The following is a 144,179-nucleotide window of genomic DNA, read 5'->3' on the forward strand; positions in this document are numbered from 1 at the left end:
ACAGGGTCTTCACTAATAAATTATTATTTTTTTCTTTTAACTGCAATCTTTTTATTGGAACTTTTATCAAACTATGGGAATACAGAAAACAAAGGAACAGGAAAAGGGTACATCAAAGGGAAAGGGTACATCAAAGGGAAAGGGAAAAAGGGGTACATAGTGGGGACGGAACACAATAGCAAATTACAGAAATCAAAATTCAAGACCAGTGCCTGGAGAGTGAAAAAACTTATTTTGAACCACTGAATACAAAACAACAGAGGACAGAACAGGTACATAGATAAAACAATCACAGGAATATGGGAAGTAAAAGAGGACTATGAGGAATCCACCTGAGGGGTAAGGGTTGGGGTCATCTGGGCGACAGTCTTGGAGCTGGAATCATCTCCATCAGTGGTACAGATATGGCAACCAATGCCATCAATGGTGGGGAAGCTGTGATGGGATAAGGCACTCCCAGAGTTTCCATCTTAAAACTGTGTTGTACATTTGAGATAATTTTACAAAAAGCAGGGAGCAAAGGTTGTTTCCATAGTTGAGCGATAGTCGCCCTAGAGGCTATCAAAATATGGCCCATCACATGCATGTGTATGTGTGTGGGTGTGAGGGGGAGGGGGGGGGGGTGAAGGAGAGCCATGTCAGGAGAAGGGGAGACTGGAGAGTTAAATAAGACTTCACACCCTTCGGGCTATATAACAGGACACAACTAAAAAATATGAAATATATCTCCTTTCATCGAACATTGCCACTTGCAAAACTTAGAGGAGGAAGGCCACATCTTATTTAACATCTGCATATCAGTCTCTGCCACAATGATGTTATACCAAAAAGTTATGATTGCCCTGCTACTACCACTTGTCAGTTTGGGGAAGAGGAGATAGATGTCTACGAGGAAGAGATGATACCCAGTGGCTAATAATGGGCAAAGCAAAACAGACCCCCAGATGATGCAATGTCAGGATGGAAAGGTTCAGGTCGTGTATCAGCCCAACCATGGCCTGCAAGGAATGGTTTCTAGTGGGAAACAATAAATGATTCTCTCTAGCACAAACTCTGTCGTATGCCACCAAGGAATCACTAGTCAGAGTGAATAGGTTATCAGCTGGTTGTCTCCCTGTTGCATGAACCCATAACAGGTTTGCCCAAGGAAAAGCCGAGTTAAGTGATTTCTCTAAATCAACCCAAGGCTTCTGACATGGGAGAAGAGACCAATCCCTCAATTGTGAGAGAAGACACACCTTGTGGTTTTTAGCAAGATTGGGCAATGCCAGACCACCCTGGTGTTTTCATAGAGTCATGCGCGGATAGGCCATTCACGGCGGTTTATTTTTCCAGACTTAGGTCCTCATGAGCATCATCTTGAAAACCGCAAATCTTCCCATTCAGGAGACCTCATAGCACATCCAGGAATTGGTCATAGTAGTAAAAGTAAGGAAGAGTTCACGTCTAAAATGGTACTCAAGTGAGGAGTGATTTGGATGCCTAAGTAGTGTAGTGCAAAGGATTTCCAAGTATAGTTAAACCTATTTTTAACTGTCAACAGTTTCCCAGGGGGATGTTAAGTGGAAGGGCCTGTGTCTTGGAAGTATTCAATTTGAGTCTGTTGGAGATGTTTTGCTGTACAACATCAGAATACCATGGATGGCTACTAACAAGGTCTCCAGGTTAGAGTCAAAAAGCAACACGTTGTCCGTAAAGAGACACAACTTGTGGGAGATGTTTTTCAAGACAATGCCCGCACACACGTGGGAGATTCAAATGTATTCACCAAGAGGCTCTATAGCAAGGGGATAGATAATTGAAGAGAGAGGGTAACCCTACCATTAGTAATGGAAAAATTGGAGGGCAAAAATCCATTACTAAAGACGTGGGCGGAGGGATCCACATATAAGGCTACAATTACTTATCGAACTGCCCACTGAAAACCAAACCGTTCAAGGACTCATTTCCTCCAATGGAGTTTGTCAAATGCATTTTTGGCACCTAGAGAGAGAAATAGCACTTCACCTTTGGTGCTATGTACATATTCAATTAAATTTGAAATGTGTCTCAAATTGTCTGATGCTTGGCGCTTGGTAACAAAATTTGAATAAGCCTCACAATCCAACATTTGGCAGCATGCTTGGCCTATTAATATGATATTGATATTTATAAGTTATCAAAGTAACATCTCCCCAAAGCCTTTATTGTCTTCTGGACCCAAATCCTCAGAGTGCCTCTTACTTTTCAAGATCTCCCCCTTTCGTATCTGATGTAAACATCTATTTGGCTTCTAAGTCTATAGTAATAATAAGAATTCATATAACACCCACTGTGTATTGTATTACACACTGTAGTTATTTGGAACTGTGTGCAGTAATCTGTGCAATATGATATTCGGTATCTGAAAGTCTGTGGGGATGTATGTATGTATGTGCTTATGAAGAGAAAAATCTCTCTTTTTAGTAACAAACCTTAAGTGTGTTGTTTAGACATTTTATATGTTGGGAGGCATCATCATCATCATCATCTTCATCATCATTTTTTATCATAGGGCGCCACAGATTCTGTAACACCAGACATATTCAATGAGGCTAAAGCAGTGATCAACTTTCATTGTTTGCACCCACAATCAATGTACCTGTTTCTTTGATATACATGAAACACACACACACACACACATGTATATCATATTAGTTTTGCTTTTTTATAGACATATCATCAATAGACTAGCTCAAAAAGTGGTACAAAGAGAGGTCAAGTGGCTGCACTATGCAATTATATATCATATATTCATTTAATAAAGCAATGATTTGTAACTGTTCACAAGAATAATAACATTATGGGAAATAACACATTTCTAGTAGCAGTTAAGCCTTTTTTTTAATAGATATAGTTGTCTCTTTAGTTCACTAATCTTGTCTTTGATTGTGGAGCCTTTGTAGGACAAGTTCTTCAGAAATGTGCTTGTCTTATGCCAGGCTACAGAACACTTTTCCTAGACAGACTACATTAACCAAGGGTCACATTAAGTCACTGAGGAAGGTTAATTCTCAAGGGACAAGCCATAGTACAAATTACAAATTAACACATACCTCAGACTATTGTCCTTTGTAATTTGAGCTACATTAATTGGTTAATTAAATGATAACTAAAGGGTAAAAAAAAGAAAACTTACTCTGTTCATATGTTCATAGCCCACAGGGACCGAATAATGCCTTATGGTATTATAGCTTTCTATATGGGTATCTCTGCATTGTCATCTCAGTCTCTGTATTACATTATATTCTGCAGCATTATTACAATACAATATGTTTTAGTAGTTTAAAATACACAAGTGATAGTATTATTTGTACAAACTACTGTAAAATATATTATATATATATATAAATATATATAATGCAGAAAGTAAAATCATCGTACAGAAATCCTAGATGCATGTTGCTGTTCACAGGTGGTTGTGAGTAATTGGTGGTATGGTGTAGGATGGTTTTAGCGCCAGTATGACAAAGGTGCTTAGAGGGCACCAAAACGGCTGTAGGGCATCATGATGCACACTACTGTGGGCACATTGATATATACACCACTATCTAAAGAGGAGTATACTTTTTATATTCCGGCTGCCTCTTCAATGTTATACTCTCAATACATGCTTTGTAAAAGAAATGTTGGTTCCCTGGATGTTACTGGGATGGAACTAACTATCTATCTATCTATCTATCTATCTATCTACTGTATCTATTACCTTTATCTCTGCATTGTTATAGTGTTTTTTTTATCACTGGGGTACATGTATTGCATATCTGCATGTAGTTGTGGCAGTTTGGGTTAATAATCAATCTGGGGGATGGGTGCTTGAATCATTTAGTCTCATCAATCAAATGCACCCCTCCTTCATAGCATTCCTCCTAACAGGCAGACATGAGACAGATGTCCCCCTGCTGTCCCGGAGAGAGAGTGGCTGTCTAGACCCTATTCGGAATCTCTATACAAAGGAGAACTAAGAAGTGTGTCATGCACCAGACAAAGGAGGGGTAAAGGGCATCCTGTCCAGCAACCTTGAAATATTTCATAATGGTCATGCTATCACAACATTTCAAGCCCTTGGTTTAATATTTAGAATGATAAATCACTTGAAAATGTCAGTCAGCACTTACATACTACTTTATGGAACATTCCCTTAATATGTTAATCCATCAAGCAGTGGTCTAAGAAACATTGTTATTTGCCACAGCTGTCAGACACAGCTACCACTAAAATGTATTATAAAGAAAAAAAGGACTATCTGGAAATACAGAACGCATGAGTTGCCAATATGCCAGTCACATATAGCCCAAGGGACAAGTTATATTGTACTCAAGTGACTTTCACTGATTTGAAAGTAAAACCACCTCGACGCTGATCTCAAAAGTATAAAAAACAACTCACTCGACAAGAAGTGTTGTCAGTCTATAAAATTCAGCCCGGATTTCATTTGTGGTGTTCACTGTAATAAAACAGTTTTATGAAACTGTAATAAAACAGTTTTATGAAGCTATCCTCTCTCACCTATACCGGTGTTTCAACACTCGAGTTCTAGAAAATGTTGAATTCCTAGTTAGACAATTCTATTGGCAAATAATGACTGTCTTCGTAAAACCCGGGACCCATGGGTACTCTTCTTAAGCTAATTACCACCTGAAAGCTTTGAAGTCATATTTCCCAAGTTCATATATTTTGGCCAACAAACATAGTAATATATCCAGCCGTTGTTCTTAATCTCACGTGTTGCTTCTGTTCCTCTATATACTGGATGCAGTGTGTAGTGCAATATGTGTGTTTGTGTGTGTCTCCTATGACTTATTTTATTGGTTATTGAAAGTGAGTATTTAAAAGAATAAAGGCATGTTTATCATATGCAGTGTTGTGTCGTGATGGGTGTATTATTATTATTACCATTTATTTATATAACGCCACTAATTCCACAGTGCTGTACAGAGAACTCTCATCACTCTCTGCCCAATTGGGGCTTACAGTCTAAATTCCCTAACATACACAAACAGACAGACTAGGATCAATTTGTTAGCAGCCAATTAACCTACCAGTATGTTTTTGTAGTTTGGGAGGAAACCAGAGCACCCGGAGGAAACCCACGCAAACATGGAGAGAACATACAAACTCCTCACAGATAAGGCCATGGTTGGGAATTGAACTCATGACCCCAGTGCTGTGAGGCAGAAGTGCTAACCACTACGCCACCGTGCTGCCTAATAGGGTGTAGCATACCTAATAGCAAACCATTTTATGGTTTCACAATGAGAAGATGTCCCTGAAAAATGTGACAATATATATATATGCTAAAAGTGTTGCAAAATTTAAAGACCCCATCAGTACACCTCGTTACCATGTATATGATAAAGTTCAGCAGAGAGGGAAACAGTTGCTAGGCAATGGGAGCCATGTACTTATTAGGTATTCCTATTCCTAACACATGTTCCGTAATGGCTGTGATCCAATATACAAGTGTAATAAAAAAGACTATATTCTGTTTATCTTGAAACTCTATATTTAAAGGAAAACTATCATGAAACTGTCTACAAATTAAATGTAGATTTAAGCATAGGTGTAAGAGAGCTATGTTTTGTGTGGACAAATATTACACAAGTCTGCATTTTTCTGTATTTTCTGATTGGAGATACAGCTGTTCATACTATTGCTTTCCCATCAGCATCAATGTGCTCTCACATTTCATTGTATCACTTATAATTTGTAGCGGCATTATCAATATCTAGCAGACAGTGTTGTCTATGTAGTAAGGTCAAAGTAGATGCACCTAGAGAAACTAAGACAAGAGTTATCACCAAGTGAGACCTGACGGCTGTGTAAAGCCACTGTGGGCCCATCATAGATTCAAAATGAATAAATCATTAAGTTAAGTTTTGATTTTGCACTCGGGTAGCTAAATAGACCGCCTAGTGCACTTTAAGGTGCAAGCTTAGTTTGCAAAGTGCGCCTAGAAATGTGATTGTTCGCTGAAGTGGAACTGGATGGTGCAAAATGCTTTAGGATGAGACCAAATCTCTTTTGTGAGCTAGTGCAAAATTACATTTGTTCAAGTACAAATGTCTGTGTGTACTTCCTGTGCACCCTCCATAAAAATGAAATAAAATGTTTGTATTCCTTTGCATAGCACACATAACAGATGTTCCATAGTTAGCAAGAACTGCTATCATTCTACCAAACTCTTCCAATCGTTTGCTGTAAACATTGCTATCTTGCTCTACAAACACACATGCTTTGGCGTAAATCTAGGCATACTTACACAAATTGAGATGCACAACGCCACCAAATGGGATATTGCACCGCAGCCATCTTGCACTTTGTTACTAGCCTCTTCCTGTAATCAGGGGTTAATTACAAGGGGGAATGAGAAACAAGGAGAGTGTATATCTAATGGGGCCACAGGTGAAATTGTTATGTTGTAAGCAACCAAAATATCTTTTATGGCACTCTGTTAGTAAAAGAGTACTCCAATGAGAGAAGTGCAGTTTTTTCTTCCAAAAGTTATAGCCTTATAATGCCATATAAACGTTGTAACATATATTAGGAGAATATGTCCACTGAGTGGCAGAGGACAGCATCTGAAATCTCTTTTTACAAGATACATATTTAGGGAGCTATTTACAGACGGACAGGAAAATAAATTTGACACTATCATTTGTAGTATTTCATAATGTCCTGTAAGCATGCTTGTTATTGTATAACATTTATAGTCATAAGTGGTCAGCATTTACAGATCATCTACATACTGAGAATATAAGACATTTGGTATATGGTAAAGGTATTATATCCTGGGGGTAAATGTATCAAGCTGCGGGTTTGAAAAAGTGGAGATGTTGCCTATAGCAACCAATCAGATTCTAGTTATTATTTATTTACTTCCATCTACAAAATGACAGCTAGAATCTGAATGGTTGCCATAGGCAACATCTCCACTTTTTCAAATCCGCAGTTTTCTAAATTTACCCCCTGGACTCTGTTGTATGGAGTAAAGTACATTGAGGGTCATGTAGAGTTGGACGTAATACACACTTGCAATGTAAGTGTAAATTGCATTACGTACTATATTTTGTATTCCAAGCAACACATATCTTAAGATGACTTGTGACTTGGAATAGTAACGGATTTTACACAAGGGGGAAGGCAGCCACAACAGATGCGCATAAAGGATATCCACGGCTACTTCCCCATCAGACCCCCAATGTCTCTATCATCTTTATTTTACTTTTGTTCACAGATTTTACTGAAAATATATATTTCTGTGTGAAAAATTATGTAGGAACTGATATGATGGATATCTGTATAATGTTTTTGGAGCAGGATTTATGTAGCATAAAAGAAAAGAATGTGGAATTGAATTACAAATGCCAATTAGTGACGAAATGCACCTCTTTTTAATGGCGTTGACTGCAAAATGTTGGCACTTCTGCAGGTAGGAGCTGAGTGGATCTTTACACATGCTCACGCATCTGCACCCATATTTAATTTTGTGGGTCAAGACACTTATATGAACCTGAAGCTGTGCACCGTATTTCAATGTGTATGTCCTATAATCATAGATGTGTATGAAAGTGAATTGTGTAAAGAAGATAGTCCTCTCATTCTTGTAATTTATTGTATTTTAGGAGAAAAAAAGGATATTTTGAAACTAACAATGGGGGTGGTCCTAGCACTAGTAGATTAGAGTTAGGGGCAGACTCAACTGAGAAGAAATCCAAGCTAGGTGTCTCCAGAACGGGCGCAAAATACCTTGCATAGATTTTTTTCCACCCGAAATCTCACTAATTTTTGCTCACCATAGAGGTGCGAGCAAAAATGCATGGCCACAATGTTATGAGGAACATTGTGGCCAAAGTAATCTGCCCATTAGTGAGTTCTTTACTTTTCCCACCATTTAGTTCTATCATTTTTTTTATAAAGCTCCAGAAATGGTCCGCAGCCCTATAAAATAGTCAGGGTGGACTATAGAGCAACCAACATGAATAGCACAATGAACAAACAGAATACTTAGTACATACATAGTACAACGCATATGACAGTTACATAACAGGGCACATCAATTGGCAGTTACACAATGAACAAAATAATGAGTTGCAAAGTGCAGGAGGGGGGCGGTGAGTAAAGAAGAGGGAAGGGAACAAAGCAGGAAGCATACCAGCATGGAGCAAGCCTGGTGGAACAAACAGGGCCAGAGGAGAGAGGGTCATGTTCATGAGAACTTACAATCTAAAGTATGTAGAGCAATGGTCAGTTTCTAAATAGAGAATGTGATCAAGCACCCATATATATGCTGGGCAGGCAGACACATTTGTGCATAATGAAATGTGTTGTGGGGTCACATTTTTCAAGTAAATGACCAGCTGTGTCCACTTAACTCTAGAGTGCAGTTTGTGTAATAGTGAACTGCTTGCAAGGTATTCCTGATGCACCCCTGACATCTACTGGCTGAACTGGTAAATGCAGCAGTAACAAATTGTAAAACAGTTTCCAGTTCAGTTCACAAAGAAATGCTGATCTTTCAGTAAACTAGGGATATGTTGTTATTTTTGCCTATACTTTTGCTTTATATTGTTTTTCGCATATGGAAAATATTAAGAAATTACAAAATCTGATCTTTGAAAAAAAAAGTACAGTAACATTTTAATGGAAAAAAAATTGAAATGTCCCAAATACTAATAACCATCCTCACTAATATAATACCTACATTGAATTATGTGCATGTTCCACCATACACATGGAAAAAAAAATTGGCAGTTTCCCCTTCACTTATTGGTGGCACAAAGTTGTTTGTGATTAATTGATTATAAGGATAATTGATAAAATGGCTCAAAGTTCAATTGATAAGTTGAACTGCCTCTAGAAAATGAAAATCATGTTGGAATGAGTGTTGCAGTGATATATCATCATCATCAACATTTATTTATATAGCGCCAGCAAATTCCTTAGAGCTTTACAATTGGGAACAAACATTAATAAAACAATACTGGGTAATACATACAGACAGAGAGGTAAGAGAACCCTGCTCGCAAGCTTACAATCTATAGGACAATGGGAGTTTGAAACACAGGGACAAGTGCTACATCATATTGCACACTGGACCAGCTAGAATGCAAAGGTAAAAGTACTGAGTGGGCTGTGTGTGTGGCAATGTTGGTCAGAGGGTTGTTGTCTTGTGTTAGCTGTGTAGAGGGTGGTAATAGGGTAACCTAGGGAGATTAAGATGGTGGTTATATTATAAGCTTCTCTGAAGAGGTGGGTGAAATTATGAGACTATGAGACTTGGCAAGCAGTTGATCATGCAATTTTATTTTCAGCATTCTTAGATAAAAAAGGCCTGTTTATTATTGTTTATTTATATAGGACAAATCATATTATGCAGACCTGTACAGAGGATATGTAGTCATCATTCCCTGCCCCAATGAAGCTTACCATCTAACTTCCATAACACAGACACACAAAGGTTCAATTTTTGTCAGAAAATACCAGTATGTTTTTGGTGCACTCAGAGGACAATCACAGGAAGAATATATAAACTTCACACATGACTCCAACACTGTGAGGCAATGTAACCTTAATTCATATGGGCTAATATGAAAGAATAAACAGTGCTGGATTGTATCTTCATAAAAAAAATCACACATGTACACCTCTATCAGTATTTACATTGTCAATACACTCAAATTATATTAAAATCCAAAATTATAAATGGAATCTAATGGCAGGGTTTAACGATACAAAGAATTGGCTTGAAAGTTAAGTATTAACAAATCTGTAATATTCTTTTAAGTAGCATATAAAACATACATGTTCAAAAATGTATCACATTAAAATAAAATAAGGATATGCTGGATACATGCATACATAGATAGATAGAAACAAATTATGTAGCTGGAGTTTGTAATATAAAAGAGCATATAAAAATCACCCGTAATAGATATCTTTCAATTTGTCAGTCAGGATAAAGATACTCTGTGGGGTGCACTTCTTTATTAGCCCTCTTGTACCATCCTCATGGCCGCACTTTTCTGATTGGCAAGTTATTTTATACTCCATTGTAGAACCGTAACTATAACTTTTAGTGCCTGGGGCAAGAAGGAGAATTGATGCCCCTTCAGCTGTGCATCCTCGGTGGCACAGCCCTAGTTATGAACCTGCTCCATTGTTACTTGCTCTTGTATTGTATCTCTTTCTAATTTGTTTCATCTGTGCTGACAGACTTTACCAAAGCCAGTTTTGTTTGTTCATTTGTAAATAATCTAGTGAAGTAGTCACTCCTAAATTATGCCCTATTTACATAAACTCAAATGCCAGGTTAAGAACTCAGGTCGCCCTAGGCTAATACGCTCGTAGGGCCTGATTCATTAAGGAAAGGAAAGCAAGAAAATGAGTAACTTTTAACCACAAAAACCATGTTGCAATGCAAGGGGTGCAAATGAGTTTATTATTTTGCACATAAGATAAATAATGTCTTTTCATGTAGCACACAAACACTTGATAGCTTTATTTTTACACTGACATCAAAAGTTAATATAGGACACGCTCTACCCCAATTATAAATCTGTCCTCACATTTTAAATTTACCTCCCCCTCCAATATAACATGACTTTGACAAGGTCCAAAGTTACTCATTTTTTTTTTTGCTTTCCTTTCTTTAATGAAGAATGTGTCTCTTCGCTTTCCACATCCAGGCTTTGGCCGCCCTCTGCAGTCAGGTATACCCAGCTGCTGCCGAGCCTCTTGATCATTTGTAATATAAACTGGTGTGGGGTTTCATCCACTTTAAGATTAAACAATCAGCAAAATTCAGCCAAAGTGAACTAATGTAATTAAAATGAGCGGAGATGTACGAGCTGCCAGTGCTTTTACCTGACTATTTCTCTTTTGGTACCCCACTCGGAGGGGAGTTTCATACCAGAAGGGGTTCACACAACCATCTGAGTGGATAAAAAAAATGTATTACTCACTGGTGCACGACAGAGACACAATTGTGCAAACATAGGTGTGACAGTACACTGAGAAATGACCTGATAAAGATGTAGTAATGTGTTAAGCCTGTATGATTCTCACTAAATTAGCCCTGAATTTTGCACGTTTTAGTGCAACCTATAAAGTACCGTATGTAAAGTAGTAGTCAGATGCACATTGCGTCTCAAGTGGTGAGCGGGCTGTAATATGAGCTGTGATAAGTAGTTATACTTATTGCCAACAGGCACATTTCACGCTGATTAACTGTAATTTTAGAACATCTTCAATTTTCTTAAAGAGAACATTATTTCAGTTGGGGTAAATTTTACAATATTGAATCATTACTGTATATTCATGCAAGGCTACTGGGGATTGCTAATTGGCCTGGGACTTTTTTTGTCTAGATCCAATTGTCACTACCTATTATTATTATTGCTTTTGCTTTATATGTTAATATTTATTGAAGTAGAATATTGAAGTTTATAAGTATTGTGTGGGCAACCTATGGCTCTTCAGCTGACAGGGAAGTCCCATGTCAAATAAATAATATCTGTGCAATTGAGTGCTGGGGGTATATTTACTAAACTGCGGACTTAAAAAAACTGGAGACGTTGCCTATAGCAACCAATCAGATTGTAGCTGTCATTTTGTAGAATGTACTAAAAAAATGATAACTAGAATCTGATTTGTTGCTATAGGCAACATCTCCACTTTTTCAAACCCACAGTTTAGTAAATATGCCTCCTTATGTCATCTTTTCGGTGCTCATTGAGAAAACTTGTGTATTAAAAGGAATAATGTAATTTAATTCGTCCCAGCCTGAAATTATACTATTATGATTCACAATTGACACACCTATGGGGACAGATGGGGGAATCCCTGAGTGCACCTTGCAAAATCTTGTAGCTGAGCATATGGGATCCAGCCATATTTACTACTGGCCATTTTAGATGGAAAGATACTAAAGGACACTGCACTGATTATTAAACAAGTTGTGTGCATCTGGGACACGGCGCACAAACTCATAGGTAGGGGGGGATTGATTCAAATGTCCCTCTATGTAACAATGGGAAATGATAGCGGTCGAAAATGTAGGAGGAAGGCGTGGTTTGGCGGCCATTAGGATTGGTTGTGTCTGGGTTGAGCTCCTGATACTATACCCACAGAATCCCACAACATCGGGTCTCAGAGCACCCTCACTTCACAGATTTGGGCATAATTAGACCCCTGTGAACCCTGGCGAGACACAGAGACTTGTGAGATCTGTGGCTCTGCCACGCACACGGCTCTTGGCTTTGCGGCCCTTGGCAGACCACAGTCCTCCACGCATTCACCTATGTGAGATTCCCTGCAGGCATTGCCCGCTGCCACCAAAGCCACCCGCACCAGACTCCTTGCCCTGGTCGACACCCGGAGACACATCTCCGCCTAATAATCCACCCGGGCTTGAGAACACCGAACTGAAAGAGCGGACCCGGCAAGCGCAGCCTCTCACATCTTGTTTCCCGCTGGGGTCCCTCTGGTGTGACTGCTGCATCCATAAAACTCTGGGTATTGTAACCGCGAGTTACGGTCCTGATGGTTTCCGGCACTACAGGTTGGTGACACCAACCTGTAGACCTATGTGAATACACTCAGTGGCGCTGAATACTCTTATATATCCATTATAGACACATTTTTTGGGAACATTGTGTAATTCCAATAGGAGGATTAGCAGCAGCTGAGATTAGCGAGGTCCACCACTTATTCCATTTTCTCAATACCCTGGAGTTAAAGCCCATAACCTGTCAAGCTTGCTATTCTAGAGCAAAGGGTTCTTAGAAGAATACGAATTTGCATAGGCCTCTGCCTTATCTGGAGGCTACAGTCTAACCAATAATGTATCCGACCTAAAATGTATCTACAGTTGCTGCCCGCATGCACATTTTTCACCTCCTCTAGGAGAAGTTGACCCACGCTGCATGCTATCAATGTGCTGCATACAATTCCTTTGGCTTCTCCTGTATTGGGTTATCCAAACAAAGCTGAGCCAGAGCTGCAATCACTCTGTTGGAACATAGACGTAAACATGGCCCTTAAAAAGATCAAACCGACCACACCAGCTAAACAATTACCCTTCTTTAAACCTCAAAAGTTGAATGCCTCCTCACCCTCTTCTAAAGAAGCTGATAACTGTGGCGACTCATTGCCCCTAGCCAGATCTGCCACCTTTAAAATGATGCAGCATCTGTTCTCTACCTTTAAAACAGACATACTTGCTGAAATGTGTTCTTTATCAACACACTTCAAGCGGAAGTGGTAGAGATTGGGAATAGAAAGGACCATCTGGTCTGGAGACCAATATGGAGGGGATGGTGGCCTCCAATAACGAGCTGATAACCTCGCATGAACAACTCAAATCTGAAGTGTCTATTTTGAGAGATAAGTTGGCAGATGTGAAGAATACATCCCGTCGGAACAATTTCAAAATACGGGGTATCCCAGAGCAAGTTTCCAATGCTGACTTTCTGTCCTTCACCACAGATCTGTTTCGGAAGCTCTTGCCAACAGCCTCCACTTAGGACATACTTGATCGAATACACGGATTACCTAAAACCAGAAATGCGTCAGCTCCTTTTCCCAGAGACACCCTCATGCCCATACATTTAGATCATTTAAAGGAGCGTATCTTGAGAGCAGCGAGGGAAGCAGAGGATTCAGACAGTTTGCGAAACCTACAGCTGTTTCTAGACTTCTCACAAGCTACAGTACCAAACATCGCTCGTTCCAGCCAGTCACCAAAATACGGAGAGAAAATGACATTCCCTACAGGTGGGGATTCCCAGTTAAACTCCTGGTCCACAGAAACAATAGGATGCATGTCATCTCCACGGTGGAAGAGGGATCACATATCTTGGAGTCCTGGAACATCCTCCACAGCCTGACCCTAAACCCAGGGATCAATCCAGTGGTGATTAGGGGAATTCTGTAGTTAGGAAAGTGACTTTCTCTTAGCATATCATCATCTTACCTCGAGATGGACACTTTTTCCAGGAATTGCAACCTTACGATTGAGGGACGGTACCATTGGACTTTTTCTCTAAAGTACTGGTCATTCTAGCCGGAACACTATACGGAGATTCACACATATCTAGTCTCTTTATACAATGGTGTTGATTGTTCAGTTGGGCCCACCTCAAGCGAAGGAATTCTTATGTTTACGTCACTGTTATATCCTTTGGAATTATACCTGTTGGCTTACACTATGTATGTCCCCCACTATGTTGTTGTTTTGGATTTTTTCTCTTATGTTCTCTCCCCAGGTTGCAGAGACAGCAGTCGACAGAAACAGTTTGTTCCAAACATCTCATTGGTTATCCTGGACTGTTCTGCGATTGTGGGCACTCTAAATCTGTTAGTAAACCAGTTTCCATCACTATCACTAAGCCAGGAAAGGAACCCACAGACTGTAAAAGCTATAGACCTATAGCCCTATTAAATTCGGACATTAAATTTTTCGCGAAACTCATCGCTAACAGGCTCTCCCCAGTTATCCCTATGCTGATTCACCCGGACCAAGTTGGATTTGTCACAGGCAGACAAGCTCCTGATAATTCAAGGCGTATCTTCCACCTCATAGAACAGATCCACACAACGGGAGATACACTGCTCCTGCTCTCACTAGATGCTGAAAAAGCGTTTGACAGACTCCACTGGCTATATATGACAAGGGTTCTGGAGCATATGGGGCTGGCTGAGGAGATCCTGAGTGCTATCCTGGCGCTTTATGCTAAACCCTCTGCGCGGGTATTTAGCAATGGGTTTCTGTCCAACAATTTTCCAATCTCCATTGACACCCGACACTTCATTCCATGTTTTTTAGTCCTGTCCAATCCTGCAACCCCTGTGGTTAGATATTTTTCATCACATTCAACAAACCCTTCCCCAGAGCTTGCCCTACTGTCCCCCACCCCAATACCCTCCTGGGACAGATATGTGATAGGTCAAGTTATTATCACAACGATAGCTGCCATAGCACACGCAGGGAAGCAACTGACTCCACCGACTTTGCCTAAGATTATAGCAAAAGTGAACTTCAGTTTCCAGATGGAGACTCTAGGAGTTCCGTATTCCACGGCAGTCACCTCCCCACTAATGAAATGGTGTAGGTGGCATATTTATGTTACGGAGGGAGAGGGAGCCTCACCTCATTCCCCCCATCAGCTGGACATGACTGGTCCTCCTGGGCCTTAACGTTTTTTTTTATCTTAGAAGTTCACAGTGCTTAGGTTTAAGTACATAGTTATAATGGTCTGGTCTCCATGTTGTATAAGAAGACTTGACTTATGTTTATGGTTTTGAAATTAAACTCCATTAGCCAACTGGCTATACTTGTATTTGACTACTTCAGAGAGGTGACTGTGTAGATTGCCTGTGTTTTATGATATATTGTTGTGTTCCATACCCACTATGTACCCCTTTCCCCTGATCTATGTCTCCCCCTTCCCTTCCCCCAGCAAATATTTTATAAAACTCAATGTCAGGTGCCTCGGCGGCCACAGGCACCGTCGCGACTCTCCTCCTTCCCGTACTGACGTCCCTGGCCGTCGCCATGACGACGGCCAGACGCCGAGTGTGTTAAGCGCTGCACGCCGGCAAGTGCTGCAGCCGGGCGCATGCGCTAAGTATAGCCTGCGGACTAATTAAACATTACAATTTATTAGGAAGTCTGAGCCTGTTGGGCATTGCAGGGCTGAGCCCTGATTGGCCAATGTCAGTATATAAGGCAGGGAGGGCTTAGCCTCCCCGCCGGTTATAGCATCCTGGTTTGATACTTGTGCTGACCTGCTTTATATTCTGCTGGACTTCTGTTTTGACCCGTTTTGCCTGTATACTGGAATTTGCCTTATTGCCTGTGACCCTGACCTTTTGGCCTGAACCGTGGATTCTGCTGATTTGCTCGTGACCCCGACCCTTGGCTTGTTTTCTGACTATTCTACCCTGCAAGTGACCCCTGACCTTGGCTTCCGTCTGACCATCCATTACCATCTGTACTGTCTCCAGGCCTGCGCTGTGGTTAGTATAACAAACCTACACTTCTTTGGAGTTAAGTCCTGGGGGCATCCAAGTACCTGTGAGCGCATCTAGCTCTACGGGAAAGGTGGCTGCTATAGGCGAAGACCTCCGCCAGTCTGTTCTGCAGGTTCGTTATCTGACCTGGAGAGGTGAAATAAAGGCAAATAACCATGGGCAGAGTATAGTAACGGCATGTTCACATAATTGCAACATAATATTATTACACATGGAAGCATCCACAGATATACCTTTTAGGAGGTGCAACGATATGCAATGGTGTCTATCAGCAGCTTCTAATTGACTCTATTGACCCCTTCAGCGGATAGTACTTAAATAATTAGCACTGTTTCTATATTATTCCCATTTTATTTTGAAAAGGGGAAAAAACAGTTGTTTTCACTTCATATCATTTTTTTTTATTTAATATTGAATGTGGGAGCAAGTAATGTATTGTAAGGGCTAATAGTGCAATATTGGTCTCTATTAAATGTGGGGGCTAATAATTTAATGATGGAAGTAGTTGGGGGAAGAATTTCTATTTATTAAATTTGAGTAATATTGATTTAATGTCAGGGCTGATTTAGGGGAGGGAGGCTTAGAGTGTGCACTCGTTGCTTGGCTTTCCAGGAGGTGACAATTACCTATCCCTTTTCCAAGCACGGCCCAACATTCCAATATTTGGCCAAGCAGCAACACATCTTAAACCACCAGCAGCAGTGTAAGGTAGACAAAACTGCAAGAACAAGTAGGAGAGAGCAGTACAGTCTGACAACTGTCCTGACTGTTAAAGAACAGTTCCAATTTTGGTAAACTGTCCTGTTGGACAGCTGAACCCAACTCAACTGGACCCCACACATGGGGAGAGAGGTAGCATGTGCCTTCCCACTCTCTTCTAATTACATATGTCTGCCCACTAGGTCCACTAGACTCATAAAATGCCCCTGGTCTTATATATGTATAACATTAATGTAGGGCACATTCACAATATCCTTAATAAATGTAAAAAAACATAAATAGAAAACAAGCTGTGTGTCCATATAACCACCACTAGTGTTAATAGAAAAACAAGTGGTAAGCACAGTTAAGAGTGTGTATTTGGTCTGCAGCTCCACTTTGTATTACCCAATCTCCATGAGTTAGAAAATGAGACAGTTCAGGTGTCCTGGTGAGAGTGTATAATGCTCTTTGGATAGATATTATTTGGTACATGTCTTTACTTACTAAGAAACATTGTTAATAAAGTCTTATATGCATCAATGAGCGCCCCCTTCTTTTCCTTTTCCGAAATACATAGTGAAAAAAAAAGCATCTTGCATAGAGATATCTGTAGCAATTTACAGTTAGGGATGTATTATTATTATTATTATTTATTTATATAATGCCAGCATGCTCCACATAACTTTACAATTAGCAATAAACACAGTAGTATGTGTGATTCAATACAAAACAAGTTTTACTAATTAACACTTATATGATAACTTGAGAACTCACAGTTTATACATATATTATCATCACTTGTGTATTATAAACGAGTGCCACTCCCAGTGTAGGTTTACATCACTTTCAAGTTAGTGAAATGTATTATGGGAAAAAATGTTTTTAAAAAAGGGTCATGGTAAGACAATCTATGGAACTGTATATGTTCATAAAATGTCGTAGTGAGGACCGGAAAGATCATGTATTGCAAGGTTTGCAAAGTCCATAAAAACTGCCTTATTACTGGAAGAAATAAATATTGAAAAGATAGCAAATGCAAGAAAATGTGCCATTAATGTCAGTTGTTTCTGACACAGAATAAGAAGCTGAGAAGCAGACATTCTTGCATTTGTATGAGAAAATCTAGTGTGTGCTATCTCTTCATAATTCTGAACCAATAAACGGTTTCCCCATCCTCCCAGCATAAAGTCAAACTGATGTATGTGAATGCGAAGGGCCTGTGGGAAATTTGAAATGGGGGCGGGGGTCTTTCATGAGCAGGGGTCATCAGGCTTTACACGGAGAGGGTAGTGAAACCCTTTGACCTCCTTTTGTCTTTTTTTTTCATAAATGACCATTATTACTGCATTTGTTGTGACTAGACCTTTAGTTCGGTAGAGCTGCTGAGATTTCCAAAAGGAATTAAGTGAATCCTAGCTGTATACATTGAAATAGATAGCTGAAATTGCTCATCATAAAATAGATAATTACACAGGAGTGATAGAAAAAGATTCATGAGGACATCTAAGTAGACACTTATTATTATTATTAATAATAATAATAATAATAATAATAATAATAATAATAATAACAATAATAATAATAAACTGCATAGTTCAGATGTCTCTTTTCCATGCACTTTAAACCATTAACAGAATGTATCTCTTATTACTTTAAAGCATGTAATAACCACACGGACACCAGATATAACTTGGCAAAAAGGTCATAGTTTATTTTTATTTAAGGAAACTCTAATAAGATTTGGCATCCAGAGCAGAGCAGTCAGCAATCGAAACACAAAGCCAAACAGTGTAAGGTCATACCATTACCCACTGGTCCCAGGAGTAAACTCCTTTACGATAGACTGGTGTCAAATTGGGCTAACGAGGCGACTGCGCCCCTCCTGACGCCCACTCAAAGCCTACCACGGGGTCCTCCACTCGGAAGGACCAAAAGTCATGATTCTTCGGAAGGGGCAGTGACCCCAGCCATACCGGTAACACCATATGCTTATTAACTGCTGACTGCCCGCTCTCCCACTTCTATCCCTCCTTTGTAAAGGGGGAGGACGAGAATTGGTAGAGTGAGCCACTGAAATAAGCCGGGTGGGAGGGAGGCAAGCCATACAGGAACCAAGAGACCAGCCCGCCCACAGAGGGAAGATATATAAGGTAAGAACTGTGAACCCTCCCTGTGGCACCCATTGGCTGGACACTGCACACGCATTAACCCTTAATGTTAAGTTCCTGTCAGACACACACCATTAGTTTAGGCGCATTCAGCCTATTACTTATCTTAACATAATAATAATAATAATAATAATAATAATAATAATGATAATAATAATAATGATAATAGTACAAGTGAAGGAGACCGATTAGTTGAATATATTCCCTTACTCTGGCACAAAAGTTCAGGCCCGGGAACAGGAATACCTTAGTTGCTGGGGTGGGGTATTTATTTTAGAGGAACCTTTCACCTACTCGCCTTTGACTACCAATACTAAATTAATATTAAAACTGCGCACAGATAACTGTGGCTATGGTGTTACTACTAATTTAGTATGCAGCTCATAAACAAAACCGCCACAAGAAATCCAAATCTGCAAACCAATTTAGTACCAGCTCATTGGGGTACTAATAAAACCTTTCAGTCAGAGTGATTGTATCTCATATAGCCCACTGCTTGGGTCTACCTGCATCTAACTGAAATAGGCATCCAAGCAAATAGGCCCCAGTCACATCTAAATTAAATACAGCACCACAGTCACGGTTGAAGTCTTGCAGAGGGGCCGGTAATACTAATTTAGTCTGCTGGGTGTGGGAGAGGTCTCTGTCCATGGACAGTCTATGTCTTGGACACAGCTATTTCTTTTAGTATTGTAATAGTCATTCAGGATCTATAAGACACAAACTTGTACTTCTACACTGTACAATAGCATTGATTATATTATAGATAAAGCATAATCAGTACACATACATAGAGACAATTGGCATAGAGCTTACAATGTAAAAGAATATGGGACACATTAATCCATAACAATTCTGCACCCCATTCACAATAATGCTGTCAGGTACTAGCATATACACAGATATGTACAGCAGAGCTGCAATTACACTGCACATTGGATTTGTATGATTATAGATCCAGAGTTATATTTGCCTTCCGCTTGAACTAGACAGCAATGATCAGTTTATTAACAAAAGGGTCTTGATTCCCTAAAATGTAGACATAGATTCAGATCTATAATAGAACAAAGCTAGTGTAGAGTTTAGCTGTGTCTCCACTAGGGGGTGTAGTTGGTATAAGGGTACAGAAGGAGATTTACTAAGGAAGAGAGGTTGAGACATGTAAATCAAAAAGAGGCAGCTGTAGGAGAAGTATATCTCTGCAAAATAAATGCTGGTTAGGAGAAGTATCCCCACACAGCAGGAGCACAGAAGGAGAGAAGGTTGTACAAAGCAGGCACTTTAAAATTTGATAGATTATCCAAATCCTATTATTTATTGAGATTGGCTGGGAGGTTCTGCAGCAGCAGTTTCTACATGGATAAAGAGGGCAGCACAAGATTAGATGTGAGTAGCTCTCTTTGGCCATGTATGAATTGCTGCTGCATATACTCTATATACTTTACAAATACTGCAATTCAGCCTGCGGTATTCATCCCCTTTAAGACTGAGTAGTAAAGTGAAAAGGATTGTTTTTTAAGCAAAGTAATAATAAGAATAACAGGAATGAAAGCAAAGACACCGAAGGAGGAAAGTGATAAAGCAATATACCGCAGTATTAATAGCTACATGATGAATCCACAGAAGGGCAAATTTAAAGATCCTTCAGCAGTGAATTTCACCTTGCCTGTTAATTACTGTACCTATAATCTCAGGTTGAAGGGGACAATAACTGGTGCATTCCTCATCTTCTATTGTTTCTTTAATTACATGAGTTTAAGGTGCTGAGAAATACTCCATTGAAGCTCTTAGCCATGTGACCTTAAATACTGGGCATATAACAGCCATCTGGGCATTGCAGTCTCACCGGTATTTATATAGTATTTGCCTAGAGAAATTAACATAGTTTCCTTAGAGATGTGGATTTAATGGACCACACACCAGGTTGTCAATAGCATTACAGTAATGCTGGAGTTTCAAACCTCTTTTAATTTAAACATTTGTCTTCTCCTTCAACTACAATCAAGGATTCTATACAAGACATACATACATACACTCCTATTCTTATGGTAAAAACTTGTCTCCACATTAACTTTGCCAGGTTCTTGACAACTGCAGGCATCTGTTGGAAAGGCTAGGTCTTCCATCTAACAATGTCCTAGGGATCAATATTGGGTGGTGATGCCTGAGGTCCATTGGGGTATTAGGCTTCAAAGAGAGGGTATGTGAGCTGGTTAAGGGAGAACATCCTATTGTTGGTGAGAGAGGTTCTAATTTCACATTTATGTCCAGCGGAATGGGAGGTTTTTCGGCATCTGTATGTGTTTCTCCGCCATAATTGATCCTACTGTTTGTCCTTTAGAATAAAGCACAATTAATACCAAAAGTGGACAGCTCACAATTAGACTAGGTGCATGAAAATGTATCAGACATACAAATGAATAGAACACACTTAGTGTGGACCAATCATGCAGGTTTGAAAACTCTAACATTAACAGTAAATGCTTAATAAATAATCCTCAGTACTGTAATATTTGGTAGTATTATATTTGAGTACTATAATATCTGGTACTTTTATTTTTACTAACAGTTTCAAGGCCAGCTTTCAATGTTGGGTCTATATAATCAGACACCTTGCTACTGGTTAAAACATGCTAATACACAACATTTGTAGTACACTCTATGCAGCCACAGATCATTACAGTAATAATATCACCAGTGGACTTGACAATAATACAATTACATGGCTCTGTGGCATTTTTATTAGAATGTTCTTTCAAATTATTAAAACCATGGAACTATGGATAAGTGGCGGATCCAGGGGAGGGCGATCGGGGCGATCGCCCCCCCCCTAGCAGGGGCTTGCTGCCGGCGGCTGTACAATATGTGCAGTTCCGCTTGGCAGTGACAGTGTGCTGCCCGGCTGCTCTGATTGTGTTTAAAACACAATCAGAGCAGCCGGGCAGCACATTGTCACTGCCGAGCGGACCTGCACATATTGTGCAGCCGCCGGCAGCCTTGAAGTCAGAAAGGGGGCGGGGCCTAAATCGCCCCCCCTAAATCGCCCGGGGTAGGATACTTTTCTAGATCCGCCCCTGGTATGGATTGGCCAATGTTGTAAGGGCACCCATATAGAGCATAGACATATGTGGCAGATTACATGGAGGCTCGTTTATTGAAACAAAGCATTGGCGGTGTCAAATTTAATAGAAACATTTAGACGGTGCTTAGCTATGTCCAGCAATAGCACTTAAAGCATTATAACCGAACGGCATTAAAAGATAACTTTATCCAAAAATCTTAAAGGCACTTAGGAACTCTTTCATTCCTACCTCACCTGAAGTGATGGTCTCCATGGGTCGCTGTTGAATGAGGATGTGTCCAAGAGCATGACGTGTGTCTTGCCTGTCTAGCCAATGGTAAGTGGACGGACGGAGCCGACATATCTAATATTAAAAACATTGAAAAATCACGTACCAATGCATTTGTAATATACCAAATGTCTAATATCTCAGACAGGATATATTCTTGTTGGAAACACAAGTGTATGTGCATGCACACCTGTGTGATGCACCGATGTATAGGAGTATTTTCCGTGACCATGGATAGGTAAGATGGTGTTTCGGGTTGGGAGACTCGGAAATACCATAGGCCTTTGCTGAGAGACAGAAAAAGAGAGAAAACATTTGTTTGTTACAGACTGGCCCACGTACAAGCCATACCTTCTGTCACGTACAGAATAATGTTAACAGGTATATATTACTTGCATTCATAAACACACATGCCCATGTCACAAGATTTCAAATACAAATTTCTGTGAAGCACAGCTTATGATACAATGCTATAAACACCAGAAAATACTGAAATAATCAGAACACACTGAGTGGGTGATATTAGCTAATGAACTCAGGAAAAGTGCAACACTTTGTAAAGGCAAATGGAGGACTGTCTCTATAAAGACACACGCCTCAGAGCAGAGAGGGGCTCACCATTCAGAGGAGCAGTATTTCAGAATAGGTTTTTTCCCGCAATGATTTTTATTAAAGATTCTTATGAAATGAAAGGTACAGAATAAAAAAGAAGGGGAATAACAATGAGTGAAAGCAAGAGTTTCGGGAGGGCAGGATTCCAATAAACCGAATTACTAATACAGTCATGGCAACAAGTTTTGAGAATGACACAAGTATTGGTTTTCACAAAGTTTGCTGCTTCAGTGTTATTAGACCTTTCTGTCAGATGTTGCTATGGTATACTGAAGTAAGATTACAAGCATTTCATAAGTGTCAAAGGCTTTTATTGACAATTACATTAAGTTTATGCAAAGAGTCAATATTTGCAGTGTTGACCCTTCTTTTTGAAGACACCTGCAATTCGCCCTAGTATGCTGTCAATTAACTTTTGGGCCACATACTGACTGATGGCTGCCCATTCTTGCCTAATCAATGCTTGGAGTTTGTCAGAATTTGTGGGTTTTTGATTGTCCACCCGCCTCTTGACGATTGACCACAAGTTCTCAATGGGATTAAGGTCTGGAGAGTTTCCTGGCCAGGGACCCAAAATTTTGTCTTAATCCCCAAACTACTTAGTTATCACTTTTGCCTTATGGCAAGGTGCTCCATCATGCTGGAAAAGGCATAGGTCGTCACCAAACTGTTCTTGGATGGTTGGGTGAAGTTGCTCTTGGAAGATGTTTTGGTACCATTCTTTATTCATGCCTGTGTTCTTAGGCAAAATTATGAGTGAACCCATTCCCTTGGCTGAGAAGCAGCCCCACACATGAATGGTCTCAGGATACTTTACTGTTGGCATGACACAGGACTGATGGTAGCACTCACCTTTCCTTCTCCGGACAAGCGTTTTTCCAGATGCCCCAAACAATCTGAAAGGGGATTCATCAGAGAAAATGACTCCAATCTCCAGCCTTGTACTCGTCAACACTCTCACCCGTGTTAACGAGAGGATCACTGACCTGATGTCAACTGGTCCTTCTGTGGCAGGGCTGAAATGCAGTTGAAATGTTGTTTTTGGGATAAAGTTCATTGTCAAGGCAAAGAGGGACTTTGAAATTAATTGCAATTCATCTGATCACTGTTCATGACATTCTGGAGTTTATGCAAATTGCCATCATAAAAACTGAGGCAGCAGACTTTGTGAAAAATAATATTTGTGTCATTCTCAAAACTTTTGGCCATGACTGTACATCACAAAAGCCAGTACTACAATAGTAAGACATCTAGAAACACAGGCCAAGGGCTGAGGATCAATATTTGCCTGGATTATTGCAGAACCTTTGTCATCAGTAACATATTCATTCTATTTATACCATTTAACAAAGGGAGAGGAATCAGAGGTAGAATACGGCACACCCAGGGCCTCCATTTCAATGTTGAACTGGATTTTGGGTGTAATCTTAGTGATGGTGGGAGGTAGTGGATCTTTACAATTTTGCTGGTCTTGAGAATGTGACCCAAGTATCTATTATGCTTTAACATATGAGATGGGTAGAGGTGTAAAAGTGCTATTTCTGGTGAAGGGGTGTACTGTATTGTACTGTTATGCTATGTTTAAAATCTTAAACAAGTTGACTAATTGATACCAGACATGTGTGTATTATATAGAAGATCCGGGATCCAGGAGAAAAAGGTCAACATTTTGCTCTCTGCCATCCCTCTCCGCACTCACCAGGATGGTACCCATCTCAGTCCCCTGAGTGTTACTTTTCTGATAATGAGAAGATATGGTTTTGCTCTGCCTCCCATGACTGCTGTAAGATGCCGGTGGATGTCCAGTATCTGGAGAAATGTTGCAAAAAATTTCACACTATAAGAGACAGACACCTACACAGATGCATACATGACCGTACATATTTAATATATACACATATATACATACATATATATATGTACGGTATATATATACATGTGTGATTATACGTGTGATAGATAGATAGATAGATAGATAGATAGATAGATAGATAGATAGATAGATAGATAGATAGATAGATAATATTTAAATTACACAAGTGACATGAATATATGAAAAATATCCTGTAAATTATATCTTTAGGTTTGTAGTAGTGCTGTCATAACTTATATTTGGAGTGAAAGTGTTCCATAAAGGAGTGTATAACTGACAGGGAGGGCAAAATACCCCTAAAAACGATCATTATCTTATACAAAATTTTGTTTGAAACTTGTGTAGTATTAAGTCGGCAGCTTTGTGCTTTTATATAGTTTTCGGTGGTATGGCTTAGCGTGATTCCTGAAGGTATATAAATAATTTCTAAATTGTCTATAAATATAGTTTGGCAAATATGCTCCTCTTAGTACTTCCCCTTTGATTATACCACATCCTGACTTGTGCTCACAAATGTGGATCGTGTAGGCTTCATATATCAGACATGTGAATTTAAAAGATCCTCCATACACCAGCATTAATACTAATTTTGAGAATGTGCAAGATCTTCCTAATGAACTATGCAAGGACTCACTTACATTTCCTACATGTATTTTAATGCAGTACACAAAAAAAAATTCTAGCAAGTAAATTAATTTCTCATTAGGTAAAGAGGTTTGATGTAACTGACCTGTGAATGTACATTTCCACTAATCAATGGTGTTCACAGTAACAATGTTTAGAATAGGATGTTTGATGATTGCTACCTGGTGTCATGGGTTCAGAGGAGTGGCTGCTCTTCCATTCTGGGGATCTGAAGGGTTGATGTATGTTTGGAGGAGATGTGAGAGTTCGATCCGTGCCTCTTACATCAAATGCAGAGTATGAAACACTCTGATTTAACAGCAAAGACTAATCGGGGAAAAAAGACAAAAAAAATCAGGTAGCAAATAGGAAAAATAAGTCTTATAGTTCAAAACTGGTTTAACACAGAAAATCTTCAATAAGAGAAGGGTAAACATTTCATCAAACAAAATACATACATAGTGTGTGATCATCTTGTCTACATGGCATTTTATTTTCATTACTCACAGGAGACGTGTTACGGGAGAGACCTAATTTCTCACTCCTCATTTTCTGCAACTTTTCCCCCTGCTCCAAAATGTCTTCATTGTCCAGTTCCAGCCTCCGGCGCTTCAGGGTCTGTTCAGCAAAGAGTAATTGCGTTAATAAATGGGACAGGACATTTTCAATTGGGCAAAATAAATGATACTTAAATAACTGACTCTATCTTTTAACACTACAGGTAACAGTGGCTTCATAAGAGAGGTATAGTTGTATCACTTATCATTAGTAATCCCGCACGGTACATTACCATGTTTTATAAAAAGTGAGACCAATTACAATGAACATTATCCTACAGAAATATAGCACAACAAGTTAGGTAATCACAAAAAATAATGCTTGGTGCTAGCACTTGCAGATAACCCTCTATATAGCTGGATTCGTGTTATGATTCTAAAAAGTACAAAAAGTACTGTTTTCAAAGGAAATTAAGGGACAGGTTTAAGGGCTTTGCTTTGTTTCATCCTACACATGAAAGGGCTACCGCTGCAAATAACATTGGTATCACTGACGATAAGTGATCTGGAATCGCCATTTCAAAATGGCAATAACAGATTAAAATCCTGTGAAATGTTTTATTTTAGGGGGCATTTATAAAGTAGCAGATTACACGGACAGCAATAATGCTTCTCTATCTAACATCACTCTGTAGGCAGCAGAGTGTGAGTGATAGATTTTGTGTCTTGCTCTGCAGAACTAATTTTTACCGGTTTGTAAGTAGCACTGTGTGAGGGGTCAACTTCTCAGTGTGCAAAGCTGAATGGGGGCACAGTTTATGAATATCTTTTTATCATTTGGTTCAAATTGCGGGCTAGGGGGGCAGTAGTTTTCCTTCTTGCCCCAGGCACGAAAATTTTAAGTTACGGCTCTAGCTCTTTATGGAGGTCATAGTCAGTGATGTCACACTAAGCTAACTGTAGTGCTTTCTTTTGAAGTTTAAGAATCTTGTCAGGTAACAGAGCTACTTGCAGCAGTGACCTAAAGATGTGGTATGTGGCTTTACGTGTCTGTAAATGGGAGAGACGAGGAGTTGCTCAATTCAACGTTACTTTTAAAGGTGCACCCCTACTTTACGAACACATCTGAAAGCTAGATGTGCTTAGCGGTACTTGGTGACAGAAAAAACTGAAGAGGCACTTTGCAAAAGTATAAAAGTCAAATCAATGACCAACCCCCTACAATCCATATAACCAACACTATTATTAAATTAAACTTGTTTGGTTTTCTCCTAAAATTCTGCGTATGTTAAATTAATAATGACAGTGAGGGTATCTCTACAATGTCTTTATTACATGTGTCAAACTTGTGTGTTTGAAGCTCGTTTTTACGTATGCGAAATGCGCCAAGGAGTGTGCTTCTCAGATAAAGTGCAACTGGAAGGCGTAAAAACCTCCAATAACAGTTTAGAATGTATTAAATAATACACTCATCTGCAACACTAGGCATACCCATATATCTACATTGTACTTAGCAGGAACCGCTCTTTGCTCATCCCTTGCTTTCTCCAATTTCTTCCATCTTGCATACTTTGGCTCCTCCGCAAATGTTACAATTTTGCTCTACCTTGTTGGAAATCTAGGCCCGCAAGGGCAAATCAAGGCCAATGACTTCACTAAAGAGTACTTTGCACTGTGTCTCGGTCATTGTGAGCTTCATAAATGTCTTCAAGAAAGTATTATTGATTATCCGCACAGGAAAAATATAAACAGTAATGGACCATCTTCTATTCCAGATATATATATCTGTTTTCCTGTATTTTAGGTAGACTATATACATTTTTCAAATGAGGGGTTGCTCTCCTAGAATTAGATATAAGTCACTTAACAAAAGTTACAAGAGGAAAGAAAGTCTCTCAAAGGTCCACATTAAATTGTTAAAAATTACAACATTCTTTAAATAACCTAAACCATCTGGACCCATGCATTCATTGACCATTGGTGTGTGTCCTTATTCTTTAAGAGAAATTTAAAAACATGAAAAAATACAGTAGATGCAAATAACACTAGTATTTTTGTCATTCCTCTGGTTACGGAAATGTAGAATGAAAACCACAGACACATTCCTAACTGTTAGTTCCTATTTCTGAAATCTATCTCGCACAAAATCTAATATCTAGATTTTATTTTTTGATTATTTGCATTTATAAATAAAGTTTGCAGCAAATCTAAAGCACAGGAAATGGACGGCTGCTAAAAAATATTGGTTTGATATTTTTGTATACAGACAGATGTCCGTGATACAAGCGTGTGCCAGTAATTGTGTTTTTTGATAATATGCTACCTCAGGGTACAATTATCCCCTTATTGTCTGTGTTTAGTGTCTATGGACAATCTTCTTTATCTTCTTATAGTCCACTTTTCAGGCATTAACGTCTGAAAAGCACATTATAAATAGAATATATTAATTCAATAGTGTGGTTCACACCATAGCATTTTGAAATCGTAACGTTGAAATTTCAGTTACATGTTCTATCTAATGTAGTCTTTGGTTTTACATTATTTGTTGAAAAAAGCAGTACACGGCAAAAAGAAAAAAGTTGTGAAGGGCTTTGAAAATACTTGCAAAAATGTGTCTAACTCATGCTTTATTCATGTATATTTATGCTTTCACCAACACTTAACTGCAAATGTAGCTTACAACTTATTTTATTATGTTCAATGCAATGTTTAGTAGCATTTTGTTATGCTCATGTCCAGTGATTTTCTGTGTGCAAAGTTTCTTTACTGGTTTTAAGAAGGTAACATTACATTTGGCAATAGCAAACAATTATACAGTGTACACAGAATTTACAGCACTGAATGCATTTGCTGTTTAGTCAAGTAATATTCAAATCATTGTTTACCCTCTATCGGGAATCTCACATATTTGGTGTGTATATACTATATGGACAAAAGTAAGTTGGCTACACCTGTTAATTATTGAATTGAGATGTTTCAATCAGACCTGTTGCCAGAGGTGTATAAAATCAAGCACCTAGCCATGAAGTCTCCATTTGCAAACATTTGTGATACAAAATGGGTCGTTCTGAAGAGCTCAGTGACTTCATGCGTGGTACTGTGATAGGATGCCACCTTTGCAATAAGACAGTTCATGAAATTTCATCCCTGCTGGATATTCCACGGTCAACTGTAAGTGATATTATTAGAAAGTGGAAGCTTTTAGGTACAACAGCAACTCAGCCACGAAGTGCAAGACCACGTAAAATCACAGAACCGGGATCAACGACTGCTAAGGCGCATGGCAAGTAAAAGTCGCCAACGCTCTGCTGATTCCATAGCTGAAGAGTTCTGAACTTCCACTGGCATTAATATAAGCACAAAAACTGTGCAGTGTGAGCTTAATGGAATGGGTTTCCATGGGTGAGCAGCTGCATGCAAGCCTCACATCATCAAGACCAATGCCAAGTGTCGGATAGAGTGGTGTAAAGCAACCAACACTGGACTGTGAAGCAGTGGAAATGTGTTCTTTGGAGTGCTGCTGAGTCATGCTTCTCTGTTTGGCAGTTAGATGGGCGAGTCTGGTATTGGCGGATGCCAGGAGAACGTTACCTGCCTGACTGCATTATGCCAACTGTGAAGTTTGGTGGAGGAGGGATAATGGTATGGGGCTGTTTTTCAGGATTTGGGCTAGGCCCCTTATCTCCAGTAAAGAGCAATCTTAATGCTTCAGCATACAAAGTCATTTTAGACAATGCTATGCTTCCAACTTTGTGGCAACAGTTTGGGGAAGGCCCTTTTCTATTCCAACATGACTGTGCCCCAGTGCAAAAAGCAAGGACTATGAAGACATGGTATGATGAGTTCTGTGTGAAATAACTTGACTGGCCTGCACAGAGCCCTGATCTCAACCCCATCAAACACCTTTGGGATGAACCGGAATGGATATTGCGAACCAGGCTTTCTAGTCCAACATCAGTGTCTGACCTTGTAAATGCTCTACAGAATGAATGGCCACAAAATCCCACAGGAACACTCCAACATCTTGTGGAAAGCCTTCCAAGAAGAGTGGAAGCTGCAAAGGGGGACCGACTCCATATTAAAGTATATGCATAAAGAAAACACAGAAGATAGTTCAGAAGGGGAAGCCTGGGAAAGGGGAGGATATTATTTTAATCTATGTTTAAGTGTGTTAAGAGAAAGAAGAAATAATGTAATTCGCCTAGGTGAATTTTATATGTGGTCTATATGGTCAATGTGGTCTATGGTCTCTGCGGTCAATGAACACAAGAACATCCAATCAATCTTTGACTACAAGGTACACCTCTGACGGCCTATGACTTTATGAGCGGATGGAGAGGGGAAGGGACATATGCTTGTAGTCAATGTAAAGTAAGGGCATGCCAAGCTTAAGTGCACGCAGCAGCGTCTGATTCAAACTTTGGGCATCTTCACTGTATGTGTTTTTCAGTCTTGCCACTTACACCAGCTACAGGTCAGGTTTAAGTGCCGAGTGATAGTGATGACAGTCGAGTATGCATGTTCGGACATGTGTTTGCAATCAAGAGCAACTGTAAAAACGTATTTTATGTACAGTACACATTAATGACATCCTGATAAATGTATTTAATTGGGGGAGAAATGTGAAAAAAACACCTACTTTTTCTTCCCTTGAATACTTTTCTTTTTTTCTGCTTGGACTTTATATTCCACATGTATATTCTACATATTCTGCACTGTGTTGTGTCTGTCTCAATATAGCAAGTGAGAGCTTGCTAGACGCATATTCAACAAGAGAAGTTTCTTCAGATCCGCTTCTAGTTGAATATAGACATGCGTATGCACATTTACATGCTTTTTTTAAAAGAAAAAGCACAATACGGTCATTTTGCATGACTTAACGAATTAGACCCTGTACGGGAAGAGTTATGATGGCCTAAACATATGTCCAGTAATTTTTACACACGTGCATCTGCTTAGCAGCAATGTGTCCCTCAAAATGCTGTTTAAATCTAGTTAACTGTGCCATAGTCTATATGGAAGCATTTCAACAACGGCTCTCTGGATACGGTCATAAAATCTGGTTATCCCTTTTTTTCCTTCTCTTACTCAATACAACCTACTGCCAGTCACTTACCTCCAGGATATCAGAGTTGGTGCGGCTCTCGTGTGGCTCAGTGTACTCGGTATACTTCAGGAGTACGCGATCCATGTCAGTGCTGGCATATTGAAAGAGACGATTAGATCCATTGAAGATGATGAGGGCAATCTCACAGTCACACAGGACACTTAACTCGTATGCCTTCTTCATCAATCCAAACTTCCTTTTGGTAAAGGTAACCTGTGCAGCAGACCATTGAAGTGAGGGATGAAGATCCGAAAATAATGATTATCTTAACACCAATTCCCTACTATTAGAGTGTACTATAGTTCACTTAGTGACCATCAGCAGACATGTCCCTCAGTTACATAAGGGTCTATGCCCAAACACAAAGCTGCTGCTCATACCTGTCTGTTGCGCTGGTCTAATATACGGGCAATCTGTATCTTCTTCCGACCCATCTGGATTTTATTCTGTGATGGCTAATAAAAATTACCTTGCAGAACTGAAAATAAAAAAATAATAGAGTTTTCTTGATTGTGAGTTTGTGCATCGTACAATACAGGCAGGGATATATATATATATATATATATATATATACACATACACACACACACATACACATCACTGATTCAGTTACAGTTCCGACATACCCCCAAACTTTACTGATTTAGGTGGGGGCAGACCTGATCCTGGCGAACTGTTCTGTCATCCCGAAAGATAGGAATGATGGGAGTTTGTAGAGTTGTAGATGTTTGTCGATGTGCAAAGGCATTTTCCGGGGAGTGAATGGATTAAGGGCGGCCTAGCACCTCTGAGACACACCACTATCAGGATATGGCCACTCTCCCACCTCGAGATGACCACATACCACCTCAGGTCTAAAGTTGGAATGTTGGGAGGTTTGGTTCTATAACTGAATACAACCCATGTGATATCATATGAATGAGAAGAGACTGTTTGTTTAGCAAATTGGTTTATTTTATGAGACTACGGCCTCATAATTATTTGTTTTGTCATGCACTAGTATTAGCATATTGTGATAAATAAAACTAGAATAACAAATATTTGTATACATTACATAGCATTCCCATTGCACATCTTTAATTTAATGTTGCTTTTAATATTTGTAACTAAACTGTTGTGAAATATCCAGCCTAGTACTGTTGAAACACACTGGTTGGGAATCACTGATTTAATACAGACAGGCATAGACCAATACAATTGGTAAAATTGGTACTCACAATATTTGGGAAATACAAACACACAGTCTAAGCTAAAATATTGCTGCTATACTGTAAGTGGATATACACTCACTAGTTTGCAGTGCAATAGTCAATACACCCTGAGTCAAAGTTATGGGTTGAAAATTTGCAGTTTGAATTTGATGTCTGTGTCTGTTTTAATTTAAATAATATTTTGAATGAATAAAGTATTTAAACTTTTTTTTATGTCAAACCTTTGTGTTCAAGGCTCACATTTGCATTTTAGTTTCACTCTTCACAATTGAAAAACACCAATTGTATCAATTTTAGCTCGAACGTGTTTGAGCTTGTTTGCACATGTGCGAACTGGTCCAAGCATGGTAAAACCAACTCCAACGTTTCTGAACAAGTTTGACTTTCTTAAAAATAGACCAATTTTTAATCTAACATTAGAGAAATTTCGGCAATTCGATAAATTGGATCAATAATTGATATACGGCCAGTTCAAGCATCTTTAATGCTGCCAAAACCCTGAAGTGTTTGTTCTTACAGGACTTTTTTTTACATGTGTGCATTTGGCCTTTTTAGAGCTTCTTTTAGCTGATCATTCACCAATGATCCCGGATTCAGACATTTTAGGAGGAGTTTAAAGTTTCTTCCCATGGTAAACACTCTATGGGCAAATGCTTATAAAAAAGTATCCTGTATACTACAAACATATTAAACACTGTAACATTAATAGATTGATATTAACTGCAGTTTCAAGATTAACTATATTTCTAGTTATTAAAAGGAATTGAAAGAAATTATTAAAAGTAATTGCACGCCCATAGGGAATAAATACAGACGTAATCAAGAAACTTCCCGAGACACAAGAGAACTGGGGCGTCCCTGTTATCTTGAGTCTTATCCTGTCCCTGCTCTTTACAGAGACCCCCTCCTGACAAAGTATGTTCACCTGGAGATGTAGGGGGTAGTACTGCAGGTCTTGCATCAGATCATGAAATATCCCAGAGGGTTCATTAGCCACAATGAGGTTTGTTAGGAAGATTGTTTTTAACTGTTACTGGTGTTACTAAAAATGAATCACGCCTTGTTATGGTACAAAAAGTAATAATTTATTGACAATTTTATATGTTGAGAAATCCCAATAATATCTTAAACCTGCACAATTGGAAACATGTAGATATGTGTAAAATATTATTTTAGCCAAAAAAGGGGAAATTATAGACAAAGCTATAGATAGATGATAGATGAATGCAATAATAGAGGAAAGTATAAGAGGAAATATCATAAAACCTAAAATATGAAAATAAAAAATGAAAAAAAAAGAAGCAAAGTTCTCTTTATATTTAGAAGTGATGAGATTGAGAACAGCTGAAATAATGAGGGCTTTCAGTTTATAGTGAGCTGGATCTTTTTATTCTTCAGCAGAAGACGGAGGGTCTGAGTGATTAGGAAAGGTGTGTTATACTATATGTGGAGTAAGATCAGGGGCGCACGGAGGATTTTTCAGGAGGGGTTTCCTCGATCCCCGAAAAAAAAGAATAATCCTAGAGACCTGCCGCGCAGCTCAGTTTCGGCTGCACTGTAGTATACAGCAGCCGCGGCACTGTCAAAGAAGCGTCCGTGGCGGTGCTGTATACAATACAGCACCGCCGCGGGCGCTTCTTAGACAGCGCCGCGGCTGCTGTATACTACAATGCCAATATCTAGGGCACTTTTTAGCGGAGGGGGGGGTTCTGGAGACCCAGAAACCCCCCCTGCGTGCGCCACTGAAGATACCACTTCCCAAGGTGAAGGCAGGGAGAAATACGAGTACCAAAATCAAACAAGTTTTGTGGGTCATACATCGTACTATCTTTATTAATAAGAGAAACTTAATATCATTAGTTGAAGTAAACACAAAAATTAGCAGATAGGGAGTTATATGGAGAGGGTACATAACATTCATAGGGGTATATTGAATTCTCTGAGTTTTCCGCAGAGGAAAATCTATTACCGTTATTATGGTAATAGTAAGCTGGATTCAGCGAGAAAAGTACCGTAATACCGGTATTCACACGCACTATTACCGTAATGATGGTAATAGTGCGCACGGCGCGTTAAATTTGGCTGTAACGCCAACAATTGAATATGCCCCATATTGTATATAGTAGGCATTTAAGGCAACACAAGCTATGGGCAACTTTGTCATGCAAAATTCTATATCCCCAGATCATCCAGCAGGTGAGTGACATATATTTACAATTAACAAATGTAGTGAATAAGTTTCTCCTATTTTGATGTCACTGTTTAATAATCCTCTTATATGAAGTATCCTGGAACATAATGGAGCACAAGGGCATACCTATAGCAAAAGCATTTCATGTGACTGCTCTGTGGCCCAACAGCATAGTGGGCATTGTCCTAGAGGAAAACTGTGTCAAAGTAAAACTTAATATGGCTTCATAACTAATTTATCCAGGCAATTATATGATTTGTAAAATAATGAGGATAAAATGACTGCATATATAAGTCAGGCTAATATGCTACTAATGCAATTAGTATTGCTTATTGACTAGAGTCTGGGGAAGCAGAGATTTAGGTGGATATGACTTGATAATGGTAAGTAGGAAGCCCCACCACAATATTGCTATGAAATGTAGACATTTATAATTACGCCCCTGTTGGAGCTCATTTAAAAAAGAGCAAAATGTTCACTGGACAGTGCAAAACCAGTTTGAATCTCCCCATGCACCTGGATTTGTGGACGTGCACCCACCAATGATCATAGGTTTACAGATGCCATAAAGCATGGGTTTACAGATGGCAATGAGGATGGGTTTATAGATGCCAAAGAACATAAGTTTACAGAACATGATGGCAGCATTTGCAGAGGAGCAAAAGTTTTCGCCATCTGAGGGGAGTTGGGAAAATTAAGTTCACTGGATCCCCAACTTTTGTGGAGCACTGCAGAAACAATGCAATAAAAGGCTTCACTCATAAAATTGTCACATGTACATAGTCTCGATGTCCCCTTACTCTCATGGTTATTTTAGGCCAGGTTGGACTTTAATGTGAAATTGACACGTTTTCAAAGAGCGCCTCTGGACAGTTGGTGTGATGAAATGTGGGCTTTGCAGTACATTCAGGCGTACCGGTGCAAAATAAAGACATTTTACTGTATGCTTCGTAAATGTGCCAGACTGTCTTTGAATGAATTGATATGACTCTAATTAGGATACTCGTGTTTAATTAGTTATTATATACACAGTCTCACAGAATGCTGTATTATCAATGGAAGACTTCTCAATTTTACAGATCCTGAACACAAACCCTTCATTTCCCATGTTAATTACATTCACGCATACCCGGGAGACCTACTACAAAAATGCATCTCTGCCACTTTAACCTGTTCATTGTCTGATGGCATACCCTGTCTTTAAGCCTCCATAAATGTTTAGGGCTCATTATCACATTGACCAATATATAAAAGGGTGATAACCTATATCCTCGCTTGTGGTAAGTTTGCATGGGAAAGTCTTTTTAATAAGTATTCTAGCAGTACTTGTACTGTGCGATACATGTTCTGTTATTGTCATCTCAGGATGATAATAAAAGATTACAATCATTAAAAAAAATAATTCTGAGAATAAAGCATTTTTTAACAATTCAAAAATCAAAAATTGATACTCATGATGTTTCCTCACACACTAAGGCATTTTGCAGACTGACTTCCACTTTGCTTGGATAACGGCATTTACCAAGCAATTGGAACAATTGAGTTTAAAGTGCACTTGAACCAATGCTATTCAATGTTATAAAAACTCAGTTCCAACTCAACTTAATAATGAAAAGCTTAGCTTAGCAATATGATCCTGATACATTTTTAGTGGTGGACATCTATCCTTCACAATGTCTGCATATTAACCTTTATCTTAGTATTAAGTTAAAGCAATAATGTAATCAAAGAAAGAGACACCTATCTGTAATAACATATCAGTAGGCATATTAAACAAGTGTTGGGCTGTGTTTTCAGCCGATTATCGGGCCAATCACAAGATAAATGACCGTTCGGCCAATATCGCATTAGTGTGTTCACTCCAACGATGCATGATTAGCATTCCAAAGCACATTATATTGTTTATTTTGATTTTTAAACCAAACTAAAAATCTCATTCAACGATGGAACGATGACATTCCAATCCTGTATTGTGTATACACTCTCAGCCGGCAGTGTCCATAGAGTGTGCAGAGTCATAATTTTTTCAGCCGATGGTTACGACAGATGAAGAACAGCGTGTATACATGAATCGGCATGCTGATCTGCACTTTTTTGGTAAAATCGTTAACAATAACGCATTGGGAGAAATTTCCTGTAGTGTGTACCCAGCCGTACAACATATAACAAACAAATCTTACAATAGAGCAGGAAGGAGCTGGGGGCCACAGGTGAAGGCTCGGAGGGCCACATGTGGCACTAGGGCCGTCCGTTACCCGTCACTGGCTTAGTATATACCTGCCCATTCCTACTACATAGTTACCGTTTGTTCCTGACATACATAATTCACTTCACTTACCTAATCATCTTTTTTCATGAAAAAGGAATCTGAATATCTCTTAAATTCAAGCAGCTCTCACCTTAGGTTTCACCCCAGGACAAACCGTTTTGAGTGCAGAGTACCCTCTCAATAACCATCACTGGCTTAGCTAATATCTGATTACTATGGGATATAATGCCTACATTCTACTTGAGTTATTTTATTGAATATTTAACAAGAAAAGCTAAGAGTAAACATGTTCAGTTTTCCTCTTAGCAGTTAGCACAATTCAGTAGTAAAAGGCTTAGGAGCTGCATACATTTACTAACTATCCTCAGTACTTGTATCATGTTTCTGAATAACAGCTACTTCTTAGTGAATTTATTCATTTACTGACATTTTTTTTTTTAATTGCCCATACTGTTAATGTAATCGCTATTTGCAATACTTTAACAACTATTCTGTGGCCATCCTAACGTTAATTGTCACAAAGTCTATTGTTAACACTATTTACCACCAACACACCCTTATTTAATAAAGTTTTCTTAACATTAAACCCCAGCTTTCGATAATGCAATTTTATTTCACTGAAACATGAGACACGGTAAGGCAAATTTTGTTATGTTTATTCCTTGCATCAGTCATGCCAGTGCTTAGGTTTGTTGCCAATTAGCAGATCTACTGTCATACTTGCTAAAGCACTTTTCCACTCATACATTTACTTCTGATTTATACCTCGTTCCATCTCTCACATTATTTTACTCACTGACTGTCTCCCATACATGTGCACTGCTCTCCAGGTAATGCTGATTCCATCCTTACGAGTGGCTTTACACTCACCTGTACTGGGCCACTCTGTCAGCTCTCTGATCTCTGATTAATGACACCCGGGCTCACATCTGTACTTGCTTCTGCTTCAATCGCAAAAATGAAAGGAAATGATGGCTATAAATAGAAAGGCCTTCTTGTAAATGCAGTCATTGATTCCTCTTTAGAAAAAAATCACTTTCCCTCCTCCGTACAATACTGGAAAGACATTTGCACATGCTTCATTTTCCAGCAACTTGAGGTAATTAGCATATCCCTGCCTTAGTCATTTGCTGATTGGCTTAGTGGAGTATTTTTCCCAGGAGATAGGTAAATGAAGATAGATAAAGCAAAGAGAAAAAATGTAGCAACATGTTTTAAAGACTCGGGGGACATTTGCTAAAGCCAACCTGTGGCTCTTCAGGTGTTGTGAAACTACAAGTCCCAGCATACTTTGGCAGTAGAGAGCCAGCTAATAGCTGGCAGGGCATGCTGGGACTTGTAGTTTCACAACACCTGAAGAGCCAGTGGTTGGCTAGGCTTGTACTAAAAAACAGTTTAGTGATACTGATTTTTTTTTTTTTTTTGGGCAGTTTGCAAACCAACTTACTTAGACTTACTAAAGTCAAAACCGCTGGAAAATCACATTTTTGCAAAGCGCCTCCTTAAAAAAACAAAACGCCATACCAATTTTTACATGATAGCAATACTTACTTCAAAAGGGGGAAGTAAGCAGATGTTTTACAAACCACTGGACAGCAAACCATATGCTGTCTGACCTATCTTGTCTGTTAGCACGTGTCTATTTTGCATGTTATCCACATATTAGCAGTATGCATTTTCCAACCTGGACAAAATATGTATGAAGAAGCCCAATTACACAGTCCATGCTTACTGCTATTAATTCCATCATAGGATAACATCTGCTTTCTTGGTTGATTTTTTTATTTCTTTATAGAGAAACAAAAGATGACTTAAAATAAATGTATATAGGTCCTTAAAAAGATATTTAGGGTTGCTATACCAAAAGACCATAGTGACCATAGAATTCCTTGGTGGTCATCTGCCATTTTGCAATGGCTACAACAATGTGATAATATAGAGCAGCAACCGTAGAATGATTTACTATGGTCATTTTTTTTTCGTGCACTAAACTCGAGAGGGTTCATCAGATTACTGCTTAGTAAGGAGGGTCTCATATAGTGATTGAGGTAACAAAGACCTTATTCCTGCAAAACTATAGCAGAAAGCAATCAATGGTGCTCCTCTAGACCCTGATGTTACACAGCATTATTCAACTCCAGATGAAGGCTGTGGATCTGAAGTGCATTTGATTGTCATAAAACAAAAAGAAAGCATACCTGCAAAAATATGACAGAGAAATCAATGGCACCTAATCATACATACAACTAGAATACAAGAGTGTCCAGGCAGATTATTAGATTGACTACCAAAGAATATATATATTCACATACATACATACATAATTCTACATTTTACATGTGTAATTATGTGACAGTACCTGATGCTAACTTTTCTTTACATTTTTACTCTATACCCCCCCCAGCACGCAGTCCAGTTTAATCTGGCACGCTAGAGCTCCAGAGCTGCTTCATTAAAGCAGCAGAAGATGTCCAAGAAGACAGCGGGTGCTCACTCCCGAGGTGCATAGCACATAAGAAAGTAACTGCCTACATACAATACTGTGCAAAAGTTTTAGACAGGTGTGGAAAAAATGCTGCAAGATAATAATGCATTAAAAAATAGAAGTGTTAATAGTTTATATTCTATCAGTTAACAAAATGCTAAGTGAATGAACAGAAGAGACAAATAAAATCAATATTTGATGTGACCACCCTTTGCCTTTAAAACAGCATCAGTTCCTCTAGGTACACTTGCACACAGTTTTTGAAGGAACTCGGTATTATTATTATTAATATTTATAAGGCGCCACAAGGCATCCGCAGCGCCGCACAGAGACAAACAAAACCACAACACAATGGGAGACAGCACAGCACAGCAAACACAGCAACCCAGCAAGCCCAATGCACAGCCAGAGAGGGCGGGGAAGGAGGAGGGAGGACCCGCAAATGACGGGGCCCAAGAAGGAGGGCGCGGAAGACAGGGAGACCCCCAGGGGGGAGGAGGGAGAGAGAGTGGACGTGGGGTGGAGGACCCACGAGGAGGAGGGCTAAGTAGCTGGAGAGCAGAGTTAGAAGTGGTGGAAACAGGAGGAGAGATGGCCCTGCTCAGAGGAGCGTACAATCTAAGGGGAGGGGTGGACATTGGTAGTGAGGTTCTTCCAAACATCTTGGAGAACTAACCACAGATCTTCTGTGGATGTAAGCTTGCAAAGAACCTCCACCATACTTCACTGTTGCCTGCAGACACTCATTATTGTACCACTCTCCAGCCAATACAATACCATGGGAGGCGTCTGATTGGCTCCAACTTTATTCTGCAGCAGGACAACAACCGTAAACATACAGCCAATGTCATTAAGACCTATCTTCAGCGTAAATAAGAACAAGGAATCCTGGGAGCGATAATATGGCCCCCACAGAGCCCTGATCTTAACATATCGAGTCTGTCTGGGATTACATTAAGAGACAGAAGGATTTGAACAAGCCTACATCCACAGAAGATCTGTGGTTAGTTCTCCAGGATGTCTGGAACAACCTCCCTGCGGAGTTCCTTCAAAAACTCTTTGCAAGTGTACCTAAAAAATGTATGCAGTGATGCTGTTTTAAAGGGTGGTCACAGCAAATATTGATTTGATTTAGATTTCTCTTATGTTCATTCACTTTGCATTTTGTTAACTGATAAAAAATAAACACTTCTATTTTTGAAAGCATTCTTACTTTGCAGCATTTTTTCCACATATAGATGCTCAACCTTTACCTCCCAGCAAAAAGAATTATATTCTCCAACAAGTCAGAGGTGCCGCAAACTCAAAAGTCTTAATACAGAAACTCACAATGTTCCCACACCTGATTACTTGAATAAATGTGAAAAAACTGAGCATTATTTTGGTTGAAAACTACAAAAGTTTATGTAACCCCACTGTCACCGTGTGTGGAAGAAGGGGGGGGGGGGGCACTGGAAGGTAATGCCGGTTTTGAAGCAATGTCTGTTAAATATGAACCCAGGTGTTGTTGCATGGTGGTGCAGTGCAATAGTTGTCACAGTAAGTTGGGCGCCAGAACATCTCTATATCTGTAAACTATTTATTTATACTCCATCTCCACCCCAGGACAGTACATGGGTTGCAGATAATAAAGTAACTATATATATATCTCTACCTCCTCCTGCCCATTTCCTAGGTGGTTAACTGCTTTCACGTACAGAATATACTTCTCGTTTACTCTTCCTGCACAGTACTTGAAGGGGTCACATGGTTATAATATTAAGACAGTCACATTTAATGTGGTGCCTTAGCGCAAATCCAGTTTCTCTCATCAGTGTTTCACTCACCCCTCCTCTGTGAGGGTAACATCACCATACCTCCCACCATTTGGGTGGGCAGCATCAGGATGGAGGCATGCCCATGGAACAATGGGGGTGTGGCCTCACGTCGGGGGTAAGCATAGCGATTTTGAAGCATTAGGCTATCCCATTCATTCCATGCACAGCAGCAGTGAACACAATACCTCCCAACTTTCCAACTGATTGGAACAAAGCTGAACGGCGGGACAGAGAGCTCCAATTGGGATGGTTGGGAGGTGTGCATCACTCACAAGGCTCTGACATTTTTTTAATAGTATTCTTTCAGCCCTGCTCACCCCTCCTCTGCGGGGATGAAACTTCCCATGATTGGGCTCTGACACTTATTTCCTAGTGCACAGGTACTGATCAGCTCATACTAGCCTTATCTTACTGAGCAACCGTTCCTGCATTCCTGATGTGTCTTCTGTGGGTCCTAGTGCCAGGTCCACACATTCTGCCACCAGGTGATGTGCAAGAGGGGGTTGCCCACATTGTATAGACAAGAAAACAGTGATACTCTGCACTCTCCAAACACATAATTAATGCTGTACCAAGTACTGTTCTATATTAAAAACAGGGAATGTTAGTGCCACATATTGCAATATATGTTAAGCTGACCAACTCACGCCAAAGTCGTCCCATTCTGGTCAGTCCTAACATAGATCCTCTGCATACAATGTGGGCAACCCCCTCTGGCACCCCAGTCTGTACATGGTGAGTGCAGAGGATCTATGTCTGGATTTGTTTATACAATGTAAGTCCCATCACTCTTGCACCCCATTCTTTACATTAATTAATTCCAACTTGTGTAAGGTGAGTCCCAGGTCTCCCATGGCTGCTAGTGCTTGGGAAAGCCTTGCCTTTAAAAGCTGTGTGCAGGTAAGCCTTAAGCCCAGATAAAATAGCATAGCATTTGATCATGTTAGGACTGACCAGAATGGGAAGACTTTTGCGTCAGTTGGTCAGCTTAACATATATTGCAATATGTGGAACTAACATTCCCTGTTTTTAATATAGAACAGTACTTGATATAGCATTAATTATGTGTTTGGAGAGTGCAGAGTATCCCTGTTTTCTTGTCTATTACATGCACTTGCATACACACATAAAAACAAGTGCAGGACCTGCATTTTTCTTGGTTCATAAATGACTCTTACTGAGTTACCATTATTGGGTTACTACTGCATAAGATTAAGGACTGTTTTCTAGTAGCTGCAATCTATTTACATCATTCTTATTATAGTGAGGAGGCAATTACAAAGGCTTCAAGGACCAATTATAGCCAAAACTGACATTTTTACATATGAAGCATGAACATGATTCCCCACACAGAAAGTATCATGCTCTTCTGCCTCAGCGTGTTACAATTCTTGTTACATATGTGCATCTGATAGGTCTACTAAAAATGTAGAATATTATTCGTCGGTGCCTTTGAGAGCAGCATTATTCAAAGATTTTCACAGCACTGAGCTAGCAGTTTGCCATATTGTATATTGTATGTTCTTCACTATTCCATAGAGCACTGGAGAGTGGATGTCTTTGTGTATCCCCAAAGACTTGTTCCCAAAGAGAAATGTCTTCATTGTGATGCAATATCACTTTGGGTCTTACATGATAGCAGCAGATGGAAGGTTGTGAAAGGAGGGATCATTAGCGGTACTGTGCCAAGCAGACTTGTGACGTTCAGCTGCCAGATCTTTCTGCCTGTCATGACAACACTACCTGTAAGAGGATGCTGCGTGTCCTGCATACTATGAACATATTGTAAAATAAAATGAGACAGTATCAACTCTTTTTTGAAATGCAGAAGAAAAATGGAGACATATGTTTGCCTCTGATGATGCAACTAAAACTAATTAACAAAACGTCTGCATTAGTCAGTTGCTAGTCTAAGGGCATGGCACCAAACTGTTCTTCCGTTAGAGTCAATTCTTGCTTTTCTTTCTTTTTGCAGATTGACACTGAGCTTCTCCTTTTATGTGAAAAGTTTTCCTGCCACTTTTAAATGATTGAGACACCGATACCAATTGCTTTCTTATTAATATACACAATAACTACATATCAAGTATACAGTTATAATTAACATAGATCATTTAAATAGAAATCTGAAGCACTTTGCACTTGACTAAATATACAATATGTTACAATATATAGGTTACACAACCTCTACATCTGATGCTACCCGACTTCCATGTGACCTCTGGACTGTAGCATTTATTTCTAGTTTATGGATAACTTTCACTCATTTCTCTGCATAATGAAAGGTGTTTTAGCTTAGTCATGTTTATTAATGGGAGCTAGTTAACATGTTCAGCCATCAATATTAATTAACTACTGGAATGCTGGAATTTTAGAATGTAAAGTCTACCAAACAGTATGAAGCAAGTATTTAAATATGGACATGTAAGCTTAAGTGATTCCTATGGAGGCCAGAGCATAGCATGGATCTTTATAAGGGAGGATATGCCTACTTGTTGGCATCCAGCAGGAGGAAACAAACCCTTTAGTGAAATAAGAGAAAAGACGCAAGGCTGGTGTTGGCGTAAATAACGGTCACAGTTTTATTTAAAATCAACACCAAATGCAGGGAAAGCAGTGCGCAAAGATCTCTTTCCTTTTATCAATTCCTTCACCTTATGGGGGGCGTGTTCTGCCCACCCTGTGAGCACCGCAAGCACGCCCCCCCAGGAATTTATTTTACCAATTCCTTCACCTTATGAGGGGTGTGTTCTGCCCACCCTGGGCCAGAGCATAGCATGGATCTTTATTAGACCCATCAGTCTAGCTGCATATTGATTTATTCAGCAGCAGAGTATATAAAGGATGTACATTCAGGAAATGGCGTAACTACCGCCATAGCAGCACATGTGACTGATATGGGGATCAGCAGGGAGAAGGACCTGCTAATTCTCAAGAATAATTATAACAGTAGAACTGAAGCTACACCGACCATGCACTGACAGATCTCTGCGAGTTACCATGTATTTAACAAGGGAGAGTAGCAGGCAACGGACTTAATTTCTAGTTACACCCTTGACATAGAGGCGGTTTGTCATTCTCTATGGGCCTGATTCTTGTTCAGATGTAAGTATCTTGCGAGAAATAGTTCTGCATAAGCTCAGAAACTGACTTTACGCCAATGAATACAATTGCAAGCAATTCAGTTCCGAACAGAAATGAAACTTAAGACTGCCTAAGACTTGGAGGGTGGAATGGGGTGGGAAGGGCGTGAGGAGGTAGGCCATGTACAGTAAGGGTGTGCCAATGCCGATGCGGCCGATTCAAGTCCTGAGCTTCTCTGAAGCTCAGTCTTTGTTTGGAAAAGTACACGTATGCATACCACTAGTTAGAGCAGAACATGTGTATGTAAGATAGACCCTAAATACACATTCTATGTACTCTGAGCATTACAAACATCTTGATGTTTGTAATGTATTTAATGAATTTAATATAAAACAAATATATAAAAGTTCTGTTTATTTTAAACCGCAACTTATGTGCAAGTTGTATCCCAATTTGAATCAGGCTCTATATGTGCATGTTAGTGGTTGAAGTGGGCTGGTATACACTGATATGTCATACCGCCACTTCTAAATTTCCTCTTTGACCACTGGTGCATATGCTATATTAGGCATTTTATTTATATAGGAAAATGTGAAGATTTTTCTCCAATTAAGTATAATTGTAATGAAGATGTTCATAGGAATAGTAGTCAATAAAAGATTCACTTTCATATTGTAAATAATGCAATACTGTCTTGGTTTTACCAAGCTATAAACTTTTAGTGGAGGCAATAAAGATCAGTGAGCTGGAATCCCACTATATTTTATAACATAATATGGTAGTTTGCGAAAAATGAACCCACTAGAAAGCTTGGAATTAATAGGGTCCATTTCTATACGGTGCAACAGAATACGGAGCATTGAAGAAAATGGTGTAAGTAAGATGGCATTTTCTTCATGAAACTAATTTAAAGACTTTATTAAGAACTCTGTTTCACATTTGTGCTAAATTGAACAATGGAACGGGCCACAAGCTCCATTGTGAAGCTCTAATCACAGTCAATAAGGGACGCATTGACACATTTCTAACATCAAAACAAACAGCAGATGAGATGACCCCTTTCTGTGTTTGAAAAAGAGGACATGATGGAAAAGTAGAGACAGAATGGATGACATTACAAGGATATAGGAATAATTCTCCAGGGTTGGTGGACTGGTTTGCAGTTTGAAGAAAAAAGACTATGGGGGTATATTTACTAAACTGCGGGTTTGATAAAGTGGGGATGTTGCCTATAGCAACCAATCAGATTCTGGCTGTCATTTTGTAGAATGTACTAAATAAATGTTAACTAGAATCTGATTGGTTGCTATAGGTAACATCTCCATTTTTCAAACCCACAGTTTAGTAAATATACCCCTTGGTTTTATAACACACAATTTACATGATTTAGGACATGGAAGATGCATGTTAGGAATGCTGTTGTGCTTAGCCATTTTTAATTTACAAACTTGTTTATTCATGTACTATTCCCCCATAATGTGTTGGGTAACAATTGTATTTTGTGTTATATAAAATTCAAAAAAATAAGTAAAATAAGAGCATGCAGATGTTCCAATCTGAAAACATTCTGGGGCATTTAGAGGTGGGGGCATATGCACCTTTGGCATCCATAGGAAAACACACACACACACACACACACAAGAACAGCACACTTGTGTCTGTATGTAGAACAACACAAAAAGAGTAATACTCATGCTGTGTGTACCAGTTTCTGAATGTACTCCATTCGGAAGCGTATGTGCGCAAATGTTAGGCGGATATGTTATGAATGCAGAAGTGGTATTACTCTATTTGCATACAATCTAATGACATAATAAAAACAGATTTTAATACATGATTATGTTGTGTACATATAGGGTATCTTGAATCGAATGTATGCACATGTTTTTTTTGTGTGCAAGCACAGTGCAAAAATGCGTATCTTTATTCCCCAAAAAATAGGCATTAGTCTAACTCTATTGTTGGGACCAATATGCGCACATAGCAGGGACATGTTTAAGGGGCTTCTCTATGTAATGAGGAATTACACAGTTTAAGTGCTTAGTGCTTCCTAATTTCAAAATGCATGAACTACACTTTCTAAAAAATGTATTTCATTAATGTATATATCACTGCATAAACAATACAAATTCACATACCGTCATTATAAAAATCACAAAATATGGGGCATGTTTAATTATATAGCTCTATAATGAGCTAGTGTGAAACAGTGCCTGCAATGAAATGTGTTTAATATTGTGCGAGTGTACTAATGTCTAGTAAATATTTCTAAAATGAATTGAAAGTGTTCCATGTTCAACTGAAAATTATCTTTAACCGCAATTTTGACACACTGATTCCTGGCAGGGGTAGAGGTTAAAAAGACGGTTGAAATTCCCGCCCCTGCCCCCTCCTTCTTTGCCCTGAACCAAACAATTCAGAGATTCCTTCTTTTATCCTGTTGGAAACCCCAGAGTTTCCACGAATCTGGGAAAAGAGGTTATCTTTTCAGAACTCCCTCTCTTTTTCTACATATGTAATATATATATTACTTACCCTATAACTCATCGATTAATTACAAGAGGTCATTTTCAGGAGTCCATGAAGAGGTTAAAAAAGACAATTTATTTCAGGGAGTAATGCAAAAAAAAGTCACAGTATGGTGAGTTTCATATAATGGTTCAGAAGAAAATGGCATCTATGTATGCACATTTTGTAGTGTGGGTGGTTTAGAGATTCTTTTGGATTTGTTTTGGTGACAGGTTGACAAAGATTTGTGAGATATGATTTTATGTTATGTTGAACTCTGGGTGTTTTGTATACTGTCTCCGAGTTATATTATTCAGTTATATTTGAATATAAATCAGTTTTTATAAAACAGCTTTGCTTGGGACATTATTAAGTAAATGCTTCTGTTGAATTATTATTCTTTGCCTGTGTACACTTTCCCAGAAATCTTTTAACACTGAATGTATTAGTTTATGTAGTAATAATGAGCGCATATTAAATTTATTTTTAAATTATGTATACTTTGCTGTTTCCCTTGGCGAATACCCAATTATACAACCTATTGTTTCTTTTTAAATGTCTATTACTGAATAACAGTTTTGACTTTGGAAATTCTTTATTTTATATGAAAAATGATGTCTAAATTTGTCAAATTTCAAATTTTAGAACAATTACACTAGTTCCTTTAATTTACGTATTTTAATTAGATATTTTAGTATAGTGTCACAATATAATTGTGCAAGATAACTGCTGATATGTGGACTATTCAACTTAGCAATGATTTTGGCTTGTAAAATGGTTAGCGTTGCTAAGAGCATATAATATGTATTAGATATTTCTCAGTTTTAAATCTTACATGTGCTTTCTATGCATTGTTGTCAAATGTTTTGTTTTAAATTGAAAATTGTAGATATTTTGCTGGGGTGAACTTTTTACTAGTTAGCATTAGTTTATGTGATCAGTATTTTGGGGGCAGAAGGGAGGACAAGTTAAACACCATATTCCCTCTTTTCTGCAAACAGAAAAAATGCCTTCCCACTATAGCCAGCAGTCCATAATAGTCCTGGCTCTCTTTGGCATTCTGGCTTCCATCATGGCTTTGCTTTCGGTTACCCTAATCTTCCAGATTCAGACTGCAACCAAACAGGGGGATTTCAATGCTGGGCTAGGCCCAGGAGCTGGTAGGATCTTACTGCCAGCTTCCGCAGTACTGGCTGCACTGTGTCTTGCAGTCAACACCAGTTGTCTCCTGCTGTGTCTACTCCAGTCCTATTTCACTGCTGAGGTCTGCCGTGAGGACTCCGAATCCAGCAGGTGAGTGTATGAAAATCTCATATACTAAGATGTAAAACCTCATGAGAGACAATTTGAGACAGATTGATATATTAAATGTATCCTTTGCACATTACATGTTATAATTACAGTAATTAATCTAAAGGAAGCCTGTAATATGTGCATTCTGTTCAAAAATTTGGTGTGGCAACCCAAATTGAAGTTAACCATGTCACAAGCTGCTTATCTAGAGACTTTGGTCAAATTCACAAAAGTTTAGTTAGATTAAACAATTGTGTTAGTATCACTTTTTAAACATCTTAACGTATTAACACACATCTAATGTATTTTTTTTTAAAGCTACTAATGTCAAATCAACAAAATTAATCTTTAAACGCAGAGTAGCTATATTTTCAAAACTTGTGAATATGGTGTTAAGTAGATCAGTCTTTAGAAAATAAACATCCAATAATTAATAGTAAGCCTTGTATACATTGAGTTGATAACACAAAAATCCTGTTTGTCTATAGGGGTGGTAATGGTATTTACAATACTGTAAACACCTACATAATTATTATGATACTGAACACAGGGACATGTAAAAAATACCTACTTAGCTGTAAACAGACACAGGGTAGATCCGATGTGAGGAAGGCAACACATCCAAGTGACGTCATTTCCAACCACAACTTGGACATTCGGTTTTTAAAGCGGCAACGCACGAACCCATATAAGTACTTACCTTTATGTTAGGGGTTAGGGTTAGGCTTAGTCTGTGGGTTAGGCTGAGGTTGCGGGTTAGGGTTAGCAATACAATTAACATTACCATGATGAAATGGGTCAGTGCGTTGCCGCTTTAAAAGATCTGCCCTGTGTCTGTTTATAGCTAAGTAGGTATTTCTTACATATCGCTCTGTTCAGTATCGTAATAATTAAGCAGGTGTACACACTGTCGGTGTTTACATCATCGTTCATTCGTACTACACCCATCTACAGTGTTTGCAAGTTGCTAAAATTGAACTACCACTGTAAAATGGCTGCAAAGCAGGGGCGTGATCAGGAAGACCAATCAAAAACTGCAAAATCTTGACTGCAGCTTATGATTGGTCCTGTTGCTCACATTACACCCTCCACCACTTGTGTTTTCAAACAGGGCTGTGAGAACAATGGAGCCACTGGAAAAACCGTTGTGCGGAGCAACCCCGGGGCTTGAGCTAGGGGGAATAGGAGGTTTGAACTGTCATTTGATGAGATGAAATACATAGACAAATTTGAAATTAAGTGAAATAGCTTTTATTACAAAACGAACAGCCACAGTCTCATAGTACCAATGCATATTGGAATATACAGCAACAATCACATATTTAAATGGCTATAGTTGCCAGGCCTAAGAGTGCAAAGGTCTAGAGCAATAGTGAATTTACTTTATTAAAGCATTTTATTTAAGATGCCCCTCCCCTGGGACTCCCACCAGTCACTTGTATTTAGCAGGGTTCTGAAGCACACATATGATCAGGACATCTGCTCTGCTCTCTCCATAGCAGGTAAGATCCAGCACAGCAGCAATAAGGCTTTTCAATTAGAGCTTTGTTGGATATTCTCTGCTATGGAGACCACAGAACTGAAGGTGATCGGCAGCAATCCCAGTTATATGTGCTGAGATCTCACCCCAAAGTTAAACTCCAAGGATGGGAGGTCATTTAATAAAGTTTTTAAATAAAGTGGAATACCTGTTTATTCTTCTTTATTGCCTTACACTCTTTCTTTTGCTAGCTGTTGTTACATTAGCGAATTGCCTGATGCAACTGATCATTAACAACAACTTAGATTTTAGTAACACTGTATCATCATCATCAGAGCCAACTACTCCGATGATTGGCTGACACTTTGTTTTGTGATGGCATAAGTTTGTTACGACTTGCTGCACTGAAGTCTGCTATTGAAATACACACGGCTTTAAGATAAATTGCACCAATGAACTTTAGTAAAATAAATTACAAATTGCAGGCAGTTGCAAACCACACAGAGGCGACTTGTTGCATGACACATTTGATAGTGTAGCCCCAGCCTTGAGCAGTCCAGGATATATATTATCTAGGATTGTAAGTATTCATATTGCTGTAATAGCTTTATACTACTTTTACTGCAATACTAATTTAAAGTACAGGAGGGTTTAGTATATTGATTTGGATGCAAAAATGTAAGCAACATGATTTCTGTATGGTTACTTTACCCAAAAAAAGTGGATAACCATTCCACTTTACACAATGCCACAGAGATTGAGTGCGCTTTCTCTATAACAAAGCCATTCTAAGTTACTGCTGTAGCAGGGATACAGCCCTATTCTAATGAGATATTATAAAATCAGCCTGGTGCTGAGAACATGATTTCCCAGCATAGTACATAGTGGCCTCCATCAACCCCCTCATTACATGTAGCTCATGTTCCACCCTTACATTTCAAGAGGCTGCTCTTTGCCTCCCTCAGTCTCTGTCCCAGATTTCAGATGCTCACCCTTTGTTCTGACCAGCTCCTAAAAACAATGACCCAGCATGGAGCTTCTTCCAGCTTGTTAGAGACCACATGACCATTAACTCCTAACAGTCAACAGCTGGGAACTGGCCCTTATGTGCTTGGTAGTAGTACAGGCAGGATCAAATGGTATGTGTGTGTATATATATATATATATTTACATACACTTTACCATAGAAATACAACCTGTTGTTGCAGCAGTTAAACTACTTCAGGATTTGTAAACATCTTGTTTTTCACTTCATTTTCTGTGTTTTTGAGATAATACACCGACTGACAGTACAGTTTACCAATGAAGACTCGGCAATTCTATTATTATGCCTTACCAAAACTATAAAATTTACCAGGCAAGAATTTACACTACAATAATTTGTATTATTTAACAATGCAAACAAAACTTAAAGAACAGATTAGAAGTATTTTGAAATGCTAAAAAACATTACAAAAAGTGTTGTTGTAGATATTAAGACAATATTTGTCTTGAAAAGCAGTGTTGGCTATTGACCCAGTGTTTGTGGAAGTTTAAATACAACGCTGTGCTGTGAAGCTGTTGGCACTGTTGTTAATGATGGGGTGAGAATGTGGCACTGGGCTATGAAATGGAGGTAGGGGTGCAGAGCCCAAGGGGGGGTGGTATGGAGCTTCCTATGGCCCTGCCAAAGTGAAGTGGTGGTGCTCTGATTATGATCTGTGAACTCCAATCAGTGGTCACAGTGGGGGTGTATACGGTGGTATGCCATACCGCCACTTCTCCTATTGCTTTTATTGTAAAACCATAAAATTTCCATTCACTTACATTCCCATTACATTTTTCATACAGACACTTCGACCACTGGCTCCAATAATAAAAGTTTTATAGTTTTTAAGTCACCTCATAGACAGCATATATTTCAAAGGCTCATCAGAGCAAAATAAGATAAGTAAAGTAAGAACAAACACTATGGGGTATATTTACTAAACTGCGGGTTTGCAAAAATGGAAATGTTGCCTATAGCAACCAATCAGACTCTAGTTATCATTTATTTAGTACATTCTACAAAATGACAGCTAGGGGTAAATGTATCAAGCTGAGAGTTTTCCGGCGGGTTTGAAAAGCGGTGAAGTTGCCTATAGCAACCAATCAGATTCTAGCTGTCACTTAGTAAAATGTACTAAATAAATGATAGCTAGAATCTGATTGGTTTTTCAAACCCTACAGAAAACTCTCAGCTTGATACATTTACCCCCTAGAATCTGATTGGTTGCTATAAACAACATCTCCACTTTTTCAAACCCGCAGTTTAGTAAATATACCTCAATGTGTAATTCATGAAGCAGAAATTAACCTATTTATTTGCCTCACGCTTAATTAGGATCACACTCACATTCTGTGCCTACTTTTACACAATTGTAGGTGTTGCTAGAAATGTGCAATGTTGTAAGTTACCTTTGTCTATCTCTTAATACCCAGTCTAATTTTATTACTATGCTGGAAAGAGTAAAAATGTAAATTCAGTCCAGTCTGCCATCACGTCACAATGTAAACAGCAGATGGCAGCACTCATCAACATTTAGAACATATAGCATGTTTTAAAAAATAAAACTGTAATTATGAAGCCCAATGTCTAATTAAAATGTGTATACAGCACAGGCACAGAGGACTAGAATATGCTAACATGCTTTGAGCAGGAATCACCCATAAAATGAATACCCCAAAGAGGTGTACATTTGTCATGAAAAAGTCATATTGATTTTTTATTGTTACCAGGCAAGGGCATGGGAATGGTGGTGTAATATTGTGTAAATAATGGAGTGGGTTTTATGATGATGGCATGAGTACTAATGTATGGAGTGAAGTCCTAGGTTAGTGCATAGTTGCCTACTCTCTCTGAGACCCCCAGATTTGTAAGAGTTCTTCAGGATTCTCGGGAGATCATTGCACCCTCCCACCTCGTGCCCACTTTCCTAGAGAAGTGTGAGGGGCAAGGCTTGATGATGGGATTCAGAGTCAATCTCGTCATCCTTGTCTCACCCTGCTGTGTGATGCTGTTAATGAGTGGGAGCGCAACATGGTTATGCTTCCTGCACCTATCCTCTGGTATCTGGCAAGATAAGTAAAGTAAGAACAGACACTATGGCAGGTATGCGTTAGTGTAATGTGTTAAGGCTTTGTTTAGAGACTGCGTAATATGAAGTTTTTTAGCTTATGTGTGCTTTGTATAAGTCATTATAGTAGTAGGGAGGACAGTTTCATGAATGCTTTTCGTGGTTGCTCATAGAGGCTTATTGGGGCATATTTAATAAAGCACGATAGTGCTTTTAACGGGTCATTAAGGTCCCACAGTGTCCTCCGCAAATTTATTAAGGGGGCATCGCAGCATATATCATGGATATCTGCTGCTTTGCATTCCTCTTCGTTTTTGGGAGCAGTCACCATTCAACAGAATGGTGACTGCTCCTGGCCGCAATCTAACAAGTCCCGAAAAAACATTTTTTTCGGGAACTTGTCATGTTAATGTAAGCCAGCTGAAGCTGGCGTACATCATCCGAATTGAGGAAATCTAATGCTGTCAGCTCTGCTCCGGAGAGCAGAGCTGGACAGCGCATGTGTGGAGGGATCACATGATCCCTCCCTGTCACTCAGCGCTCTCTCTCTGCAACTATCGTTGCAGAGACAGAGAGGGGATCTGTGTGCGCATGTCCAGTTCTTGGAACTGGACATGCGCAATTGAAGAGTGAAGAGAAGACCCGGAGACAGCGCTTCCGAAGAGGGGGGTAAGTATGATTTTTTTTATCACTGAAACAGCAGTTTTTCAGAACTGCTGTTTCTGTGCAGGGCTGTACATAAATGTGAGAAGTAGTTCAATCCTTATCATTGCGATAAGGATTGAAAACTACTTTTCACTTTATGTGAATATTGATAAATGTGCCCCATTGATGCTTGTGTTTCTGCTAAATCACATGGGTTTCCAGAGTAAGAAAGCAACATTTCCGGAGGAGCCAAGTTTCTGACTGGAGCAGTTGGGTGGAGTGAGGGGTTTCCTTGCAAAATACAGGTGCTTCTGTTATTGCTGTGCAGCGCAAAAGCTAGATGTTATTTTGTGTAGCTAAACGACTGAAATGAGATAAATGAAGCTGGAGAGGGTACATTTCTAGGAGGGTTCCTAACTGTTCGGAGCGGTGCAAGGCTATTTCTACTCTATGAAAAGACTTCTCTTTGCAACAGTTCAGTGAATCACTCTCGCCCTATATTTTTAATGGGACACATTTTGTGCAACATCCAGAAATATATAATTGAAAATAAACTAATAAACGAGGTTACACATTTTTTTGAAGGAAACGGGTATGCCAAACTAATCTAATCAGTTTTGCTTCATGGCAATGCAGTTCATGTAGTATATTTGGATTTTTACAAAGCATTAGATACATTTCCAGATAACATAGTAGTACATAAGATAAAAGCACTGGGACTGGAACATGGGATTATGTACATGGGTAGATAACTGATTGAGATGTGTTCAGATTGCGATGACATGGCCACATTGTAATGGGGGGCGTAGGGGTGTAGAACATCACAACGAGGGATGTGGCTACTCCCCTGGGGGCTTGTCTAGCACTTTGAAGCGTTAGGCTGCCCCTTTTCCCCCTTGATTACAATCACCCATTTATTGCTGCGCACCAGTTGTAGAGCATGAGGCACCTGTTCACCGCTGCTGCAGAGCAACAATGAATGGGAGATAACACCCAACTTACAGGACAAATCTGTCTTGATTGGGATGGTTGCACAATGCCCTTAAATTAGGACTATACCTTCTAAATTGGGACAGTTTGGAGGTATGAAGTTTTTTTCACTATGAGGATAGTTAGGCTCAGTGATTTGATCTAAGTAATTAATATAATTGAAATATATGGGCTTGCATACATTTTTTTAATTAACCTTTATCTCAATAAAGGATTGAATTTTTAGTTTTTCACACACGCGCTTTATCATTTACTTTTTAGAAGCCTAGCACTATGTGCTGTTTACATTATGTTTCTTCCTCGGACTCTATGGTACCCAGAACTATGGGTAGCTTTCTTTCTCAGGTTGGGTAAATAGAGGGAACAAAAAAACACACCCCAGATGGCATATTAGGAAGCTCGTCTTCTTCCCATGTGTCTTTTCCTGACTCTAGCACAGGAAGTGCAGGTAGTGTTTGTTATTTTGTGTAGGCAGGGGCTTACCTTCCTTGGAAATCTCAACAATGCACCAGTGAATGATGCAAGCCATGGATGGACCTGGTGCGCATGATGTACTTTTGAGTTTGGCCCCTGTTCTTGGCTGGCGGTGGTAGGTGCATGTGCAAGATTCGCTTCACAGGTCATAGGATAGAGGACCAGTATGTGTACATATGTGGAGCTACTTGGCGCTCTCCCTATTGAAGGAAAGCGTTTTGTACGCTAAATCTGCTATAGGCGGTTCATGGATGGAGCCCAAGTCGGACACCAAACAACCAAAAAGCACCAGCAGTAGATAAGCCGCTAAGTATAGTGGTGCTTTGTATGGTATCTTTTCTGTAGTTAGTTAGTAATTTAGTTATCTTCAATACACTTGTAGAGCCTGGAGAAAGAAAAGAAGGCAAGATAAAGAGTATGTGGAGCCTATTATCAGCCTTTAATTTAAGGAGTGGAAGGAATGGTTTGTGCAGCATACAATTTGCAAGCAAAGGAGAAAAGGCAGACACCAGAACAATATAAGGATCTTATAAAGTGGATGTGAAAAGCATTTGTCACTAAGGAATATTTGTGTGCCATGCAGGGATTAAAAAAGTCTCAAAGAAGCATAGATTGGAAGTCATGTGTGAGCAATCAGATTTTGATTCCCCAGCAGATGAAGGACTCCTCTAATAAGGAGTGTGGGTAAGTCAAGGAGTCAATGTTTAATCTGGAAACAGTGGAACGTTATTTATAGATCTATGGGTATGAATCTAGAGCAGCCTTTCAAAGAGATCCAATGAACCATCTTTGAGGGTTAGAGGTTTTTTTTTCCATTACGTCAAATGGTAAAGAAGATAGTATTGTAGGAATGGACACAAGTGTATAAGTATCAACCTAACTTAAGCAGGTTGGATCGTATGTACCCCTTTGATGATGAGGAGGCTCAGAAATGGAGTGTAGCACCTAAAGTCAATGCTTCAGTGGCAAGTCTGTCTTTTAGAACTATGGTTCCAATTGAGGATAAGGTTCCTCTTAGAAATCCAATGGATATGAAAATGAAGAGTTGTTTTAAGAAGTTGCAGGTTTCTTTGGGAATTGTGCTGAAGTCTAGTGGCTCTGACCTCAGTGGTGAAAGCGCTAATGCAAATGATAATGCAAAGGGGCATAGAATATTTATGTGAAACATCTCTGGATACCACTGTTTTCTCTGCCAGGACAATGGCCTCAACAGCGGTGGCTAGAAGAGCTCTCTTACTGCACCTTTTGGCTGCAGACGCTCAATCCTAGAATAGCTTTCTGTTTGCAGGATCCCTGCTCTTTGGTGATAAACTGGGAACTGTTATACAGTGATCCTCTGGGGCTTGGTGTAACCACTAACCACAAGATAGAAGGTTTAAATATCCTTTTTTGACTCATCAGCACTTTGGAGCTGTGAGGAGTTATAAGCCTGGGAGGCGCTATGGAAAATGGAATATGCAGAACTCTGCTAAGCAACCCTTTTCTGTTTTCAAGAACAAAGAAAGGAGGGTCAGATTAGAAGACTAGGCAATGACGCTTACCAGAGTCATGCCCCAGTGATACCAATAGGGGATAGACAGACATTTAGTCCCACTCCATCACAAATCAATGGGTGCTGAATATTGTAAAAAATGGGTACGAAAGAGAATTTCATAATGAACCCAAAACAAACCAGTTTGTTCAGTCTAAAGTTCCATCTACAAATGCTGAATTCCTAACAGCGCAAGGCAGTCTGCAAACATTGATCAGTCTCATGCACTTTTTATTGCTCCAGCAGGTCAAAGCGAAAATTTTTACTCTAGACTGCTCCTGGTCAGAAAGACATCAGGGTCCTTTTGCACAACCCTGATTTTGAAAAGTTACCCCACACCAGGCATTTCCTTATGTGAATTCTATCCTCATGACCATTGACGAAGGGGACTTTTTCATCTCCACAGATCTTCAGGATGCTTATTTTCATATCCCTGTGGCTGTCATTTCAGAAAACTTCTTAGATTTTGTATACTGGGCTAACACTTTCAGTTCACTTGCCTGCTCTTCAGGCTGAGATCTTCCCAAGGATATTTACCAAGGTGCTAGTTACACTTATAGTAAAACTGAGGTAAAACGGGTCAAGATACGGCCTTATTGAAAAACATTCTTGTAGTGGGGAATTCAGAAATTAGTGTCAGTTGCAATAATGCTAAAGTAATACAGTTTCTGAATCAGCATGGCTGGATTGTGAACAATATTTAAAATCATCTTAACCGTCACAAAGATTAAATTCCTGGGTGCCCAAAATGACACTATACACAGAGTGTCATTGTTACAGGAAAGGTGTACCAAGATCCTATCCCCAGAACATGAGCTGTGGACAGGTCACAATAAAGAAAAGGTCTGTAACTGGTAAGGATATTCCCAGCCTCCATAGGTATAATCTTGTGGGCAGGATGCCTGAGCACATAAGGAAATGTAACTATAGGAGGGCTTCTATGAGACTGGTCATTGCCCTGTCAAGAACCACCAGATAGTCGCTTAAACTTAAAAGCAAAAAGGATATAAATCTTGGAGTCAGAGTAGATGATTTTAACAACAGATACAAGTCTTACAGGTTGGGGAGCTCCCCTTCAAGCATAAGTGGTGCAAGACAAGTCTTCACATAAACATGTTGGAAATCAGAACAGCATGGAAAGTGGTTCAACACTTTCATTCTCATATGAAAGGAAAGTATCTCTGAATTTTCTCAGCCAACAGAACAGTGGTAGTCTTCATAAATTAGCAGGGGACACCAAAGGTCATTCTTTGATGATGGAGTGGTCTCTACACCAGGAGGTGTTCCAGCTACTACTGGAAAGGTTTGGCCTTCCTCAAGTAGACATAATGGTGACAAGAAGAAATGTAAAGTTTCCCAGATTTTTCCCACAAAATGTGGATCCAAAAGCTGAAGGGTCAGATGCTCTGACTATTACATGGCCATTCCAGATGGGGTACGGCTTCCCTCCATTTCCATGCTCATGTGCATTCTAAGAAATATTTGAATGGAAAAGGCAGTAATAGCAATTCTTCCATTCTGGCCTCATCATCTGAGGTTTCCAGGAGCCTTGGAAATGCTCAGAGAACAGCAGTGGTCTCTGCCTCTTTGGCCGGATCTACTGTGCCAGGGTCCACTTCTGCATCCAGATGGCGAGGAGATTGAGAGGATCCAGCTCAGAACAAAAGGGGTATCAGAACAAGTAATCAGTATCTTATTACATGTAAAAAAGATGAATTAATCAGATATCTATTATAGGATCTAGAAGAAGTTCTTCTTCTGCTGTCGCTTCAGATTGAAACCAGTAGCAACCACCATTCCACAGATTCTGGACTTCCTCCAGCATGGGTTCAGCAAAGGCCTTGCAGCATCCAAGGCCCTCACAAGATTTGATTATGTGATACTTCCAGGCAATAAAGATGATTCATCCACCCATAAGTCCTTTTGACATGGCACCTTAATTTAGTTCTAAATGCTCTAATATCTGATCATTTTGAATCTCTACAGAAAGTATCCTTGAGATGGATGAAATTGAAAGTTGTTTTCTTGATGGTAATTACATCTTCTTCCAGAGTGGGTATGGTGCAAGGAGGCTTTTTTCAATATCTACTTGGATCAAGTAATACTCAGGGCCTGTGATCCAGAATTTCTGCTGAAGGTGGTATCTAGATTTCACATTAATCAGGAAGTAGTGCTGCCATCCTTTTATCCACAGCCAAAAGATGAAAATGAGGAAAAACTGCTTTCATTGAATCTAGTGAGAGCAATTTCCATATATATCTGTCGAGAACAGAAGATCTCAGAAAGACACAACAGCCCCTTGTGCTCACAAATGGACCCAAAATATGTCATGCTTCCTTCTAAGTAAACTATCTCCAATTGCATCAGAGAAGCTATTAAACTGGCCTACAACAGTAATGGTTGTAGAGTGGCAGAGATCTTAAGGGCCGAATCAACTCAAGCAGTAGCGACATCTTGGGCAAACAAGATTTGGGTTTTCAGTTGTGCAGCTTTGCAAATCAGCTGGAAAGTCATCTATTCATTCTTTAATGAGCCATTATCATCTGGATATCCTACCTACCTCCAATGGTCAGTTTGGAATAGATGTTCCTAGTTCAGTCTCCAAATGAATCTTTCATTTGCAGAATATTTGGCTGAGTTTGTTCATTATATTATATTCCCTAAGCATTGCTAATCCAATAGTTAAGGCTGTCATGGAGTATAAAGGAGAAAGCAACCTATTATTTACCTATAATTCCTTTTCTTCAAGAGACTCCATGGCAGCCCTATTTCCCACTCATGCTTGTATTGTGTTTACATTTTTCCGACGTAAGCTTTGAGAAGTCATTCAAAGACACAGGAGAAGAGGATGGAGCCACCTCACATACCGTCCAGGGTGTTTTTTTGTTAACTGTCTCTACCTAACCTGGGAAAAAAAGCTACTCATAGTTATGGCTGCCATGGAGTCTTTCACAGAAAAAGAATTAACAGTAAATAATCCCCCACTATGGTGGTTGGAGGAGGAATCAACCATTGGACTAGCACACCAATCTGAGTATGGTCAAAAAGTGCACCACTGAAAGTGTAGGTCAATCCCGATCTCCACCACCTCCAATGACTAAGTTCATTTGTTGGACAAAAAACCTCTACATGCAATTTCTCCACCCAATAAATCTCATATCAATAATCTTGTCCTGCAAAGTTAAATCTCCCTTTGACATGTTACATCTTACAAAGTTGACATGACATTACATTGCAGTTTGCTAAAAAGTGAAGTACTATCTCCACTGGCCATAAAATATAACTGAAGCTTTTTCTAGATATTAAAGTAACATAGTAAACATAGTAACATAGTTGATGAGGTTGAAAAAAGACACCAGTCCATCAAGTTCAACCTATTTTGGATCTCCTGCGATCCTGCACTTATATTTGAAATTAATCCAGAGTAAGCAACCGTCAATCTGTTTCAATTGTGAAAATTCCCCCAGACTCAATATTGCAGTCCTATTTTTACCCTATATCCACTACTATCCTTCATTTTAAATTAACGGTCGTATCCCTGGATATAGCTTTCCACTAAAAATTTGTCTAACCCTTTCTTAAAAATATCTATTGAATTTGCCATCACAACCTTCCCTGGCAATGAATTCCATATCTTGACTGCCCTTACTGTAAAGAACCCCTTCCTTTGCTGGTTGTGAAATTTCCTCTCCTCTAACCTTAGGGGATGACCACATGTCCTGTGTATGGTCCTTGGGGTAAAAAGTTCCCATGAAAGCTCTCTGTATTACACCTAATGTATTTGTACATAGTAATCATATCTCCCCTTAGACGCCTCTTTTCTAAAGTAAACATGCCTAAACTGGCTAACCTTTCCTCATAACTTAATGACTCCATATCCTTTATAAAAGTAATTTCATCGTTTTCCAAAAAGCATTGTCTATGCAATTTGTGTGGTTCCAAAGCACAAGCAATTTATTTGGCAAAAGCAAAAGTTTAGCAGTTCAATAAATAAGTAGAGTACAGCCGATACATAATACATATGCTGCGCCCGCTGATCTGAAGCACAACTGAATCACATCATTTTGGCCCTGCATCATTTCATTGTGGGACCTAAATGATGCGTTTCGCAACAAATTGCCTCATGAATGCCTTCATCTCACCCACTTCACTAGGAAGTGGGCAGTATGCGGGAGAATTACCTAATTTCCTAGGAGACCTACCCGGAATTCAGGAGTCTCCCAGAAATTCCAGGAGAGCTGCAAGTATGAGTCACTTTGAAATCATTGGGTCAATGCCTTATCAACAGGCAACCATTATACCCACTCTTGTGCAGCATTCAGAACCACTGTAGGTCATTTCGGATTTTATTTTAAATGTAGGACATAACTGTGTATATGTACTTTCAAATCAGTGACCTAAAGTAATTAAAGACATAAGTTACTTATTTCAAATCAACAAAACTTATCATGATATCCACTTTGGTTTATGTTTTTACTCCTTTTGGTTAGCCTGGGTTCAACGGCATCCTTTACCTTTACCAGTTTATATACATTGATATCTATGATACAATATCATTTAAGCCTTCAACAATATCAGTTACTTATTACTTATATATTAGTACAGATATAGTAAACCATTTCACACATTACTGAATGTTCTCATCGAGTTATATAGAATATATTCCATAAAATATGAAACCATGATACAATCGTATATTTGCACCATGATTCTATAAATAAATTTCCATGTGCAAAAGTATTTTTTATCCAAATTACACTATCCATTATATTCTATAATATTACAGTAAGTTGATTCAGAGCTGTATAAGGTACCTATAAAGAACCTTTTCGCCCAACATTGATCTCTAGTGATTCTGACAATGTGAGATATTCTCATCTGTGTAGGTGCGACTGGTTCCTATTAGATAACCGGAATATTCGTCAATCCGCTGTCTGCCTGTTCTGCCTGGGAATCTCACTGTACTTAGCAGGTAAGATTTAATTGATTTCATTTTTACCCATGCAGTAACATATGCTCTGTTCAGTATATCATGTACTAGCACAACATGATGTCCAGGGTGTCAGCATGTATTAGATCATGTCACATAAGCATACAGCAAGTAAAAGGTTCACTCAACTGAAGACCTGCAAACATGGAAACGCTGTAATCTGCACAAGTAACAGTCTAATTCCCATTTAGTTGCAGTACATAAGTGTACCTATTATGTTCTTCAACTTGCTCTAAACCAGTTTAGATCAACAATAAATTCAAAGCTGGTTACACACAGCATAACTGACTCATAACTCTGCAGAATTAGTGGCGCTATATAACTAACTGATGATGATGATGAGAACAGTAGTGATTAGTGATCCCTATTAAGGCAGAAATAAGAGCAGAAGCATGGCAAGCAGCCAAGTGCATATACCCTAAAACATCACAGATTGCAAAAAGATAGAAAAAACTTACATGTTAGAGACTGTAGGAAAAAAGAATTTAATTCATGTTTTGATCATTTATACAAATATCGGCTTCTGGGACACACAGATAGACCCAAAAATGTCATGAAAGTATATATTTTTTATTGTTGTGGTTGTATCCTGTATTGGGATCCTGGGTACTCATCCACTCTACTGTTAATTAAAGGTTCAGATTGATGTACTAAGTGTTTTATGTTTTGTGGGGCATTTAATTACATGCTTATGTATGTGCCTTGTGCAATAAAGATATTATTATCAAGGAATAGCTATTTAGATGCAGGTAAGTCTATACTTTATAGTCATTCACAATATACTTCGAAAAGCTGAAAATTGGTCACCAAACTTAATATTTTCTGAAAATTCTGATTTTTGGTGCAGCTAAACCAATATAATTAGTAAATACAAATCTCTAAGCATTAGACACTGAAAAGGATGCAAGGACTGGGCAAATATTAGGTCACTTCATTTAGATTTCAGGTTTAATTTCAAAATTACAAAAGTCCTAATTATCTTATATTTTCTGAACCATACATATAGAACATAAATATGGAATATTCTGGTCTTGTTACATTATTTGTTTTTCTTGTAAAATTATCCCAAAATAATTACAAGTTCAAATTATTTCATTTTACTAGAATTTATTACCCTGATGCACCTGACTTAACAGTATTAGGATCCTATAACAGATCTCCCAATTTGCAGCACTTCAAATCAGGACATACAGCTAAGGGAGCATGGTCATGTCACTACAAGGAGGTGGCCACATCCTAGTACTAGTGCTTCCAAAGTACTAGCCCTCCCCTTAGCCCCCTACTCTCAAGTGACCCATTCATTGCCATGCACACTAGTGTCAGGTATGAGCGTACCCATTTATCCTGCTTTGCTGTGCAGAGCAGAAGTAAACGGGGTATACCTTTGAACTCTCCGATTCATAGGACAAAGGTGATTGGGACAGAGCCCTCAAATCGGTACTGGCCTGTCTAAATCAGGGAGGTATGCTATAGTTTTTTTTTTATGCTATAATTAATTATAATTCTTTGACTCGCAAAAAGAAGCATTATGTTGCATTTATGTATTAATCCAGTGATGGGCAACGGAACATGCTTTGTGGGAGACATGTGCAGTCCTCCAACCTTCAAAAGGGTTGCACATTTCCTAACATTTCAAGAGCCCCAAAATGACCTCGCAAACCCACATAATTCATCCCACAATTTCCCCACATGCCCCTACCTTGCTTCAATATTCCATCATGCCACTCAGATCTCTACATGCTCAAAACTAGCCCCACATGTACGTATACCCTGCTTGCCACAAAATGCCCCCGCATGCACCCAGACTCATACAAGCCCTCAGATCCCAAATGTACTACAAAATGTCCTAACATGCCACTCAGACCTACCTACAGTCCCTGCAGACCTTCTCACATGCTCCTCAGACCTGCCAACTCACTTGCTAATCAACTGAAAATCATCATCATTTATTTATATAGCGCCAGCAAATTCTGTAGCGCTTTGCAATTGGGAACAAACATTTATAAGACAATACTGGGTAATACATACAGACAGAGAGGTAAGAGAACCCTGCCTGCAAGCTTACAATCTATGGGACAATGGGAAAAACAGTGGCATGTGCTACATCATATTGCACATTGGACCAGCTAGAATGCAAAGGTGAAAAGTATTCAGTGGGCTGTGTTATTAATCTCACAGCAATGTTGGTCAGAGGGTTGTTGTCTTGTGTTAGCTGTGTAGAGGGTGGTAATAGGGTAACCTAGAGAGATTAAGATGCTGGCTGAGGAATAATATAAGCTTGTCTGAAGAGGTGGGTTTTCAGAGAACATTTGAAGGTTTAAAGACTAGAAGAAATTCTTACTGTGCGAGGGAGGGAATTCCACAAAGTGGGTGCAGCCCGAAAAAAGTCCTGTAACCGGGAATGGGAGGATGTAATGAGAGTAGAAGAGAGACGCAGATCTTGTGCAGAACGGAGGTGTCGAGTTGGGAGATATTTTGAGATAAGTGAGGAGATGAATGTCGGTGCGATTTTGTTGACGGCCTTGTATGCTAGTAAAATAATTTTATATTGGATTTGTTGAAATACAGGCAGCCAATGTAGAGACTGACAGAGTAGCTGAGCAGAGGAAGAACGGTTTGCAAGGAAAATCAATCTAGTCGCTGCGTGCAAAAGATTGTAGGGGTTCAAGTCTGATTTTGGGAAGACCAGTAAGGAGGGAATGACAATAGTCAATGTGGGGGATGATGAGTGCAAGAATTAAGGTTTTTGCAGTGTCGTGTCAGATATGTGCATATTCTGGAAATGTTCTTTAGATGTATGTAACATGATTTAGATATAGTGTCGATGTGGGGAATAAATGATAGTTGTGAGTCAAGGATTACACCTAGGCAACGAGCTTGCGGGGTGGGATTTATGGTCATGTTATCAACAGAAATATAAATGTCAAGCAGGAAGCTTCTGTTTTTGGCTGGGAATATTATTAATTCAGTTCTTGAAAGATTGAGTTTGAGTTGGTGAGAAGACATCCAAGATGAAATGGCAGAAAGACAGTCAGTAACGCAAGACATTAGAGATGGTGAAAGATCAGGGGGTAAATGTATCATACCCCGGTTTTGTCAACTCCCGCGAGTTCGGCGTCTTCGCAGCTTAAATTTAAAGCGGCGCTGCATTGTGAAGGGAAGTTTCCCTTTACAAGGCAGCGCCCCTTTAAATTTAAGCTGCGAAGACACCGAACTCGCGGGAGTTGACAAAACCGGGGTATGATACATTTACCCCCAGGAGATGATAGATAGATTTGTGTATCATCCGCATAGAGATGATACTGAAATCCAAAGGAGTTTATTAGTTTTCCAAGAGAAGTGGTGTAGATAAAGAATAGCAGAGGACCTAGGACTGAGTCTTGTTGTACTCCAACTGATAAAGGAAGCGGAGCAGAGGTGGATCCAGAGAAATTAACACTGAAAGAGTGATTAGATAGGTAGGATGAGAACCAGGATAGGACAGTGCCTTCAAGACCTAGGGATTGTAGCGTTTGTATGAGGAGAGAGTGGTCAACAGTGTCAAATGCAGCAGAGAGATCCAGGAGAATTAGAAGAGAGTAATGGCCTTCACTTTTTGCTGTGATCAAATCATTGACAACCTTGGTCAGCTCAGTCTTTGTGGAGTGTTGAGAGCGAAAGCATGACTGAAGAGGATCCAGTAAGTTGCTTGCTGTAAGAAAGTGTGTGAGTCGAGTGTAGGCAAATCTCTCGAGAAGCTTGGAGGGGCATGGGAGCTGGGAGATGGGGCGGTAATTTGAGAGAGAGTTTGGGTCAGAATTTAGTTTTTTTTTAAAATGGGAGTAATCACTGCATGCTTGAATAGTGATGGAAAAATTCCAGTAGAGAGAGCTAGATTACAGATTTTAGCTAGAGGTGGAATAAGCACAGAAGACAGGGACCTACCAATTTGTGAAAAAATGGGATCAAGAGGACGGGAGGTAGAGTAGGAAGATGAGAACAGAGTAGAAACTTTCTCTTCATTTGTGGGATCAAATGAAGAGATCGTGTCAGAAGGTGCCACAAAGAAATTGAGCTGATTGCTTGTCAACGGAGATGATACTATTTCAAGTCTGATCTTATCTATTTTGTCCTTGAAATAGAAAGCAAGATCCTGGGCACTGATGGTAGTCGGAGGGTTTGGGGTAGGAGGATTGAGAAGAAATTTAAATGTGTTAAAAAGGTATTTGGGGTTAGAAGTCTGAGCATAGATGAGAGATTGGAAGTATGTTTGTTTTGCAGTGTCCAGAGAATTTCTATAGGGGTGGTAGATACCAGTATATGTGATGAAATCATTAGAGGTACAAGATTTACGCCAGTGACGTTATTCTTTATGAGAAAGTTTTTGTAGAGTTTGTGTTACTTTAGTGTGCCATGGTTGGCAACGAAGTCTACACGGAGTATGTAGTGTAGCTGGAGCCACTTGATCCAGGGCAGTTGCTAGGGTTTGGTGAAAATGGGGTACTGCCCGATCAGGTGAGGAGAATGTAGAAAATGGGGAGAGAAGGTGTTAGAGAGAGGTGGAAAACTGTTGAAGATCAATAGAGTTGATATTCCTACGGTTGTAAGGAGGCTTGGAAGAGTTTGACACTGGGGAGGGTAAAGAACTGAGGGTGAGCGATAAATAAGGTGATGATCCGAGAGGGGGAAAGGAGTGTTAAGGAAATCAGAAACTGAGCATAGTCTAGAGAAAACAAGATCAAGACAGTGACCATCCTGATGAGTAGCAGATTCAATCCACTGGGAGAGGTCAAGTGAGGATATTAGAGAGAGTTTGGAAGCTGAATTGGAATGTGGATTAGCAATAGGGATGTTGAAGTCACCCATGATTATGGTGGGAATGTCAGAGGATAAGAAGTGAGGGAGCCATGCAGAGAAGTGTTCAAGAAATTGTTGATGTGGTCCAGGGGGTCGATAGATGACAGCAACACGCATAGAGAATGGGTTAAAAATCCTAACAGCATGTACTTCAAAAGATGTGAACGTGAGTGATGGGACATTTGGGAGAACTGTAAACGTGCACTATGAGGAGAGAAGTAGTCCAACCCCCCTCCTTGTCTGCCTCCTGGTCTGGGGGTGTGGGTGAAATGGAGACCACCATGTGAAAGGGCTGCAGGTGAGGCAGTGTCTGATTGTGTGAGCCATGTTTCTGTTATTGCTAGAAGGTTTAGGTTGTTTGAGAGGAAGAGGTTGTGTATGGAGGTAAGTTTGTTACAAACAGAGAGTGCATTCCAAAGGGCACATTTAAAGGACTTTAGAAGAGCGGGGAGACAGGTGATGTGTTTGAGGTTTGCTGGATTTCTGTAGTGTTCAGATATGTGTGTGTGGGACAAGTGAGGGAGATTTGGATTAGGTGAAATATCACCAGCTAATATAAGCAGGGAGGATGAAAGGTAGGAAAGATGATTGTAAGATGTGCATCCTTGTAGTATCTGGCGACAGGGTGAGGCTGTTAAAGTCATTGAATTTAAATAGGAAAAGAGTTCATGAGTGTTAACTAGAGGTGAGTGAAGTAATGAAGGGGCAATGTGGACAGAGGTTTGTGTTGCAGGATGGGTGAGGGATGAAGATCTAAAGATAATGCCATGAAAAGAGAGAAAGAAATATTTGAGCAAACATTGGGATTTGTGAGTAAAATAGTAAAAAATGGGGGAATTAAAAGAATTACCGAATTGCAATGTCCTGTGTAATCAGAGAAGTAGTGCAGAGTGAAGCTGTAGTTTATTCGTGGATGTCTGGACACCATGGAGTAATAATGTGGGTGTAAGTGTTGAATGGAGAGCAATAAAGAACAGGTGATGGAGTAGCTGAGTTATTGCAGAGTCATGAGAGAGGAGAGTGGTTCAAATTCAGTTTAATTTCTTTCTACTTGTGATGGCAGACAAAGCCTTGAGTAGAATTGAGAGTACAATGATGAGATAGGGGACTGGAATAGCTGTAGCATGGGTAGGGAGTGGGTGAGTAAGTAGTAGAGCAGGCTGATTAAACAGAGAGGATGTTGCAGGGAAAATAAACTGACAGATAAAACAAACTTTCATGAGCTGAGTAGAAAATAAGAGCAGAGTCCAAAACAGTCTTCTTGTGGTGTGAAGTTTGTAGCCAGGGAGAGATGGAAACATGAGGAGTAGAATAAGGAGTTTCAGGTGAATACTGACTGTTGTCCTTGTGTAACTGTGATAATAGGCAGAATGTTCTTCGACTGTTTAACTCCGGTATAACTCAGAATTATGCTATTTAAATTTGTACACTTGTAACTATACACACTAGCTATGCAGCCATTCTACAATGATTATATATGGTTAAAAAACACATGTGATCAGTATTCTTCAATCAAGTCCTCAATAAACTCCCCCAATAAACACTAGCAACAAAAAGGTTTAAACAAACAGTGAAAGGACAGCATACCATTAAAAATAAAAATGCAATTTCTTAATTCAGTTCTACTCTCTACCCTCCAGTCCATATGTGATTATCTTTAATGCTTATCCCCTTTTTTTTCTTCCTCTTATCCCTTCCCCTTATTATAATCTCTGTAACATTTTCCACTTCTCCATTAACACTCCCTTCTAGCATACTACACTTCCTACTCCTCTGGTGTTCTGCATGGCCTCCCTACTTTGTGCACAAGAGGTCACGTGACATGGAAGCCAGCTGCTCCAGTTGAGTTGTATTCTCTGCTTTATGTTAAAGCACAGAACAAGTTAGATCGGGTATAGATGACTTGGAGCCACAGGTGAATGCTTGTCAGGCCTCTGGCAGCCTGAGGGGCACCTTTTGCCCACCACTGTACTAATCACACTTCATCAAAATGTGGAGCCCTGGTTTTCTCTTACATGGAATTTTATGATGTGTGACCAACGTAAGATTTCACAAATCCAAGAAATCAAAGTTATATCTAGGAATATCGAGGTGATAACATTTGCCTAACTAGAAATTAACTCAATTATCAGAAATATATGCAATGTACCTGTATCTGTAACGCCAATCCTCACTGTTTGTCCTGTCTCTGCAGCTCTCTCACTCTACATGTTGATCCTGTTTGAAATTGAGACAGGAATAGCCAGCTCCTGTATACTCAGTTTGGGCTCTATTTTTATGATTGTCACAGTAGCTCAAACGCTACACAAAGCCTCCCAGGTCACCTGCCAGAACCATGAGCATGTGCCAAGTACCCTGTATGAAAATGACTCTGCTCACGAGAGAGATCTTAATGACTCTACACCCTCTTCTGACCTGAACAATGATAAAGACATGTCACCAGTGCGTCCACGTCCCGAGATCCACCGTGAATTTTCCTACCCACCATTTCTCCAGCAGCAGCAACAGCAGAAGCTGCAACAGCAGCAGCTGCAACAGCAGCAGCTGCAGCAACAGCAGAAACTACAATCTCTTTCACCACCATTCAACAACACACCGTGTGTGGTGAAACAGAGTGGAAGTATGTGCAACAGCACCAGAGACGAGCGCTATAACATCCCCAGAATGCAACGGACTCTCTCTGTTGAATCTGGACTTATGCAGCCAAACTCCAAGCCCTGGAATGGGGTAAACCAGGAAATGAGAACAATGGTATTAAGGAAACCAGGAGTGGTAGGGAAAGACTCCACACTAGTATGAATGTCACACCACTACCAAACTCTGTACAGAAAAACAATCATTTCAATTTTGTGTGTCCAAATTTCCATTTGTCGTGTAATTATTGTAGACATTGTGTTAAATTGGTAAATGTGCTAAATACAATTTGCACACATAAAGCATGTGCAATCCTAATGAAGCTTTTAAATCTAAGCAATTCCAAGTATTCTAGGACTTTATCATATATTGTTTGATTCATTAAAAGGTCATAAGAGATAACAAACATTTCACAGCTGGAATTATAATCACTACATTTGGAGTTATTGTTACTGGAAAGTGTATAAACGCAGTATTCGCTCAGATGGATTGTGTGAAATAAAACTATTTAGATGGCGATAATAACATTTGCATTTATAATACAGTTCATGTCAGTGAAGCTTCAATGTCTTAGAGCTATATTTACTAAGCGGCGGTTCTCGGCGCTATGTTGTCATTTTTTTTAAATTGCCAATTTTATTAAAGACAAAGTCCATCGGGTTCTGTCCATTAATAAAATTGCAGTTTGAACAACAAAAAAAAAATGACAGCAAAGCGTTGAGAAGCGAAGGTTCGTCAGAAACCGCCACTTAATAAATATATCCCTTAGTGTTTTGTTTAATAAACTAAGAATAATATGTAGAAGCAATGTACATTAGTTTAAGGAATTAGGGGTACAATGTTTTTTTATTATATATATCTGTTTTACAAGTGCCATAAATATTGTACTTCATCTTCCATTTGGTAAATTACTGCATGCAAAGCTTTAATTGTGCATTTTTGGGGATATATTGTATATTTTCAAATTGCTTCATATCTTTGCTGCCTACTTGCTATATACAATGGGAAAACAATAGATGACTGTATAAATTAACTTCAGCAACATCTTCACTGAAATATGTAAAGGATTGCAATCTACAAGAACAGAAAAACCTGTAAAGATGGGATCATATCATACGTTATTTTTATGGTCCGTTTCTGGGCATGCACGGTGCTTTAAAAAAAAAAAATAAAAAAGCACGTATTGGCATTTACATTCATTAATGAATCAGGGACAGTATGTCCATCTTTGGAATAGCTAGGTAGGTAAATCACATTAATAAAATAATCATTGTTACAGGGCAAGAAATTCAAGGAATCCATTGTGGAATTAGGGCTTAGTCTTATTTAATCAGTACTTTCAGTTTCAGATGGTTAATTGCTACGTCTTAGAAAAAGAACGCTAAACTTTATTACATGATATGCAGCAACACAGGGGAAGCTGTCAGACTGTATATAATAGAAACAACTGTCATGTAATTATAAAATTACACAAAAATTTAGATCAATATAAAGGTAAGTTCCTTTTCATGATTTATATTTAGTATTTTCTTGAATAAGCTCTATTCTATTTCACGAGTTAGGTACATTATAAGCTTTGTCAACTAGTCACTTTCAGGACGGATTTCTTCACATCTACTACTTGTATTGCAAAGGCACCTATGTGATATGGATGCCAACTACTGCCATGCAAAATTAAATTACCTGTAGTGGCTTTCCAGTTGTCATAATACACCTGATAAAATATGACCAAATAACATTATATCCAAAATAAGAGATGCGGGTATGAGGATAAACCTCAAAGTAACATGGCTGATGTGTTGTACAAAATTTGTAACGCACTCAGCTGGACCCTGAAAAATAAATAGCATGATCAATAAACCTGCCTTACAAAAAAACAATAAAATGTAATCGGAGGGGATTTCTATCCCCAAAGATGCACAGCTCCCACAACACATATACAAGTTGGTAAGAGACAGCAAAAATTTGACGCAGATCAAAGCTCCGACTCTGGACATAAAAAATCCCAAAACCCTCCCGAAAAATAATAGTACCTGAACAATTAAGCAAATATCTCCAAATCAAAGATTTTAAAGGTTTAGAATAATTACTGTATCCCAATATTGGATTTCCCAAAGTGAGAGGGCTAATATAAAAGCCTTCTTAAACTAGAAGATATTCACATTCTCCCTGTACCTTTTAGTCCATTTAAGCACGAATGTTTCTGTTGTACTGAAAAATGTTTGTTTCATATTGCACTGGTGAGATCTAATAATGCTGAAATAGCTGACTACGTGTGGGACATATGGTTTTACAATCTCTACTTTTTTGGGATTCTTTGAGGCAATGTACAAACTAAATATCAGAAGACAATTACACCTTATTAATTTTCTCTAAAAAGGATTTCGTTTCAGTGTGTTCATTCATCTAATATGTCTCTAAAGCTGGGTACACACTACAGGGTTTTTGTCCAATAATTGGCTCAAACAGCTGACATACGACCACTCGTTCAAAAGTCGGGTCAGTGTGTGTAGTGACATGATGGTCGAAAGGCTGCCCAAATAGACGATTGTCGCCTCATTGGGTTGGTCGTAGTGTTCAATTTTTTCCGATCAATCACCTAACGATCATGTAATATGTATGCACTCATACTGACGATCTCTATAGAGTTTACAGAGTCGGGCTCTTTTCAGCCGATGTTAGCACAGAATGTCAGAGTGAATAAATGTAGAGTTCCGAGACAGAATATTTTGTTTCAGAGTCACAGAAGCTAATGAAATTCGTTAGGACATGTGGATAGCTATAACAAGGCAATTTTAATCAGTGTGACAGTAGTGAATGACTTAATATTGTGCTGTCATTCTCCGGACTAAAGGACCAGACGAAGAGCACAGATCTAAAGGTAAATTGCATCAGTGTGTATGCATGAATCGTCAGACTGATCGGACCTTCAGTCCTAGGTATAATCGTTTGCGATAGCATGTCGGTCTGAACAATTCTTCAGTGTGTACCCAGCTTTAGCGACACATTGTGAACAAGATAAATTGGTCATCTATTGTACAGTATATAGATCCTATGCATTGATTAAAAAACAATCATGTTGGATATGGTCTGAAAATAAATACGTAAACCCTTTTAGTTAAGGCCATAAGATCTAAAGTGAGGTATGTGCCAGACTTCACAGCCCATTTTCTTAGGCTGGGTACAGACTACAGGGTTTTCAGCCACTCATTGTGCCAAACAACCGATAAAATGACCATTTGGCTTGATATCACATTAGTGTGTATACTTGCATGATGAAAGACAGTCGTTCCAATCGTCGTTTCATTTGATTGTTCAGCCTAACTACAAATCTCGTTCAGCTATTCTGCTGTGTGTTTTTAATCACATTCAGGACCTCCACAGAGTTTACAGAGTCATGATCTTTTCAGCCACCGGTTATGACAGATGAAGAGCACAGATCCGAGGGTAAATCTTTTAAAACATCTCTAGTGTGTACGCATAAATCTGCATGCTGATCGGGATTTTTTATTTTTTTTCCCTCTAGTCATTGGTACAATTGTAGTAGATAACACATTGGTCTGAAAATTCTGTAGTGTGTACCCAGCCTTAAATATAAAATGCAGGCAACTGCTCACATAGGAATTTTTAAATCAGGGTAAACAGAAGTGAAGAAATGCAGTTAACCGGAGGAAACCTAGCTCATATACAGAAAATTATTGGGTGTATATTTGGACATATGATTATTTTCTGATCACATACGCTCAACATTCTTTATGAGATTGTTATGTGCCATACCTTAATGATATCTATGTCTATACTTTTGTAGTATAGCCATCACAAATTATAATTAAAAAAATTTTTTTTAATCATGGCCAACATTTGTATACCAAGTCTCCAATAAACATTTGGTTAAATGTTGGAATGTAAAGAGTAAAATTAGGTTATATTTCAAGGATTCATATAAAGTTTGCTTGTGCTTTTCCATATAGTGGCTCGACATAAATCTCATATATACTCAACTATAATACCAAAGCAAACCCCAGCTTTGGTACAGTGTAAAAAAACAAGACAAACAAACATACAAGGAAACTGGTATTTCCTGCTAGAAAATGTAAATAATGGTAGGGCCACCAGAGGTGCAAATGCTTTTAATGACATAGACATAGACATATACATACATATTTACACACACTCAAACATGAGAGCATTTTACATAATTCACAAATTAATTTTTGAATTACATAGAGATATATCTGGGGGTAAATGTATTAAGCAGCGATATTTGTAAATTGCTGATATTTGCCGACTTTGACAGCTAAATTTAAAACTGCATATGTTTTTATGCTAAAATTGTCAGAAAGCGTGCAATATTTAATAAGAATTCTCAAATGTTTTATTCACAAACTGTTAAAACCATCAGTGTAATAAAAATCCAATGCCATAAACAGCAATCTATTATTTAAATTAATATTCTTTAATAGGGGGGAGGGGAATCCCGCATATTCCTTCCATATGGTGCTTTCATGGTATTCTGCATTTTAGGCATCTTGTTGTTTTGTACAGTTATTTTTAAACATTGATTTAGAAAAATACCATAAACAATTAATGAAGTGGCCTCCCTAAAAAAAATACAATTATGCAAATCATTTTAAAAATAAATCAGATTTTATTTGCATGTATTATACAAAATATTCTCCGAGGGCTATATGAATAAATGTTAGTTTTGTTGCAATGACTGGCAGATAAAAGCTTAGGCAGACATACAAGTAGGGATAGTACAATGGCACCTTGGATAGGCAACATGCTTTGTAATTTGATTAAAAAAAATGAAGCCATTATGCTCATACCTGCCTGACATATTTACCAATACCCAACATAATGCCGAACCCATGTGTATTCAACCTGCCCTTCCTCTCTATTATTCCATAACAATAAAAGAAAAAAAAAAAAGAAAAAACACAATAAAAAGATTTAATAACACAAGAACAAGCAGATGAACCTGGTCTATACATTTACATACCAAGATGATATGCTATTTACACAAATATTATTACTCTATCCCATGCTACCTAATTCAGTTAAATGGTTTAAAAATCCTGATGTAGAAGCAGAAATATTATACACAAAAAAAGGCAGGTTCAGTGGTCTCCAGCACCTCACAAATAGTGGACCCACAGTGCTTTGCCTGCACAGAGGCAGGACTTAAAGTTAAGCTCTGGTATCCACAATCGGGTGGTAACTAGTGGTTACAAAAGTGGGGTTAGAAAAGGCTTCTTTTTAAAAATAAAACATAAAAGCATTAAGCTCTGACAACTGCTTGGCGAGTGTGGCGATCCCAATCTCAGTCACACTGCTCTTACTAACTGGAAGTGGAGTCAGAAATACATTACTCGTTCTTTCACAAGTAACTTTATACAACATGGAGAATGACAAACTATATCTGCGTATTACATTTCTTACATAGGATCATAGCTGTATTAGAGTATGGCAATACAGACCCTTCTGGCAAGGAGAAGACAGAGTGCAAGGACAGCCCAGAATTCATGTATTCCGTATACAGGAATACTAAATGGCCTTCAAAAGAAACAAACAAAAAAACCAAAAACTTCTTGCTTTAGATATCCTTCACACATTGTTATTCCATAACATTTTTTCCTTACAGCACAAGTCTAGGCTACAAGTTTACATAATTATTACATTATTTAAACCAGGAAGTAGAAGAATTTCCCTTTAATTGTCTTTGTTGCTCCACTCAGGGCTTTGCTTCGATGCAGTCAGGCCATGGTATAGGCAGCCACGCTGGATCCAGTACATTACCTGCGGCTCTGCACAGTGTTTAGCTGATGTTTCAGGTTGATGGCTTGTTTCAGGAGCCCATCAATGCTCTTGAAGTGCACATTGCTGAAGGTCATACTTTTAACTGCACTGGGGTAACATGTAAGAAATGAAAAAAAAAGAAAAAAGTAAACATTACAACGGGACTGACTGACCACTATATGTCATTTTTAATATATACCCTTACTTAAAAGAAAACAGTTTAAAGAAGTTTGATGTAATTTTGTAACATGAAACAATATATGAATATAAACAGATCTGAAACAGGAGAGTTCAGAGTTTTCAAAATGTCATTTTTTTTTAATCAAGTAGGGTTTATCCACGCTCTTTTAGCATTCTTTAGCAGATGCATGTGATCCTCTCAAACACATACCTGCATAACAGTAAGGGAACCTCTCAAACACAGGAACAGATAATACAATGACGATCAGCTAAAGTAACATGGCATGCAACAAGAACTTCTAATTTATATGCATCTCTAAATTCAGAATAAGCATATCATTCTCAAGTTACACATATTTGGCTGCCAACAGTAAGCTCTGTCACTTGGCTGTGTGCTTCATTGCATCATATGTATCTATGCATGTACGTACTTGCATACATATGGGGCAAAGGGATGTATGAGGAAAGATAAGGGCCTGGGATGTGGATGGGAGAAGTGAGTAGAGCAGGGAAGTGCATTAAGGAGCAGAGAGGTCTGGGCAGTGTATGAGTATGCTAAAGAGGGCTGGGAATTGCATGGAGGTTAATAGGGAGGGCATGTTTGTCCCTCTTGGGTGTAAAATGTTTACAAGTATGCATCAAAAACTATGTTCTGTGGTTAAATATGCATGTTTATGTGCATAGCCGATAGCTTTTTGTATTGTATTAGTTGACAATAAGATGTCATGAAAAAGAGAAGTCTTACATTTTTTAAGCCTGTTAGCGAGGGTGGGGGCAATTGAAACATGACAAAGTGCTTTCTACAAAACCCAATCTTATATTCCCTGCTTTATACCAAATAACAGATTATCTGATCTCCTGCCACAATCAAATAACCAGCAGTTTGCACTATAACATTGTGTAACAATATGTATCACATGCAACATATACAATACCTGCATGCGTACTCCACAGTATATATGGATTCTTGGCTTTGTACTTCCCAATTCTGCATGTCAACCTACAACATCAAGCAAATATTAGTTTTTTGCTATACTGCAGCCAACAGTGGGCCTAGCACAAAAGCATTGTTTTACATCTTAATACTACACATTTCCTGGCTCCTAAAGGCCCATCAGACTCTTACTGTAAATCTGTTAAGGCGAGCAAATAATGCAGGACACATTTCTACTGAGCATTAATGGGCAGCCTGAATGCACTCTTCTGCCAGGGATGATACAGTATTGATAGCAGATAAAATAAGGCGTGATAGTCAATGATTGATGTCCTCAGCAGGGCCACCGAGAGGGCGGGGGGGAGCGGGGTACTAATTACCTGGGCCCGGCCCGGGCCCTTGCGCCGGCGTTTTTTTTTTTTTTTTACAAAAAACTACATTTTTTTTTATTGTTTTGGTTCCTTCCGCGGGGGGCGGGGGGCGGGGGGGGGGGGGGGAGAGGAGGGAAATCGGTCGTTGGTGGGGGGAACAGGGTACTTAAAAAAAACCCCAAAAAACATACTTGCGTGATGGCGGCGCCAGCGTCCCTCCTCTCTGCTCCATTCAGACGGAATGGGGGGCGTGACATGGAATGGAGCAGAGAGGATCAAGAAAGAAGAGAGAAGAAAAGGAAAAGGTAAGTGAAGGGAGGAAAACAGGGGAGGGGGAACATGGCACAGAGGGGTTAAAAAACGGGGGGGGGGGGGGGGCAGCATGACAGGGGTTAAAAACGAGGGGGAGCATGACACAGGGGTTAAAAATGAGGGGGACATGGCACAGAGGGGTTAAAAAACGGGGGTGGGGCAGCATGACCCAGGGGTTAAAAAACGAGGGGGGCATGGCACAGAGGGGTTAAAAAACGAGGGGGGGCATGGCACAGAGGGGTTAAAAAACGAGGGGGGGCATGGCACAGAGGGGTTAAAAAACGAGGGGGGGCATGGCACAGAGGGGTTAAAAAACGAGGGGGAGGCTTGGCACAGTGGGATTGAAAAAGGGGGGGGAGCAGCATAGTATAGTGTGATGAAGGGGAGCCAGGTGAAGGGGCAAAAGCAGCATGGAGGGAGTAGTGTGATCATAAGGCATGGCGATGATGAAGGGGCACATTATTGTAATGTTGGAGCTGGAGGAAGGCCCAATTATTAATCGTGGGTGGTATTGATTTAACGCCAGGGTTGTTTGGAATTATCTAAATTTAACCATTTTTTCCCCAAATTGGGCCCCCAGCATTCCAGGATCCAGACAAGCCGCAGCTAAAGAAACCAGGTGGTGAAAGTGAGAACAACAGGTAGGAGAGAGCAGGACAGTATGTGAAATGTTGTGATTCTAGTAGGGACAATGGCAATTTTTGGTGAGTGTTCTGCCCAATGTAAGGTACAGGCTAAGACTGAACTCTTTGTGTACACACTGCATTCTTTCTATACTACACTGTGGTGCTAGATGTCCTGAAAGTCAGGAGTGCTTGGACATATGTGACGCTCCGGCGAATTCAGAGCCTAGTGATTTTGATGTGTTAGCCACGCCCCAATGGCACATTTGCCACGCCCCAAATGCATGACCACACCTCCGTTTTTTTTTTTTGTTTTTTTTTAAGCATACTCGACTATAAGGGGGGCCCCATGAATTTGTTGTACCGGGGCCCTGAATTCCTCTTGGCAGCCATGGTCCTCAGATGATATAGAAAAACCCCCCACAACACTCTGTTACTGTGGCAGCGTTCGTATCTAGCATCTTTCCTCAGCTAAGGCTAGGTACACACTGAAGAATTTTCCGACTGATGTGCTATCTCAAACGATTCTACCTATGACTGAAGGTCCGATCAGTCTAGCAATTCATGCACACACATGGACACGATTTACCTTTAGATCTGTGCTCTTCATCTGGTCCTCTAGTCTTCAGAGAATGATAGCACAATATTCATTCATTATTGTCAAACCGTTATAGCTATCCACATGTCCTAACGAATTTCGTTAGCTTCTGTGACTCTGAAACCAAACATTCGGTCTCAGAATGAACAAATGAATTATTTCTTCTACAGCACTCCCTACATTTAATCACCGGGACATTCATTGCTAGCCTCGGCTGAAAAGAACACTACTCTATAAACTCTATGGAGATCGTGAGCATGAGTGCATAAACACTACATGATCGGTCTGTGATTGGTCAGAAAATATTAAACTTTACGACCAAACGAGCTGACAATCGACACTTTGAAACGACTTTCGACTATCATATCATTATACACAATAACCAAACATCCGACCGGTCGCATGTCAGCTGATTTGCCTGATTATTGGATGAAAACACTCCAGTGTGTACCTAGCCTAACAAGTGAAGTGAATATAAATGGGTACTGATTCAGATTAGACTGAAAGCCAACCAATTACCTGAAAGCATATGCCTATTTATATATTTTAGTAACAAACACTACAGTAGAAGCTCTGGAAATTCTCACCCACCTTATGCTGGGCCAGTTCTGGAAGAGACCTGCGGACATGTTCTTGAAGCCGATATAGGGCCACAGAAGGCTCATTGGCAAGGACATACATGCTCTCCGTAAACTTGTCTGTCACTAAGAGAAACAGAAGATTTACTGAGGTATAAATGAACAAAGATTAACAAGCCATTCAGTCCATCATGTTGGTTATACTTTGTAAAATCCTGGCATACACGCATTATGTTATGTATAACATTTTTATTTTAACTCATTTAGTATTATTTTCTAAGAAAAAAAGTCTAACTAGAACGTGTCCAGCAAGTGCTCCTCCATGTAAATATTCAACAGGTAGCTGTCCTCATCTTAGTTTGTTTATAAGGTGCCACAGAATCCGCAGTGTCTCATATACAAGATGTCATTTTAAATATAATGGGAAGCTATAACAAGAAGTACAAGTATTAAGGTGTAAAATTTCCAAAACTGCGCATTTGTATAAGATGCGATATACTATAATGTCTCCCTTTTATAGTGTCAAACATAATCACTCAATTCCTTTAAATACAAAGTGCTCTATGTGAGAAAGAAGCAGTAACACCTTTGGGACAGCCTATTGTATAATAAAGGTAGGTGGAAGGAGGTTTCACAATACGGCACAATGCATCTGGGTAATTCTACAAGTTAAGCGATAAAATTCCTATTCATCAAATACGAAGATAAAATACAACTATTATACATTTTTGGAAAGGGAATTTCGTCTAGTTTCTTAAAATTACTTTATATAAATGCCTGTCTAGCAAATATAAAACATATCTATTTTAATTTCACCTGCTTTTGAGATATGTAAATGTGGTACAATACATACTATATCCAATTTAGGCTGCGAACACACTATACAAAATTCCTCCTGATGCAATATCCTTAACAATTTCACCAACAATTAAGAAAAGTCCAGATCAGCATGCCGATTCATATGTACGCACTAAACATATTTGACATGATTTACCTCTAGATCTGTGCTCTTCATCTGTCATAAGCATTGGCTGAAACGATTGTGACTCTGCACACTCTATAGAGATCTATGGACACTGCCAGTCGTGAGTACATACACACTACAAAATTGGAACAACATTGTTCCATTGTTAAATGACATTTTTAGACTGGTTTAAAAATTTAATGAAATGACACGATGTTCTTTGGAATGATAATGGTTCATCATTGGAGCAGACACAATAATGCGATATCGGGCTGAACGGTCGTTTATCATTTGATACAATACCCATCCTAACTTTAATTGACTTGCTACTGGATTCCCACAATGAATTGCATTTTTGTTAGCCCGCAACCAATTTAAGCATTTTTTTTTCAAATTTATAAAACAGTTCTAATTAGAGATGGTCACTGACCCCCGTGTTTTGGTTTTGGATTCGGTTTTGGATCTGGATTACCGTCGTGTTTTGGTTTTGGTTTTGCAAAACCGCCATTGCGTGTTTTGGTTTTGGTTTTGGTTTTGTTTTGCTATTTTTTTGGAAAATCCATGTTTTTGGGCCTAAATTAACCCAATTTAGTGCTCCAACTGTTTTAGAGACAAGTAATCTAATTGTTGAGGTAATAAATCATCCAAAAAAACAGTTTAATTCTTCGTTGGTAGGCCTATTCTACACACAAAACAGATTGTCTTCCTCTCCATCTATGCATATTGGCAATGCAGCCATCGTCTTTGAATGTATATTACACCCTACACTTATAGTTCAATATGTAAAGAAATGGAAAAAGCCAGTTTGGTTTCTGTCTCTCAAGGCCCCCCTCCACTTGTATAAAATACCAAAAAATTCAGCCATTATAGACTGTACAATATTAATTGACATGGAAAAAGCCAGTTTGGTTTCTGTCTCTCAAGGCCCCCCTCCACTTGTATAAAATACCCAAAAATTCAGCCATTATAGACTGTACAATATTATGAAAAATGGACAAAGCCAGTTTAGGGTCACTCTGTCTATGACACCCTACCCTTAAGGATAAATTGCCCTAACAGCAGCCTTTCAAGATGGTATGTGATATGGAAATGCCACAAGTCCCTTTCCTCTTTGGGGGTAGATTGCACCCTACACTTACATAGAAAGTTTTAAAAAGATGTTATCGGCATCATCTTCAGCTTAATCCTCACCCTCATCAGTGTGTACGTCATCATCACAGACTATCAATTCATCGCCGCTTGAATCCGCCATTAGAGAACAGTCAGTGCTTGGATGTCTTGGATGGTGAAGGCCTTCCTCGTGGAAGATGTAGTTCATTTTTTTAAACATCATTTACTCCACATTTTTGGGAAGTAACCTTCTACGGCAATCACTGACTAAGTTCCCTGCTGTGCTGAACACTCGTTCAGAGTACACACTGGAGGGTGGGCAGCTTAGGTATTGCAAAGCAAGTTTGTACATGGGTTTCCAAATGGCCTGCTTTTCTTCCCAGTAAGGAAAGGGACTGTCTGACATTTCCATATCAACTACCTCTTGAAAGTAATCCTCCACCATCCTTTGCATGTTTATACTCATATTGGATGGATTTATGGGCAAAGTGACACATTTTTTTGAAAAATCCTTCAAACCAGCCCAGATGTTAAATTGTTCTGGTCTGCCCCCTGTGACTTCCCTGCTTCTTTTTTGGAAATTTAATTTTTTACGAGCAACAGCTTGAGAAAGTGAAGGAGGACACGTCGTCAAGCCGAGGCCCAGTTCAGCGGCCAACTTGCTGAGCAATAGCTCCTTGCAAAAGTTCACATCTCGCTCATTTACAAGTAAAGACTCAATGTAGGTTTTAAACCTTGGATCAAGCACAGTGGCCAAAACGTACTGATTAGAGTTCAAGATCTTAATAACTCGAGGATCATTGTGAAGCGAATTAAGTACTTGATCGACAAGGCCAACATACTTTGCTGAATTGCTTGCTTTCAGCTCCTCCTTCATTTTCTCAAGCTGCTTTTCCAATAGTCTAATTAAAGGAATGACTTGGCTCAAACTAGCAGAGTCTGCACTGACCTCACATGTCACAACTTCAAATGGTTTCAGCACCTTGCACAGCACTGAAAGGATTCCCCACTGTGCAAGAGTGAAATACATCCCCCCTCCTTTCCCAATGTCATGACTTGTGCAATATGCTTGGATGGCTTTGCGCTGTTCCTCCATCCTCTGAAGCATGTACAGGGTGGAATTCCACCGAGTTACCACCTCTTGCTTAAGTTGGTGGCAGGGCAAGTTAAACTGCTATTGGAGCTGCTGTAATCTCCTACATGCTGTGGCTGAATGCCTGAAATGGCCTGAAATTTTACGGGCCACCGAAAGCATCTCCTGCACCTCACGGTTATTTCGTAGGAAGCTCTGCACCACCAAGTTGATGGTGTGAGCAAAACAGGGAATATGTTGGAAATCACCCAGCTGTAATGCTCGCACTATATTGTTGGAGTTATCTGAAATGACATACCCTGGGGAGAGTCCGAGTGGTATAAGCCATGCATCAATCACATCTCTCAGTTTGCGTAACAAATTGTCAGCCGTATGCCTGTTAGTGAAGCCGGTGATACAAAGAGTGGCCTGCCTGTGACAAATGTTACGTAGTGGTGTACATGCTGCTGCTGTTCCTGCTGGTGAAGGTGAATGACCAACCCAGTGGGCTGTCACAGTCATATAGTCTTTGGTTTGGCCACTTCCACTTGTCCACATATCTGTGGTTAAGTGAACAGTGGGCAGAATGGCATTTTTCAGCGCAATCTCTACATTTTTACACACTTTTTGGTATAGTTGTGGAATAGCTTTACGGGAGAAATGGTGTCGCGATGGAATTCTGTAACGCGGACACAAAACCTCAATTAACTGTGAAAAACCAGCTGCGTTTATTGTGGAGATTGGACGCAGATCTAACACTAACATTGCAGCCATGGCGTCTGTGATTCGCTTGGCGACTAGGTGACTGCTGTCATATTTGCTTCCCCTCGCAAATGATTGTTTCACAGTTAATTGCTGAAATGTAGGACTGCTCATTTTATTAACCTGCCTCTGGGATGACTATTCACCCCCAGCAGCAGCAACAGCAGCAGCAGGACTAACGCTTTCTTGAGAGGAATCAATAATAGTGCCGGAGTCATCCAGCCTTAAGTGGGATGCCGGGCTAACTCCGAGCGCTACTGAGGATATTGATGAGGATGGTGTGGTGGGTGTATTTTGTAGCCGTCGGTATGTCGGTCAGCGGATGGTCTTAGCTGATGAGGGAGTGCTGGTATTCTTTTGGGAAGAACTTTCAGCTTTTCCCAACACTTTGCCATGAACTCTCGTTAAATGGCGTAACATAGACGAGGTTCCAAGATGGTTAAGGTCCCTCCCTCGACTGACTGTGGCTTCACATACACTACAAATGGCTATACAATTGTTGTCTGGATTTGGGTAGAAATAATTCCACACATAAGAAGTGGATTTTTTTGTTTTATGCCCAGGCATGACAATGGCCTTTTTCTTGTCATGTGCCAGAACTGCTGCCACTGGTGCAGGACTTACACAAACAACCTCATCCTCATCAACATCCTCATTAGCGCCCTCGTCGCCTACACAAATCTCCCCCTCATCCTCTTCTAATTCCAAAGTGGCATCCTCAATTTGGGTATCACCGGCTACACTCGGGCTATTAAGGCACACATCAGCAGAATGCTCACGATTAGACATCCCACTGTTGGATGGACTCTCCACAGGGATTGTTGTCATTTGTGAATCAGAGCAAATATTCTCCTGTAATGCCTCACTGTTATCTTGCAGCTCGGCTTTGACGCGTAACAGTAGTTGTGCACCAATTGTAGGCTGGGTAACTTTTTGGGATCTGCCACTAATAGCCAAAGGTGAAGGCCTCATTCTCTCTTTGCCACTGCGTGTGTAGAATGGCATGCTTGCAATTTTTTTTTTATCGTCACTTAACTTTTGCTCAGTTACACTTCTTTTTCGCTTCAATACAGTAAAATTTTTTTTGGTTTTTGTTTTTTGCACTAATTTGAAAACACTCTGTTGTTTGACATCGCCTTGGCCACATGACGTACTGGGAACACTAACATCAGGACTGGTGACAGAACCTGGTTGCTCATTCAGATCATATGTGGACTGCTTTGAATCCATTCTGAGCGCAAACCACTGGGGAGTGCTAAAAAGTATTTAGTAGATACTGCTGACAGAAATGACTTTTGACAGCCAGAAATATTAATGCACAATTAGGGAGGACACCCCAAAAGCACTGAGGAGTGCTAAAAATTATTTAGTAGATACTGCTGACAGAAATGACTTTTGACAGCCAGAAATATTAATGCACAATTAGGGAGGACACCCCAAAAGCACTGAGGAGTGCTAAAAATTATTTAGTAGATACTGCTGACAGATATGACTTTTGACAGCCAGAAATATTTATGCACAATTATGGGGGACACCCCAAAAGCGCTGGGGAGTGCCAAATATGAAGAAAAAATAATAAACCTCTATCCTCCTCTCTGCACTAGCGATTTTGGTTAGAGCAATTGCAAGAACAATATTGTATTCTCTGTCCCTGCTCTAATTAGCCTATGACTACACCCTGCTCTCTCCCTCTGTCAAATGGCGATGGATTGCTGTGGAGGCGTGTATTTATAAAGTTGAAGTATCGCGAGAACCGAGCCCCGACGACGTCACAATGACGTTCGGCCTCGATTTGGATTCGGAATGGGCGGGAGAGTACCGAGCTGCTCAGCTCGGTACTCGGATACCCAAAGTTCGGGTAGGTTCGGTTCTCGGAGAACCGGACCCGCCCATCTCTAGTTCTAATGAACAGAAAGCTGAAACTTGGTATTTTCTTACTGCCATTATAGGCCTACACAAATATGTAAGGTAGGCAAGAACAAAAAAATGCAAATGTATTAAAATTGAAGGTCACAGACTAACCTAGGCATTTTAATATTCATAGCCAGTATTTGTTTGCAATTCATGTAGACCTATATTTAAGTTATTGCACAGAATACATGTAAACTGAACTTATCAAATATGGTTTGTGCAACTTAAATAGAGCTGTGATGAGATTTGAAGTTACATTTTTGAAATATCGTGATGCACTTATACCAATTACTGAGACACTAATGGTGCCAGAATCCTCCATCTTTTGGGAAAAATCAAATGTGGAAACTGTTTATGCCAGCCTGTTATTGCTTCTTATCATGAGCAGACTGCTTCGGCCCTCTAGACCAGAAGCTGGTAACAATAAAAGCCTGGTATATATGTGCTTCGAGAGTAGCAGCCCGGAGGTGTCAGAACATTACTGGGGAGTGGCGACACTAACTGAAAGAGACAGGACACGTGCACATTATCCTACTTTTTGTTGCTACACAATTGCTTCCTTTGCCCTAACCTTCTGGCTGGGCAGGAACATCTTTACAACTCTAACCTCAGCCTGGGTCAGTAACTCACTGCACTATTTATTCTCATTTTTACTTTTTCCCACATTCGGATTGAGAGGTTGTACTATGCCCTTATGGGGTCCACATCCAAGATCTAGGGGAGGTGGTATGGCCCCAAGGCTCCCTGATCCTTCTCCTGGGGTTCTGAAGATTTAATGCCCTGGGTGAAAATCCAGTGGATCCCAGGGAAAAGGCATATCTCCCAACTGTCCCTATTTTGGCAGGATGTCCCAAGTAGCAGGCTGCAAAAGGGGCAGAGCTTAATGTTAAAGTGGTAATGACTGAATATGGCCACTTGTGGGTGGAGTTTGATCAAATTTTGCAAAATTGGTCAGGGCGGGGCTTATTTTGTCCCATTTTCTGGATTCTGAATATTGGGAGCTATGGTAAAGAGACCCCGCCCCCCCTCCCAGCCTTGCACAAAGGGTATCTGAGCAAACTTTCTGCTACTACACTATAACGTCCCCTAAACTTTAATAAACTACTCCTATCTGGTTTCTTAATAAAATAAAAATACGTGATTTTATATAATCCAGGAAAAAGTGCCAATTTAAAAATATTTTTAAGACATACTATATAAGTAAAATGAAAATCAAATTGACATAAAATTCATTTGTTTACACTAACAAAATGACACAATTTTCCGTTTCTCTTTTTGCTTTTGAGAAATGTAGGTAAACATGCACATATTTTTTGCAGCCCCCAAATATATAAATTTTAGTTCAGTATCTTCGGAGAGGAAGAAACTCCAAATAATTTAGCTATAGTTTGGGGATCCCTATCTCTTTGCTGGAGCACAGGTGTAGTCATTACTGACTGACACATTTTGAAAGATCCACAGGTGATATAATTATTTCAAAAACCTGCACTGTTAGGGGGTCCTGAGGACTGGCGTTGGGAAACAGTACATTAGACTGTAAGCTCCATGGGCACATGGATTGTTTGGCATCAGTAAACCTTCTCTGTAAGACGCAGGGTAATACATTAGCGATATATAAAGGTTGATAACTAGAAGTAATTGTTACATGTGTCACAGATTCAGCAACCTCCTCTTCCTACGGAGTTACCTAGTGTGCATCACTCTAACCGGTCCCCGGAGCCGTCTTACCCTTTTTCACCTTTATCTGCATCTCCTGCTCCTCCATGACAAGCGCTGGACCTGTGAACCAGCTATACACAGCTAGCAGCAGGTAATGCCTGCCAAGCGGAGCCAAGGATAGGTCCTTCCCCAATAGTAGTCCGGGTGAAACAAGACATAAAGGTTCCGCCTGTTACAGCCTAGTCTTTATCTGCAGGCAGCACACACAGGCTATGTTTACACATCATATTCAGACACGCACATAACACAGCCTTGTACTGCTCCACACTGATATAGTATGTATGCAGTTGGCCAGAGATTGGCAGTGCATGCTGGGAGAGACACAGTTGCTACATAAGCCGCAAACAAAGATACACGAGCAGTATTTATTCGCACAGACCCATCTGTAGGATCAGGTGGTCTCTCACCATACACTGACATGTGAAAGGCACATCAAACAGCTGCCGGCCATAAGAAGACAGGTATCTACTTTATGGCGAATCACTGTAGAGATACCATTCGCCAATCAGACAGCTCCTTCCATCCGTACACCAGGAAGTGTGTGCAGCTGTGCTGCGAGGTACATGGCCTGTGTAACTCTTACAGTGCTGAAGAGGCAGAGAGTGCAGAGCAGGGGGGAGATGCGCCTATAAGAGCCCGGATCAGACGGTCTCATTGCACGGGTGTGTGGCTGTACATACACTGCTATACATGCTAGGGCCCTTATAGATGCTGTACGTCGCATTGCACTGGCAATAGAAGGCTAATGTAAAAAGTACAGAAAGGGTGACAGATTGCAAGCTCATAGGATTAACAACCCTCATGATGAGTACTGTCATTTCACCATTTTGAGCACAAATAAAATGGAAATATAGTTGTATAAAGTAAATTGTTTTAAATAACATGCATTTGTTCATAATAGGTCTTTTTGGTTTGTGTCAGAAAGGGAATTTTCAGGCTTATTTAAAAATTAAATGTAAATGCTGACATGCTCATATAATTAGCATGTAACAAAAATCAATTTTAGGAACTGCATACATTTGCTAAATGTACTCAGAACTTCTATCTTGTTTGCAAATAATTCCTACTTTAACTGGGCATTTGTTGCTGTGACATTGTAACTTACTTTTTAATTGCCCATAATGTTAAAAGCACTGTTATTTTTTATATCTATCTTACTGTAAATTATTACAGATATTAGAAGGCATCTCATATTTCTGTGACCTGTATAAGAGCAATGAAATGGTGACTTAATCTATAATCACAGGACTGCTTGGTAACTTGTAATATAGACCTATCTTTAATTTACAGTAATGGGGTACTATGTAATGAACCTGGCACTTGAGTTGTGTGGTCCCGAAACTGTTTTTATCTCTAAGATTCAAGGGGCTTATATAGGTTGAGGATTTTGGAGCTCTATTTCACCCATATTACTTTAGCCATGTATGGATGTTGCAAATACAAACACTAATGCTTTGCTGTATTAGGCAAACCAATCATTGGTGTCAATTTAGCTCTTGTGTAATGTGTTATGGTTTTTTAGCTGTCTACATCTGTCCCAGTAATAAATCGTATTTAAATTGTCTTTGAAAACATCAAAAAGTAACACAAAATTTTCAAATACTCACTTTCAGCGTGTTTGTAATATACAGCAAGCCTATATATTAGTCAGATGAAACCTCTCTCTTCTCCTCCCCTCAGAAATGGCAGATCATATGGCAGATACAACTGCCTGTCCTCTCACTGATGATGCCACCACTGTCATCTTACATCTTTACCCTGCAACCCAGAGTGGCTCGGATACTGAGGAAGAAGTAACCCAGTTGAATGGTAAGGATTGCAAAGAGCCAGGCATCTTACTTACTTTACTGACCTTACTTGTGTGATGCCATTTATTATTGTACAGTTCATGAAACAATTCCATTGAACATCTTCTGTCTGTGTAATAGATTAATATTAGTAAATGGACAACATAATTACAACTGGTTGTATCTCTTTGTGCACCATGTGAGCTAGCTCAGATAGTTGAAGGCAGGGGTCAGCATTTAAAGGGAGTTAAATCTAATATTAACAGTGTGGCAAGTGCATACTGATATAGTACGACCCACACCAGATGCCAATTGCAGCTCAATCAAAAAGTGATCTCTTAGCTGCTGTGATATCATTACATCTTACTGCATTGAGTAAACCACTAAAAGCTGCAGTTTGACAACAATTAGTTGTTGCCTTCAATTAACGTGTGACAAGACAGCCGTCAGGTATTCGGAGCACTATCACTTTTGTGCTGAACCGTGGGGTCAGTGGAGATAACTCTGTATTACTTACAGACAGTACATACTTAATCTTTTGGTTTTACATGTAGAACCCTTTCAGTTTTAAAGGGGAAGGTGGCATTCAGCAATGCAAGCCTGGCCAACCAATGGGTCTCCAGGTTTTGTGAAACTGCAATCCCCTGCATGCTATGTCAGTAGATAGCCATCTGATAGCTGTCAGGGCTTGCTGGGACTTCAACTTGTGGTTTCACAACATCTGGAGAGCCACAGGTTGGCTAGGCCTGCTACAGAGGTTGGCATATGTTTCACTGTGAGCCACTCACTCATGTGACCGCTTCTGAGGCACTGAATACCTCTTTCAAAACTTTTCCTGGCCAATCAATGCGAAAATACACATTTAAAGTAGGGGCGGTTTACAACCCTTTTATCAAATTTTTATACATAGCATACAGGTAATGAAAGTATCCTGATAATTGCCTACATTGTACAGCGCAAAAGAGAAACACAAGAAGAAAAAATGCAGTTAGTTCAAAAAAGCAGTGATAGTTTAAGAACTAAAATATATTGATTGGAAAAAAATTCAATACTTTTGTATTGATTACACAGAAATCTTATCTGCATCAGCTGAGGCACCATAAACATTTCAAGAACTTCAAGACTATTGAGATAGACATTGGTGTTTAATGAGATAAATGCATGAAAAAGTTTATGCTATATAAATACCTATATATATGCTATAAATAATATATGCTATAGGGTGGACAAATCGATTTTCAGTTAAGTCATATTTACATTGATGATACACTTCTCCTGGTAGATCTATGGCTCAGATCTTGTACATGTATGTATGTGAGTGTATACACAACTGGTAGCAAACACTCTCAATATCTCTTCCTTCAATACAGTTGGCCCTTTGAAATATTCTACTACCCTAACCAACCGGCAACGAGGAAACATGGTATCTGTATTGCCTGCAACATTGGACTGTGAGTACATGGGACAGATCCAATGCTTCTATTAAATATTGGCTAAATGTGTATATTTTTTCTTATAGCAGACCAGTAGGTGAAGCTTTGTAATTACTCAGGATTACCTTCTGTGGTCCATTGTCCACTAAGTCCCACAAAATATACACAAACAACATTGCAAGAACAAGTAGTATTTCCGTGGTAGGTCCTCATCAAATGCCTTGAAAGAAATGAAAAATGCTATATCGGAAAACACATGCTGGTTCATATACATTATTTTAGCCATCAGAATTTAGCACTATTTGGCAATACCACAATTTACCATTATCCCAATTCCAAATTCCAGAGTAACAATGCAGAAACTATATAGTAAAGTGATCTTTGCTATATGTATCTGTAATCTGTTTATTGTTGAGTATTTCCTGTGTAATGTATTTCTGTGTTGTAAAGACAGTCCTGCCTCTCAGTTTTGGTTATATATTGTGGTTTATTAATTCTGTGTGCAGTCTTTAGTTAGAGCAATGCCTTAATTACAACCTCTGTTTGGAAGAAGTATATGTTAGCAATTTGCCTTGATGTCCCTCACTACTGTATGTTAAGAACTATTAAGTGTCTTGTGTCTTCTGTTTTGGTGCTTACTGCAACATCATCATCATAATCTATAAAACGTCACTAATTCTAAAGCGCTGTACAAAGAATTTACACACATCAGTCCCTGCCCCATTGGAGCTTAGAGTCTAAATTTCCTAAAAAACACACGTCAATCTGGTAGCTGCCAATTAAACTACCATTATGTTTTTGCAGTGTGGGTCTGTATTATGATTCAGCAATGTCACTGGCATCAGGCTACATACTTATGAGCTGCAAAATGCAACCACCACCCTTGAAAGTAGGCCATATACTTTTTTGTTTGTTTTATTAACTTTCCCCACACTAGTACATTGCTAGGGCAATGGGGTGCTGGCCATTTGCTCTGTTCTGCAGGTTTAATTTTGGATTAGTGGGACCTCTGCTGGTCAGCTTTGGTAAATGTGTGTGAGCATCAAAGGAAGGAGAGATCGGATGTTCTTCAGAGCTAAAACATTTAACGAAACTGACCAGCAGAGGGCTCTGCTGGATATAATTACATGGACCATGCTGAGTTGAGCAAAGAGCAGGGGCCCAGACAGGAATCCCCAACAAAATACTATTTTAGGGAAGGGGGAGGCATAACATTTTTTATTGGCAGTGGAAAACCCTCTAGAATAGGCCAAAAATGCAGTTTTTATACAGTATCACGTAATCACACATTTTGAAATTAATATTCTCCAGTCTGCCACAGAGCTTCAAGTCCTATGCATAATGCCAATCATGCTAAACTTGGCAGTGTCTTGGAGGGATTATGACTAGAGAGGTCAGCTATGATTTATTGTGTCTCTCACCTCACCGTAGCCCTGTCCATACAGCAGCTTGCAGCCCAGGGGGAGCTGACTCAGCTAAAGGAATATCTGCAAAAAGGTACATTACTCTCATCTAAATCCAATAGCACCTGCCTATGTGTGGTAAGAAGGGCAGATTCATTTTTATTCATTTTCCCTGTCAGATGATACATTATTAAATCGGCCAGATGAGCGAGGCTTTACTCCTCTAATGTGGGCTGCTGCTTTTGGAGAGATAGAGACCGTTCGGTACCTCCTGGAATTGGTAAATAAGAGACTGTTTTTATTGTTATTATGGCATAAACACAAATGAGTTATAGGCTGTTGTTTCAAACAGGAAGCTGTTGAGACAGTGATTACGTTTTTTTAAACCAGAAATTAGGATACCCTTACAAAGTCATTGCATGCCTGACACATTTAGTAATACCATTGTAGGATTCTATTTCCACTAATTTAATTAATATGGGTGCATCAAGAGGTTGGATTCTAGGTCGGTATGTATTGTTTAATAACACATTTCTCATGGCAAAAATAAAATTACTTTGTAGAGCAGGATACTTGCTGATTCTATGCAAGAAGCATATACAGTATATTTGCTATGATAGTTGTTTGGGACTCTGTAATAGACGTGAGATAAAGTAGGGGAATGTCTTTTGCTTTAAGAATTTTTTCTAAACTGATGCAATTAAACAATAATACATTGGTGTAGCGATTTTGGATAAATTTTTTATATAATGTATCGCAGTGCTAGAGATGCTATAAAACACATTGCTGTATGAAAAGTCACAATCAAACTACAAAGATTAATAGCATTGATGTCTGTTTCCAGGGAGCTGACCCTCACGTCTTGGCCAAAGAGCGAGAAAGTGCCCTCTCCCTAGCAAGCACTGGAGGATATTCTGATATTGTGACTCTGCTCCTTAACAAGAAGGTGGATATTAACATATATGACTGGGTAAGAGACTTGCTACACACAGTACCACAAATGTAATAACATACCTGAAGAGAAATGCTTTAATGCATCGATTGTCTATTCTGAGCTTGTTTTGTGGATTTCTCTGTGTGAGAAAATGTGAGATCAGTATATTGAAGTAAATCAAGTTGCTCTTTATTTTAAACAAGACATTCAAGTCAGATTCAATGCTTATATTAAATATTGGCTAAATGTGTATATTTTTTCTTATAGCAGACCAGTAGGTGAAGCTTTGTAATTACTCAGGATTACCTTCTGTGGTCCATTGTCCACTAAGTCCCACAAAATATACACAAACAACATTGCAAGAACAAGTAGTATTTCCGTGGTAGGTCCTCATCAAATGCCTTGAAAGAAATGAAAAATGCTATATCGGAAAACACATGCTGGTTCATATACATTATTTTAGCCATCAGAATTTAGCACTATTCTTTGCTCTCAGCATAAACAGCAAAGTAACTCCAACTTTGTATGATTAGATGTATCTTACTTGAACTTTAAACTGTTTCATTGTTTGGATTTATCTTCACTTTCAAATATATACCTCTGATACTCATCCTACAATGGTGAAGGTGAAATGTATTATTTTTGCCTAAAAAATATGCATATAAAAAAAATTGATATGATCTTTTTGTTACAGAATGGGGGGACGCCATTATTATATGCAGTGAGAGGGAATCATGTGAAGTGTGTGGAGGTGTTGCTAGGTAACTAAATATTTTATTTTATATTAAAACTTTCAAAGGTTGAGAACCATATTCAGGAATATGTTGCAGCACTCTTCTTTCTCTTTCATCCAGTCTGGGATACACTGCTTACCATGGGTTGTGGAGGGGAGCACGGGAGTTGGCACCTAGCTAGTTAAGTTTAGCACTGCTGACAGACCTCTCCCCTCTACCTCTTCCTATTCAGTTTTTTCTAGGTGCCCAAAGGAGTTGGGCAGGTTTTAGAACAGCTAGTTATTCTTTTATTTATTTTTTAATAACCTTTAATTTTCTTTCAATTTTTTAGACTTAGTTAGCTTAGGGCAGAGCTGGGAGTGTGTTCTTTTATAGAGAGCACACTTCCAGAAAGAATGCAGCAATGACCGGGCTCCGTCAGAGGGAGCAGACTGCTCTCAATGGCAGAGCATTAACGGTCAGATTACAGAGTGACAAGCTGTCTCCCGGACCACTGTCACTCTTGAAGGCTCCCCCGATAACCAGCGCTGCCACTGCAGGCATATAACGCCGGTTATCGGAATACCCCGCCTGCGGCCATGATGACGTCATCGGTCCGCGGAGGTGCACAAGAAGAAGGAGGGAGAGAGCAGGGGCCATACCAAGATCCCCCCCCTCAGGAAAATAGGAGGGGGCATCGGGGTATTTATCGCTGCAGGAGACCTCTTCCAAGGGGTCTCCATAACTCTGCCAAAAAAGAAGTTCTTTTAAAAAAAAAAAAAAAAAAGGGAGAGACAGAAGGCTGCAGAAGGGGAACTATCACAGAGCTCCCCTGCTCTTCAGCACAAGTGGTACAGTCCGGTCTTCTGGCGCCAGAGAAGCCCGGGAAGAAACTTATCTTGGAGGGAGCAGGCACCAGGACACTGCTGTTTGACTACTCCCCTGTGTGGCCCTTTTGGCTAAGTACCAAAACCTTTCTTTAACCATTTACTAACTGTATTTTGTGGTTTGAAGAGGGAGGCTAGTAAGGATTATTGTATTTTCTTACTTGCACATATATCACTGTCTGTTACACACATACAAGTACAACTTTTATTACAGATTAGTTGTTTACTTGTTGCTTGCTCTGTCTCTCTCAATATATCTTTATCTAGTGTGTTTGTTGTGATTTTCCTTGTAAAATGTCAGACAAGGGAAAAGGCCCTATTGCTAAATATTTTACATGTTCTAGATGTCAAGTTAAATTAACATGTGGGCAGAAGAACCCGTTGGCGCTCTGCTTTGACTGTGAAGCAGGGGTCCTCTCTGCGCAAACCCAGCTTACTCCAACCCCACTGACGGAGGAATCTGCCTGGGTGGCCTCCCTGACACAGTTGGTTTCCTCTTTAGCACAGATTATCTCTCAATCTACTCAGTTGCTATCTAGTGTGGCAGCCTCTGCAGCTGATAATGCTATTACACCTTTGGGGCTCCCTGCTGCCACGGGTTCCACTGGAACGGCTATAGCAGGACCTTCCTCTTTGCTTACGGACCAGTCCCCTGTTCCCACAGAACCGGCATGGTCCTAAGCATTTATAAAGGGTTTGGACAGACTGAACCAGTTATTTGAATCCCCAAACTTGCCCCCTGCTAAAAGAAAGCGTCTTAGATCCGCTAATCCTCTTATGGTCCTTTCAGATTCTGAGGGTTTTTCAGAAGAGGAGGGGGAAACAAATTTTGATCCTGACCAGGTTCAACCTTTGGAACAGGAAGAGAACACTAAAAGTCAGTTTATTGATGATTTGGTTTTAGCGGTAAGACAGGCGTTGGACCTCCCTGAACCGGAGGATCCTAGTCCTAGAGACAGAAGTCTTTTTAAGAAGGCCAAAAGGAAGGTTATCCGGTTTCCCCCTTCTGTAGAACTCAGAGATATTGCAGAGGGAGCCTGGAAACCACCTGATTAAAGGTTCTCTGTTCCCAGGAGGTTCTCTTCCCTGTATCCATTGCAGGAGAAAGACGTGGCTCGCTGGAAGAGTATTCCTAAGGTGGATATTCCACTAGCCTGTTTGGCCAGACACACTTTACTACCAGTCCCAGGTTCAGCAACTCTGCAGGATGCCACTGATCGCAGAGTGGAATCTCAGCTGAAATCTATATTTGTGGCAGCGGGTTCTTCCTTTAGACCCACATTTGCTTCAGCTTGGGTTGCTAGAGCCATGGAAGCATGGGCAGATCAACTGGCAGAGGCCTTACAGGACTCGGATTCATTTCCCCATGCTTTACATTTGAAAGAGGCATCGGGGTGCCTTTATGAGGTGGCTCAGAGCACATCGTCTGTGTCCTCCTCTATTCAAGCTGCGTCTATTTCAGCAAGAACGTTATGGCTGAAATCCTGGGAAGGGGATTCAGAATCGAAGATATCCATGGAATCCATTCCTTTTTCAGCAGCAGGTTTGTTCAGCCCGGAATTGGATACTATGATTTCCCAGGCAACAGGGGGCAAAAGCACTTCCTTGCCTGTATTCTCAAGTAAGGGCCGGGCCCCACGGTTCAGCTCCTTTCGTCAACCCTTTCGGGGAACAACCTTGCCAAGGGGGCAGTCATTTAGAGGTAGACAACCGAATGCTCGAGGTCTCTCCGTCAGAGGCAGGTCCTCGTTTGCGGCTAGGCGTCAGGCCTCCAAGTCTCAGGAGAAGCCTGCGTCTTGACTTCCACTCTATTCTCCCCGGGGGTGGCGACAGTGTGGGGACGTGTGTCGCTTTTTCAGGAACAGTGGGCAGCGTCATCCCAAGACCCTTGGATTTGGGGCATTATATGAAGGGGGTACAGGATTGACCTGCTGGGTCTGGTACCACATCGTTTCTTTGTAACATCGCTTCCCCGAGATCCACAAAGAAGACAGGCAATACAGGCCTGTGTCGCCTCTCTTCTTTTGCAAAAAGTCATTTGCAGGGTCCCAGATCAGCAGAAGGGCAAGGGATTTTATTCAAATCTTTTTCTGGTCAAGAAACCTGACGGGTCCTTTCGACCCATTCTAAACTTAAAAAACCTCAATGTGCACTTACGAGTAGACAAATTTTGGATGGAGTCCCTGAGGTCGGTAATAAACGGCTTAGATCAGTTTATGGCCTCCATAGACATAAAGGACGCATACCTCCACGTTCCCATTTGGAGCGATCATCAGTCTTTCCTAAGATTCACAGTGGGGCCCTCCCACTATCAGTTTCGGGCTCTTCCCTTCGGCCTCTCCACAGTCCAGAGGGTCTTCACGAAGATCATGTCGGTGATGGCAGCGTGTCTTCACTTAAAGGGGGTTCAGGTCGTGCCTTATTTCGATGATCTGCTCATCAAATCCTCCTCAGATTTGCTTACGTCAGGACCTATCCCTCACCATATCGGTTCTCGAGAGCCATGGGTGGCTGATAAACTTAAAGAAATCCCAGTTGGTCCCGTGCCAACGCATGTTCTTCCTAGGACTCATCATGGACACCAGCCAGCAAAGGGTGTTCCTGCCGGTGGAAAAGATCACTTCTATTCAGAGTATAACATCTCAGGTCTTGTCCTCTCCCAGTCCCTCAATTAATTTGTGCATGCGGCTGCTGGGAAAGATGGTGGCCTCCTTCGAGGCGATCCCCTACGGTCGGGCTCATTCTCAATGCTTCCAGTGGGATCTGTTTACAAAATGGTCAGGTTCCCACCTGCGTTTGGACCTCCAGAGGATCTCGCTGTCTCCGAGGGCGAGAGAATCGCTCCAGTGGTGGCTGAATCAGGATCACATGTCTGTGGGCAGGTCCTTTGCTCCATGGTCATGGATCATAACCACAACAGACGCCAGCCTGAGAGGTTGGGGGACAGTAGTCCTGCACCTCAGGCTCCAGGGGCTCTGGTCAGTTCAGGAATCAGCCTTATCAATCAACACGTTGAAGGCAATTCTTTTAGCTCTTCGGGGGGCCGAGACCCTCCTTCAGGGCCACCCAGTCAGAGTTCAGTCCGACAATGCCACGGCTGTGGCATATGTCAACAGACAGGGAGAACAAGGAGTGCAGCTGCAATGCGAGTTGCAGCTCAGATTTTTCTTTGGGCAGAACAGTATGTTCTAGCAATCTCAGCGGTGTTCATTCCAGGAATAAAAAATTGGGAGGCCGATTACCTCAGTCACAATGCGATGATGCCGGGGGAGTGGTCCCTCCATCCAGAAGTATTTCAGTCTCTAGTTCGGAGGTGGGGTCTTCCGGATATAGATCTCATGGCCTCCAGACACAACAAAAAAGTTCACAGGTTTTGCGCAAGGGCAAGAGACCCCTTAGCGGTAGCGGTGGTCGTGATGACCATGTCATGAGAATTCAGGTTGGGAGATGTTTCCCCCGATTCCCATGCTTCCTCGAGTGCTCAGACGAGTGAGACAAGGCGGTCGGCAATTTTAATAGCTCCCTCATGGCCGCGTCGAGTATGGTACGCGGACATAATCTCCATGGCGGTAGGACAAGGATATAGTCTCCCGTCACAAGACGACCTTCTTCTACAAGGTCCCTTTCGTCACCAAAATTTACCTCAGCTCAGTTTAACGGCATGGCTGTTGAAGCCAGCCTCTGGAGAGATAGGGGTTTCTCCCCCAGTGTAGTGAACACTATGCTGTGAGATCGAAAACCGTTTTTGGCTCGCATCTATCATCGTATTTGGCGAGCCTATATCAGATGGTGTGAAAATAAGTCTTGTCAGACGTCTTCTTTTCGTCTCCCTCGCTTATTAGCATTTCTTCAGAATGGACTGGAAGCAGGACTCCATTTAGGTTCCTTAAGAGTTCAGGTATCAGCACTTTCAGTTTTCTTTCACCTGAAGTTAGCGAAGTTGCCAGACGTCAAGACTTTTCTTCAGGGAGTCTTACATATTCAGCCTCCCTATGTTCAGCCCACAGCACCATGGGATCTTAACCTGGTACTGGATATGCTTAAAGGGCCTCCTTTTGAGCCATTACTGGCGGCAGATTTTAGGTGTCTGACCTGGAAGGTCGTTTTTCTTTTGGCAATTGCATCTGCACGTAGGGTCTCAGAATTGGGAGCTCTGTCTTGCCGAGAACCGTATCAGTTTTTTCACGAGGACAGAGCAGTATTAAGAACACTCCCTTCTTTTGTCCCAAAAGTAGTTTCGGCTTTCCATTTGAACCAAGAAATTGTGGTTCTGGTTTTTTCATCAACTTCTCATTCTGATCAGCAGTCTATGGAAAAGTTAGATGTGGTTAGGGCTCTCCGTATTTATGTCAAAAGAACTTCTCAGGTTAGACGTACAGATTCGCTGTTTGTTCTTTATGATTCTAACAAGAGAGGCTGGCCAGCCTCAAAACAGTCCATTGCAAAATGGATTATGGCAACCATTAAGCAGGCTTACATAAGGGCAAACCGTCCTGTGCCAGAGAGACTTACGGCCCATTCCACCAGATTGGTAGGGCCGTCGTGGGCAGCGAGAAATGAGGCTTCTGCAGACCAGCTTTGCAGGGCAGCCATCTGGTCCTCTGTCTACACCTTTACCAAATTTTATCAGTTCAATGTATTTGCATCTGAGGATGTAAATTTCGCTCGTAGTGCTCTACGAGCGGGGCTTTCAGAGCGGTCCCACCATTAGGAGGCTGCTTTAGAACGTCCCCATGGTAAGCAGTGTCCCCCAGACTGGATGAAAGAGAAAAGAGCATTTTTGTACTTACGTTAAATCCGTTTCTCTGATTCCGTCTGGGGGACACTGCGATCCCTCCCTTCTGCTTTTTCTCTGTGTGCTCTTGGTTGATTGGCCTTTTCTCCTTGGGGCTTTTTAATTAACTGAATAGGAAGAGGCAGGGGGATTGTAGAGGGGAGGGGTCTGTCAGCAGTGCTAAACTTAACTAGCTAGGTGCCAACTCCCATGCTCCCCTCCACAACCCATGGTAAGCAGTGTCCACCAGACGGAATCAGAGAAATGGATTTAACGGAAGTACAAAAATCCTGTTTTTGTATAGTGTCAAATGTACTTGGTGTTCTGATGAGCAATACAGAACCATATCATAGGAGCAGTGAGATCACTTAAAGGAGAGATTGTCCAATTAAATAAATGGAGGTTCTAGATTCTTGTCTACATGAAGGGAGAGATGGGTGGGGGTCATGAGATGTTAAAAGTACTTGATTAGCAACATACTACTTCTCAAAATGTCACTAGTCTCACTGAACTATTCTCTGTATCAAAACATGTAACCATTAAATGGATTGTGCATTAAGTATACCTTCTGTGCCTACAGAGCGAGGTGCTGACTTAACTATGGAGGCAGATTCTGGATACACCCCAATGGATCTTGCGGTGGCACTGGGTCATAAAAAAGGTACATACATTAACGTATTAAATACTAAAGTTCACGCTTAGGGAAAATAGTTTCCATATGGAGGTGGGTGCAAGCCGATATTTACATGGGATTTGATTACAAAGTAAAAGATGTTGTGTCCATTATGCTCCTTTGTACTTTGCAGGACTGTAATTATTTAAGTTTTTGGAACCTTAAGTTGGAAAATTATAACATGAATATTTCCATAAGTGACCAAGGCTATTTAGCAAAAAATCTAAATTATAATGGAAGGGAAATGCCAGCATTTTGTAGCCCCATGCGACACTACCCTACAGCTAAAATAACACTTTTTACCGTTAATATGCTCTTATACATTTTCACTGTTCTCTGTGTAGAGTAACAGCAACGCTCATGTGAGAGGAACCCAAAGTCTACATAAATTATAGTGGGAGAGAACTGGTTACAGCTGAGCATAACTACTGTGGTATCCGACTTGCTCTTTTCCATTCTACCCTAAACAAAGCATGCCTAAAAAATGGCAGCTAATTCAAACTGGGAGACCAACAGTTTTTATATGTAATTTTAATAACTATTTTTTTCTGTCTCCAGTTCAACAGGTCATTGAAAATCACATTCTGAAATTGTTTCAGAACAAAGCATGACCCGAAGGATGGAGATATGGGAGCAGGTTTATCAGCTCGTGTGATGAACACTGTTGAAAGAACATGACCAGTTTCTCCAAATGACCGTAGAGGATTCTAAAGCAACTCTTGATTTTTGACTCCTACCCCTTTGTAGAAAAGACTTTATATTTAAGGTTTTCTTACTGTGAAAGGCTTATTCAGAAGCTAATTTTTACCATAAATAGTAAGGTAAAAAAAAAAGTATTTACTTGTGGTCAGAGAGAGCAAACAGTGCCTTGCCCAAACAGAGTTTGAGGACTTGTGTGGGACAGACTTCAGAATACCTAAATCTCTAGAACATATGGGGTCAGGGTATCTTACTAATTGATGAAATATATCTTCTTCCCTCCACACGAAAAATATAGGTATTTGATATTCCTTTATTTGGGGAATGCTTTATCATTTGTCACCATATGTTGCTCACACAAAGAACTGTATTATTTACAGAAATATTTTTAGCTTTTTAAACATGAAGTTTAAAGAGAAAGTGAAGCCATTATGTGACATAAATATATATGGGAAAGACTGAATCATATACCTGAAATAACTGGAGTGATTATGCATAACTAAATATGTGCGCCATGTTTCACCCCTCTGCAGCCGGTGGTAATGCCAGGCAGCCTTTGAAGTTTGAGTGACAGCTTTGCAGAGTTGCTCTGCAGCAGTACACTGTGGAGTTTGGTCGACTCATACAAAATGGCAAGGCCAGAAGTATCACCATAACTGCACTTATCACAGCTTTTTGACCTATGTGAGATCCTGTACTAACAATGTGGGAGGAAGTTAAGTTGTCTGATTCTGAGCTCCAAGATGACCATCAGAGGGGTTGTGCACTTGCTGGTTAACAGTTAAGACATAATCGGGTAATCCAAGATGTATTTTTGCCCTAGTGGTCTCAATTTATATTTAAAGAGCCACTAAAAGAATGTTCACATTAACCTACCTATGGATAGTTGATTGTACTCTTTAAATTATGTTTTGCCAGAAAATGATTTGTTCTTTTTACCCCTGAAGACTCTATGGTGATCTCTGTCATATGCATCACTAGACAGCAATTAAACTAGATTACATATGACCGTTTATAGTTACATGCACTGAAACGGGGGCTTTGAACAGTGTATTTTACACAAAGCACAAGTATGTCTTTAGGGATATTATTTAAAGTAATGCAAATAAGGTGGATCTTTTTAATTTACAAAAGCAGCTCATTAGCATAATTTTAGACATATGCCTACTTCAAAGCAGATAAGAGTTCCAGAAAATGGTACTTTAATAAAAGTAAGACAGGTAGGCTTATAAAAGATGTTATAAATAGCAACGTGTTGAAAACCATTCCAATCCGATATTTGCTTTCATGAGTAACTTGCATTAGGGTGATCAAAGTTAATGCCAGATTGCTTGTAGATATATATGTATGCTTTTGCGCTGTTATTCAGTAAGATGGCATATGCATGAAGAAATAAGATTCCGATGGAAGATATTTTCTATGGAACATGCTTCCCTTGCTATATATGAAGGAAAGACTATCCCATACATTGAATATTTTTTTTTTTTTGCTTTTCTACCTACACTTGCAAATAATTTAAGAATATTCTGCTCTGCCCATGTCATAAAGTGAAGAGGGTTCCATTATGTCCTAGGGTGTCTCTCTGTGGTTGAAGTAAAGTGTGTTACCATGGTGGCAGCTTGCAATACATAGTATTAAAACATGGTAAAATAAATGATCTTAATGTCAAGTTTTATGTATAATTTGTAAAAAAGCAAAAAGATAATTGCATTTCAGATTCACATTTTCCCCTTTATAATAGTAATTATTTTAATCTTTGAAAAATAAAGTAATGATTTTTCTACAATGTTTTTGTTTACAATTTGTAAGAAATGGTTGTAGGTATGGAATCTGTCAAGAACACAGGTTTTCACATTGTACTATATGGAACTTGTGTACTACAGAACAACGAGTAGGCCATTATAAGATAAATTTTGCTATTGCTGAGCACACAATGTGAATAAGTAGTATGAAGTCTATTTCCATCTTAGAGAGGAGAACCCAGTCAAGGAGAAATCACCATTGTTTGCTAAAGAGTTACAGGGATAACGGCTGTTTTTCTAGCCGAGAGGCCATAACAGGAAACCAGCAGTTGACAAATAATAAGAAATGACAATGGAGCTACCAAGCACCAAGTCTGATATAATGCGTATGTTTGTAAATGTGCCATTTAATTGAGGAGTGCTATTCAGTATTTTCATGGGAATAGCCACATTCCTTCTCTGTTCTCCATGGCAGTTATTAATAGGACATCAGTAGAAGGACAGACAGGAAAGAGAAAAAAAATGGGGCAGGAGGAAGGGGAGACAGATCCACAAAATGGGGAACTGCAAGTGGACCAGATAGTGTCAAAAGATGTGGTTTGTTCCTTGATGTGTATGTACAGGAGCCGAATGTGGACGTGGCCAAAGAAGCGGATACTATCCGCCATGTGGCCTTTAGCTGTAGCCCTGGGCATCAGCGATAAACGAGCTGGGGTAGTCAAATGGTTAGATTCAGGTCGCTGCTGCCTTGTTACTGCACTTTTAACTACAGTGCACTTGTTGCAGGATAATCTTCACATTAATTTGCTAACTTTCAAGAATGAAAATCAACCCGAAAACTACCTTGGCCTGCCCACATTACTCATCCCAAATTGTCCCTCACTTGCTCCAAAATAACCCACACATGCCGTCAGACCCCAACTTGCCACAAAATGAATCCAAATGCACTCAAACCCCTCATATCCCACATGCATACCAAAATTCCTCCCAACATGCCACTCAGATTACCGCACATGTACCCACCACTGTTCATTTTACCGCTAATTCTATTACGTACTGCTCTTTTCCTGCCCACAGAGGAAGTGGGTGCACATTATGTAGAGCACACTGCACTCTCTCACCCACCTCCTCTGGTATGCGGCATGACCTCCCAATGTTGTGCAGAGTTGGTAACAATGCAGAAGCCAGCAACTCCTGCTCAGTCTCACTCTACTTATTCTAAAGCAGTGAATAAGTCAGAAGTTGGCTGGCGAAGAATCAAGATCTTACAGTCCAGGCAAAGCAGACAGTTGGAAGAATTTTTGTGCTTACAAAGCAAAGGACTTCAAGAAACTAGTATTCCTCACAGCAGGGAGCAGACTGACTTTGCAAGACCTGGACCCAAACAACGAATGACCGATGAGACCTACTCCTCAGGATGGGGTACTTTCTCATCATTAAATAAGACCATGAACCAATCACTTTTGAGTTGGTTCCGTCAAATAATACTTACCGACATCTGCCAGTCAATCTCATCACTTGCAGAGCTGCTATGATGATCTTTAAGTGTGATAAAAAGACACTGGCTGTATCCTGAACATGTAAGCACCAGGGTTGTGGAAGTACAATAGAAATTTAATATGGGGGGGGAGGGGGGGAATCAAAAGTCATAAGAAAGTATGGTATCTAATGTGAAAGTGCAGAAAAGTAGTTCTGGCTAGTATTACATAACAAAAGTCCACTGTGTTGGCAAAACCTAAGAAGTGATGTTACTACCTATTTTAATTGTTATAAAACATTATACAATGGTCAAAGTGGAAATTTAGAAGTGGCGATATGGAGAATGTAAGTAAATGGGAGCAATAGGATAAGGGGCAGTATGGCATCTCACCCTCCACCCAGTCCACTTTGAACACTGCTAACGTAGTTTTAATGTAAACTTCTTGTTAGAATTAGGTCAACCTTAAAGTAAACTGATGTTACAAGTAAGGTTTTATACTATGAGAAACCAGTCTAAATTATTGTTGCAAACTTGCCCCCTTAAAGCTGCAATACCACCCAAGTAAATGTATTTACTGAGGCATTCCCCCAAGCTGGAGGACCAGCTTAGGGAAACAAAGCAACCATTTTACCCTGAGCTCATCCATTCCTCTTGGACCCCTGGACAGAAAGTCGGTATGGTTAGAGATTATGGCTTGTGATTGCTCCTGCTGCTCACACCCCACCGTTAGAATTTGGTTAGCTTAACTGATTTGCCGGTACTGCATTACATGTAGCAGGCCCCTAGTATAATATTTTACTTAGGAGGTAGTACACCTTGAGCATGCAGCAGTGAAATAAGACTGCATTAAAACAAATGACCTGGGGGGCAAAGCAAGTAAATGGATCATTGTACACAAATGCGATGTAACTTTAAAAGGTACCACATAATGGTATTTCCACCATGTCCTGACAATGTAAATGAAATGAATGTAATGAAACGTTTATCTTGAATGCCAGCGTTTTTGAAAGTAGATGTCTTTCTCATGCTTCTGAAGCAGTCTGTCCAAAGGTATGAACAGAGTGTAAAAGTAATGTGATAACTTTTCACCATCCATAGTTTCATCTGCAACATATCAGCATTTTTCATATTAATTCTACATTACATAGGTAAACAGCACGTCATTTAAGGTACTGTAGAGCTGATCCTTTTTCCTCTTCAAATAATTACATTAGCTGTATTTCCACTTGATTCACTCCAATGTCCCGTGTGGAACATGCTCACCGCTTGGGGCCGAGCACATCAAGGTGATAAACTACAATCCTGCCAAAGAAATCTGTACTGCCTGGAAAAGAGAGACGCAGCTTTTCAACATACTGCTCTGTTAAAACAAAGCTTTAAAACAAAAGTTAAGGAAGTCTCCATAACACTCAAAATAATCATGTATGCAGTACTCTCCCTGAATAGACAGGGTTTTTTTTTTTAGATAAAGGCAAGGCTAAACAAATCCTGTGGCAACGATTGCACCTAAAACTTACTGCTCGCCCCAAATTTTCATTTCTATAGTTCTTAAAGGACACACACCATCACTGGCTTTGGAACGCACAAGGAAAAGAAAGAGAAACTTTTAAGGTTGCAACCAGAACATTTTTTTTTTGGCTATGTGTAACTTAAATAAAGAATAACTTAATTTGTTAATGTGCCAAACTGACAATTATGTGTAGAGATTTTTTTTTAATATTTAGAATAGGTAATAATTAGGTAAATACTGTAGCAAAAATAATGCAACCCTATATTACCTGCAAAATGTTGCATGTTTAGATACCAGATGTAAGTGTGTGTATTTGTAAAGTTAGCCTATTAAACATTAGTTATTTGCAACCATTTTTTTTTTTTTATTATTATTATGCTGTGTATTCCCTCAGCCACACATAAATATTCCACTAAAATGCTAAACATCATATTACTGGAATTGGTGGTTCAGTTCTTGAACAAATACACATAGACGTATGCAGTGGGAAGTAGGTAAATTAATAAAATGGTCAAAAGGCATCTAGATTTGTCAGAATAATGTGTTAAGCATTGTCAAAGATTGGCTGTTACTGTTACTCAATTAAAGACCAATATGTTCTATGTTTTGCACTGGCAGTTACTATATCGGAGTAAAAACTGTTTGTATGCAATCAAAACTACCATTATTTTTTACTGAACACAGAAGGGTCAGAATACTATACAATTGATGAACAATGTATGAAAAACAATGGAATAGAGAACTGACATTTGTCATTCATGTGTTAATATGGAAATACATTGTTGAATGTACAATGGTCATGTCAAAAAGGATATCTGAATGGCATTGATATCTTCTGGATAAAATTCTGCTATTTTCACCAATTCTTCATCTTTAAGGCATCCTGAAAATAAAAATAGCTAATAATGTTTGACACAAAATTAAGAGATACCTGCAATTGTTTCAATGCTATATTAAATAACTGGTCCAATAAAACAAACACTCTCCCTATAAAACTTCTCTCATATACCCTATTAAAATTGTTAACATGCCATAACTGTAATCACCTTCTAGTATGCAGTTTCTGCTGGAAAAGCCTCCTTGGAACTGGATGTGAATTTCAGATATCCAGAGTTTCTGTGGGAATTCCAATGCAATCCACTGAGATGATCCCTGAAATAAAGAGGCACATTGCATATTGATCAAGCTATCAATTTGTAGAATATATGTAGATGTGTAAGTCAGCAGTCATTATCATTACAGTTAACACAGCTAAAATAATTATTTCACCTACCAGATAAGCAAGGGGACATAGGCAAGCCATGGTAAGATTAGGAAAGAAAAACCCAACAGATATGGTAGCCAATAAATGCAAGCCTTATAGCATCAATAGCACACCCATCAATATCTCTGACAAAATGTAAGAGCACCTACTATCACCCCACCAAATGCCTGATATGATTGTACCTGATCAGAGTTCCAGCAGGTCTCATCCTTGTGGTCAAAGAGGAACTGTTTGCCAAACTGTTTGACATCTCGATTGAGAACTGAGCTTACTCTGTGGAGGGAATAAGTTGTGACCATGAACGCTGCTTGTTCAGTTTTTTTTCCTTTTGCATTCATGGTGTGTCTGAATAAAAAAGGCTTGGGTACACAGATTGCAATTATCATAGGATTCCATTTTCCTTATTACAACTCTAATCACAACACAACATAGGCAGAGCTTAGAAACCCCATTTGTATGCAAAGATTGTATTATTTTCAAAATAAATGATCAATTAAGCAATGACGACCCACTGGCGTTACATCATACTTCACGGATACCACCTGTTCAATGCGATCACATTTGGCATGCACTGGTTAATAAGTGCTTGTACTTGCAGCAAGGGGGAATGAATTGTCAATTTACCTCAATGGATTACACCCCTATACCCATTTACATGCTTTTATTAACTTTAAAAAAAATGTTATTAAAAGTGTGTCATTTGGAAGCAGTTGGTAAGGGGTCTACTATGGTTTTTACAATTGCTGAAAGGGCCATGAATGCAATATGTTGTGTCCATGATCTGCCCAGTATTGTAAGAGCTCCTTTCATTGTGGTCACTTGATCTCTATTTCTACAAGAAGTCAGTAGTGGGATGTTAAGCCATTCATAAGAACAAGAGAGCAGTTCATAAGTTAAACTCTCCACAAAGAGAGAGTTTTCACTGTGTATAGAGAAACGGTGCTGACTTAACGATACCTCACTGCATAAGCTTTCACACAGCAAGGTACAGAGAGTACACAGAATCTAGGGGAGGAGGTCAAAGGTGAGTTCCTTTTACCGTGTACTGCCTCCAGTATATTTAAGGACAGGAACCTTTTAAAGAAACACTAATAAAAATGTTTTGCAAAACATCAATAGGCGTATATTGTGTATATAATATCATATGCTAAACTTCAGAAGCATAGAGGAGTTTATAACAAAACAATAACAATGTAAACATATCCGATAGGCTAATACATCATAGTTCATTTAAAGAAAGTGAAAATACCTTACACAAGTGATTGTATGACAGTGTAGCCTCACCTGCTCACAGTTCCAGCACACAGCACTGACTCCACCATGTTGCCGTAAACTAAAAGCACCGTGCGAATATGATGCCGTAAAACATGACACGCGTTCCATAGAGGGTACCGTAAAGTAGTGTCATTTGCATTCCATGCCTCGTGTCCATAATCCTTTTCATGTGTAACCTTTCATTGGTTATTGTAGTCCCATTCATTTTTGCTTCTTCGACGTAATCATTTGCACGCAACCAACAGAGGGCAGCAGAGTCACGCCAGTTGTTAGTGAACCACTCTTCAATCAGCCAAGAGAACTATATATTGGAGTTCTTGTATATTTTAAAGAAACACTGTCCGAAGACGGTAGACCACGGGTTCTACAAATTAATCCGGTTTAATATTTTCATCATCTCTTCTTAATCTGTATGCTATAAAATTTACTAAAGTTGAGAAATATCACACGTTTGTACTATGTAAAACCTTGTTTGCATTGGGTGCTGCATGATTTTTTTAGTAATATAGGGTTCAACAGCAAAGGGAAAAATGTGATTTAAAGTACAAACTTTAGGAGCCTATTTGTTTGTGTTACTGTGCCCACTGGGTTACTTCTAGTTGTGTTTGCTTTACAATTGTAAGAATGTTTATTGTCCTTTTTTGTGTTTACCGTAGTTAAAAGCATTAGCCCCCCCCAGCAGCAGAAAGCCTACCTTTAAAATAGGTCCCAGCCGCCGATCAAAACGGGAGGGGACGAGGCAAATTGGAAGGCGGGGCTATACACGGGCCAGCTACTCAGAGTAAAGGAGGGGCTTGATTATGCAAAATCACCCCCCCCCTAAAGTCTAGGTCCGCCCCAGGATATTAAGGGTTAACCACAATACAAGGTAGCATGTCAACCAGGTTTGAGCCAGTGATGCAGGAAGTGATTTATGTACAGTCTATGGCAACACAGATTCAAGGATGGGTGTAATGCCAGTTGTGGCCTGTGTGGAGATGGCACTGGAAAGGAATACAGAACAAGCAGAGGCCAGATCAAGCTGCATTCTGGATGGTGGAACACAGTGTGCACAGGCAGTGTCGGACTGGGAAATGAAGAGCCCACAGGGGGAATACAATGGTAGGGTGTGTGGCCAGTCACTAGAGAGGCGTAACCAAACCAGGGTGTGGTAAGCCCACGAAGGACAGCTAGCACCATAGTGTAGTATATAAAGAATACACAGTCTTGACCTGCCCCTTAGATTGGGCAGAACAGTCCCCAAAAATCAGTATTGTCCCACTAGAATCAGAACATATGACAGACTATCCTGCTCTCTCCTACTTGTTCTTGTCACTTTTACCACCTGTGGCTGCTGGTTTCTTTAGTTGCAGCTTGTCTGGATCCTGGAATGTTGGGGGCCCTATTTGGAGGAAAAAGAAAAATGGGTACATTTAGAAAATTCCAACCAGCCCTGGTGTTTAATCAATAGAACCCACGATTAATACTTAGACCTTCCTCCAGCCCCAACATTAAAATAATAGTATTCCCATTTAATAAATAAACCTATTTCCCTCCCTCCAAACAGCCTCAACAATAAATTAATAGCATTTATGTATAATAAATATACCTGTTTACCACAACCATCACTACTATTAAATAATTCATGTTCACATTTAATAAATAGGCCTCATACTCCTGAAACTCAGCCCCACATTCAATTAATAGCCCCCAAACCACCCCATCTTAAATTAATAGTCCCCACTATAAAATGAAATTGCCCCACCAACATTTCACAAACAAAGTAGCACCCTTTAAATAGCCACCACCTACCTCACACACACACTGCATTGCCACAGGCCCCCTGTGCCATCACACACACATTACTGTGCCCCTTCATCACCATGCTGTGCCCCCTTATGATCACACTGCGCCCTCCATGCTGCTTTTGCCCCCCCCCTTGTCCTGGCCCCCTTTATCACATTGTGCCATGCTGCTTTTGCTACCCCCTTCTCCTGGCCCCCATTCATCACCCTGTGCCATGCTGCTTTTGCTCCCCCCTTCATCACACTGTGTCATCCTGCTCCCCTTCACTCTGTAATGCTGTTTCCCCCCCCCTTTTCAAACTGTGTCATGCTCCTTCTCCCTTCCTTTCATCACTCTGTGTCATCCTGCTTTCCTCCCCATGCCTCCGTTCTTTTTCTTACCTTCGTATTGGCTTCTTCTCTGCTCTTCTTACTTGCTTGCTCCTCTCTGCGCTGCTCCTCACTGAATGTCGGGCGTGACGTGTTGATGTCACGCCCGACATTCAGCGCAAACAGAGCAGAGAGGAAGGAGGAGAGCGCCGGCGCCGCAATCACGTGAGTATTTTATTTTTTAAAAAAAAATACCCGCTCCCCCCACCAACAAAGAGGGGAGCCATCAGTGGTTGAGGCCTACCGGGGTATCCCCCAGTTCCCCAGCAGGCCAGTCCGACCCTGTGCACAGGAAATCCCAAGGAGCATACACCACAAACCTGAGGCTGGAAAGTGGAATTGCAGAGAAAGGGCAGAGTCAAATACCAGGCAAAGGGTCAATCTAGGCAGTGATATGCATAATCTGGGTCACAGGCAAAAGGTCAATCCAGGCAATAACCAGAGATAGTCAGGTAACAGTCAGCAGTCAAACCAACCAAAGCCGCAGGCTATTCACAAGAATAGCAGACAATGAAATGCAAGGAACACTGACTGAGGCAGGTATATAAAGCAGTGGAACAGGTGCAGGAATTAATCAGAGAAGGAGATTAACTCCTACAGGTGAGGTGTAATGTTTAGGGGCAAAACAGCAGCACCTCTGGTGGTATTGAGGTACTGCAGCCACATACAAGATAAAGGCAGAGAATAGGCTGTTGAGTCGAGTCTTGCCCCCTGCGCAAAAATATTGTCATTGGTAAAAATGCATTTTAAACGTATTGACAGGTGTTCTTAATAGAGTATAGAACAGATGTCAGTTCTTAACAGATTATAGAAGAAGCTCAGCATGAATACACTGACGTCTCAAATCTCTGTGCCATCAGTATGACATGGTCTCAAATTCCTTTTATTAATAGATTTATGCAAGCAGTAAAATACTTTAATCCATATTGTCAATTAGTACAAAAATTATTTGTTTCATACTTTTTCCAGTGTCTTCCTGGTCTTTAGTTCAACAAGTGTTAACAGAAACACATTTGAATCATTATACTCAATAATCTGAGAAAACTGAACCTTTGGCCAGATGAGCAAGTGGGATTCAAGCCTTGCAAATTTCAGAGCTTCTACTATCTGGTGCTGCGGGGCAACAAGGTTATTGTCTGAGCTGACACTAGCTACTTGCCTAAGTGGCATCTGATTTCCATATTAGGATATTGTGATACCAGTTTCATTTAAAGATCCTTAACAATTGGTTCAGGAGATTTGGACTGTAGACATGACAGTGGACAAATTCCTGCCCTATAGGGTTGCTAATCTGTAACAGGAGATGATTAAAAGAGCAGGGAAGAGGAGTAATGTTTATACTGCTGAGAAGCTTCATGTTGTCCACATGGAGAAGGAATTAAACATTGGAAGTGAATTCTTCTATATATGTCACATTGACACTTAGGGCTAGATTTACTAAGCTGCGGGTTTGAAAAAGTGGGGATGTTGCCTATAGCAACCAATCAGATTCTAGCTGTCATTTATTTAGCACATTCTTCAAGATGACAGCTAGAATCTGATTGGTTGCTATAGGCAACACCTCCACTTTTTCAAACCCGCAGTTTAGTAAATCTAGCCCTTAGGGGTAAATGTATCAAGCTGAGAGTTTTCCAGGGGGTTTGAAATACCAATCAGATTCTATCTACCATTTATTTAGTACATTCTACATAATGATAGCTAGATTCTGATTGGTTGCTATAGGCAACATCTCCACTTTTTCAAATATGCAGTTTAATAAATACACCCCAAGATTTTATCCTAAATGGATGGCAGGGACATACTCTAAAAGGCACTTGATAACATTTACTACATTAAGTACTTGATGAAGTAAGTATGTTGCATACTGCTCAATAATGAGTTAAACTAGTGCACAAGTTTACAAACTATGGTCTAGGGGTATATTTACTAAACGGCGGGTTTGAAAAAGTTGAGATGTTGCCTATAGCAACCAATCATATTCTAGCTATCATCTATTTAGTATATTCTACAAAATGAAAGCTAGAATCTGATTGGTTGCTATAGGCAACATCTCCACTTCTTCAAACCCGCAGTTTAGCAAATCTAGCCCCTAGTCTTGATTCCACTTGACTGCTGTGAAGATTATAGTCCCTTTCCCTACTACCTGGATTCTCAAATGGATGGGGGAGGATATTAAGTAATTGGTTGTGGTCTCATATCATTGTCTACTCCTGCATGATAGGCATGCAGGGACGAGAGGTTCTTTACATTTCTGTGGTTCAGTTTGACTATGTAGAAGTCCTCACTGATTATCAGGTCCAGACCGCCTTGGCCCAGTATATGAGAATCCCTGTCACAAGTTCTGATTATTTAGAGGGACACCCCTGATCCAGAGTGGCCATATATATCATGGTATACAGGTGGTAATTAGGGAGACATATTACCACGAGTACTGGTGTATGAAAAGGTTAATTACATATATGTTTACACTTGCATTCCTTATTGTAAATTTGGAAGAAACAATGTCTCTTTGAAAGCATTTGTTTTAAATGTAGAGATGTTTCCTACTTGCTGTTATATGAACTGGAGGACTTTGAGACAAGCTGATGTTCCAGACAAATGCATATAATATACAATATTCTTGTTTACATTCTAATAGCTAACAAAATATTGCTATCCTAAAATAAAGTGTATGAAGTACTACACATGTGAATAATACAAATGTAAACAAATTCCCAAAATGCATATAAATTTCTGTTCTTTTGTATACTGAGTTGGAGCCATCCTAAAACATAATGACAGTGATGGCTCCAAAATAACTATATTTAGTTTTTTTTTTATATTATGCTATTATATAATAAAAGGATTATTCTGATCACTTACAACATTGACAGCTAACTACTTTTCCACGTCCAGCACCAGTATTGCAATTCTTTAGAGTTGCGCTTACGGCTTTGTTTTTGCATGATATAACCATTTTCATACTGCAGATCTATGCCACAAAAGACTGCATATAGTTTCTTTGCATATCGTTTACTTGCGTCTCCTTATGCCTGGAGAGTCGGAACAAGGAAGGGAAGGGATGGGCAAGTGTAGAACGAGTACAGTAAGGGCATTTTCATGTATCTTTGACTTAATTGGCAGGGATCCATATGCAGATATGCCTGTCAGGAGGTATAACTCTTGTGGTTTCAGGAGAGCTGGAGCAAATATACACAATGATGATGGTGGCTATGCGACAACACTATCTAGCCACTTTTGATTGGCTGTTAGCATAGTGAAGTCACAGCAGTCTATTTGCATTGCTTAATTGACATTTCTATTTGGTCTACCGCAGAAAAGAAGATTGCCATTGCACTTTAAAAGGAGAAAATAATATGTGTTTGTATTTAATTTAACTTGATTTTAATTTGTGTTTGTATTTAATTACATTTTATATAGGGTAATGTAACTTTATTATTTACTACTAACACTGTCAAGCTACATCTCTATGCTATCTCCACTCTTTGTTATGCCTAAGCTATGGTGGGACATAGGTATACCCTCTTGCTAAACCTTACATAAGTGCTTCTGATTTTGCGCTGGATACATTTTGAGAAGCGGATGACTGAACATAGGCATGTAAATACATTTTGTGTGCATGCGTACACTCTAAGGGCAACTTCGTCCAACTCTAAATGGTCCCCTATATGTTAATCCCTGGGAGAAGGATGTGTAGAGCTATTGAGGCAAAGATATTTGATAATGTTCCAAAAATGGTTGAAAAATAGATGTTAAAGAATTGTTGACAAGGGGACGAATCCCTGGAACCAGTGGCGGATCCAGGAGCTTGCTGCCGACAGCTGCACACTGTGCAGGTCCGTTCGGCAGTGACAGTATGCTGCCCGGCTGCTCTGATTGTGTTTTAAACACAATCAGAGCAGCGGGGTAGCACACTGCTACTGCCGAACGGACCTGCACATACTGTGCAGCCGCCGGCAGCCTTAGAAATCGGAAAGGGGCGGGGCCTAATTCCCCCCAAACCCCCCCCCCCCCTAAAATCGCCCCGGGTAGAGCACTTTTCTAGATCCGCCCCTGCCTGGAACAATCCGTGTCTGTTGTTGTTTGGTTCCAGTATGTATAAATCTAATTGAATGGCTTATTAATTAGACATATTATCATATAACAAGATCCTCAAAACATGACCTGTTGGGGTTACTTGAGGAGACGGCTTATAACCTTTAAAGTTCACTATCTCTAGCTCTAAGCGGCCATTGTGTGTATTGTATTATGTAAACCAAATCTTGTTACTACTGCACAGCAGTATCTTTCTATCCTGTGGAGGGAGTTTTGCTCATTCTCCATCAGACACCGTGAGTCAGTTACCATAATATTGACTAGATATTGATCTGTGACACAGATGAGATAGATTGACATTGAGTAAGGACTCAAGGGGATATCAGTATACAGATGGATAGCAGGCAAGAAACATAGCTGTGATAATTGCAACACACTTGTAATGCATTGCTCAGCTTAAACCACATCTGTCTATGCTAGTAGTGTCCTACCATATAATAAGGGTATTCAATGGTGGATGAAATGATCATTTTACCCATAGCTATTTTTAAAGAAACCATTGCATCAGAACTTGTCCCCATTAGGCAATAAGCACTTCAGTCTAACATATCAACACCACATAAATAGCAGCTTAATGTGTGACACATTTTTTACCAGAATACACACAGTTAACGCATCAATAAGGTGTCTATTGTGAAGGAGCTATGCAGGAGGAACTGGCCAGACATGGGGCGATCAGAGCGTTCCATGCAGTTTAATATTTTTTCAAATTCAAAAATAACAGTGTTCTCCCCAGAAAAGTTTGAAGACTGGCTGGCATTAAGGAGTAGTCGGGTGGGGGCAATGTAATACTTTGTAATAATATTGAAAAGTCTGAGTTTTCATTTATATAGAAGGCAGCAGCAGGAGTGTAGTTACTGACTATATGTCTTATGGATATTGGGCAAGGGCTATATGCCCTAATATAAGGAAGGGAGCAGCACATATAAGTCTCCCATTTTAGCTGGTTTCAAGACTGGGTGAATATTGTCCTAATAAAAGGAAGGGAGCTTTATATAATAGTCTCCCAAATTGGTTGATTGAGCTATTATAAGCCTAGAATTTTCTCTATCTACTCTATTTATATGTATCTAATTAGAGTGCTTGCAAATATTGCACTCATTTAACTGCCTAGATTACTATTATATAGGTAGCAAAGAGGATTATGAGAGTTCATGTCTATAAAGTGACATATTAAGGACAATATAGGAGCTTATTAATATTTTGGCGCACCATAACAGTGTGGAACTGCTAGTTTTAACAGTTTCTTACATCAGGAAATTCTTGGTACTAACTGAGAATGTTTTAATGCATACCAATAAAGCTTATGAGAATTTTTTATTTGATTTGGACCTCTGAGTACCCCAAATACACATTTTCCTCTCTTCCTCCAGTTCCTGTCAAGGTAAGATATTAAACAGTTTCTATTGAAGTTATACTGAAGCATATTATATAGTTTTTAGGCAAGACAGGATCATACAGAATGGCTGTTGAAGCTATGCTTATGCAAATAAATAGTCCAGTATGAACACAGCCAGAACCCAGCAGATTTGTATGAGGCAATCCAGACTTCTGAATACATATAATTAAGAACCAGGAACCATTTACAGTTGTTAGCAAGACAACATAATGCAGAATGCCACTTGAAGCAAGATTGATGCAAATTAACAGAGAGTCCAGTATGAACACAGCCAGAACCCAGAAAATTGGTATGATGCAATCCAAACATCAGAATATGAATAGTTCAGAACCAGAAACCAGTGACAGTCGGCAAGGAAAGATACTGCAGAATCTCTCCTGAAGCAAAACTGGTGAAAATTATCACAGTCCAGTAATCACTGTGAAGTCCTTCTAGAGAGCAAAGGATAGTTACTGCAGTCCATGCCTGGGGATCTGAGATAAGCTATACATGAATAGCGTGTAGATGCATACAGTAGACAGAAGTCAGGAGACAAACAGAAACAGACTTATGCAACCAGTTATCAGGAGTCCAATATGAGCAGAGCCAGAACCCAGAAGATTTGTATGATGCCATCCAGAGATCAGAATACAAGTAATTGAGAACCAGCAACTGGTGCTAGGACAGAATAAACTTGGACAAGATAAATTTGGAGAAAAGCCATGTGAACCAGTAAAAGAGCTGCTATTCTATTCAGAAATCTCAGTTGCACACATGACAAATATATTATAAGCCACCCACCCCGTCAAGACGTTTCTGCTAATAGGGTGGTCTTAACTCTAAACAATGAGTCCCTATGTAAGGTCACACATTCATGTGTTCTTAAATTGAGAGCTAACTTACCAAGGGGTACCCAGAGAACCTCCAAATGGCAGGACCAGTGTGCTGGGGGATCATTCTCTGTGTTTGTTCCTTTCTGGATAACCCTACCCTTTCAAGATTTCCTGTTAACCTATAAATCAATTGAACAACTTTATTTTCTGTACAAGATAAACTGGACAAGATACAAGCGTCAAGAAGCATGCATATCCAACTCTATCACTGGCAAGGCATGAAGGCAGGAGGGGTATTTTAAATAGTGCTGCTCACCAATCAGCTATTATGGGAAAACACACCTTTACTGTAGCTCAAACTTGATTGAAAACAAAGAGTTCTTCAGAGACCCTACTACCAGTGTGTTATCCTGAGTTCCTGATACTGTGATATCTTCATTTGGAATATGTTTTTTTTTATTTAAAATAGAAAGCCACTCATGCTCTCTCTCCTGGACCCCTACCTCGAGATCTGGGAGAATTCCTTTTTTTTTTTTAACATATTTAGGATTAGTGGAGCACATCTTTAAAGAATATTCTGTATATTAAATTAATTCAATTATGGTGGAGCTGTTATCTTTGATTATATGCTTTAAAGGTAGAAGAGGTATTTAAATAGTGCCACTCACCAATCAGCTATTCAGGGAAGACACACCTGCACTGTAGCTCAAACTTGATTGAAAATAAAGAGTTCTTCAGAGGGAGACATACCTACACAGTAGCTCAGACTTGATAGAAGGCAAGATGCAGAAAACAACCAGATGAACCCTAACAGCTGGTTTCTATGGATGACACATTTCATGTGGCAAGTTCAACTGGTTACACCAAACATGGTATCAGGGCTTAAAGCTCTGATCCCTGCTGACTTTGAACTTTTTATTTGCAATACTGTACTTCAACTAAAGCTGATGCAGCTTCTTGGACGCTGCTGTTCCAGCACATTAGCAGTTGATCAGCAGTGTGCTATACTAAGTTCCTGACATACTACTACCAGTGTGTTATCCTGAGTTCCTGATACTGTGCTACCAGTGTGGTGTACTGCTTTCCAGATCCCCTGCTACCAGTGTGCTATCCTGAGTTCCTGCTGCCAGTGTACTCTCTTGAGTTCTGGAAACCCTGACACTCTGCTATTTGTATACAATCATAAGTTCATGACACTCTGCAACCCATGTGCAGTCATGAATTCCTGGCACTCTACTAACTGTGTGCAATCCTGAGTTCCTATTACTGTGCTATCCATGTATTCTTGACATTTTGCTACCCAAGTGCAATCCTGAGTTGCTGTCACTCACCTACCCAACCACTGTCAATTCTTGTATATTTTTAAGTGTAATAAGGAATTTTACATGTTCAAAAATTTTCAAGTCCACTTGTGGTATAATTTCTCACATTCCTGATACATAGATTATAAAAAGTTTTGTTTTGCTGTATTTTGCCTATAAAAAGACTCATAATGCACTTAGAGTGAAAAGCCAAAGCATCTGTGGGCTGTGCAATAAACCATATTTGACTGGTGGTCCTTGATCCCAGTCATCTCTGGATAAACAATCCAAACTAGGTGACAAATATAGTTCTCTGAAGCATTAACATACCTTAACCCCTTGTTTACTTACACACAATGATTTGCAGTAATCAATGATATTGAAACCTACTGGTATCCTTGAGAGGAGTCACAATCACATTAATTTACTATTTTCCAAATTACCTGAATTAGGCTATTATCATGATAAGCTCCATACACTTATTATGGCCCATGTAAGTAGAGATAGCTTCAAGTAAAGTAAACAAACATATTTGGCATCCCTATAAATGGTAGATATTACAAAATATGTTCTGCAAAATATTTCTGGGTTGCTTATTTTGCATTAAAATAGCAAATGTCAAGTGCATTTATATTCCGTTTCTACTCCATTATATTTATAACAAAATATATTTATGCATTCTACAGTCATGCTGCCCTGTCTGGTGCTGTTCTACAACCTTCCTCTAAAAAGAAGATGAAAATTAATCTAAATGACACATAATCTTCTTTTGGAACATGTTTCTTTTAATTTAAAAATAGAAAGTCATCCATGCTCTCTCTCCTGGGCCCCCTACCTCAAGATCTAGGAGAATCCCTTTTTTTTTTGACATTTTTAGGATTAGTGGAGCACATCTTTAAAGAATATTCTGTATATTTAATTAATTAAATTATGGCGTTGCTGTTATCTTTGATTATATGCTTTAATTCCCTATTAACCATCACTGTAGTAGTAAATACTGTAATTTCTATTTGTTTAGATATCAACTTTCAAATGTAATATTTACCCACATTTGCATACAATTAGGCTCATGCAGAGTGGAGTGTACAGCCATTTACATATTGTAAAATAAGCAAATTTATACTGCGGATGCCCACCAAAAATTGCGTATGCCTACATCTGTATACAGATCTGACATTTGTACCTCCTTAGGCTTGGAGAGGCCTATATTATATGAATTTGTGGGAGTATTTTAAAACGCATTTTTTGCTTTCATTCGTGCATGCGATGGAAAATTATACCTACTGTATTATAGAGAGTTTTAGTTTAAACAAAATCAAATAGCAAATGTGTCTTTCGCTATCAAAATCAACGTGTTTGCCCCAATGTTTCCATGGAGCTGTTGTCATTGCAAGACAATAGTAGCAAAGCTGGCAGTGTCAGTCATTATGACACTGCTGGTTATTCTACAGAACTAAGCTGATCAAAACATTCAGAAGCAGAGGGTGGGGTTGGAAGTGGGGCTTTGATACAACACTGCTTATTGTTGTCAATAGTAGTCAAGATTTAATGTAATATTTAATGCAGACTATTTTTTATTGAAACCTGATTTTTAGCAGATCAACTTGCATGTATTATAATGGAACAAGTTGAGCAGCTTATTCTCAATGTACTTACTTTTGTTTTCAGTCCCATCTGATGCACAAAGGTTTGTCTTGTTGATTTCTACCACGCTTCCCTTGACTGAGCTGTGAATAGAATATTAATCATCAACGTTAATGTGGTAGGATATATACTATCCAAATCTGAGAAATACCCCCACGGCCCCCACAGGATTTTAGAAACTGAAGTGTCACTACATTAAATCACCCAGCCTTATAGCTCCTGCCGGTAATTAAAAGCTGTTGGAAACTCTGGATCCTGTTAAAATCTTTTTAACACCTCTCTCAATCTAACACTTTTCAAACTGTTAACTTCATCACTTTCCAATTTTAGCATTTACTCCCTCTCTGATCATCAACCCTGTTATAGCTCAAGGATAGACAACTTAGTAGACAAGATTGTAAAATAAACAATGTTTTATACATGACTGTTGTAAATTAAATGAATGTCTTCTTTTTCAAACTGGCTGTCTGCACATATTAGTCTTCTATATTTGTGTGCAAAATGATAGACAACTTGAACTGATCATGATTCTGGGAAGAGTACTTTATTATGTCAATCTTATATCTAGAAGACTCATAGTAACAAAATTAGAATTTGCTTTCATTTGTAATCGGATTGGTAGCTCTGAGTTACAGCACATTTTTCCTGTGCACTAGGTTTAATGACTGTCCCCCCAGTGTCTTGACTGCATAGCTGTGATGTAAGATTTACAGTTCTACGCCTTTCTTTAAAATCTTAACATCACATGTCAGTATATAGATACATGGTTACATGAGATGGCTTATGGTATCACAGAACTGTATATGGTGGCAGAGATTTGAAATAGCAGTGCACATGGGGTTTTTATACTCAAAGACTAGGCTTTTGCTAGACCGTGCAGAAGTTTATCTATCATACTTACCAACTCTCCTGGAATGTCTGGGAGACCCACGATTTCTGGATAGGTCTCCTGGACTCCCAGGAGAGTAGGGCATTCTCCCGCATCTGCCCTCTTCCTAGTGAAATTAAGTCATTTTGGCCTACAACTCCCCCCCCCCACCACCCCTGTAGTGAAATGACGTGGGGGGCAAAATGACATTTTATGTAGAGCCCCACCTCCACACGCCCACCTTTCCCCAGGATCTCCTGGAGGCCAACATTCTAAAGCTGGCAAGTATGTTATATATATAGTTTGCATTCTTCCAATTAGATATCTTTAAAAACCAGCTTTCCCTTCTTACTAAATTCTCATTATTAATTTTATCACTAGCTTCTGAGTGATTTTCAAAGTAATTATGTATTTTTGTGATGTCTTCGGTGTCCTAAACTGTACCGCAGTCATTGATAGGTTCTCACTAATAGTATATAGAATTAAAATAATCTTTCTACCCAGTATGTGTAATGTACTGCAGTCTTTTGCTGCTGCTGACCAGGCTTATCTGCTGTTTTGTTAGTTGTAAAAGAAGTCTCCATGAAATTTTAATCAACATAATGTTTATCAAGGACTTCATACAGTGTTAAGAAAAAGTGTGAGCACCAAGGTAATAATTAAGGATCTGCAGGCCACTCTCTTACTAAAATGAACTACATTTTTCAACGATAAATGTTTGATCAGTTTGTTCTATAAAGTCAAGAAAATAAACATTTTTTGTGTGGTTTTTATTTAAGAGACTGCACACAATTTGTAAAGCTGGGTACACACTACACTGTTTTCGTCCAATAATCGGCTCAAACAGCCGACATTCCACCGCTCGTTCAAAAGTCGGGTCAGTGTGTGCAGTGACACGATGGTCGAAAGTCTGCCCAAATGGACGATTATCGCCTCATTTGGTTGATCATACCGTTTAATATTTTCGTTCCAATCTCGTTTCCGCTGTGTAGTGTGTACAGACTTCCGACTGATCCACAACAGTGAGTACGAAATTACAGTCATTGCTCACGACAACATGGCTGTAAAAAGTCGCTAAAGGGATGTCCGCTCTTCCCTTTATCGTTCTAAACAAGGCTAGTGTGTATGCAGTCCATGGACCGAGCGATCGGAACATCGATCGCATGTAAAATCGCTCGGCATAAAAAGTTGGTCGAAATGTCTGTAGTGTGTACCCAGCTTAACATAGGACAAACCACAATGGTAACAGCAGTACTAGTCCATTTGAACTGATTAAATATATAAACAAGAAAAAAAGTCATCACTTGTAATCAGTTTATTTAAATGATGTTGTTTGAGACTATTTCAAGGGGGTATTGTTTAATTGACTATAATGGCAGCTGACAGCCTGCTTGGTTCACAGCTATTTGTATTACCAGCAACTTTCCTCGACTGGGACTATGTGCGATATTCACTGGATTATAAATGAACTGTTTCATGCTGCATGTTCTTTATTTTTAACAGTTAAAACATGTTTAAATATGTGTTTTGTCACTTTCATAATTGATTATGTGTAGCGGGTTGCATTCTATTGCTGTGTGATCCAAACATAATCATTTCTGGCTAATATTATCTATTGTAATTCTTGTGTGGTATTTGTTTAATCAAAGTTTATCATTAGAATTTCATTGAAGATCAAATCGCATTTTCTAACAAATTGATGCAGCAATACAGGTAATTCTAACATGATTTACAAACTTTCCCTGACCATTGTATGTGGCCCTTAGATCCTCCAATTTTGCATTTCAGTATAAGCCATACTTGCCAACCTTTTTAAACTTCTCTCTGGGAGATCCCAGGCAGGAGGGCATGATTGGAGCGCGGGAGGGGCGGGGCACGGTGAATCGAGTAATTTGACCCTGCCCCCACGACAAAATGCCATTTTTAACGCGGGGGCGGGCCCAAAATGACGCAATTCACAGTGTTTTGCGTCCTTTTGACAGCAAGATGCCGTTTGCGGGATATTTGCCTGCTCCCGAATTTCGAGAGTCTCCCGGACATTCTGGGAGAGTTGGCAAGTATGGTATAAGCCAGGGGTTGGCAACCTTTTTCTATCAGAGTGCCGGCTCAAATCTAGTGAAGCCCAGGTGTGCCAGTTGGGTGTGATATATATATATATATATATATATATATATATATATAAAAACAGACATAGGTCCTCTGCACTCACCATGTACAGACTGGGGTGCAAGAGGGGGTTGCCCACATTGTATAGACAAGAAAAAAGGGATACTCTGTACTCTCCAAACACTTTGGCGTGAGTTGGTCAGCTTAAACACATATTGCAATATGTGGAACTAACATTCCCTGTTTTTAATATAGAACAGTACTTGATATAGCATTGATTATGTGTTTGGAGAGTGCAGAGTATCCCTGTTTTCTTATATATATATATATATATATATATATATATATATATATATATATACATATATATACATACATACATACATACAGGGCTGCCTAGAGAAATTCATGGCCCCAGTACAGCAACTTCATGTGTCCCCCTTTATAGTTGCGGCGGAGCAAAATTTTTTTTACCATGCAAATGGTCGTACAATTGGGGGCGTGGCAGTGCATCATTGGGGGCGTGTCTAGCAGGTGAAAAGCACCAGGCCACCCTCTTACAGAAAAATGCATTACTCACACATGCCCCCTTGCTCAGCAGCTTTGCTCACATATGTCCCCTCTCCAGCACACCTTCTTACCTTATTCTCCACTGCACAGCATGGGAAGATATCCAGCAGCCCGCCGAGTACCATGTGACCACTGCAGTCACATGACCTGGCGTCTGAAGATACCTGAGCTGAAGGGTATTTAACCACTACCGATCCCCCCTGCACTCAATAAAAAAAAGTACTTTTAAAATAAAAAAAAATATTTTCAAAGATAGGTCTCCAGTGTGGACTCGGGCCACCAAGCAGGCCCGGGCAATTTGTAGCCGCCCCCTCCCTTCTTGGCTATATATATATATATATATATATATATATATATATATATATTTATGTCTCATTTTATGAGGCTAATATATTAATAGTAAGGGACCAGCAAAAAAAGTTATGCCGCACAGTAGTGCCCCAGTTCACATCATACCTCATAATTGTGTCCCCAATTCATCTTATGCCTCATAGTTGTGCCTACAATTAATACTTTGCCACAGTTGCCCCCAGAAACACATAGTATGCCACAGTTGCCCCATAAATATATAGTATGCCACAGTTGCCCCCATAAATATATTGTATGCCACAGTTGCCCCCACAAATACATAATATGCCACAGTTGCCCCCAGAAATACATAGTATGCCACAGTTTGCCCCAGAAATATATAGTATGCCACAGTTGCCCCCACAAATACATAGTATGCCACAGTTGCCCCCACAAATACAAAGTATGTCAAGTATATGTGCCCCTCAATTTGCTGCCCTTACTCACCTTTGTAGACTCGTCTTTCTCCAGAAACCAGGGAGCTGCTTCAATAAAACAGCCGGTGATGGCCGAAACGGCTGCTTTGCTGAAGCAGTTTCAGCATCGGCGTGCCAGACAAAAGTGGTCAGCGTGCCACGTCTGGCACGCGTGCCGGGGGTTGCCGACCCCTGGTATAAGCTTTAGCAAAATCCCTGTTGTTAGAACTTATTTCAACTGTTTACATGATCCCCCACTCATCATGAGAACCAGTTGACACAGCACTAATGATCCTATAGCAGAGAAACGTTTATCCAGTGGTGAGTAACAAGTAGCCGGTGGGCTGCCATTGGCCCAGTGAGCCTTTAGCTGCAGTGCCCAGCTCTGTGACCCCATTCTGAATTACTCTCTTCTTTATGTGATAAGATTGAATAGGAGAAGTCGGCTTCCCATCTCGTGACCTCCTTTGCACAGTGCAGAGAGGTCACACAGCACACCAGAGAAGGAGAAAGAAGACTTGAAGGCATATGGGAGAATTTTGTAGCAATTGGGAACATGAGGACATGTGGGGGACTTCTGTGGCAAGTGGGGGTCTGAGGCCATGTGAGAGAAATTTGGAGCAAGTTAGGGGCATGTGGGGGCTCTCATCACTGAAATTACAGGTAATGTACAGCCCTGTGAAGGTGGACTCGCTGCCTCATTCACAAGGTGCACACAGGGGGGATTTCTGGTTCTCCAGAAACCCCTCCCCTCCGCAAACGAACGGCACTGTACAGCAGCCGCGGCGCTGTCAAAGAAGCGTCCGCGGCAGTGCTGTATTGTAGTACAATACAGTACTGCTGCGGACGCTTCTTTGACAGCGCCGCGGCTGCTGTCCAATTCAGAATCGCTGAAATGGAGCTGCTGCGCATGCGCAACAGCTCGCGCTCTCTCTAATTTTTTTGGGGGGGAAACCCCCCTTAAAAATCCTGCGTTTGCCCCTGTGGGCCTGTCTCATCGTGAAAGTTGCCAACTTTCCCAGTCTCTTCTTAAAACTAGAGATGTTCGCGTGTTCTGGTTTTGGTTTTGGATCTGGATTAACTTTGTGTTTTATTTTTGGTTTTGGTTTTGGCAAAACTGCCCTTACGTGTTTTGGTTTTGGATCCCGAGTTTTTTCTAAAATCCCTATTTTTTTGTTGCTAAAATCACATATTTTTGCTTCCCCCCTACATTATTATTAACCTCAATAACAATAATTTCAAGTCATTTGCAGTCAATTTTGACCACCTCACAGGTCACAATATTATTTTCCATACACTTTCAAACAAAGACTGCAGCGACCTGGCTGGATGCTAAGCGACAGAACAACGACTCAAACACACGGCAGCTCATAGCACATCTAGGACACATTTCCCCACAGGGTTGTCAGTAAAGAAAAGTGGTGCAAATAGCAATGGAGCTCTCCTCTTTGTGTTTTACCTATATAACACAGTACAATGTGACTGCAGATTTAAAAGACCAAGCCTGCCAGACTGATTATTTCTATTTCAGCAATGACAATTAGCAAAGGAGCAATGGAGCTCTCCTGAATGTCACTGGAGACTTTGAAGAACACTGCTACCCCTCCTCTTTCTATTCTACCTATGATGCTTCCCAACTACACTAGAGACTGCTAAGAATTATGCTACCCCTTCTGTGTCCCTCTGTGAAATGGCGCTGGATCGCCGTGGAGGGTCGCAAGCTTTGGTTATAGCACCCAAAGCTTGCAAGATCTGAGACGTAACGTTGATGTTTTGCCTCATTGTCAATTCAGAGGGCGCGCGAAAGTACCGAGCTGGCTCTGCTCGGTACTCGGATCTGCTAAGTTCGGGTGTGTTCGGTTCTCGGGGAATCGAGCCTGAGCATCTCTACTTAAAACCCTATGTTTTATACAATGTTGCTGAATTTAGCATTGTACACTTTTATCCTTTCCTTGGCTGAGGTGCTCTCAAGCAACATCTGTATGTGTGTTTACAGTAGTCAATTGTTTCAGAAGTCCCATTATTGAAGGTGTGTGAATACAATTCAGCAAAAAATATTTTCCTTGTAATTTTCAATGCTTTCCAAATAAAGGGGTAAATGAGTATGGCAGCCATGTCCACTGATATGGAAATTGCAGTAATGTAAGCACATCAGAGGTGGATCTAGAATTTTTTTTAGGGGTGGCGATTTAGGTCTCCGCCCCCTTTTTGACATGTAAGGCTGCCTGCGGCTGCACACTATATGCAGGTCCGTGATGGCAGAGACAGACAAGCAGAGTATAATGTCCGGCCACTCTGATTGTATTTAAAACACAATCAGAGTGGTCAGGCAGGATTCTCTGCCTGCCTGTGTCTGCTGTCACAGACCTGCATTTAGTGTGCAGCCGCAGGCAGTACGCCCCTGCTATGTGGGAAGATTACCCCGATTGCCCCCCAATCCGTCAGTGAAGCACATTTATCTAACTCTATAAAAAGTAAAACTTCTCATTTATTGTTTCTATGAAAATTCTTAAATATTACAACCTTCCAATATGCTTCTCTTCCGTCACATTGTATACTCCTGTCGTCTTTTCACTCAGCTACATCACTAACAATGTCAGTAGCACCCAATTAGTCAGATTGAACAGGCTCCTCTATGACAATCAGTACCTAAATGTAATTAATGAAACAGAATCAGAACAATTAAGTGTTCAGAATATCATCTAATAGCTGATGCGTTACTGAGGAAAACATGACACGCTGACAGATTAAAGTATGTAAAGGCATTCTGTGTGCAAGGCAAGCTTCAGGAGAGCAGTAAGCAGAAACAATGTTAATGAAATGAAAATGACCACTGTGTTTACATTCATTTCTCAGATCAAACATTGGTACAGGCAAACTGGCAGACAAAATGATGAATGCTGATATGTATGACAGTATTAGCATCATTTGCCCTCATATAGGATTTATTCAATGATTACCACTTCATGCAAGATACATTTTCCTTGCTGGTGATACTGAAGATATGCATGCAGAAAACACACTAAGGAGTTGTAATAAGGCAACATGTGGGCTTGGGTGTATCTCCCCTATACCAATGTATCATGCAGAGATCCAGATCCATTTGTTTGAGTAATGCCTATTATCCAATGGCTGAAGAGTGAGAAAAGTGGTCGGTAACTCTTACATGCTGCAGATAACAGGATGGAAGGCGCTGAACAATAGTCAATAGGTCCCCATTCAATCCATGGGTTTTAAATTTGGAATCCCAACAATGCTGTCAAACATATGTGAAGGTTCCACCTTGCAAATGTGGGTAATTTGGCTTCCTGGGCTAGATTTGGTGCCCTGAATGTAGGAGACATTGTTGAAATTACCCTAGGTCCAGCCCCAACAAACCTTCTAATAGGATGTATTGATGTAAAATAGAACAACACTCTTTGCAGACAGGCAATTTTACTGGACCACTAAAGAAAGGAGTTGTAAGACCGCTAAAAAACCCCTTCTTTACACCCAAACTGCATGACTAACTAACGACCAGTATCAAACACTTTTTCATTTCTAGGAAAGGTTATTGAGAAAGTGGTGATTGTTTAATCTAAATCCCCCTTGAACTCTCTGCAGTATTTGATACCGAGGACCATGGGATTCTAATACAGCGCCTGAAGAACTTCTATGGACAGGATGGGACAGTCCTTAATTGGTTTAAATAGTTTCTCACTGTTATTCCAAGTGCCACCAGTGCATCTGTAATGTGACTTTCCACAGTGCTCTATCCTATCTTCCATACTATTTGCAGTATACATGCTACCACTTGGTAACACAGTCAGATATCATGATCTGGATTACCACTGCTATGATTATAGTACTCAACTATACCTGTCCTTTGCTCTGGGAACTAAAAACCCATTATCAATCCTAAATGGGGGTATAGCTGAGATCCAGAACTGGATGAGTGCCAGTTGGCTGTGGTTGAACTGTGATAAAACAGAGGTTTTTTAATAGAAGCTCACCGTCAGACAAGACTGCAGCTGGGACAACAAACAGGGCTTACACATTTCTGGTTCTGAGATGCCAAACTCTGATCATGTGTGGCATATTGGTGTTGTGCTTGATTGTGGCTTGCCACATGATCATATCTTCATTCTTTCATCTGAGGAACATAACCAGAATTAAGCATTTGATTGACTCCTACAGCGTTTACATAGCAACCGTAGTTTCCTGGTGGTCTAGGAGGAAACAGGAAGTGGGGCAGGACTCCAATGTCCGATTTGCGCTACTGTGCATGCCCAGACCTTTGCAATCTGAAGTTCGGCTTTTCGTGCCGCACATACTTTCCAGACACTGAAGGGGACAGTCGCAGCCTAGAGAGCTGCGTGGCACATAATATATAAAGTTCCCAAAGCCCTCATAATAGTGACCGGAGACTCCCTACTGTACCCCACTAAATATTAGAAGAGTCTGCCACAACAGGTAACTGCATGGCTGACTGTGTAGTATATAGTAAAGTGCCTGCATCTGTATATCTCTATAAGAGTGCATCACCACCAGCATATATACAGGTGTGTACTGTATACCTGTATTGCATGATTTTCTGCAACTGTTGTTACTGCTGAATACTGCTGTACTACAAGCAACTGTGAGTAACTGCATTCATCTGTTGTTATCATCTATAAACAGACAGCAACCTGTTTAAGTTACAAAAGCGTTGTGGCTTAACATCCACATTAACACAGCTGAACACCTTTTAGTAACATCAGATGGTATAACCAACAATTCCTTCAGAAGATCTTCCTACACATGCATTTGTGTCCTCATGCTTGGACTATTGCAATGCACTGTACCTTGGTCTCCCAGAATAATTGCCCCGCTTACAGCTGGTACAAATTGCAGCCATGCTGGTAGCTAAACAGCCATATGACACCTGTCCCACATTCCCTTCACTAGCTGCCTGAAAGATCCTAAATCTGTTTCAAGATTGGCTTACTGACATTCAAAGCCATACATAGTCAGGGTTCTTGATATTTGAAGCAGCTTCTGATTCTTAGTACTCCCAGAAGCTCACTTTAATGCGCAAATAAAGGACTACTATTATATGTGCTTAGTTAAAGTATGGCATCATAGAGAAAGTTCCGAAGAATAGAAAGGGAAAAAAAGGAAAATATTGCTGCTGTCATTTTGTCACGCAGTAATTTTTCATTAATGTAGTCAAAACCATGGATAATGCAATACAGAACTTCAGGTACAATTAATCTCCTTTAACAGAAACAGTAACATTAGCAATTATATGCAAATGAAATGTGTATGTATTGACTTTACTGGGCTTCAAAAATTGTGATGAAAGAAATAAATGTAAAAAGTTACATATTTTTTGGATGTGTAATGTATTTTCGTGTGGCCCTGTTTTGGATTGTTTATGCCTGTATGGTTTGTTGAGCCTTTTCAGCTTTATATTTTGACCGTTTGAATCATCATATTATTAGCATCTCTGCATGCAAGCTTAATGCTTTTTGCGTTATACTCCATTGGTTTCTGCCAAGATCCCTGAAGGATAGGACTATGACACTGAAAAGCCTCTGGGCTTGGCACTTCAAGAAGACCTTTATGCCTCTGTCACCTCCAAAAACAGCAATAACCATCCATTCAGAATGCAGTGAAGGTTCACTGTTTTATTCACTGCATACTTTATGTACCTATGTCTGTAACCTTCATGTGTAAGGCATACTTGCCTACTTTTTAAATCTGTACTCCGGGAGATCGTAGTACAGATCATGTGACAGAGGGCAGGAGGGGGCGTGATGACGTCATTACGTCACTATAGCCACACCCCTACTGTAAAATACAGAAATTCACTGTATTAAACAGAGGAGGGTGGGGCATAATGACGCGATTAAGCCATGCCCCCCGCTATTCAATGCCATGAATTTTGGTATTTTGCAGGGTCTGGGAGGTTTGCCTACTATTCCAGGAGTCTGAGTGGACTCCCCGAAATTCGGAAGCCTCCCAGAAATTCTGGGAGAGTAGGCAAGTACGGTGTAAGGTGCGATCTCTTAGAAATTGCATTTGTAAAATTACTCCAAATGAGTGTAATGCCTTAGTTTGTAGATATTAAGACCTGTATAGCTGTGCACCTGTCCACATACTAACTTTCTTCCAACTAAATAAAAGCATTCATGACAATAAATAATTTGCCTGCAGTAAAAATGTGTAATGTAATATGACATTTCACTTTTTATGAATGCACTAAACTCTCTTTATTCAAATATCTCCAGCAGCAGAGCACTCATTATTTTTATGTATCGTCACTAAATATGATATATATTTGCAATACACAGCAAAGCAATGGGAGTCTATTCATCTGAGACCATATTATGATGGCAAGCAGTACTGCAGAGAAATACTGTTTGATGTTTTTCCCCCGCTAAGGATAGTCAGACTATACCACTAATATGCCATGGGAATTTTTATTATACACTATAGTGCATTGTCTGACCAGCGGTGTACCTAACTATTCTGCTACCTCAGGAGGCTTCTGAAATGATGCTATTCTCATTCCTCATACAAACAACAATAAACATTTCTACATGAGTTGAATGCACTTTATATGATAAATTTTAATTTTACTGTCATTTGTAAGCATTATTAGATAAACCAGTGTGGTAAATACCACTAATTTCTTCTTATACAATAATATTGGAATTTTATATGAATTTCTTTCATTTTACTGCCTTCAAAAATATATGCTTCAAGTTGCCTCATTATAGGCACAACTCTGTGCCTTACAACAAAGGCCATAGAATCCTTGTCACACCATTGTACTTTTTTTGCAATCATGTATCTTTATTGAAAATTCTAATACAAATACAAGAGAAAACCAATATAATCCAAAACTAAACTGCCCAAAAATCCTAAAAGAAATAAGCATCAAACATGCATAATAAAAAATAGTGTTAAATTTGCTCAATATCTTCATAGATAATAAATCACCTTAATTAAAAACACCATTGTACATTTTGTACATTGTAGAATTATATGTACATTTTGAAACAATAGTTCATTGAGTTTTTGTAAAATTGAAAAAAGCATGGTAGTACAGAAAGGAAAAATTAGGGAAATAAGACAAAAATGAAGGGTGCAGATACATAAATAATATGTCATGACAGAACTTTTACATTTTGCATGTATATTTTACATTTACATTTTGTAAATTGTACATTTAGGGCCTGATTCATCAAGGCACGTATCTGCCTATTTTGGGCATATTGTCTGCAAAATCACTCTGCACATGCTCAGAACAGACAGATATGTCCGCTAAACAGAGACAAGGACATGTACGCAAGCAAAGTTCATGCGATAGTGAGCGCAAGGAGCACTTACTACACCTTGTGACTTCGGGGAGTGAACTGGGCGGGGAAGGGGCATTTTGCTGTAGTTAATATACAATAGGCGAGTGCCAAACTCGAGCGCACACAGCCACGTCTGAATCAAGCCCTACGCACGTTAAAATTATTCGTCTTTTTGCCGTATCTCTTGCTGCAGCTAAAGGGTTAGTCTAAGTTCCTATCAGTAATAATGACAGTCTTCTATGCATGCTATAATGTAAGTTTGTAATCGCAAGCAACTGTAACATTTATTTTTATGTTCAGTAGACATTAGCAACATTCTTATAAATGTATTTCACAGAAGCAAAACATTTTTTTTAAAAAATATAAAAACACTCTCCTCCCACTATTTTATCATTGATGCCTTTATTATTACTATGTGACATTAATTATATATTTTTTATATTTTCCTGTGCGTTCTTTGAGAATTTATATTCCATATAGGGATTGGACGTATCCTGCAGTATCTTGTATAGTAGCACACAGCAGACCTACACCTGAATTCAACAGCGCACGTATCTTGAGATCCTGACTTCGGGAGTCCACAACTCATGGTCCAGATAATTATCCTAGAGCCCTGTTCTGTACATTATCATCCCAGTTTAAGATTTCTGCATAAACTTTACAATAATGTATGTACAGAGAACCCACTCACATCAGTCCCTGCCCCATTGGAGCTTACAGTCTAAATTCCCTAACATACACACACACACACAGACAGACAGACTAGGGTCAACTTTATAGCAGCCAATTAACTTACCAGTATGTTTTTGGAGTGTGGGAGGAAACCGGAGCACCCGGAGGAAACCCACGCAAACAAGGGGAGAACATACAAACTCCACACAGATAAGGCCATGGTTGGGAATTGAACTCATGACCCCAGTGCTGGAAGGCAGAAGTGCTAAGCACTTAGCCACTGTGCTGCCCATATGGAATGTTTAATTTGTCTGAATGTACTGGCATTATAGCAACAAAGGACACATAAATTGAGCAAATGGCAGGTCTACTACTAAATTAATAATAAGGAAGCAAATTGTGCTGTCATTACTATAAGGCTGCACTTCCAGTACTGAAATCCAGCCACTATATAGAAGATACAGCCCTGGTACTGTAACCCATGGCAATACAGGTTGCTTGACCCCATGTTTCTTGCAGTGGACTTGGTGCCTGAGCAGCAACATTACTGGGTCAACTAAACCCGATCTACACCAGGTCAGAGCTGGCGCAAAATTAAATTGTTGTCGAGGAGTGAAAATAGCTATGCTGCCCTCCACAAAGCAAGGAATGTCCATAAGGAGCCTATTCCACCACTTTATCTCCTTTTAAAATCTTGCTCAGCAAAATGTAATCCCATTTTTGTACTGCTGCATACTGATGTGCCTACTCTGTAGTTAGCAAGAAAGGTCCTAGCTCCACGTGACTCCTCCCATTACTAGGTGCAAACTTCTACTCCTCCATAAACACTGCTCTCGTGCTCCACAAACAAATAACCAAAATTTTTTCGCTGCTTCTCACCTCTTACATAGCCATTTTACATGATGAGTAACTCTCCCCCAATATTTTTGGGACTTTGGCCTTCATAGTGTTATCCCCTGGAATTTTTGTTGATAGGATTTATTTATTGTAAGATCAGTGAAAAATAATACACACATTAAACTGAGTGTTCACATCACCAATGATTACTACATATCCAGGAAGGACAACATTGTCAATGTTACATTGTGATCAATTACATAATTGAGATCCTTGACCGGAGCTGATCTTTGTTTTCAAGAGTAGAGAAGAGGAGGGAGGGAGAAGGGAACAGAAGAAGAGAGAGGACTTGGCGTGGTGGATCGCTGGGGGAAGGGTAGAACTAAGAGGACTTAAGTAAGGTGTCACTGTCTAGTCACAGACTTGAAAATCCTGAAAATAGTAGATGGGCGTTAAAATATGAGAAAATAGAATTAGTCATGACCTGCACCAGAAAAATATATCCTTTTCTCTTTTAAATGTACAGACACAGAGACAAATAAATAAAAATAATAAAGTGTAGCTCAATTAAGAGAAGTAAACTGTAAATACCAAGTCCAACCATATCACCTTGTTAGGAGATAAATATTGTTAAAAGTGAATAGTCTGTAATTAAACTAATCCACCTTTTCTTCGCTTGATGTACCAACAGTGCTTTCAAGTGTTTCAGTTAGTGCCCATAGAAAAATAATAAGTACAACACAGTGCTCACTGTGATAACTTATAAATAAACAATGATAGGATTGGATGAAAGAATGCTTCAATCAAACTGTACATATTGACATCAGAGCTTTTCCTATCCAATAAGTGAGTTAAAGAAACCCCTTCAATTAGGCCACTTCAACATGTTTTGTGAGGACTATCTCAATTCTTCAGAAAAAGAACGCCTCAGCAGAAGACTAAGATAGATCTTGTATGTGCTTAATACCAAGTGTAAAGCAGCTTATATGCATTCTCTATTATTGTTACGTAAATAGAGCTTGCTGCTGTGTTATTTCTACTTTCTTCCCAGTTATTGTTATCTAACGTCTCCCTCAGATCCGTCTCACATGCCAGCTCATGAACCCTTAGGGACAGGCCCTGTTTTTTAAAGCTCTACAAACAATTTGGATGCAAGCCCCCTTGCCGATTCTTTGTGGTGGGCCCACCAGGACATTATCAACACTGTATGAGTGACATTACACAGAGAGTGGCAACGACGATTAAGAAAAGTTCCCATAGGAGTAAAATGGACTTTACTATGTATCAGTATTGCTGCTCCTCGATTCTTATAGTCTGCAGATGCAAAGAATGTCTGAGAAAACTGCTACCTTGGAGCAAAGAATGTACAATGTACACCCATTAGATACATCTCCTGCAATAAAAATGTCCACCGTCTACCTTTTACAATCTCAGAGGACAACTGTTCACTTCATTGTGAAGTTCAGCCCATTTATAGGTAGGGAATTTAATGCAATCAAGTGTTTTGCAGGAGTCAAGGTCTACATTACCAGAACTCTACTGAAAGAGAAATTAGTCCTCTTGTTTCTGGGGAGTTGGAGTACAGGGGTGGGAAGCGCCACAGGTGAGAAGAAAGAAGTGAGCAGGAAGTAGGAGCCCAATTGGGGAGAAAACCTTTAATACGAGGAACCCATAAAGGTTCATTGTGACTACAACTTAAAGAGTGTTGTCTGTCTGATGTAAAATTATCGTTAGGGGGGTGGTAGTTCGGTGTGGGGTATGAGGGTGAAAATCTTCTGACAAAGAAATCATCTGCATAAAAACAATGTCAACAGTTAACTAATATGCAGATACCATAAATTGAACGACTCTGTTAGTAACTTATATGTTGCCAGCAAACACTAATAGATATAGGGGCTTAGACTGTGTTAAAAAAGACCCAGTAAAAATAGCATATTTCAAGATGTGCCCAGCTCTGCAGGCATATGCACCAAGCTTATGTCAACCGAACATCAGATACTCATACACCCAACCAGGTCATAGGAACAAGAAAAGTTTTTTAAACATTTGTTTTGATAGTGAAAAATAGATTGGATATTAGGATTCATTTCAATGAAAAACAACTTCTATAAAACCATTGATGTATAAAATAATATAATAAGGAGGCACTTATAGGGTTTTTTTCAAATTTGAAAAGCTTCATTCCATAAAACAAAGGTCAACAGTTCTTGTTGCTGAATATTTTCCAAACAATTGTTTGACTGCTGGAAGGAAACCTTGCCACAACACAAGATAACAACAACGCAACAAAGCAACAAATCTTATTTTTTAAATAGCATTTTTGGTCTATTTACCAAATAATTTTAGAGATACAGGTGGAGGACATATGTGTGACAAAATAATAGTAAAGAGTCTGATTTAGCTTACATATTTTGAAGTGATTTAAAAAGATCTCTTTCCACAGCTAGCAGCCAGCTGACAGGGTGTGTCTGCAATCAAACAGCACCTGAAGAGGACTCCGTTTTAAAGGCAAGGTGGGAGTGTCATCTGCTTATCGAGTTAGGGCTGTAGGAGGAGGGTAAACTATTTAAACCTGTCTTTTTCTTTTGTATAGTGTTACTGATACTAGACAGTGGCCGGTTTCTAGGGAGCTGGTCTCTAATGCTATGTTTAGCATTAAGGTCACAAGAAAGTGTGTGCAACTTTATGTTATGAATTACTTTGCCATCCTGACAATAAAAGCAGAGTAAAAATCAAGAAGGTGTTTGTGTCTGCATCACCAGAAGTGTACCCATGTCATTATCTTCCTACGATCTTTGCTTTGTTTATGTAATTTTATTTTCTTTATGGATACATAGACATTAGTTTTAATTTAAAATTATTTTCAGTTTAATAATATATTTCTTAGGTATTACTACACAATTTATACTATACTATCAAAGTTGGGTCACTAAATAAATCAAGAGGGATATTAGGACTGTATGAAAATCAGCCCCCCCTTACACCTTGGAAAATTAATTACAAATTTTATGTGGACTGTCAATCTGACTATCCAACTTGAACTTCCGATTGACCATTTGATTAGCAGTGAGTAATTTTGCCTTTTAGACGAATCCCTTGATTACTCACTTATTGTGAAGGATATCACCTTCTGGTTTCCATTTACAGTACCTGTGGCAATGGCACGGTTCTGTTCACTGATGCAGATGGCTACACTTTTGAAAGAATCTTGATTTAGAGGACCTCTTCATGGCAGTATATCCATTTATATATTTGTTGATTCTGGAAGTTCAGAATTGTTTCCATTAGTAATAAAATAAGAAATATATTACTATGTGACCCAAATACTGAACAGTAAATATGTCTATAACAGGCAAAATCTTTATTCATTTTTAAGTGGGGTTCTCTCTCCTTATGTATCTATATCACTTGTATAGCTATTTAAATAAGAATAATATTAATAAAAGAATTGCCTTTAATTATAGTTGTATATTTTGTATTTGGTTTAAGACTTATATTAGATAATGTTAAATCTGTTCTCTTACATCTAGTTAATGAAATGGGGCCACACAGCCAAAATGAATAATGAGACATTTCAAGCAATTGGATACGCTCCATATCCTACAAAGCGATTCCACATGATGAAATGTGGTGGGCAGGCCTCTTCACCAGCCCAACTGATCTGTGGCGTTTGAGGGCACAATATAGAAATAAAACATGTTCATGTGTTCTGCCAACACTTACCTAGTTGTGAAAGTTGATTAATTTGGAGTTAATGCCCTGATGGAAAGACATTTTTGTCTTAATGAAGAGTTATGTTCAGAAACGTCTGCTATGTTCAAGTGCTAAGCCACATATCCCCATGCCCCTGTAATTTTTTTTAACATTGACTACTTTTACCCCCAGAAGCAAAAAAAAAAACCTGAAAGGCCTGAATAAAGTGAGTTTGCTAGTAAATCAGTAAAGTGAGTGAATTAGATTTGTGCCATTTTGTCTGGCACTAGATTAGTGTTACACATTTTATTTCTATATTGTGCACTTGATAAGGCCCTTAAATTCCTTGCTTACTTACTTTCAGCTTATTTGTCTTCCAATATTATCTTTGGTGTTATGTATACAGTAAAGCAGCTTACCACAGTAAACCTTACACATTTTTTTTCTGCCAATCACATTCTTTAAGTTCATAATAAGATCTACTCTAAAAATGCTGACTTATGTCTTAGCTTTCATATTATACCATAATTTTCTTTACATTCCATATAATTTCCTTAAATTCCCTTGGAATATATTAATAACTCAAACTGGTATTTTTCAGTATCAAAGACATATGAACCTTCTCCACATTAACACCTAACACAACGGCTGTATCACCACTTCACCTGTGTTATTAAATGTCACCCTGTTTTACAATTTACTTAATGCTTTAGGCCTTGTTGCACCCACCACTTCCTTAGAATATCTTGCTCTAGTTTCTTTGCAGTTGGGTTACAAATACAATTTACCTATAAGAATTATTATTTTGCATTCATATGGTATATGTATCAATGTATGTGAAAGTTTAAGTGGCACTAACTCAAAATGAAAGCACTTCTTTTAAAATATAATTTAAGTGGCATCACATCACACATGTGAAAGTGATAAATGCTTACTTAGGTTCTAGAAATGTAGAGTTGTCCCCGGAGCTGGTGCCCGAGAAGAGGGCGAAGATGCCCGGTGTCGCTGTGCCCCTGGTGGGGCTGAAGACTTGTCTGATGGCGGTGCCCAGCAAGAGGGTGAAGAAAGAAGAAAGAACTTACTTACCGATCCAGCGGCGGTGAGTATGTCTTCTTTTCTCCAAGTCCTGTCAGCGGAGGAAGGGTGAGCCAATCAGGGCTCACCTTTCTCTGCTGGCCAATTAGCGGCTGGATACGCGAGCCAATCGCGGCTCGCGCCCGGCTGTTTGAAAGATTGCCGCCGCGGTGAGCCAATCAGCGCTCGCGGCGGCACCTAGTGATGACGCCGCGCCGGTGAGTATATAAACCTCCGGCCAGCGCCTACTTGGCAGAACTTAGTCGGCGGCGGAGAGAGAAGAACTTCGTGGGACGTCCGGAGCGGCGGACCAAGAACAGAAGAGAGCATCCATCAACAGAGCGCCGGCAGTGGCAGGGAGCCCTTGTAAGGGCTAGGAGCGACCCTGCCACTGATAATCACTCACCGCGGAGACATCGGCGGGGAGCCCTTGTAAGGGCTGAGAGCGCCCCCGCCTCCGGAGCAGCAGGAAGGCCAGCACCGAAGAGGAGAAGAGGCGCCGCCGGCTGGAGGGTCTGAAAGACCCGGAGAAGGAAGAAGACGGCGTGGCAAGCTGAGTTTCCTGCGCGGAGCAGGTAAGTAGCCTCAGCGTTAGGTCGGGCACTAGGCCCGTGGCCACTGTCAGGCACATGTATTAGGGGTACAAGGCCCAGGAGTTGGGCACTAGGCCCCTAGTAGGTATTGGGCAAGTAGCCCAAGGCTTGTATGGGCACAAGGCCCTGTTAAGTAGGGGGGGCTCAGAGCCCCAGGTGTAAAAGGGCACAAGGCCCTTAGTTAGGTAGTGGCCTAGAGGCCATTGGAAAGGCCACAGGGCCTTGGCAGGGGGCTGACAACCCATAGACTGTAGACAGGGCACAAGGCCAGAATAGATAGCTAGGGAGGCCACAAGGCCTAAGTAGGCAGGGGCTAGTGCCCCTAGGTAGCAGGGCACAAGGCCCTCAGGTAGTGAGCTTAGAGCCCTGAGTTAGAGAGGGGGCTAAGGCCCATAAACAGAGCACAAGGCTCTGTATGTAATTGGGCAGAGGCCCATGGTGTGTAGGGCATAAGGCCCTGATGGTGTACTAGAGGCGTGAGAGCCTTGTGAGTGTAGGCCACGGTCCTGTGTGAGGTGAGCACACTAACGTTAGGAGGTACAGTAGAGCGGAGGCTCCTGTTGGTGCTGTAGCAACCGGCTGGTTGGCTATCAGCTGTGTGCTCTGATGAGTAGCGTACAAAGTACTGTATTACTGTATTTATTCCATCTGTGCGCCGTCTGTGCGGCGAGTATTGTCTGTATTACTGTATTTTTGGGTGTGCTACATAATTGTTTCCAGGTGCAAGACGTCAGGCCCCCATTACTAACCCGTACTGTGGGGAAAAGTGTAGTTACCAGCTTACACATGATCAGGGAAGAACACACGTAGTTTTCCCGTCCCTTAGGTCTCTGGGGTCACGCTGGTATCCAGAGGGGGTGACTGAGTGAGTCAGTGGCAGTGCAGCACAGCGCAACGCAGTTCCAGGGGCAGCCCGTGGTTCTGGTTAAGAGTCCCCAAGCCCGTTCGATACCCGGGTACAGGCAGTCGGGCGGTTCAGTTTTGATTGGCTGTTCCGTGCAGCAGTCGGTCCCCGGGTTAGTGGGCTGCTCCATTGAGCCTCAGCCGGGCCTTGTGCAGCCGGTCCTTAGGGTCCGTGGGTGACCCCATAGTAAGGAGACAGTCTCCTCGGTTAGACCTGGATGAGGGGGTTAGGAACCGCCCTCCGGTATAGTCCGTGAACACTGGCTGGTGTTCCCCGTAGTGCTTAGTGAGTAGTTCCGTTAGTGCACCACACCTAGTTAGTTATAGTTGTTTGACTTAGTTGCGTTGCCGACCATTAGAGCGTTGTTAGGGTCGGGTCGCTGTTGTAGTTAGTTTAGTGTTGTGGGTACACTCCTTAGTCTCACGGATAGCGCAGATGGAGGCTGTGTGTTCATTGTCATCCGCAGGTGTCGGGGAGGTGCAGGAGAACCGGATCGGAAGTAGGAGTGTCCCGGTGAGTATCACGCTCGATTCCCCCTTTCGGTTAGGCCCTCACCGGGAGGTGTGCGAGGTACTTAAGGCGGGACCGTTCCTGGTCTCAAGTGCCTGTAGTCCCCCGTGTCTTGGCAAGAGCAAAATGAGGAGGCGGCAAGTGAGCTTTGACTGAGAGTGTCTTTGTTCATTGCCGTGTTCTCGGACAGCCCTTTCCTGGTAGGCACGGCCATAATCTCTGTCTCTTTCTTAGAGGGACGTGGTTGGAGGTGACAAGGGTTGCGGCTGCTGATCTGCTGGGATCGAATCGCAGCTGGGACATCGGAAGCGGACTGGAGGTGACCATCGTTTACAAAGTAAACTTCTGTGTTGCGTCTGTCCTGTTCCCCGCGGGCCTTACAGAAACACAGCTCTGCTGTCCGAAAACATAATAATATCTCAATCTGAGCAGTACTACAAGAAAAAAAACCAAGTTCCCCTGAACTGTTGCCAAACAGCTAAAAACCTGTCACCTTAAAACATAGTTGCAACTGAGCGGATAGTTGGCACCCCAAAAGTAGTATAAGGAAGTGTGACTGGATGGACCGTCTATGCCATCCTGTCTGTTATGTTGCAGGGGACCCGTTTGGCCTTTAATCAATCTGGGCTGATTCATGCAGCCTGCCCTGAATCAGCCCAGAGAGGTTAACACCTTTTTACATAGAAGCTAGTGGCAGGGGCGGAGTGTTCTTCCCCCCTGTCCACAAGCTGCCAGGGAGAGGGGGGCTCAGCCCACTCTACTCCTTGGTGCCTCTGTGTCTGGGGCGAAAGATTTAGCCTTTAAATCTCCTGCCGAAAAACAGCTACAGGTACACTGTACCGAGGTCTGGCTCTCACCTCTGGCTGAAAATAGTACCAGGGGAGAGCAGCCAGATCCCGGGGCAGCAGTCCCTGCCCTGTTGATAGCTGAAGCTCTTTAAGATTCAACAAGCGACTTAGCCTCCTGGGTCCCACAGGAGGCGCTGCACCTCTTAGATCTATTTGATTCCAGGAGACTGGTGTGGAAGTCCCTCCAGCAGCCACTGAAAGTTGGATGCTGGGGGGTGATGGATCCAGGGCTGCCCCTGCTGCCCCCGCTGGACAGGGTAAGTACTTTTCTTATTTATACATTCCTACACATACATCCTACATTTAAAAACACATCTACATTATACACATTTTTACACTAGCGCCGGGAGTTAAATCTCTCAGCGCTGCACGCCGTTTACCTACCGGCACTGCAGTGTCTATACACATATATTTCTACATTTATTACTTTTTTATACATAATTACATTTCCTAACACTTCCTAGCGCCAGGGTTTAACCCTTCAATTGCTGTGGTGCAGCTATTGCTCTCCCGCACCGCAGTGCACACATAAAAAAATACACTTTTATTTACATAAATACATTTTTCATGCCCACTATGCACGGGGCGCCTAGCGCCGGTGATATAACCCCTCTGGTGCTGGGTATTAATCCTCCCGGCACCGGAGCTTAATTTCAAGATAGAATCCTTCCTGTGGGCGGTACTCAGGGCCTGGCCACAGGAAGGATTCTACAGGCTCAGTGATATGGTAGAGAGGCAAAGGTCTTACCAGTAGTGTTGGAATAAAACAAGGAACACAGAGCTAAAACTTCATAAACCCGTGGGTTATTCTCTTTACTTATGGCATAAGGCTTTATCACAGCAGCTGATAAGTAGCTGTAGTGTAGAGAAGTAATAGCATGATACCATCAACATGCAATGTTATTTAACATGTCACAACATATTTAACATGTCACAAAATAAATAACATTTTAGGAATCTTGGTTCAACAATATGCAAACATAAATCGACACAACACATAGGTCATTGAATAAATATATTAAACTTTAAATTTAGGCAATGTGCTTCAGTAAAATAATTTTCACTGGATAGATACTTTAGGAGACAACCAGTTAATCAGGCCATCACATGCTGCAGCAGCAGATAATTTAGACCAATCAATCACAATACTTTTAGTGCAATTATACCAATTATACTTATCAGACAAAAATCAGTAGAGATGCAACAAGGATTAATCCAATTTATTCAGGTTATATGCTTTCTAGTTCACTTTATGATATAGAGAAGTCAAGGGGTAAATTATAGTCCAGAGGTTTAAGCAAAGTTTCAGCTGACACATAAAGCTTATTTACTTGTACAAAGTGAAATCAGTAATTAACTTGCTGCATACGTGACTCCTGAGCTATGTAAATAACAGCAATTCTGCACAATAAACAATTTCCAGTGCAAAGGACAGCGTACACTTAGCAATCAATCTAATGGAATAAACAGCTTTCTCCCAGCAACTGTAGGGTTAAACAACTTGCAATTCTCTCATCAACAACCATTTTAGGCAGTTTCACAATAGAATCAAACTACTGATGCAATATAGACAAACTCTTGTCTTAAATTATACCTCTCTATATGTCAGATAACAGATAACAGATAACTTTAAATACAGCAGATTAGGCTGGAAAAAAACTCTTCCTTCAGACAGTGCTTTAACACCTCTGAATAGCAATATTACAGGCCCGGTCAGAAGTTTTAATAGCATACTTTGATGTCTCACTTAATAACTTGAACATAGCAAAGCAAAATAAACTTATCTGTCTTCATATGAGTCCTGCTGACTTCCCATGGGCAGTAAGGTCTTTTCCTATACTGCAAAGGTGCTTCTTTCTGGGCTGGCTGCTAACATCCCCTAGGACAACAATTCAGCCATTGTATTCAGTGGCTCTTTGTGGGAAGATACCTATTAGCTCAGCCAGCAGTCAGACACATCACTTCTCACACTAGCCAGTCTGTTTTTGGCTCCTCCCTTTTCACCCAAGAATCTCCTGGAACCTTCTAGTTCATTAATTACAGTCTGCCCACTCCAAAGTGGCCACCGCAGTTTGCATTTAACTTCCCAGAGGCACTCTGGGGAACTGTAGTTTTTAATATACCTGTGATTTGCAGGGTAATACATATGTCTAAATCTGAAAGCACAAGTCTTAGTTGCAGATACCTCCCAAGTAACTCAATATAAGAGGCACAGTTGTTTAGAATTCCGACTGTTGGAATGTTGACAGTTGTGTCCCACTCAGAGCTACTTTGCACAGCAAATCAACGGTAAACAGGTAACGCAGCATCCAGTGATTTTACCATACAGAATTACACTATGTGGATTTACTTCTTTTTGTTATACATGATTTCTGGGAAACCCGACCTGATTGATTGGACTAAATCTTCAGACACAGTTGCGGTCATCCGTATGAACAGAGTGGTTCATTACCCAGCCTGAGAGAGGTTGTTGAGGAAGGAGAGATCCGGTCTCACTAATAGAAGTGGATGCAAGATTTTGAGCTGAAAAGTTCTTACATAACTATATTTTGAGTCAGCTGTGCATAAGTTCCCCATGAAACTGTTTTTGCTATCCATATGAGCGGACGCTGGAGGGACGGACAGTAATACTGTGGGTCATATATAAAAGTCTGTCCGCTTATAATCCATTGTATTAGTTTACAAGTTGGAATCATATGCATATTTCTATTAAGATTTATATATCCCATTGTTTTAAGTTCATCTTGGTTTGGTGTCCGTTGTTATAATTATCTGTTCATTCACGATCGAGGATAGTGTTTTAATTTTTTTTTATTTATGTGTATGATCTTTTAGGGAAAATGGTGGTATCATAAAGAGATTTTCTTTTCCCATTTATTGTCCACAGATTAGTGGACCTAATGTTTAATTCTTGATACCTCCCTATTGTTGGAGAAGGTCTTATATATTAACCCTTTGATAAACTGAACAGCGCTTGTCAGTTACTTTGTTTTATATGTGTGGTTTCATGATTGAGGGATATTAGGTGTATTCCTGCTAAGATAGCTACAAGCAGCGTTTATTGTGAAGCACCTGTTGGACTTAGTAATATTCTAGTATAGGTAACGCAGCAATGCTGTGGTGTGATTAGGGTAAGGGTGGTGACTTTGACAAGCGAGGCCTCTAAGCCAAAAGCACTTAAAAGCATGTGTTTATGTATTCCGTTAGGCACTTACCCATTAGGGGTCAAAAGTTTGTCTGCACAGCCAGCCAATAGAAATTCTCTGGGAGGTGTCTAGGATTTTCTGTATGTTATTCCTACCAGTGGTCGAAGTGTGAATTTAGAAGTGCTGGTATGGAAAATTGAAGAGAATGGCTGGGGTCCTTGGCCCCTAGAAGCTTTAGGGATTTAATTTTAGATTATTTACAACAATATGGGCCTGATTCATTAAGGAAAGTACTCATTTTTTTTACTTAAGTTTTCTGGACAAAACCATGTTGCAATTCAAGGGGTGCAAATGAGTTTATTATTTTGCACATAAAGAAAATAGTGTTTTTTTTTCCTTAGATCAACTTTAAATTTCAGTGTACAAATAAGCTATCAAATATTTGTGTGTCAATTTTCCTTATATGAAAAATAATAAACTAATTTTCATCCCTTGCATTGTAACATGGTTTTGTCCAGGAGACTTAAATAAGAAACTTCTTAATTTAAGTTCCTTAATGAATCAGGCCCAAGATATATAGATGCAGATATAACAAATAAGTAATGTTTATGAAGTAAATCACACGCTGAGTAACATGTGCTTCTGAGAGGGGTGATTTATATATAATCTATCACTAATCACAGTGTGTCAGGACAACTCAATGCTGTATTCAGCAGCCTTAGCTTGTCACAGGTTATATTTTAGAGATGAGAAGCAGAAGTGCATTACATTTCACAGAACACTGTGCAATCATTGCAGAGCTGTATGTAAAGTAATACAGGATCTAAGTTAGTCTCTGAAACTCAGGTAAGGTAACCATAGGTAACACAGCAGAGTATCACAAAGACAAGCACAGACACAGAGACTCAGGCAGTATATGGCCATTAAATTGACACTTTAAAGAAATCATCTGCTTCTTGGCTTTTCAGTACAGTACTATAAAAAGTTTTCCGCGGACCTTGTTCCTTATCTAACATCCTTTTACAACCAAATTCTGGAGGGGGCTTCCTTTGACTCTGCTACCACGCTTGCCAATATTGCAGTAATTCCTAAACCTGGGAAAGACTTTCTCCACTGTGTGGGCTATAGACCCATTTCCCTCCACAACGTAGATCTCAAGCTTTACGCTAAAATCTTGGCTACCAAGTTTAACCCTTTGCTCCCAAAACTGGTTCATCCGGACCAAACGGGCTTCATCCCAGGGAGACAGGCCCCTGACAACACTAGAAGATCCATCAATTTGATCCACTCTATACATAACGGAAAATTGCCCTCCCTCATGATGGCCTTGGATGCGGAAGAGGGGGGTTCTCGAATCCATGGGCTTTTGTGGTAGGTTTCTAACTGGTATTTTGGCTCTTTATAGAAACCCTTCTGCTACGGTTTCTGCCAATGGCCTAACCTCCAAACCATTTACAATTTCTAATGGCACTCGCCAGGGTTGCCCCCTCTCCCCATTGATCTTCGCCCTTATAATCGAACCGTTAGCAGCCAGACCTCGTTGCAACCCATCCATTTCCGGTATAAAGGTCGGTTCTACGGAAAGCAAAATTGCTTTGTATGCAGATGATGTCCTCATTAGCATGTCCATCCCCATTACCTCTCTCCCTCCCCTTCTTTCGGAATTAGATACTTATGGGCACTTCTCGGGCTATAAAATTAACCCTGCCAAAACTGAAACTTTGGATTTCTATATCTCTAAAACAGATAAAGCAATCCTAGATCAAACACTCCCCTTCACTTGGCATCGCCATAAAATAAAATACTTGGGGGTCTTCCTTACCAACAATCTCTCCCATCTATTCCAAGCTAATTTCCCCCATACTCTTTCCCAAATTAAGAAAGATTTCAACACCTGTTCCCTCCAATTTATCTCTTGGATAGGTCGCATAAGACTGTTATACCTTTTTCAAACCTTACCTATCCGAATTCCCCCCTATGTATTTAAATTCCTCCAATATGAGTCTTCTAAATTTATTTGGGCAGGTAGATGCGCACGAGTACGACTCAGGGTCCTGCAGAGATCCTCGCGGGGTGGTGGTCTAGGTATACCTAACTTTAAAAAATTCTACCTATCGGCCCAAATCGCTGTGTATCCTATGGAACAGTCCTGTTTTTGCTAGGGTCTGGGTGACACTAGAGGCGGAAAATCTGGGGATGCTTACTTGTAGGTCAGGGGGCTCCTCCAGAAGCAGCTTGCTGAACATGCTGTACACACACAGTGCTTTGTGTGGACCATCAATGTTTGAGTCCAGAAGGGGAGCAGTCACGCGGACGCCAGTGTTTAGCGCTGGCCAATAGTAAACATTTAGTCTTGGTCCAGTGGTAAGAGGATTTGTCTCCCACTGTTTTGGTTTAAAGATTGGTTGTTAGCTGACTGTCCTGCTCTCACCGCCATTAGAAAGAGATATATTTGAGATTAATAATAAACTGCGTCCTTTTTTGCCAGTTATTAATGTTTCCATGTCTTTATTTTAGGCTAAGTTACATTGACACATATACATACGAAGGTCATTTAATGTGCAGGAAAGTAAAGTTATTAACACTATGCGCTATAAGCACTTTAGGCTTGTGATGTGACCACTCCTGTTTTTCGGAGAGGGCGTGGCCATGTCCCAATTAGTAATAACTGAATGTTAGGAGGTATGGTTGCATACATTTGCAAATACATCTATATGGTACTTTTGCTTATAGGATGGTCCTTACTCAAATCAATGAGAGTACCAACAGTGGGTCAGATATATTAATTTTATATTCTTACATCGAGAGAAAATCTTGCCATGATGTATCGCAGCTCCCT

At 40.0% G+C, this 144,179-nt stretch overlaps 5 protein-coding genes across 11 annotated transcripts; 2 read left to right on the plus strand and 3 right to left on the minus strand.

Moving 5' to 3' along the window:
- Nucleotides 1–20,871: 20,871 nt before the first annotated feature.
- On the minus strand, nt 20,872–37,833 carry MEF2B (myocyte enhancer factor 2B). Its single transcript, XM_075190847.1, has 9 exons — nt 37,528–37,833; nt 31,367–31,464; nt 30,996–31,199; nt 25,890–26,000; nt 25,565–25,709; nt 24,585–24,694; nt 22,464–22,560; nt 22,240–22,348; nt 20,872–21,258 (listed from the first exon to the last, which is right to left on the minus strand). The coding sequence occupies exons 2-9, from the start codon at nt 31,418–31,420 to the stop codon at nt 20,991–20,993; spliced, it is 1,098 nt and encodes a 365-aa protein (XP_075046948.1). The 5' UTR covers nt 31,421–31,464; nt 37,528–37,833; the 3' UTR covers nt 20,872–20,990.
- Nucleotides 37,834–46,499: 8,666 nt separating this feature from the next.
- Nucleotides 46,500–69,044, plus strand: TMEM221 (transmembrane protein 221). The gene is made up of 4 exons (XM_075190854.1): nt 46,500–46,684; nt 47,553–47,844; nt 60,946–61,031; nt 68,080–69,044. The coding sequence occupies exons 2-4, from the start codon at nt 47,558–47,560 to the stop codon at nt 68,682–68,684; spliced, it is 978 nt and encodes a 325-aa protein (XP_075046955.1). The 5' UTR covers nt 46,500–46,684; nt 47,553–47,557; the 3' UTR covers nt 68,685–69,044.
- A 3,589-nt stretch (nt 69,045–72,633) lies between these two features.
- On the minus strand, nt 72,634–85,636 carry BORCS8 (BLOC-1 related complex subunit 8). 4 transcript variants are annotated; one of them, XM_075207671.1, is made up of 4 exons: nt 85,472–85,636; nt 77,928–78,040; nt 75,434–75,498; nt 72,634–74,426 (listed from the first exon to the last, which is right to left on the minus strand). In XM_075207671.1, exons 2-4 carry the CDS (start codon nt 78,015–78,017, stop codon nt 74,315–74,317), a joined length of 267 nt encoding a protein of 88 aa, XP_075063772.1. In that variant the 5' UTR covers nt 78,018–78,040; nt 85,472–85,636; the 3' UTR covers nt 72,634–74,314. The 4 variants fall into 4 exon arrangements, with proteins under 4 accessions (XP_075063772.1, XP_075063746.1, XP_075063763.1 ...); XM_075207645.1 differs by having other exon boundaries at nt 85,462–85,636; XM_075207662.1 differs by having other exon boundaries at nt 85,421–85,507.
- Nucleotides 85,637–85,837: 201 nt separating this feature from the next.
- RFXANK (regulatory factor X associated ankyrin containing protein) lies at nt 85,838–100,510 on the plus strand. 3 transcript variants are annotated; one of them, XM_075207609.1, is made up of 9 exons: nt 85,838–85,913; nt 87,133–87,261; nt 88,610–88,690; nt 90,104–90,169; nt 90,255–90,355; nt 90,920–91,045; nt 91,704–91,770; nt 97,964–98,044; nt 98,615–100,510. In XM_075207609.1, exons 2-9 carry the CDS (start codon nt 87,135–87,137, stop codon nt 98,665–98,667), a joined length of 702 nt encoding a protein of 233 aa, XP_075063710.1. In that variant the 5' UTR covers nt 85,838–85,913; nt 87,133–87,134; the 3' UTR covers nt 98,668–100,510. The 3 variants fall into 3 exon arrangements, with proteins under 3 accessions (XP_075063710.1, XP_075063701.1, XP_075063692.1); XM_075207600.1 differs by lacking the exon at nt 85,838–85,913 and adding an exon at nt 85,926–86,011; XM_075207591.1 differs by lacking the exon at nt 85,838–85,913 and adding an exon at nt 86,017–86,114.
- A 2,434-nt stretch (nt 100,511–102,944) lies between these two features.
- On the minus strand, nt 102,945–106,607 carry NR2C2AP (nuclear receptor 2C2 associated protein). 2 transcript variants are annotated; one of them, XM_075207623.1, is made up of 5 exons: nt 106,036–106,607; nt 104,934–105,024; nt 104,534–104,639; nt 104,302–104,370; nt 102,945–103,352 (listed from the first exon to the last, which is right to left on the minus strand). In XM_075207623.1, the coding sequence occupies exons 1-5, from the start codon at nt 106,071–106,073 to the stop codon at nt 103,237–103,239; spliced, it is 420 nt and encodes a 139-aa protein (XP_075063724.1). In that variant the 5' UTR covers nt 106,074–106,607; the 3' UTR covers nt 102,945–103,236. The 2 variants fall into 2 exon arrangements, with proteins under 2 accessions (XP_075063724.1, XP_075063733.1); XM_075207632.1 differs by lacking the exon at nt 104,934–105,024.
- Nucleotides 106,608–144,179: the final 37,572 nt, after the last annotated feature.

This window comes from Mixophyes fleayi, chromosome 1 (assembly GCF_038048845.1).
Source record: "Mixophyes fleayi isolate aMixFle1 chromosome 1, aMixFle1.hap1, whole genome shotgun sequence".
In the NCBI taxonomy this organism is placed as follows: domain Eukaryota; kingdom Metazoa; phylum Chordata; class Amphibia; order Anura; family Limnodynastidae; genus Mixophyes; species Mixophyes fleayi.

Coding starts and splice junctions, on each gene's coding strand:
- BORCS8 (XM_075207645.1), bottom strand. CDS start 85,498: ATGGAGGAGCAGGAGATGCAGATAAAGGTGAAAAAGG. Junction 78,041..85,461: donor GCAGATAAAGGTGAAAAAGG/GTAAGACGGCTC, acceptor TGTTTCTCTTAG/TGACAGACAAGTTTACGGAG. Junction 75,499..77,927: donor CAGAACTGGCCCAGCATAAG/GTGGGTGAGAAT, acceptor TTGATGTTGTAG/GTTGACATGCAGAATTGGGA.
- RFXANK (XM_075207609.1), top strand. CDS start 87,135: ATGGCAGATCATATGGCAGATACAACTGCCTGTCCTCTCACTGATGAT. Junction 90,170..90,254: donor AAAGGAATATCTGCAAAAAG/GTACATTACTCT, acceptor TTTCCCTGTCAG/ATGATACATTATTAAATCGG. Junction 98,045..98,614: donor GGCACTGGGTCATAAAAAAG/GTACATACATTA, acceptor TTCTGTCTCCAG/TTCAACAGGTCATTGAAAAT.
- TMEM221 (XM_075190854.1), top strand. CDS start 47,558: ATGCCTTCCCACTATAGCCAGCAGTCCATAATAGTCCTGGCTCTCTTT. Junction 47,845..60,945: donor GAGGACTCCGAATCCAGCAG/GTGAGTGTATGA, acceptor TCATCTGTGTAG/GTGCGACTGGTTCCTATTAG. Junction 61,032..68,079: donor AATCTCACTGTACTTAGCAG/GTAAGATTTAAT, acceptor CTGTCTCTGCAG/CTCTCTCACTCTACATGTTG.
- NR2C2AP (XM_075207623.1), bottom strand. CDS start 106,073: ATGGTGGAGTCAGTGCTGTGTGCTGGAACTGTGAGCAG. Junction 104,640..104,933: donor CCTGCTGGAACTCTGATCAG/GTACAATCATAT, acceptor TCTTTATTTCAG/GGATCATCTCAGTGGATTGC. Junction 103,353..104,301: donor AGATATCAATGCCATTCAGA/TATCCTTTTTGA, acceptor TTTTGTTTTAAA/GCTTTGTTTTAACAGAGCAG.
- MEF2B (XM_075190847.1), bottom strand. CDS start 31,420: ATGGGTCGGAAGAAGATACAGATTGCCCGTATATTAGACCAGCGCAAC. Junction 22,349..22,463: donor TACATCGGTGCATCACACAG/GTGTGCATGCAC, acceptor TTTTAATATTAG/ATATGTCGGCTCCGTCCGTC. Junction 21,259..22,239: donor CATGGAGACCATCACTTCAG/GTGAGGTAGGAA, acceptor TTTATTCTAAAG/GACAAACAGTAGGATCAATT.